Consider the following 119,499-nt stretch of genomic DNA (forward strand, 5'->3'; position numbering starts at 1 on the left):
TCATGAATCATTAGACTCAGGCATTGCGCCAGAGGACTGAAAAATTGCAAATATTACACCCTTGTTCAATAAAAATTGTTAAAGTAAGCCCAACAACTACTGGCCAGTTGATTTTATCTCAATGGTGGGGAATCTTCTGGAAACAATAATGTGAGACAAAATTAATAGTCACATGGACACATGTGGCTTAATTGAGGAGGTCCAACATGGATTATTAAGGGAAAATTTAACTAATTTGCTGGAGTTTTTTGAAGAGATAATTGCAAGGGTCAATGATGGTAATCTGTTGATATGGTGTATGCAAACCTCCAAAAGGCATTTGGTACAGTGCCACTCAACAGACTTGTAAGTGAAGTTATGGCTCACAGAATAAAAGAGATAGTAGCAATATGGAAACAAAATTGGTTTGTGACATCAAACAGAGTCGTGTTTAATGAATGTTTTCTTTTGGGCTGGAGAAAGGTTTGTAGTGGAGGACCCCAGGGGTTAGTGTTGGGATCCTTGCTTTTCCTGATATATGTCAATAACATAGAACTTGATGCACAAGGCACCATTTCAAGCTTGTGGATGGTGTAAAATTTTGAAGCTTTATGAACTCAAAGGAGGATGGTGTCAGGCATAGACAATTTTGTGGAATGGGTGGACAAATAACAGCTGGAGTTAAATGTAGAGAAATGTAAAGGGATTCATTTTGGGAGGAAGAACATGGAGAAACAATATAAAATATACAATGCTAAAGGGGTTCAGGAGCAGAGAGATATGTGCCTACGTCATTCAAGGTTGCAGGACAGGTTGACAGTGTGGTTAATAAAGAATACGGTACCCTAGGCTTTATTAATAGGGGCACAGAGCCTAAATGGAAGGAAGTTATGGTGACCTTGTACAAGACACTAGTTTCACCTCAGCTGGAGTGTTGTGTTCAGTTCTCAATGCTGCACTTTCATGGGATGTGAAGGCATTGGAGTGCAGAAAGGATTCATGAGACTGGTTCTAGAAATGAGGAACTTCAGCTATGAAGATAGAGTGGAGAACTTAGGACTGTTTTCCTTGGAGAAAAGAAGGCTGAGAAGAGATGTGATGGAAGCATTCAAAATCATGAAGGATCTTGATAGAGCAGATAGGGTGAAATTGTTTGCATTGGTGGAATGATCATTCTGTGGTCTGTTCTTTGCTGCAGACCACAGCAATTTATGTGGTTCCACAATTCTTAAGCTGATGCAGAGTTAGCCTTTTTAACAATCAGGCTTAGCTGGTGTCTTCACAACTACCCATCAGGCTACAAAAGCTTAAATGAAAATGAACAATGGAACATGGTAAATTATTTGTTTTGGGAAGTCAGTGGAACTACAGTTTACCCAGTCCAGGCATGATTGAATCCCCTGAATAAAACCTAATATTTCTAATCAAAATGTTAAAGTAATGTTAGTGGCATCAGGTGAAAAGAATCAGGGAGGAAAAAAGCAAATTGTCTTGAAGTTACAAAGACATTTACCCGCCCTTCTTGTCACAGATTAAAAATGCTACTAAAGGATGCAGATGTGGTTGATGATGTGTGTACAAGGCTCATTGAAGAAATTAGTGCAAATGTAACATGTGTAAAATGCTGCCAGATCCCATTGTAAGTCTTTCATCACCACGAGAGTTTAAGCAGTAATAGCCATTGATTTAAAGGTGTGGGACAAAAATGAAAATATTTTTATTTTACACAATATAAGTATGGCAACTAGATTCAGTCTTTCTACAGTCAGACAAGTAAGGACAAATGGTGATTGGAGATAAAGTCATGGAAAAATGGATATGGTCCGGAGCTGGAATATTGGTTACATTTCTGATGAACAAAAATTTGGGAATGTCAAGTTTAGAAATGTGGGTAAGTATGAACAATATGGTCACAAACACTACATCTGAAAATCCTTTGAGCTATAGGTTCTGTGGAAAAAAGTCATATGGAATGATCGATGAGATGCTCCATCAAACCTTAGTTGATCAACCAAACTGCAAGTTAATAACAAGGGCGCTCCATGCAAAGAATTTGCTTCAGATGGTGGTGGAAGGGTGCTCTCTCAGAGGAATTCTAAATTACCCTCTGTGCAGTGTGATTGTTTCTCTGCCTTAGAAGGGACTACAATTCAGCATACTTGAATGCTTTACACTCAGCGAGAAGAACATTCATCAGGGCTGAAGTTTTGGACAAAATTAGGAGACATCTGAGGCTTTGTATAAGACCTTCTTCAATCCTGGGATTTAATAAACTATAAAATATGGGGTCAAAAAGAGCGGAAAAATCCAACTAAGGTGATAAGTTCTGATGGTAAGACAGTGGTTCTCCAATACGGCAGTCAAACTATTAAATTCCATTCATCATGGTTAATTGCGATTATTACAAATTTTCAGAATCTGAGCATTTAATAGAAGATAATGGAGTATCTTGCATCTCTCATTCTCATGTTTGATCGTTAAGAGGATCAGAATATGGTAGACTCAAGAGCCGGATGGACATAGGCAGAATTATACTGATGCACAGGACAGGGCTATCATATCCACTGCCTACAGTACGTACTTGGATGACGTAAATAGCAAAAGGGTGCAGGGACTGGAGAGATGTGACTATTGTAGGGTCAGCAGGCTAAATATCCAAGTTGATGGACAAAAGGTAAGATCTACGGACTGCAGAATGCCATGAAAGAGTGGAAAGCAAGAAAATGCAATGCAAGTCCCCGTAGTGGATCTGGGAGCAACTCTTGCACTAGAAAGTGATCACAGACCAGCAATAGAATCTCTGGCCATGGAAGGGAGAGATCTTGCAGTAAGAGTCCAGAAAGACATTGGATGGCAAACAGAGGCCATAGTTTATTTTGTAGCAATTTGAGATGAAAGATATTTTGCCACTATGGTAAGAAAGGTAAACCTCTATTGACCGCATATTCCTCGGAATGTCGGCAATTGATGTAAAATCCACATTTCTGCAGGGAACTGTTTAAGGAGACATGTAATGTCAAAGCAAAGCTGTGGAAATTATTCAAATGCATATCGGGATTGAACAATGTGTCAAGGGTATGGTATTTCTGTTTTGCTGAAAGTAGGCTGTACTCAACTCAAAGCAAATCCAGCAATGTTCTACTGGCACCATGAAAGGAAACTCTTGGGTAGCTTTATGATGCGTGTTTACTGATTTTCTATGGGGATGCTCTGTGAAATTTGCGCAATTTGTCATAATAAGATGAAAGGGGAATTTAAGATTGGAAGTCAGGCTTCACGGGCATTCAATTTTTAGGACTAGTCATTCAGTCATGAAACGGAATTGGACAGGCGTAATTCTGGTGCGCATGGTGGTTCAGTGGTTAGCACTGCTGTCTCACAGCACCAGCGACCTGTGTTCGATTCCCAGCTTGGGTCACTGTCTGTGTGAAGTTTGCACATTCTGTCTACGTCTGCATGGGTTTCCTCTGGGCGCTCCAGTTTTCTTCCGCATTACAAAAGATGTACTGGTTAGGGGCATTGGCCATGCTAAGTTCTCCCTCAATGTGCCTGAATAGATGCCGGAGTGTGGCGACTAGGGGATTTTCACAGTAGCTTCATTGCAGTGTTAACGTAAGCCTACTTGTGACACTAATAAATAAACCTTTTACTTTATATAACAGCACTGTGAATGTACCTTCACCATAATCTTTAGTAGTTCTTTTCTTATTTATTATTTCATGGGAATGTTGACATTGCTGGCTGGGTCAGCATTTGTCGCCCATCCCTAATTGTCCTTGATAAGGTGGTAGTGAACCAACTTCGTGAACTGCTGAAGTCCATTAGATGTAAAACAATGCTGTGAGGGAGGAAGTTCCAGAATTTTGACCTTACAACAGTGAAGGAAAAGTAATTTAGTTCGCAATCAAATGTGTGACTTGGAAAGAAGCTTGCAGATGGTGGTGTTTCCAAGCATCTGCAGCCCTTGTCCTTCTAAGTGGCACAGGTTGTGAGCTTGAAATGTGCTATTGAAGGAGGCTTGACAAGTTATTGCAGTGCATTTTATACATTTTGTACATTGTTGACGCTTTGTTGTTGAGAGTGAGTGAATATTTAAGAAATGAGCAATAAATGTTGGCCTTAATAAAAGCGATTCCCACAAAGCTTTTTTCTGCTTTCACTATAAATTCTACCTTCTGGCATCAAGCCAGTACATATCCAATGTAGAGAAGATGTTCATATCAATTTTAGTGAAATATCACTCTGCTGTCTTTGTATTCCAATACATAACAACATGGAATCTTACCAACTGTTGGAATGTGATTGCTGCATTCTTATCCCAGAAAGCTGTAACCACAGACTGATACAGTCCTCCTGATATTGCAAAGGAGAAACACAATATGGTTTCTTCACTTATTGAACCTGCCAATAAAACTTAGCCAGATATCTTGCATCCTCTGGTTTCACAAGGATACCCTCGAAGCAGGAAATAAAAGATACATCAACAGCCTAATCTTCTATAACCTACATAGAACCATGCCATTTTAACCTCCTTTGACGTGAACAGCATTAACACAGTCCAGGGAATGCTGTTGAAAGATCAATAGTTCCTACCTGTCACATTTCTTGCATTTTTTTTCTTATGTGTTTCTGCATGGTGTATGGAATTAATCTGGATGTTGCTGGATTGATATCCTATTAGCTGCAACCTGTCAGCGCAACCTACTGCTCACGAGCAAGGTGATCGAATAATAGAGGCTACAAGCACCACTCAGTTTTCCATTCAGATGACAAGCAAGAAAATGCAACTGACATTCCCCAATGGACACTGAACTTGTACTCTTTGTTGCCAAATCAATTAAATCATTGTGCTTGACATCCTCCAAGGTGGGGGAATCGGTCAAAAGTGAAGTAACAGAAGGAATCGTTAATAATGCCACACAACAGCACAACCTGTTCTGCCAGGACCACTTGACTTCAACCACACCATCACTGTTGCCTTTGATTTGATTTATTATTGTCACATGTATTAACATACAGTGAAAAGTATTGTTTCTTGTGCGCTGTACAGACAAAGTATACTGTATATAGAGAAGGAAAGGAGAGAGTGCAGAATGTAGTGTTACAGTCATAGCTAGGGTGTAGAGAAAGATCAACTTAACACAAGGTAGATCCATTTAAAAGTCTGATGGCAGCAGGGAAGAAACTGTTCTTGAGTCAGTTTGTACGTGTCCTCAGAAGTTTGTCATCTTTTTATCGACAGAAGAAGGTAGAAGAGAGTGTGTCCGTGGTGTGTGGGGTCCTTAATTATGCTGGCTGCTTTTCCGAGGCAGTGGGGAGTGTAAACAGTATCAAGGGTGGGAGGCTGGTTTGAGTGATGGACTGGGCTTTGTTCATGACTCTTTGTAGTTTCTTGCAGTCTTAGACAGAGCAGGAACCATACCAAGCTGTGACACAACCAGAAAGAATGCTTTCTATGGTACATCTGTAAAAGTTGGTGAGAGATGTCAAATTTCTTTCGTCTTCTGAGAAAGTAGAGGTGTTGGTGGGCTTTCTTAACTATGTTGTCAGCATAGACAGGGGGGCCAGGACAAATTGTTGATGATCTGGACAGTAAGAAAGCTCTTAACCATTTCTACTTCGTCCCCATTGATATCGACAGGGTGTTCCTCCACTACATTTCCTGAAGTCAATGACTATCTCTTTTATTGACATTGAGAGAGAGACCATTGTTGTAGCACCAGTTCACCAGATTCTCCATCTTCTTCCTGTACTCCACCTCATCATTGTTTGATATCTGACCCACTATGGTGGTGTCATCAGCAAAGTTGAAAGTTAAGTTGGAAGGGAATTTGGCTACACAGTCATGGGTGTACAAGAAGAATGGTAAGGGGCTAAGGACACAGCCATATGCTACAGTAGTATTGAGGATGATTGTGGAGGAGGTGTTGTTGTCTTTCTTTACTGATTGCGGTCTGTGGGTTAGGAAGTTCGTGTTCCAGTCAGGAGGAGCCGAGCTCCAGGCCAGGGAGTTTGGAGATGAGTTTCATTGAAAAATGGCATTGAAGGCTGAGCTGTGGTCGATAAATAGGAGTTTGACGTAGGTGTCTTTGTTATCTAGGTGTTCCAGGGTTGAGTGCTGTCCAGGGAGATGGTGTCTACTGTGGACCTGTTGCAGTAGTAGGCAAAATGTAATAGATCCAGGCAATCCGGGAGGCTGGAATTGATTCGTGCCATGACCGTTCAACATATTTCATAATGATGGATGTCAGAGCCACCGGAAGATAGTCACTAAGGCACACTGCTTGGGTTTTCTTTGATACTGGGATGATGATTGTCTTCTTGAAGCAGATAGGAACCTTAGATTCTCGTAAAGATGTCTGCGAATATCCCTCCAGCTGGTCAATGTAGGATCTGTGTGCTCGTCCAGGTACCCCATCCGGGCCAGTCATTTTCCATAGGTTGACCTTCAAGAAGGCTATTCTGACATCTGCAATGGTGTCCTCAAATATAGATTTGTCCAAGGCTTCCAGGTGGAGGGCATGCTTTCGCTGACCTCTAGCTCAAACGGGCATAGAATGTATTGAGCTCATCAGGGAGGGGTGCATTGGTGCTGGCGATTTAACATGCCTTCATCTTGTAGTCTGTTGTGTCTTGCAGACCTTGCCGTCGTCGGCAAGGGTCCACGTGATGGGCCTGGGAGTCTAGCTTGGTTCAGTACTGTCTTTTGGCATCTTTGATGAATCTCCTTAGATCATGTCTACCATCTGAGGGCAGCAAGGGATGGACAATAAATCTATATTGTGAGCATTGCTCAGGTCTCAAGAACAAATATACAAAAATCCTACTTCTATCAAATGTCATGGCACCATTTGTATCTCACTGCCACCAGTGAGTGTAACTTAGAAGTATTTTACTGAGCTCTTCCACCTTGCCATAATCCATCGGATCATTGTGGGTCAACCTACAGCACATGAACTGCAGCAGTTCAAAAAGAAAACTCACCACCATCTTCTCAAGGGTACCTAAGGATGGCCAATAAATGCTGGCTGACCAGTGACGCCCATGTTACACTAATTAATTTTTTAAAAACCCACAATTCTTATAGCCAAATCTCACATCCCTTATGAACTGTAAAGCAGTAGCCCTGTGGTATTCTGCTACAGTGAGATCTCACACTATTCGTATCGCACATTGCAGGATGGATTGTGCTATTGCATTTTTATTTCTCTCCAAGTCACTTTGAAATAATTTTATCTATACGCTAATTTCATACCATACACATGGACTGAGTTCACACGCCAATTTAACTAACCAGATTTATGTGTAGAAAATGGACAAGTACAATAAACCTGTGAACAATGTTCTCAGAAACTATCTCAAGATGACCGTCCTGCTTCACTAACAGTCAATGCAGAGACTTGCTTTATCAGCAGTTGGTAACTTGCTCAGCATTTACTTTCGTCCAGGACCACCCTGGTTCCTATACTTCGTGGTTCATTCGTTCTCTCTTTCCCACTTTGTCTGCATGTCAGTGATCCAAATGTCCCATTCATCTTTCAAACCACCTGGAAAGCATTTTAAAGTCCAGGTGGACACACAAAAACTGGACATTGATGGCTTAAAGATTTCTCTGTCGACCCTATCTCCAGGTTGAATGATCTGGAGGATCTTGTTGGAGAACTTCCCCAGTCTACTTAACACAATAATGTCACATAGAAATTGAAGATGAAAACTACTTCTGGAAACTGGACATGCCAAAGCCAGGTGATCAGGTGCAGAGTCAGGAAACAAGCAGCTAATCAAGAGACCATCAATATGAACTCATTACAAAGATATTAAATAGCTAATTCAGAAGAAACCTCATTACCCAGAGAGTGATGAAAATGTGGAACTCACTGCGATAGGAAATGGTAGAGTTAAATACTATGTATGCATTAAAATAGGTAGGCAAGCATAAGAGGGGGCAGGGAATAGAGGTTTATGCTGAATCCTTGACTGTACCTCAGCACATTTCCAATGAAGTATCTCAATGTGTTCAGTGCCTTCAGGAATGAGATCTCTCCGTTTTGGTTGGTCATAAACTAAGGTTTCCCATGAATCAGCAGGAATGTTTAGCTGCTTCAGAGATACTCTCAGAGTGTTCCTAAAATGTTTCCACTGTCCTGGGAGTCTCCTGCGTGACCAAGTTCAGAGCAGAGCAATTGCTTCGGGAGTCTAGTGTCAGGCTTAGGATTGACATGTCCCAGCCAGCGGAACCAATTTTGAACAACTGGTGCCTTGATGCTGGGCATATTAATTTGGGTGAGGACACTGCAATTGAACCTCCTTTTTTGCCACTGGAGGATTTTGGAGGGTCAGTGGTGCTACTTCTCTGGTGCTTTGAGGTACCTGATGTAAGTTGTCCAAGTCTCCAAAGCATATAGGAGCACAAGGATCACTGCCTTCATCAAGGCCATGACCTTAGTCTTGGGTTTGAGATTCTGGTCCTCCAATGCTCTTTTCTTCAGTCACTGGCACATTGGACTGGCATATTGGTGGTGAAGAATTTCATCAACAATGCCTGCCTTTATTGAGAAGAGGCTCCTGAGAAACAGAAAATGATTCACGTTTTCCAGGATCTCGTCATTGATATTAATTGGCAGGGGAAGTGTATTGCTGTTGGAGTTGGTTTAAAAAGGAGCTTAGTTTCCTGGATGTTTTGTGACGTGCCCTTTTTGTCATCTGCTTGGGAGAAGAAGTCAACAATAACCTGGAGCCCACAAGCTTCATCTGGTTGAAATGGTTTTGGCTTGAAGGTTGACCAGGTTCCTGTCTGTTCTGGATATTCACCTCTGTGGATAATCTGATGGAGGCGAGTTGCAGTGTTGCAGTGAGGAAAATGGACAATAGAGGATTAACCGCTTGACATGGCCTTTTTTGACCTCACAACAGCCTCTGAGTTTGTCAACCACAAAAGCTTATGAATTATCCTCCTTAAATTCTGGCTGCTCTCAGAAATTTGTAGCCATCCTTCAGCCGTTCCCTAATGAGATGCAAGCTGTGACCTTCACCAATGGAACCATCACAAACCCTGTCTTAGTGAAAGCTAAGTTTAACAAGGCTTCATAGCACACTGACAGTTCAAAATGTGTGATGATAAAGGCAAGTGTAAAAGCATATGGTCTCTGTGTTTATTATTTTTCTAAATAAGCAGCTACAATGCAAACCGCCCCTTTAAGTGGTGGTGGGGGTGCAGGGCATATAAATAGTGATACAAGTATCTCATGATAATTTGGGCAAGGATATGGGGCAGGATTTTCTGGCCATGCTCATCCTAAGACTGGAAAATCCCATCTGAGGTCAATGGGCCTTTGTATGGTCCATGTCCCACCTGCTACGATTCCTGAAACGGGTGGGACCGGAAAATTCTGCTTGTGGAGTTTGAGAAGGATTGTAAGTAGAGATAAAACAGAAGTAGCAATGGCCATTTATAGAAAGGCAGTATACATGAGAGTGGATTCAATACCAGGATGACCATTTTATTAGGCTATCAAAGCCTGCAATCAGTTGGCCAATCAAGCCTGAGTTAAGTTGAACTGATAGATAGGTTCTTAGGTATCCAATAATGTACTCAGATACTCACATTCAGCGCTAAATGCTTGAAGCATATTACTACACAGTTGGGCAACCAGTTAAGTGGTATTGACATAATTAATATTCTTGTCAATGTTTATTCCAAATAAAGTAAGTTCCAAAAACACCATCCACAATATCAGGTCCAGTAGGATAAAAGCAAATTACTGCGGATGCTGGAATCTGAAACAAATACAGAAAATGCTGGAAAATCTCAGCAGGCCTAACCACTTCTGTAAAGAGAGAATAGAGTGAACATTTGGCGTCTGGGTAATCAAATCTAAAAAGGACAATTCCACACACCATTCAGACTTCATCTATGAAGAACCAGCATGAGTACAGATCATCTTTGATCCTCAGAGAGGATGAGGACACATATTAATTCAGAACAGAATTCAATTCCTCACACACTGATGTTCGGATTCATGTTGCCTTATCTCTTCAATTAATTGTCATTGAAAGACTGCAGCCTAGCCCGCTGAAGGTTTGTTGAAATAATGTGTATGAATTTCTGTTTCATGCAAACACAGCCTTTTACAGGAAGAGGGAGATGTGAAACTGCTGTCTGAAGCTAGTTATTATCTCTGCTGAAGTACATATCGCTAAGAACTTGCAGTTCTTCAACTGGTGCTATACAGAACCTCCTGACTGGCCCAGATGCCTGCAAGGAATTTTAATGATTTCTCAGATGCTTCAATTCTCTGAAAGATGAGCGGAATTCCCAAATTAATCTCTTTAATGAGATTATTGTGTTGTACAATGCTTGAGAAAACATTTCAACCCACAACCATTGTCACCTTTAGCCAGTTCTGCCTGAAACGATTTGATTCCAGCCGACGGAAGTAGGTCAAAGGGACATTTACAGGATCCCAGAGATTGAATTTAATCAATGAATAAGTTGCCAGATGCTATATTAAATATATGTTCAATTTGTTCATTTTTATTCATTCTTTCAAAGGATACAGGCGTCACTGGCTATGTGTTATATGTTCTGTTGCTCACCACTGTTATGAAGTGCAGATGGATCCCCCCTCTGAGAACTAACACCCAACCACTCAAAGACGAGTACCTAGCCTCATAAACTGTAAAAGTGTGAAGGAGCATGATCTGTTCTTCAGCAACTTTTAGTAGTTAAATCAAAATAACTCCCTGACACTCTCTGAAGTCAACAAGCAACAATTTATCTAACAGTGAACAAGTTAACTGAACTATTAGTTTAATAGTTTAATAAAAGTTTAATAGTTTAATAAAACATGATTCTAATGGAATGCTGTTCAGATAAATATAATTCCCACTGATTAACAAAAATAGAATTTTAATCATTCTGTAAATTACAACCAAGTTTTGTGTCTTCTGGAATATTCTGAGCCTTCTCTGTTACTCTCCTTTCTTCTTTAGTACTTTTGCTATTGAGATGGTGCTTTATCTTAAGACATAAATGAAGCTAAGCACTGAACTAAGAGCTATTACTCTAACAGTTGGCAGTTGCTCTCTGTTTTTGTCCCACCGCTTCCCTTCTTTTATACCTGTGATGACATCTCAATATCTCCCACAATATGATTGATTGGTCCTAGATTGCCTTAACCATCGGATTTAAGCTTAATAGGTTTTGGTATTTAAGTGTCAAATTCAAATTGATCAGCTGAATTCAAAAAAATTCAAAAACCTGGAAGCCTGGTAATCTGCTGCTTGGCCTTCTGATACAAATGTTTCATTTTGGATGTTTCATTTTTGGAACTCTATATGTATTTGCACTTTTTTTTAATATTCTAAGCTCAGAAAAAAGCACTAGCTCTTAAAGGGGTCATGCAATGCTTTTTCCCCAGCATTTTACAAATTTACAAACACCATTCTACAATTACTTGACTTAACTTTGCAACATCGTGTTCCACAAAATCAGATATTCCAAAGCAATATCAGAGGATTAAGACCTGATACAATATATTTTTATCTGGTGGTATGCTCACTACTATCTCTAAAAATTTAAAGCCAGGATTTTCTGCTCCCATTTGTGATGGATGTCATGGAGCACAGGTGGAATCAGAAAATATTGCAAGAAGGCCAAAACTCAGATTTGTGTTGTTGTAAAACCAGGTCCCATTTGTGCGCTCCAGCCATGTCTCCCATTATGGCACTTCAGGAACACCATTTCAATATTTTTGCATTTCATCATAAGGACTGCTCACTGGAATCATACCAACAGACTGGAGCACCCGCGCATGTTGGCTTACAATTAGAATGATGTGTTTCACAATGGTGAATAAACAACATTCACCTGGTGACCTGTACTTCACCCCTCACTTCAAAGTTTGCCTACATTGCATTGCTTAGTGCTTGTGGGAATCAGTGCTAGACATTGCGGACAATATCACATTGCTTTCAGGGGTGGTCAAAGGCAAGTCTCCACCTACCAGATCAGCAGTAAGGGATGGGTGACTTTTCATAGGCTGCAGAGTCAGGCCTGTAATAGGGAAGGCAGAGTCAAATTGCCTAAGGCAGGAAAAGGGGCTGTGGGACAAGTGTTGTATTGGAGGGGTATGAGTGGAACAGGTTGCCCTCAGGAGAAAGGGTGCATAGGATGGAGGGTATATGTTGAACAGTGTAAGTGGCATCAAGATGGAGAGAGGTGAGGCCCACCTGGGCCACAGAAACATCCAATTCAAAATGTTCATGGGCTAATAAACGGATAGGTACAAGAAGCACAACAGGATCAAGAAACACAGGTGATGGATCGAGATGCCTGTGTGGGAAGGGAACCTGAACATTAAACTACTCCAGGGCAAAGGGAGGAGTTTCCATAATCACACAGGGAGGGTCCAAGCTGGTTTGTCAGTCAGAGCTCAGCACCATTAATTTTTGTATCATCTGTGGACTTACTGATCGCACCTCCTACATTCATGCCTAGATCCTTAAGTACAATGCAAACAACAAGCGACCAATCACTGATCTTTGTGGTATACCACTGGACACAGGCTTCCAGTCACAAAACAACCTTCGATCATCAACCTCTGCCTCCTTTCACTAAGCCAATTCTGGATCCAATTTGCCAAATTGTCCTTTGTCCCATGGGTCACTCTTCTCTGCGGGGCCTTGTCAAAAGCCTTACTGAAGTCCGTGTAGATTACATCAACTGCACTGCCCTCATCTACACACATAGTTATCTTCTCAAGAATTTTAATCGCATTTGTTAAGACAGTGGGGACACTGTTATCTCATTTCAATAGTCCTGTGTCGAGAAGAAAGAATGTCCACTGTTCCTTATTTTGATTGCTGTCCGGTTTCTCCAACTGCTGCATGGATATTGGGTGATTACACAATAGCCTTGAAGTTCTCCAGTTAAAAAAGAATCTCCCCAAAACTCAGGGCACACTTGCAAAACCAACTCCCACCCATCCCCTCTTCACTTTGGAAAGTCAAAACTTTTCAGAGGTAATTAGGGAAATTGAAGAGGAAAGAGAAACAATTGTTTAACTGATGAGGAAGAAATAACATCCGCTAAAAGAACGTGCCCACAAAGTAATTCAACAGAGTTAAAGGCAAGTGTTTTAGCACATTTGAAAATATTGTATAGAAATGTTCTACAATGGAGCTTCTAACATTATCATTATCAAATTATTTAAAATATAGACAGAATTTAAGTTAATCATATTGGAAGAATTAATGTAGCTTTGGAAGCCAAAAGAGTTGGAAGACTCCTGAGTATTTTTCATTGCCCTTTTCTTCATTATTCTGCTCTTTGTTGGTTTTTATTGTCTTGAAAGAACTCTGTTGATTTCCCACTTACTTTGTCACATTGCATTGTTCATTTAATTTGATACTCTATGTTTACTCAGTTCTGTGGCTTTGTAGATGTGTGCATTCTTTGTTCCTCCCTGTCCTCGTCTCATTCAGACTGAATTTCTCCAAGTTCTGTTTCCCTTATTTAAAAAAAAGGAAGACATAACAGACAAAGATTTTTTTTTATTTGTCTCAGATAAATTCTGATTCTTTGGCTTACAATATCAGACCGTTCACAAAAATGACTGCCCTTTATGTTGTCCAGGGACTCTGAAAGTCAAATCCCAATAAAATGCTACCACGTCTTTTTCTGTTCGCATGCACAAAATCTCAACAATAATGCTATTTGTTCGTAAGCCCAGTCCGCTGTTTCCTTGTTCTCTCAAACAAAAGTTTACAACTGTTATAAAAGTTCAAGAGTACAGTCATTTGACAGCTGTGACACTGAAGTGGGGATGGGGGGGTGGAATCAGGAATATCCAAGGTCAATGCCTCTATAGTTAACTTGCGAATCCCTGTCACAGCATTTAAAAAGAGAAAAGTCTCCATGTCTAAAACTTTTATTATGTTTGACACGAGCTTTTGGTTTCCTTCACCCTTTCCTTCTGTTACATCACTTCTTTTACCTCAGATCCCTCTTGCTTTTTCTGCCCTTGCAGCTGTTTCCAGTACACACACCATAGCAACTGTCTCTGGTCAGTGGAAGATTTTGGAATTCTCCAGCTCTGCTGCTTTTTCCTGACCCACAAGCGATGATTCACAAGTTGCGAGGTACACATTGGTAAAACCTGTGCAAAGCGTTTATCATTTTGTCAAGGGTCTGAACTGGCAGAATTTTGACACCCTGAAGAACTGTTTGTTCTTCAGACTGAGATACCTATTTCCATTTTTAAGTTAAGCAACTTTTCCTCTCCATCCTTGTCAGATTACTTTTTAAACTTAAATAATCACAAGCTTGCTTATTTATAAAATTAAGTAATTGGTGTGAAATCCAGCATTTATACATATTACTTCTGAAAATAAACATTTTCTTGAAGCAAACCCTTGCCATAAATTAGACACTTATTCATTAATTCAGAGGGGAAATCAGGAAACAAATCGATTCTCAGAGTCTTTAGAATGAGAACCTGACTAACACAGTGAAGTAACTCCCCAGAGGCTGGTGTCCCTTCACCAGTTTCCCTTTATTACAAACTTGTCTACACTGCAAACAGTGTTTCAGGTATAAAGTCAGAATCTGGTGTGTCAGTAGCCCTGACACTCCTCACTATACAAACAGGTGAGATTCCCTGACTGGGAAGACAATCATTACCTCAATCAGGGAGTTTGTACTCCAAAAGGCCAACCTCATGGGCCTTGTTGAGGTCATTACACACAGGAAGAAATTGAGGCAAATAGCTAAGGTGCTTTCAAAACAAAACTAAACATGTCCAGAATTTTCCAGCTATTTCTGTTGACACCATGCATTTTCTTATGTGGAATTTGGGAGCAATGGTTATATTGGCTCAGCTGAGGATAGAATTTGTGAGATATTGATGTCTCCATGAGTTCTGCACTTTCTGTTTCAACAATACAGCTCTGGAAAGCCCCCAATGACCTTTGACCCAGCCTTGGTGCTGACTACATATCACTGTTTATTGGTAGCAATAGACCTGATTTTCTTTAAATTCTTTCAAGTAAATTGAGCATCACTGGCAGCAGCAGCATTTGTTGCCCTCCCGAATTGCCCTTGGGAAAGTGGTAGTGAGTTGTCTTTCAGAATCACTGCCATCCATGTGGTGCATGCACGCTCTCAGTGCTGTTAGGAACAGAGTTCCAGCATTTGTAACCCAATGGCAGTGATGGGACAGTGATATTGTCCAATATCAGGCTGGTGTGTCAATCTGACATGAACTTGCTGGTAGTCGTGTTACAATACGACACCTGCCCCTGTTCTTCAAGTTGGTAGAGGTCGCACGTTTGGAAGAAGCTGTGAAAAGAAGCTTGGTGAGTTTCTGCAACATACATTGCGTATGGCAAAAAAACTGAAAATGCTTGAAATACTCAGCAGGTCTGACAGCATCTGTGGAGAGAGAATAGAGTCAATGTTTGGAGTCTAAATGACCCTTCATCAGAGTTCGTATGTTAATGGTTTACTGTGATTCGTTGTGGTTTTAAGTGAAGGCAATGCCTCTAAGGCCAAGACTTGCACCCTGTTCAGGAATCAGGTTGACTATTGTATCAAGTCTGAAGCTGTCTGTGGTTGGCAGTTCCCTGGTTTATTGCGTAAATTTACTGTCTTTGCTCCAAGCAGGCTTGCAATGCGTTTTTGTCAATAAACTCTGAGACTTATGCAACAGACTTGATCGAATATAAATGCTAACGAGTGAAAAATATATTATTTCACAATATTAAAGTGCACAAAAAGTCAGCCTATATGCTGCCAAGATTACTCTGTAATTTGGAGCGTTTTTTGACTTTCACAGGTTAAGTGCTAAGTTTTTGGGAAGGGTAAGGTTAATTCAAAGTCCAGACAATAGGACTTTGTGTTTCCTTTAAGTGGATAAAAGCAGTGGCATGCAGCCCAGGAATTAGTCTAGAAGCCACTTCCTAGTCTAAATTGACCTTACATAAGACTCTTGGCAGCAAATGGTTCTGAGAAAGAGAGACTCTTAAGCTGATGTGAACAAAAAGTCATAAATACAAATCAAACTAATTATTGTCTCTTTGCATTTTCTTGAACCTTGTAATCGAGTTTTGCATGAGGTGTCTCCTGTTCTGGCCTGCGAGGCCTAAGGAATTGGTTCCATGTCACAGGAGTGCTTGGAAGTTTTTAAGCTTTGTACCTCCTGAATAAGATAAAACAGCCTTAGGACAGAGCCCTCTGTACAGAGTGGTGAGAGGTGACTTTGCCACAGTTTCTTCCTTACAGGTGTCCCTGTTTACAGTAACCATTGATAACTGGTGGCGTTGTTCAGCTTGCCTTTTGGACCACTCACTTCATAAATTCAGACTTCTTGGAAGTCTGGCTTTTGTGCGAGACTCGCAAAACTCAGAGGTTGTGCATGACTCCCGGAACTGACTTCCCCCAGACAGAGGAAAGTAAAACACAACCATGGTTTTACTACTCTGACAGACAGCTTATCAGCTTGAAATTATTAAGAAGAATTAAGTGCCCTTTTCAGGAAAACAGCCTGTCTGCTTTCAATGAGCAGATATAGCTTACATTGATGGAGAATATTCAGATTAAAACATGCAAGTAGCACTGCTATACAATTACAGGGAAGTGAAAGAACAGTGGGAGTCATTAGCCTTTCATCACCTACACTAACAATCACCTGCAGAAGGACAAATATACTGAGGTACGGATCAGCTGATTTTGAAGATATGACAATCATATAAGATGAAAAGGAAATACTCAGACAGACTTGCATTGAAATGAGCTAATCTCGTTTCTCTGAAACTTTTTGAAATGTTTCACATGCAATTAATTACTTTTCCTAAATGCAGTGATCGATAAAATTTTACAACTACAGCAACCATTTTGTGAACGTAAGATTCCATAAACTCAACAAGAAGGGCTTGCAAATCAGTTTTCACATAACATTTCCAACACAGAAGGAGGCCATTCAGCCCAACTGGTCTGTACTGGTGTTTATGTCCTACACAAGCTTTCTTCTACTTTGCTTCATATAACCCTTCCTCGTACTCATGTAGTTTCAGATGAGCAAGAAATATTCTCCGAGCACAAGAAAAAATATTCTCTTTCTCATCATGAAGGTTTTCAGGGACATCTGAACCATTGAAAGAAAGGGATTGAGGAGGAACTAACTTCTGTTGATTCCTATTTCATTATAAACAGAAACAGAATATTAAAGTACAATGAAACAAGTCACTCAAGCTTGCTGCTGCAACATGACATGCACAAGTTACTTTCTGCTAATTCTGCCAAATTTTGTTTGTGAAAAAAGACTGCATAATTTCTTCTAGATCCCAAAAATAATCAAACAAAACTCCAGAATATTTACCTATCCCAAAAATTCCATTATTACACTTTGGTTGATTACTTTCCACAACTACATTTTCTTTGCCCTTGGAGCGCTGGACCCTGACTTTTTAGAACTATCAATGAATCCTCATGACTTTCAAGAACATTCCTTAATATTTACTGAATTAGTTTTTCATTCTCGTATTCCCCCTCTCCACCAAATGTGGTACATTCAATGAATCAAGTTGTTGCCCTCAAACTACTTGCAGTACCTCCCATGAACATGACTGTTATAAGTTTAGCAGTTGATTTCGGTGTTAGATATGGTGTTCGTTACTCCAACAAGTAGCACAGTGGCACAATGGTTAGCACTGCTGCCTCACAGCTCCAGGGCCCCAGGTTCAATTTCAATCTTGAATGATTGTCTGTGTGAAGCTTGCACAATCTTCCCATGTCTGTATGGGTTTCCTCCAAGTGCTCTAATTTCCTCCCACAGTCCAAAGATGTGCAGGTTAGGTGGATTGGCCATGCTAAGTTGCCCCTTACTGTCCCAAGATGTATAAATTAATCGATTAGTCATAGGAAATATGTGGGATTACAGGATAGGATGGGGAGAGTGCTTCGTAAGATACTCTGTCAGTGTGTCGGTGCAGACATGATGGGCCGAATGTCCTCTTCTGTATTGCAGAGATTCTATGATTCCATGAATAAGCAACCTGAGAATCTTACTTTCAAGGATGGATACTATCCAATATCTAATATTGTACTACCGAGAGTAACAATCATGATGTGATGTGAACTGAATATTCATGCCAGTTGCATATCTGCTTCTTCAATCTTTTTGGAGGTCAACCAAGAAAACACTTAGTAAGTTAAAACAAGATCTGAAACACAATGCTGCTTTATTTCATAGCAGGTGAAGATACAGCAATCAAATCCTTTGCCAATGAGAATCATGTTTTTCCAAGCTCTCCACATTTTGAGCCAGCACCACCATTCCCGTGGATAAAGACTGGGCTCAAGATCCTGCCCTGTCTCTCCTGTGAGTTTTCTCATCCAACCTTTACTCATGCGTGACTGATGAAGCTATTGAAAAATATCAGGTCGCAAAGATTCCGGTATGATGATCAATCTGTTGTTAAAAAGGCCCCCCGGCAAATGACTAACTTATTCCAGAAAAGAAAAAAATGGGCTCATGTGAGTGTGGATTTTTTTGGATTGAATTAGAATCTTGCACTGTTTCTTCCTGAAGTTGCTAGCATTTACTTTGTACATAACAGATCAATTTGGTGAACATCTTCAAGTTCAATGTCAATTAAATCATTTGTAGATCAAAAGATATATCTTCTGTTTTCATTGTGTGAGGCAATCTGCTAAATGTATCTGACGCAACCATCAAGTTACCTGGCTTGTACCTAATCCCACAATCTTAATCTTGAATCTTTATCAAAAGATGTTGCAATCTTAATGGTGCACTTGTCAATGCTTTTAACCAAATCATTTTCAGTGGCTTGTTGTTGATCTCTACCACCCTCCTGACCTGACCATCCTGACAAGTTGAGCCACCCCTCCCCATGGACTCCACCCCTGATCAGCCAATAAGGGCGGCGTGGTGGCACAGTGGTTAGCACAGTGGCACTGCTGCCTCACAGCGCCAGGGACCCTGTTCAATTCCCAGCTTGGGTCACTGTCTGTCTGGAGTTTGCACATTCTCCCTGTGTCTGTGTGTGTTTCCTCTGGATGCTCTGGTTTCCTCCTACAGTCCAAAGATGTGCTGGTTAGGTGCGTTGGCCATGCTAAATTCTCCCTCAGTGTACCTGAACAGGCGCCAGAGCGTGGCAACTAGGGGATTTTCATAGTAACTTCATTACAGTGTGAATGTAAGTTTACTTGTGACCAATAAATAAACTTTAACTTTTAAGCCCCATCCACTTATCTAGATACTTACCTTCTCCCTGGCCTGTCAGGTTTTCTGTGCCCTTTAAACATATCTGCTTGTGTGGTAAAAAAATGATGCATGGCCTCCCTGAGCTCATCAGTGTTGCACTATGCAGTGGTCTTCAGGGACTCTTTCACTGCAGGCCCCAAGCAGTGCCAGCCTGCAGAAGTTCCAATTAAATTTTTAGTGCAAATATGTGCGCTTGAAACGTTTGTAATTCCAGCAGGCCATGAATTTATGCCACTGGTTGGAAGTTATGGCCCTATCTAAATGGTGAGATTGCAAAGCTCTGAGGTGAAGAGGGACTTGGGTGTCTTAGTGCATGAATCGCCAAAGGCCAATATGCAAATACAAGCAATTAGGAAAGCTAATGGAATTTTATCCATTATTGTGAAGGAATTGAATACAAAAGTAGAGGTGATGCTACAGTTATACAGAGCACCAGTGAGAACACATTTGGCATAGTATGTACAATATTCATCACTTTATTTAAGTAAGAACGTATGAGTATTGGAAGTAGTTCAGCAAAGGCTTACGAGACTAATATCTGGAATAACTTGGTTGTCTTGTGAGGAAAGCTTGAACGGGGTAGGCTTGTATCTGCTGGAGTTTAGAAGAGTAAAATAGATCTTGATTGAAATATATGATTCTGAGGAGTATTGATAGGTTAGATATGGAGAGGATGTTTCTGCTTGGGGATAGAATCTAGAATTTGGGCATCGCCCATTTAAAGTGGAGATGAAACAAAAAAAACTTTGGAACTCTTCCTGAAAATTCACTGGAAGTGGAGTCTTTTTAAGGGAGAGGTGAATAGATTTTTGATAAGCAAGGGAGTGATAGATTATTGGGGGCTGATTCAGATTTGAGGTTACTGAGGTTATCAGCTATGATTATATTAAATGGTGGAGCAGGCTCAAGGAGCCGATTGGCCTATTCCTGCTTCATGCCTGTGGTACAATGACATTTTGAGGATGGCATGGTGGCACAGTGATTAGCACTGCTGCCTCACAGTGCCAGGGATCTAGGTTTGATTGCTGGCTTGGGTCACTGTATGGAGTCTGCACATTCTCCCTATGTCTGCATGGTTTCCTCCAGGAGCTCTGATTTCCTTCCATAGTCCAAATAACATGCTTGTTAGGTGCATTTGCTATGTTAGTTTCTCCCTTGGTGTACCCAAACAGGCTGCGGCAGAGTGTGGCAATTCATGGATTTTCATAGTAACTTCATTGCAATACTAATGTCGGCCTACTTGTAACAATAATAAAATGTGTGTTTGTATATAAGCTCGTGGGACTTCTCTGTGAGATGTACCTAGCAGTAGCTGAATAGCCACTGTCATTTCTTGAATATATCTGTTGTGCATGACGCTTTGTAGTTGCATCAGCATTTTCTCTTCTGCACTGTCACATGACAGAAACCAGAGCTTTTCCTTGGTGCATGTGGAAAGCTGCACCTTTCATGCTTTGTTTGGTTTGGGTGTTCTGGTCAGTGCATCAACAATTGCCAGCACGCTTAGAACCTGTAAACTTTGTCAAGCTGCAAGGATTATTTTGTGTTCACATTCAACATTAAGTAGTTCTTTAATGCTATACAATTTAGACTTTTCCAGCAGATCTATCTGGAAAGCTTATATAGGAGTGGACATGATCGCTAACTCAGCAATCTTGTCTGATAACCCTGCATATGAAAAATTGTAGTGTGAATCCTTTTGCATCTAATGAAGTGATCCATGAATTCTTTCAGCTGTTGTTGAAATTACATTAATTCTAGTTGATGAATATGGACGTTTCCCTTGATACAAACAATTTTTCCATGTAGTCCATAACGTTTGGGGATCATTTAGCTCCTCTGCTGTTAATCATGTTAGCCCATGTAGACCTTCAATCCCAATTCCATGTGAATTTTTATGGCTAGTTTGTCTAGTTCAGGTACACTTTAATCAACAAATCAAAGCTCTGCACACTCTTCAAAAATTTTGAAACCTGATAATAGGTCAACTGCATCCCAATTCAAAGTGGAAAAATTTCCTTCTTGTTTTGATTAAATTTATTGCTCAGCAACTCCTGACACCACCACCTGTCATAAATCGCAAACTTCTCTGGCCCAATTTTTATGACAGCTATTTTTTGTTTGACTTACCCTTCCCAGCTGTCAATCCGACCACACCCCAGTCACTCGCTTTTCCTGATTGAGCAAACCTGATGTTGGGCCTCTCAGTGCACTGTTGCACTCATAGAACTGACGTGTTATACGTTACAATCTCACCACGAGGGATTGTCTATGTTCCATATCTCCATCTTCAAAGCTTTTCTATGCAGTCACCACTTTGTAAACCCATTGCAGCCTGACCAAAATGTCTCCAAGGCTGTTTGTTATGTTGTATCTGTACTTAATCTTGCTGCCACACTGTTTGACAACTGATGGACACCATGTCACATTTTTACAATATAAAGATAGCAGTCGCTCATAAGCAATTCTGCACATTCTCCCCATGTCTGCATGGTTTCCTCCAGGAGCTCTGATTTCCTTCCATAGTCCGAATGACATGCTGGTTAGGTGCATTTGCTATGTTAATTTCTCCCTTAGTGTACCCAAACAGGTGGCGGCAGAGTGTGGCGATTCATGGATTTGCCATGAACACATTGTGTTTGTTTATTTCGGTGAAATAGGCAATGAAAACATAAAAAGATGGGTGGAAAGCTTGAAGACATCAGCATCAGAGTTATGTGTGCTGTGTTCACAGGCCAATACTGAATCACATGATGCACTTCCCCTCTAGTGGTGGCATGCTGCTATCCCTTAAAGACAACATGTTTGATTCCAAAAATTCACAAGTAGGATGGAATCCAGTTCAAAAATTGAATCCAAATAATTAATTGGAACAAAACCATCTGATAACAATCTGTTTTGTGAAGGTGATTGAGGAATAAATATTGGTCAGGACACTGAGAACTCCCCTGCTTTTCTTCAAAATATCATGTGTTCTTTTACATCCATCCAAGCAGGTAGATGGAGCCAGTTTAAAATTTTATCTATAAGACAGCTGCAACAGTGTGGCATTTCTTCTGAATCAAACTTGTGACTCAGAGATGAGTATGCTCCCAACTCAGCCACAACACTGTAAAAATAGCTAAATTAATCAGAAAAATTAGTCAGAGCTGAATTACCTTTTAAATCTGTTCACCGTTGGAAAGGTCCAGATATTTTTGCACACAATGGGAGTGAGGTGTTTCTAGATCGCTGAGGTCGATTAATGAATTGCTTATTATTTACAGTCTATAAAGAAAATAAAATCAACAGTATCCAATGAGCAGTTTAATCATCTGCTGCATCATTCCCTTTTTAAACTTGTTTGAATGCTGAAAAAGTCAACATTTAAGAATAGCTTCTTGTTTTGTGAATTTTCTTTTCGAAAAGTGGTCAAAAATTCTGAAATACCTTCTAAATGAACTGAAAAAATAACAGCTTAAATTTGTAGATTGGATCCTTGTGGTTAAAAAAAGACACGGTGCCTGTTGTCAAATAAGTTCATTCAAGCAGTTGATGCCTCTGCAAATAAACAAAATATGACATGACATGGTTGGGCTAATCCATTTGAAAATACATATGTCAAACCTTGTCAATCAAGTAAATTGCAAGTAGCATAATAGGCAGCAAAGATCTTGATGTAACAAACCATTTCAAGTACACAGAGAAGTTGTTCTTCATGTAGCAGGAGGAGTGCTGTTTAACTATTCCTCGGCATGTACTCTACCCGCCTGTGAGTAACCAGTATTTAACTTCGACTTTCATCGGTTCCTGATTATCAACTCACCTTTTGTGTCTGGAATACAGCCTCTGTTGAAAGTGTATTATATTCAGGTCTGAAACTCCAAAGTGTTTTATTAAGTCCGCCTGGATCACATGTTTTTCACTTTGAATTTGGCTACGGTGAACATGAGATGCTTGACTCCAGGTATGATTCAACTGACCCACTAGGGAGCTTTCAGCAACCAAAATTTATTTAAGAATACAGCCCACATGAAGAGAAAATTAGCAATAGCTTTTACCGATAACAAACAAGAAAAAGATATAACTCTTAAGGATATGAAATGTTCCAATCAAACAAATTTTCCTATATAAAACTGTTGCCACAGTTTTAAGACAGAAAATATGTATGCACATGTGTTGCTTGAACTTAATCCTTTGGGTGCAGAATTGTAACTCTGATTTCCCAACCTTGTAACTTCTGGCAGTCCTCTTGATATTCATACAGACCAGCTTGAGGTCAGAACAGCTTCCCAAAACACCAGGGAGAGAGAGAGAGAGAGATACTCTTGGCAAGCCAACCACCAACAGCAGATTTTCTACTCCAGGAAGGCCAGGAGACCTGCTTCCAGCTAGCCAACAGAATCTATAATACCAGGGAGAGAGAGAAACATTGCTTTCCACTTGACAACCAGGACAGCTTCTAACTAAACCAGCAGCTAGCAGCCCCAAAGCTGAAAATGAAACCTTGAAGCCACTACGAAGGAAAGAAATCTGTCTAAAACACATGACCTGTCAACCATTCTTCCCCCTAACAGGGTCATAAAACAAATTGCAGAAAATACCTCAAGCACAGAGTGAAAATAAATAAAACCCAATTTAAGCCATTGAAGCAGCAATAAAAGGACATTTAACAGACAGCCGGTGCCACAATAAAACCAAAAGGCTTTCTTACAAACTACAAAGAACATGATTTTAAAAAAAAACATTTCTTAAAGATACACGAGTGTCACAAGTGCCATGGATAGTGAAGTGGAAAAATACTTCCCCTTTTCAGATTTTGACTGTAAAATAGATTCCTTGCAACTAAAAGTACAAATTATAAAAACTGATGTGGCCATAGCATAGATAATGTGAATATCTGAAGAAATTTTATGTAACGAAAAGGCTCTCTTAATAAGTAAACTCACCACCAGCCTGTGAAATTTGAGAGTGTCTGCAGCCAGAAGGGGTATGTTCACTTAGGAAAATTCACAAGTAGGATACATTCAGTTCAAAAATGTAATCCAAAGAAATAAAAGAGACAGAACATGTACCAATCAACAAAAACACATTATTTATATCTCATCTCAACTTTCTCATTATTATTACATTATTAAAGTGAGAAGTCAATTTCTTGGTGTAAGTACTAGCTCCAGAAAAATAATATGTTTCTTGTTGCAAGTGAAAATTTAAATCATTTAAGTTTGGTTTCAACCAAAACAGCACAGGAACACCCTTTTCAGCCCATCAAGTCTGTGCCAATTTCTTTAAATACATAATTCCCTAAAAGTGGCATAAAAGGTAGATAGGATCGTAAAGAGTGCTTTTGGTACACTGGCCTTTATAAATCAAATATTGAGTATCAGAGTTGCAATGTTATGGTAAGATTGTACAAGACGTTGGTGAGGCCGAATTTAGAGTATTGTGTGCAGTTTTGGTCACCTAATTACAGGAAGGATATTAATAAGGTTGAAAGAGTGCAGAGAAGGTTTACAAGGATGGTGCCAGGACTTGAGAAACTGAGTTACAGAGAAAGGTTGAATAGGTCAGGGCTTTATTCCCTGGAGCGTAGAAGAATGAGGGGAGATTTGATAGAGGTGTGTAAAATTATGATGGGTATAGAGTGAATGCAAGCAGGCTTTTTCCACTGAGGTTAGGGGAAAAAAACCTAGAGGATATGGGTTAAGAGTGAGGGGGAAAAGTTTAAGGGAAATATTGGCGGGGGGGGGGTGCTTCTTCACATACAGAGTGGTGGGAGTGTGGAATGAACTGCCAGGTGAAGTGGTAAATGCAAGCTCACTTTTAACATTTAAGAAAAACTTGGACAGCTACATGGATGAGAGGGCTGTGAAGGGATATGGTCCAGGTGCAGGTCAGTGGGACTAGGCAGAAAAATGTTTCGGCACAGCCAAGAAGGGCCAAAAGGCCTGTTTCTGTGCTGTAATGTTCTATGGTTCTTCGCATATTGTCAAATAATATTTTAAAATGTTCGTGTGAAGCACCTTGCAACATTTTACCACATTAAAGGCTACAGAAACACATGCTGTTGTTCAGCAGATCTAACATGTCATTGACCAAAATAAATTGGATATCATTGTGTTTTGTAAGCCATATGGCACTTTGGTAGTGCCTCTATTATGGGATCAGAGCTCCAGGTTCAAGTCCAACGCCAAACTGTTGGCCGTAAAAGCAGAATTCATAACACATTTGAGTGGACTGATAATCAGCTTAGAAATCCTTCCATCACCATTCCCCCCATACAGAATGTGTATCATTCTGCTGTTAAAGTGTCATCAATTTAAGATAATCACAATTAAATTAAACATGAAAATAAAAGCAAAGTACTGCGAATCTGGCAGTATCTGTGAAGACAGGCACAGAATTAACATTTCAAATTCATGTAACTCTTAAGACATTTTCGACTTGAAACATTAACTCTGTTTGTCTCTTCACAGATGCTGCCAGACCTGTTGAGTCCTTGCAGGGTTTTCTATTTTTAAGAAAGGTTTGCTTTGACGAAGGGTCATCTGGACTTGAAACTTAGATCCTTTCTCCCTTTACAGATGCTGCCAGATCTGCTGAGATTTCCCATGAGGTTGACAAAAATATTTTTAAAGAGAGTGGCGAGAATGTAGAATTGTTGGCTACCAACTGTTGAAGCAGAGTTCATGAAATCATTTATGAATGAGACAGTTACTTGAAAAAGAGGAATAGTAAATAATGGGGCAGTAAGCAAGAGAGTACAGTTCACAAAATGCAGCTCAAGAGAGGAAACACTGACAAAGATCTACTTTGTTTATCCCTGTCCAATGCTGACATCTCCACCTCATAAGAACATAAGAAATAGGAACAGGAGTCGGCCATCTAGCCCTTCGAGCCTGCCCCGCCATTCAATAAGATCATGGCTGATCTGAAGTGGACCAGTTCCACTTTCCCGCTTTCTCCCCATAACCCTTAATTCCCTTGTCTATCAAAAACCTATCTACCCATGACTTAAATATATTTAGTGAGATAGCCTCCACCACTTCAACGGGCAGAGAATTCCAGAGATTCACCACCCTTTGAGTGAAGAAGTTCCTCCTCAACTCTGATCTAAACTGCCCCCCTGCTTATCTTGAGGCTATGCCCTCTAGTCCTGCTATCCTTTCTAAGCAGGAAGGATCTCTCTACCTCTACCCTACCCATCCCTTTCATTATCTTATACGTCTCTATAAGATCCCCCCTCATCCTTCTAAACTCCAACGAGTACAGACCCAGACTATTTAGTCTCTCTTCATAGTCCAACCCCCTCATCTCCAGTATCAGCCTAGTGAACCTCCTCTGCACTCCCTCCAAGGCCAATATATCATTGCGCAAGTGCGGCGACCAAAACTGCACACAGTACTCCAGCTGCGGCCTCACCAGTACCCTGTACAGTTGCAGCAAGACCTCCCTACTTTTATATTCTATCCCCCTCGCTATAAAGGTCAGCATTCCATTCACCTTCTTGATCACCTGCTGCACCTGCAGACTGGGTTTTTGCGACTCATGCACAAGGACCCCCAGGTCCCTCTGCACCGTAGCATGCTGCAGCTTTTCACCCTTTAATTAGTAATCCCTCGTACTATTATTTCTGCCAAAGTGGATAACCTTACACTTGCTTACATTAAGCCGTGGATAACGAAGGAGGTGAAGGAAAGTGTTAAATTAAAAGCGGAGGAATTTAGGGTAGCTAAGAGTAGTGGGCGAGAAGAGGATTGGGAGAGGTTTAAATGTCAACAAAGATTGACAAAGAAGTTGATAAAGAAGGGTAGGAGAAACTATGAAGCTGGGCTAGCACTTAATATAAAAAAGGATAGCAAGAGTTTTTATAAATATATAAAAAGGAAGAGGCTGGCTAGGGTGAACATTGGTCCTTTAGAGGATGAGAAAGGGGACCTAGTGGTAGGGGATGGGGATATGGCTAAGGTATTGAATAACTTTTTTGTTTCTGTCTTCACGGAGGAGGACGTGAATAATTTGCCGGGTGTTAGCGATGGAAAGGTGGTAGGACTGGAGGGTCTTAATGACATTACTGTTACTAGAGAGGCGGTGCTCGACAGACTGGAGGGGGCTGATTGTGGACAAGTCCCCAGGACCGGATGGAATGCATCCGAGGGTTCTGAAAGAAATGGCGGAGGTGATAGTGGATGCCTTGGTGGTTATTTTCCAGATGTCGCTGGATTCCGGGGAAGTGCCAGATGATTGGAAAACGGCTAATGTTACGCCGTTGTTTAAGAAGGGTGCCAGGCAAAAGGCGGGGAATTATAGGCCAGTTAGTTTAACGTCTGTGGTAGGTAAAATGTTAGAATCTGTCATTAAGGAGGAAATTGCAAGGCATCTTGAAGGGAATTGCTTGATAGAGCAGATGCAGCACGGTTTCATTAAAGGGAAGTCGTGTCTGACAAATTTACTGGAGTTCTATGAGGATGTGTCTAGCGCGGTGGATAGAGGAGAGCCGGTGGATGTGGTCTTTCTGGATTTTCAGAAGGCGTTTGACAAAGTACCTCACAAGAGGTTATTGCAGAAGGTCAAGGGACATGGAGTTGGGGGTAGGGTGTTAGCGTGGATAGAGGATTGGTTGTCAAATAGGAGGCAGAGAGTGGGGGTCAACGGGTGCTATTCGGATTGGCGGATGGTGACTAGTGGAGTGCCCCAGGGGTCGGTGCTGGGGCCTCAGCTTTTTACCATTTATATAGATGATCTGGAGGAGGGAACCGAGTGTAGGGTGTCGAAATTTGCTGATGACACCAAGATTGGGGGAACGGCAAATTGTGCGGAGGGTGTGGAGAGTCTGCAGAAGGATCTAGATAGGCTCGGCGAATGGGCCAGGATATGGAAAATGGAATTTAATGTTGGCAAATGTGAGGTGGTCCACTTTGGTAGGAATAATGGTAGGAAGGACTATTACTTACTTGGCGAAAAACTGCAGCAGGCGACGGTGCAGAGGGACCTCGGGGTCCTTGTGCATGAGTCGCAAAAACCCAGCTTGCAGGTGCAGCAGGTGGTCAGGAAGGCGAATGGGATGCTGGCCTTCATAGCGAGGGGGATTGAATATAAAAGTAGGGAGGTCTTGCTGCAGCTGTATAGGGCATTGGTGAGGCCGCAGCTGGAGTACTGTGTGCAGTTTTGGGCGCCGCACCTGCGCAAAGATATTTTGGCCTTGGAGGGTGTGCAGAGGAGGTTTACTAGGCTGATACTGGAGTTGAGGGGCTTGAGCTATGAGGAGAGGCTGAATAAACTAGGCTTGTACTCGTTACAGTTTAGAAGAATGAGGGGAGATCTCATTGAGACATATAAGATGAAGAATGGGATGGATAGGATAGAGGTGGAGAGACTCTTCCCGCTCAAAAAAGGCAGTAGGACTAGGGGGCACAGCCTCAAGATAAAGGGGGGGCGGTTTAGAACGGAGTTGAGCAGGAACTTCTTCACTCAAAGGGTGGTGAATCTCTGGAATTCTCTGCCCGTTGAAGTGGTGGAGGCTGCCTCGCTAAATATTTTTAAGACGCGGGTTGATGGGTTTTTGATAAGAGAGGGGATTAAGGGTTATGGGGAGAGGGCGGGAAAGTGGAACTGAGCCGCGACAGATCAGCCATGATCTTATTGAATGGCGGGGCAGGCTCGAAGGGCCAGATGGCCTACTCCTGCTCCTATTTCTTATGTTCTTATTATACTCCATCTGCCCGGTCCTCGCCCACTCACTTAGCCTATCCAGATCCCTCTAGACTTTCCACACCCTCCACACAATTTGCTTTTCCACTCATCTTCGTGTCATCAACAAATTTCGTCACCCTACACTCAGCCCCCTCCTCCAGGTCATCTATATAAATGGTAAATAGCTGAGGCCCCAGCACCGATCCCTGTGGCACTCCACTAGTCACCAACTGCCAATCAGAATAGCACCCATTGATACCAACTCTCTGCTTCCTATTAGACAACCAATCCTCTATCCACACTAACACCTTACCCCCAACTCCATGCACCCTAACCTTCTGTCGCAGCCTTTTATGAGGCACCTTATCAAACGCCTTTTGAAAATCTAAAAACACATCCACCAGTTCCCGTCTACCGCACTAGTCACATCCTCGTAGAAATCCAATAAGCTCGTCAAACACGACTTCCCCTTAACGAATCCGTGCTGCGTCTGCTCTATCAAACCATTCTTTTCCAGGTGCCTCGCTATTTCTTCTTTGATGATGGATTCAAGCATTTTTCCAACTACAGACGTTAAACTAACCGGCCTATAATTCCCTGCCTTTTGTCTGCTACCTTTTTTAAACAGTGGCGTACCATTAGCCATTTTCCAATCTTCCAGCACTTAATGGCGGAGGTGATAGTGGATGCCTTGGTGGTTATTTTCCAGACGTCGCTGGATTCCGGGGAAGTGCCGAAAGATTGGAAAGCGGCTAATGTTACGCTGTTGTTTAAGAAGGATGCCAGGCAAAAGGCAGGGAATTATAGGCCAGTTAGTTTAACGTCTGTTGTAGGTAAAGTGTTAGAATCCGTCATCAAGGAGGAAATAGCAAGGCATCTTGAGGGGAATTGCTTGATAGAGCAGACGCAGCACGGTTTCGTTAAGGGGAAGTCGTGTCTGACAAATTTACTGGAGTTCTATGAGGATGTGTCTAGCGCGGTGGATAGAGGAGAGCCGGTGGATGTGGTGTTTCTTGATTTTCAGAAGGCGTTTGACAAGGTACCTCACAAGAGGTTATTGCAGAAGGTTAGGAGACATAGAGTTGGGGGTAGGGTGTTAGCGTGGATAGAGGATTGGTTGTCAAATAGGAGGCAGAGCATGGGGGTCAATGGGTGCTATTCAGATTGGCGGTTGGTGACCAGTGGAGTGCCCCAGGGGTCAGTGCTGGGGCCTCAGCTATTTACCATTTATATAGATGATCTGGAGGAGGGAACCGAGTGTATGGTGTCGAAATTTGCTGATGACACCAAGATTGGTGGAACGGCAAATTGCGCGGAGGGTGTGGAGAGTCTGCAGAAGGATCTAGATAGGCTGGGCGAATGGGCCAGGAACTGGCAAATGGAATTTAATGTTGGCAAGTGCGAGGTGGTCCACTTTGGTAGGAATAATGGTAGGAAGGATTATTACTTACTTGGCGAAAAACTGCAGCAGGCGACGGTGCAGAGGGACCTCGGGATCCTTGTGCATGAGTCGCAAAAACCCAGCTTGCAGGTGCAGCAGGTGGTCAGGAAGGCGAATGGGATGCTGGCCTTCATAGCGAGGGGGATTGAATATAAAAGTAGGGAAGTCTTGCTGCGTCTATATAGGGCATTGGTGAGGCCGCAGCTGGAGTACTGTGTGCAGTTTTGGGCGCCGTACTTACGCAAGGATATTTTGGCCTTGGAGGGAGTGCAGAGGAGGTTTACTAGGCTGATGCCGGAGTTGAGGGGGTTGAGCTATGAGGAGAGGCTGAATAAACTAGGCTTGTACTCGTTAGAGTTTCGAAGAATGAGGCGAGATCTCATTGAGACGTATAAGATGATGAATGGGATGGATAGGATAGAGGTGGAGAGACTCTTCCCGCTCAGAAAGGACAGTAGGACTAGGGGGCACAGCCTCAAGATAAAGGGGGGGCGGTTTAGAATGGAGTTGAGGAGGAACTTCTTTACTCAAAGAGTGGTGAATCTCTGGAATTCTCTGCCCATTGAAGTGGTGGAGACTACCTCGCTAAATATTTTTAAGACGCGGGTTGATGGGTTTTTGATAAGAGAGGGGATTAAGGGTTATGGGGAGAGGGCGGGAATGTGGAACTGAGCCACGACAGATCAGCCATGATCTTATTGAATGGCGGGGCAGGCTCGAAGGGCGAGATGGCCTACTCCTGCTCCCATTTCTTATGTTCTTATGTTCCCCAGAATCCAGCGAATTTTGGTAAATAATTACTAAGGCATCCACTATCAGGTCTGCCATTTCCTTCAGAACCCTGGGATGCATTCCATCCGGTCCTGGGGACTTGTCCACCTTCAGTCCCATTAGTCTATCAAACCATTAGTCTGTCAATCCCGAGTGACAGTAATCGCATTCAGGCCCTCAACTCTTACCATCCTTCTATCTTTAAGATCCGGATCTTTATCGATTTAACATCATAAAGATCCAATGTGCCAGAATTACCTGGCCTAGCTTATAACATTCTATAATTCAAACATCATAATTGCTGTAAATAGACACTTTTTAGGATAGTCAAAAGCTAATTGCTGTTGTTATGGACGTTTATCCATCCTCTCTTAACGGCACTCACCTAAAATCAAATTAAAAAATTAATGAACGCAAAGAATAAAACACAAAGAAATGGCACGTGGCTCAGTGGCTAACATTGCTACCTCGCAGCGGCAGGAACCCAGGTTCAATTCCAGCCTTGGGTGACTGCCTGCGTGGAATTTGCACGTTATCCCTGTGTCTGCGTGAATTTCCTTCAGGTGCTCTGGTTTCCTCCCAAAGTCCAAAGATATGCAAGTGAATTGGCTATGCTTAATTGCTCGGTGTTCAAAGATGTCTAGGTTAGATGGATTAGTCCAAACCCAAATTGCACCAAAAAAAGACATTTGCCAAAGCAATTATTTTGTCATTTACCCTCTTTTGTCTTTCCCCCTTTCATTGACCTTCCCTTTTGATTTTTTCCATCCTCCCCCATTTCACTTGCTACATCTAACTTTCCCAATTCTGATGAAAGTTCATCAGCTTGAAATGTTAATATCTCTTCACAGATGCTGCCAGACCAGTTGAGCATTTCCAGTATTTTCTATCTTTATTTCAGATTTCCAGCATCTGTTGAATCTTAGCTGAAATCGAAATGTTGTTTAGTGTCTAATGTAATTCAGTGCCTCTGGTGTCCAGCAGTCATTGAAGATATCAAGTGTGATAGTAATATATACATGTTGCCATTCCAACATATAGCCTTGGAAGATAGGCAGGTAGCTAGACTGAATGACCCCATTTGCCAAATCCAGCCTTGTGGGCAGCCATCTTGGCCAGGGTCAGGAGCAGATGAACTCGGAGGTTTACTGACTTACCCATTTCCCTCTGTTCAAAATGTGCAAAGGTGATCAGTGTGGGACTGAAATTCAGGCAGAAAATGGGAAACATCCCCCTTAAATAGCAGAAGAGGGATTGCAACTCCTCACACTCTATGTGCAAAAGAAAGATGGATTTATTCAGGCCATTGAAGTTACTGACATCCTGGGAGTTCATGAACAGGCTGGGTGTTTAGCTTCTGGCTGAATACTGGAAGCTGCATCCACAAGTTACACTATCAAATTTGCAGGGGCATTTTGGATAGGTGCAGGAAGAATAGGGTGGTTGTAGTGGGTGATTTCAATCTTCCTGGAGTGAATTGGAGGGGGCCTAGAGCTGGGGGTACAGAGGGAGAGGAGTTTGTGAAATGTGTTTTGGAAGGGTCTCTAGAGCAGTATGTAACTAGCCCGACTAGGGAAGGGGCTATACTGGATTTAGTGTTGGGTAATGAGCCAGGGCAGGTGGTTGAGGTAGAGGTAGGCGAACATGTGGCTAACAGTGACCACAAGTCCGTCTACTTTAGGATAAAAATGGATAGGGATGAGTGCCGGCCGAACGGGAGTGTGCTGAACTGGGGAAAGGCGAGCTATAGCCGGATTAGGAGGGAGCTGCAGGACACTGATTGGGAGGGACTGTTAGCTGGCAAGTCCACGGTTGGCAAGTGGGAGGCTTTTAAGGGCAAAATGAAAATGTTGCAGGAGAGGTATGTTCCGGTTAAGCGGAAGGATGGGAAAGGTAGGATTAGAGAGCCGTGGATTATAGGGGGTATTGAAGACTTGGTCAGGAAGAAGAGGGAGGCGTATGTTAGGTCGAAACAACTGGGTACGGAGAGTGCGCTGGAGGAATATAGAGAGAGTAGGAGGGAACTAAAAAGGGGAATTAGAAGGGCGAAGAGAGGGCATGAAATGGCTTTGGCTGGTAGGATTAAGGAAAATCCAAAGGCATTTTATTCCTATATTAGGAACAAGAGAGTAGTTAGAGGGAAAATTGGTCCTCTTAGGGACAAAAGTGGGGAGTTATGTATTGAGTCGGAGGGAATGGGGGAGCTCCTGAATGAACACTTTGCGTCGGTATTCACAAAGGAGAGGGGTTCGATAGCGTGCGGTCTCTGGGAGGGAGCTGTGGATCAGTTGCAGGAAATATCTATTACGAGGGAGGAAGTGCTAGGGCTTTTAGGTAGCGTAAGGATGGATAAAGCTCCGGGGCCTGATGGTATTTATCCCAGGCTGCTTAGGGAGGTGAAAGATGAAATTGCTGGGCCTCTGGCGCAAATCTTTGTCTGTTCTTTGGACACAGGTGAGGTCCCAGAAGACTGGAGGGTAGCAAACGTGGTACCGCTGTTTAAAAAAGATAGTAGGGATAACCCTGGAAATTATAGACCGGTGAGTTTGACATCGGTGGTAGGGAAATTAATGGAAAAAATACTTAGGGGTAGAATGTATGAGCATTTGGAGCGTTGCGATCTGATTAGGGATACGCAACATGGCTTTGTTAGAGGGAGGTCTTGCCTTACGTATCTGGTAGAATTCTTTGAGGAGGTGACAAAAACGGTTGACGATGGGAGAGCCGTTGATGTCATCTATATGGATTTCAGTAAGGCATTTGACAAAGTCCCTCATGGTAGGCTGGTAGAAAAGGTTAAGGCGCATGGGATACGAGGTCAGGTAGCTAGGTGGATTGAGAACTGGCTGGGCAATAGGAGACAGAGAGTAGTTGTGGAGGGGACCTTTTCGGGCTAGAGGCCAGTGACCAGTGGTGTGCCGCAGGGCTCAGTACTGGGACCTCTCCTCTTTGTAGTATACATAAACGACTTGGAAGAGAGAGTAAGTGGTGTGATCAGCAAGTTTGCGGATGACACCAAGATGGCAGGGTTGGCGGATACTGAAGTGGAATGTCAGGTGATACAACAGGATATAGATAGGTTGGTGCATTGGGCAGATAGGTGGCAGATGGAATTTAATCCTGACAAATGTGAGGTGATGCATTTTGGAAGGAATAATACAGAGAGGAGCTATGTGATAAAAGGTAGACCGATTAGGAGTATAGAAATACAGAGGGACCTGGGAGTGCAGGTTCACAGGTCTATGAAGGTTGCGACACAAGTGGAGAAGGTTGTTAGGAAGGCTTATGGAATGCTAGCCTTTATAGGAAGGGGTATAGAGTATAAAAGCTGCAGTCTAATGCTTCAGTTGTACAGAACGTTGGTTAGACCGCATTTGGAGTACTGCATCCAGTTCTGGTCACCTTACTACCGGAAGGACGTGGAGTCTCTGGAGAGGATGCAGAGGAGGTTTACCAGGATGTTGCCTGGCATGGAGGGACCGGGTTACGAGGAAAGGTTGGAGAAACTGGGACTTTTCTCCTTGGAAAGACGGAGATTGAGGGGGGACATGATAGAGGTATATAAGATACTGAAGGGAATAGATAGAGTCAATAGTGAGAGACTGCTCCCTAGACTGGGTACAAATACGAGGGGTCATGATTTAAGGGTGAGGGGGAGAGGTATAATTTGGATGTGAGAGGAAGGTTCTTTACGCAGAGGGTCGTGGGGGTATGGAACGCGCTACCGAGTAGGGTGGTGGAGGCAGGAACATTGGACTCGTTTAAGGTTCACTTAGACAGACAGCGAAACGAGGATGGAGGGTTATAGTAGGGGCTATTAAATAAGGTCAGATCCTCGGGAGACACCGGAAATGCAGACTTGTAAGTTAACGTTTTTGTCTTTTTATTCCGCAGGTGGAGGTCCACCTCGTTGTCAAACGAGGGGCATGCACACGGTGGGTCGTGCGTGGGCTGCTCTTGGAGGTTTCGGGAGTGGCCTAGTACTTCGTGTCGGTGTGTGTGCTTGATCCTGGACCGGTAGACGGGCGCCGCAACATCTCGGTGACTAGCACTGCTAGCTGTGCAGATACATGGATTTGGGCCTGTGTCTGTGGGAGTTTGTGCATTCTCCCTGTGGTTGCGTGGGTTTCCTCCGGGCGCTCCGGTTTCCTCCCACACCCCAAAGATGGGCTCTTAGGCTGATTGGTTTACCAAATTGACACTATTCTCCCCTGAATCTGGCTAAGTTAGGGGTTCCATTCATAGACACGCAGGGTAGAATAGATGTAGGGTGATGCGGCGGCGCGGGCTCGTTGGGCTGAAGGGCCTGTTTCCCGTGCTGGGTTGTTCTTTGTTCTTTGTAAATGTTACCACCCGGATGGACAAAGGCAGAAGCATATGGAACAAGGTCACCAGCAACCTGTCCTCCAAGTTACATATGATCCTGATTTATTTTGCCAATGCTTCATCGGTGCTGGGTCAAAACCCTGGAGTTCCTCACCTGTTAGCAATTAGGGAGCATCTTCACTACACAAAGAGGAGCAGTTCAAGAAGGTGACTCCCTGTTGTCTCAAGGTCAACTAGGAGCAAGCAATAAATGCTGATCTTGCCAACGACACCATGTCATGATTGAACAAAAAAAATAGAAATTTCTTGACTTCCTCTTTGATGAGTTATCAAAATCTGAAGTAACACCTAGAAAAAATAAAAAGTTTGTCTTTTTTCGTATATTGTTTATACTTTCAGGTGTGATATCTTTCTTTTTAAAGAAATAGAATTTGTGCCAACTGTATAACCAGCATTAGCATGTGTGACATTTTCAAGTGTGAAAGACTGAGAAGCCATGAAGGAAAATTTGAGCATAAGGATTATGCAGTTAATATAGCAAAGTCAAGGTCACAGGATTTTAGATAACCTTTTCTCAACAGCCAATCGATCATATCAGAATACATACATATATTGGACGTGTGGCTGTGGTAAATAAATCTTAGTTGTTAACCTTTAGACTGCTGACATGTCCACAATGTTTCTTACCCTTCGGACTGTCCCTTTCCTGAAAACTTCACAACTCTGTTAGATAACTAGTTACAGCAGCCATGGCATCACAGATTTTTAAAGTGAAAATTCATTCAGCATCGGAATTGCTCTTTTACTATGTGACTTCTGATTTCGAATTCTTCTCAACTGCCCTTCAACTTTTTGTTTATTGATGCATGAAGTATATTTTTCTGGTTGACATTACCATTCCACAGATGATGGGCAGAATTTTTCCAACCCATCCCCATCGCAGGTTTGGTGGCAGGCAGGTGTGGAGAATGTGGGGGAGCCATGAAGTTAGAAAACCACCAGTGTAAAATCACATTGCAATTCTCTCAATGGAGGATTAATGGCAGATCGGTCTTCACAATGGCAGGTGGTACAAACACCATTTGCATTCATTTACATCTCATAACTGCTCATTAAAGCAGCTGTCCACTGGAACCCTGTTAGAACTTTCAATCTTGCGTCAGGCCAGCAGGAAATCTAATTGACAAAGGCTAGCGTTCACTAGATGGTCTTCAGTTCACCAGAGACTTCGAGATGAGTGTAACATGTAACCTGCCATCATGCTGCGCTGCTCCAGTAGTGCTGTACACCAGCCTGTCACCGTGGGCTGATTGCTAAGCTCCATCTCCATGCTGAGCTGATCTTCATGGACAGCACTGTGCTGCTGGATGCTGGACCCTCCTTTGTCAACAAGTCAGATCAGCTGTGTGTATGGGGTTGAGGCATACAGGGGTCTCTTTCCCCTCAGTGTCATACACAAGTGCCTATCTGAATAGCACTGAGCTGCAGGACCCATGCAGCCACTGTAACAAAGGTCCAAAGTTCAAGTATGGGTGGGTTGCTGATGAAGAGGTCTGATGAAGGGTCATCCAGACTCAAAACGTTAGATCTATTCTCTTTCCACAGATGTTGTCAGACCCGCTGAGATTTCCCAGCACTTCTGTCCAAGAAACTTTAGTTTGTGTAATGCCTCATAGTTTAACATTTGGAGCCCAGACATCATTTTGGTAAACCTATGCTGCACTCCTCCATGTCTAATATATCTTTCCTAACGTGTGATGCCTTGGACGACTTGCAACACTCCAGGTTTATTTTAACTAGGATTTTTGTGCAACTGAAGCATGACTTCTGAAACATTTTGTTCTCGTCCTACAGGTACATAGGTTGGCACTCCAACAGCGTTTTTGGTTGTTTTCTGTACCTGTTCATGACTATTCAAGGATCAATGTAACTGGATCTCCATTTCAAAATTAGAGTGTTTTTAGTCTTGTATTACAATTATAAGGTTTTTAAGATTATTATATTTTAACACAATAGCTTCAAATTTAGGGGAAATGGAAAGGGTCGTGTCACCTGTTCAAGAGACTGCAGTGCTCGCCCCAATTTTCAGAGAATTTCTTAAATCCACGACCAGCATTAAAGCCTGTTCCTAACTGTTCTCCCCCCGGCCATGCCAAGATGAATCCACCAGAATCCACAGGCTGCAAAATGTGTCTCTTCAACTAACTGTCTTCTCTTGCACAAGCTGCCAGTGCCAGTCTCTGAAAGAAAAAAGTTAATTTGCTGCCTAGAACTCTGGCACAGACTCTTAAACTATTTTCCTCAACTTTATACTTCATTTGCAGATGTTGAACGTCTGTTCAATCTGCATTTTCCTCAATGCTCGACTAGATTCAGAATTGTAGAATGGTTACAGCACAGGGAGCCACTCGGCCAATTGTGTCTGGGCTGGACCTATGAAGGAGAAGTTTGCCAAGTGCAGCTCTCCTGCCTTCTCACAGCTTATCTTTGCCCACAAATGCTTTTCTGGCTGTTAATCAGAATTTTGAAATGTTTCTAAATGCCTAGTAAGACTGCTCTCTACCCAAAGCATAGTGACTGCAGGAACACATGTGAAACTAATTATATCAATGTGTACACAGTACCAACCATGCTGTCACTGCACACTACCAAGTAATTAGAACTTTCTTTCCCTTTTTTATTCTTCAGAGTTGGACCCTCAATATGACGGTACTTTACTTCTGTGTCAGAATCATCCTTTCAAACTTGAATTCCCCAAAAGGTATTTTGGGACTTCTGTTAGAACTCCGTCACCTGTCATTGTTATTGTAACAACTGCATTTGGGAGCCAATTCTTGACTTCCAGTCCAGTTATCTGGGCTGGTCAAGGAGTGGGATTATTTCCATTTGGTCTCATTGCAAATGATCAGTAATATGATAAAATCAAGAATGCAATTTTTCTCTGTCAGGAAGGGAAGAACGAAAGTTTACTTGGCAGTCAAGTTGGTGAACTCACCAGAAATCAGTTAAAACTGAAGCAACATCAGCTGTTGACATTGGACCCAACTGTTAAAAGATAAATTTAAGGTGAAGTTGGCACAATTTACATATTAATTACAGGAAAACAAACACCCAACAATACTCTTCATCTACGTACAGTGATAAAATTTAATAGAAAGCCAGGGTCATCTTTGTAACCATTATGCAGAATTTGTGGCACAGCGTCAGGTCATTCAGCCCAACTGATCTTTTATACTCCATTCAAAGGATGATAAAAATGTGGAAATTGCGATCACAAAGGGGCAACTGTAGCTGAATATGCTGATAGGTTCAATAACGGAGGGTGGAGAAAGCTTGTATGGAGCACAAAACACTAACATAGACCAGTTGGGCCAAATGGTCTGTTTCTGTGCTGTTGAAGCTGTGGCCTGATTTTATCATCAATGGCAGTGACTATGTTTGCCAGTGACTGTGAACAAAGTTAACCACAAAGGTTTGGCATGGATTTCACCTTTCCAGCTCTTCATTTAGTTCTGGCACAAATTATAGTTCCCATCTTGTCATTTCTCAAGATGTCCACCTGTAATCAACTTCTGGTTTTATTTTGCTTTTTTAAATCTTAATTTTCCCTGATTCTTAACACCTATCAAAGATTCTTAAAGACTTGTGCCTCAAAAAACTTTCTTTTTCCAGAGAAAAGGCCTCAACTAACTTATTCTTTCCTGGCGGTTGTGCTCTTTGAATTTCATTGTTTTTGCACTTTCTCCATTGCCTCAGTGTTCACTTTTAATTCTGGGTGACGAGAGCTACAGTACAAAATCATGGTATGTCAACAGCAGAGAAGGACAATCAGTCCATCAAGCCTACGCTGGCTGTCTGCAGCAGCAATCCAACTTGTTGCACTCCCTGTCTGTTCCGCAGAACCCTGACATTTTTCCTTCAGCCGTTTATCTAAGTCTTTTTAAAAAGTCATGATTAAATCTTGAATTTGCTTCCATCGTGCTCTTATGCAGTACCTTCTGAATCATAACCACTCGCTGTGTACAAATAAGTTTTTCCTCATGTTGTTCACCATTTGCACTTCAAAAACAAATTGAGAGCTCAAAACAAAATTTGACTTTCCGATGTCTGACTTTGGTATATCCAACATGTATACAATTAAAAAAGGGTATTTTGACCGCCTCTGTAACTTGCAGGGCTGAGGGCTGACTTAAAAGCGACCAAAATGTATAACTAATATTGTGAAATCACAACATTGTCATCTCTCAATTCTGAAAGAAGTCAAAAGGTCTTGAAACATTAACATCCCACCCAAAATGTTAAAGCATCCTATCCAGGTGTATCACAGCTTGGTATGGCTCCAACCAAGACCGCAAGAAACCACAAAGGGTTGTGAACATAGCCCAGTTCATCCATTGACTCCATATACACTTCCCACTGCCTCAGGAAAGCAGCCAACGTAATCAAGCACCCCATGCACCCTGGACATATTCTCTGCCACCTTCTTCAATTGGAAATAAGATACAAAAGTCTGAGAACAAGCGCCAACCAACTCAAGAACGGCTTCTTCCCTGTTGCCATCAGACTTTTGAATGGACCTACCATATGTTAATCTGAAACAAAAACAAAATAAAAACTCAAAAATATATTAAGTTGATCTTTCTCTATGCCCTGTGACTGTAATACTGTAGTCTGCACCCTATCCTTTCCTTCTCCCCTATGTACTCTATCAATGTTATGTTTTGTCTGTATAATATCCCAAAACTTAGCAGGCACAATCTTTTTCCCAGAGTTGAAATATCTAATACTGGAAGCATGCACTTAAGGTGAAGGGGGAAACTTCAAAGAAGACATGAGGGGGCAAGTTTTTTTAACCAGACAATGTATCTGGACTATGCTCTCAGGGGTGATGATGCAGGCAGATATGAAAGGGGTGTTTATGGGACTTTTAATAAGCACATGAATGTGCAAGGAATAGAGGGATATGGTCCAAGGGCAGGCAGAAGGGATGAGTTTAATTTGGTGTCATATTTGGCACAACATCATGGGACAAAGGGCCTGTTCCGAAGCTGTACTGTTCCATGTGACAATAATAAATCAAATAAAATTTTATTTCTCTCTTCACAAATGCTGCCAGAACCAGCACAGTAGTTAGCACTGCTACCTCATAGCACCAGGGACCTGGGTTCAAATCCCAGCTTGGGTCACTGTCAATGCCGAGTCTGCGTGTTCTCCCCATGTCAGCATGGGTTTCCTCCCGCAGTCCGAAAGATGTTCTTATGTGTAGGTTAGGCTACTTGGGCATGGTAAATTGCCGCTGAGTGTCGTGGCACTAATTAATGGGGTTATGTGGATGGGGCCTGGGTGGGATTATTGTCGGTGCAGACCCGATGGGGCATACTGCAGGTACTACTCTGATTATAACTGCTGAGTTTATACAGGACTTGGCTTGTATTTCAGAATTCCAGCATCCGCCATATTTTGCTTTTATTCTATCGGCAAAGGGCACCATGATTATATCTTACTCACTGGAACTCTACATTCACAGCAAGAGGCGTCCAAACCACAGGGTCAAATTGGAGAAAGAAGCAGTTAAAGCAAAAATGCCGGCGAGGCTGCATTCAACCACCCCGAAAGCGCCAGCCCCAACGGTTCGCCTCGGTGCAGGCTGGGAAGGTGGAGGACCAGGCACGTGACGGTGGGAGGACAGGCCTGTGGGAGTCATGTGATGGTGGGAGGCTCAGGCCGAGGGAGACGGTAACGGTCGTGGGTTTTTGCCGCTTTCTCTTTTCCAGCGACTGCCACCATGGGTTCGGTGGTGGAGATCAAGCTGAAGAGGGCGAACAAAGTCTACCACGAGGGGGTGAGTTGCAGCTGCACCGACTGCACCCCGCCCGCGGCATCTTCCTCTTCGGCTCCAGCTATTGGGCAATGTTTACTGTTTGGGTCCCCCTCAGGTTACAGGAGGAATGTTTGTTTCAGAAAGTCCCTGACTGGCTTTTGCTCGGGTCATGTGTTTAAAGTTTATTTATTAGTGTCATAAGTAGGCTTACATTAACACTGCAATGAAGTTACTGTGAAGTTCCCCTAGTTGCTACACTCCAGCACCTGTTTGGGTACACAGAGAGAATTTAGCATAGCCAATACACCTAACCAGTCTTTCGGATTGTGGGAGGAAATCCATATAGATGTAGGGAGAATGTGCAAACTCTGCACAGATGGTGACCCAAGCTGGGAATCAAACCCAGGTCCCTGGTGCTGTGAGGCAGCAGTGCTAACCACTGCCTCTGTCCTGTTCATTCTGAGCTAACCCTGCGTTTTCTTTAAACAAATCTCCGCATAATACGTGGTGTTTGTTCATGCTTCCTGCTATCGCCATCCATCCCTGGTTGACAAGGTTTGAATTGTTTGCATCTGTCCCCATAGTCCTAGTGAGAAATCTGACAACACCAGGTTAAAGTCCAACAGGTTTATTTGGTAACACGAGCTTTCTGAGCACTGCTTCATTAGGTGAGTGGAGAGTTGGGTTTGCAAAAAGGGCATACGTAGACGTAGGATAATGGTTGGAATGCGAGTCTTTACAGGTGCAGACAATGTGTGTGGAGAGAGGGATAATGACAGGTTAGAGAGGTGTGAATTGTCTCAAACTTGGACAGTTAGTACGATTTTGCAAGTCTAGGCCAAATGATGGGGGTGACACGTAGTGTGACATGAGCCCAAGATCCCAGTTGAGGGCGCCCTCCTGTGTGCGGAACTTGGCTATCAGTTTCTGCTCAGCAATTCTGCATTATGTCTTGAAGATCGCCTTGGAGAATGCTTACCTGAAGATCAGAGGCTGAATTCCCTTGACTACTGAAGAGTCCCCCGACAGGAAGGGAACATCTGTGCCTGGTGATTGTCAAGTGCTGTTTGTTCATCCGTTGTTGTAGTGTTTGCGTGTCCTTGCTGGTGCACCGTGCCTCTGGATAACTTTTCCTGCAGCATATCAGCTCGACAACTTTGCTGAGTCACATGAGTATGTACCATGTTTGGTATGCAAAAGAGATACCTGATGGATGGTATGGTTGCATTCATGGACACGCGGATCTCCATCAAGGATGGTTACCTCAGCACTTCACTGTACTGCAAGCTTATGGATAAGCTCATGATGCTCCACTTCTCCAGCTTCCACCCTAAACATGTTAAAGAAGCCATCGCCTATGGACAAGCCCTCTGTTTACGCAGGATCTGCTTAGATGAGGAGGTACACGACAGACTCTGAAAGGCGCCCTCGTAAGAACAGGATATGGCGCTCGACTCATCGATCAACAGTTCTGATGCGCCACAGCGAAAAACTGCACTGACCTCAGAAGACAAACACGGGACATGACTGGCAGGGTACCCTTACGTTACGTCCTTTTCCGGAATGAAAAAGCTACAATATCATCTTCAGAGCCTTCAACATGTCATTGATGAAGACAAACATCTCACCAAGGCCATCCCCACACCCACTACTTGCCTTCAAATAACCACGCAACCTCAAACAAGCCATTGTTCACAGCAAACTACCCAGCCTTCAAAAGAACAACGACCACAATACCACACAGCCCTGTCACAGCAGTCTTTGCAAGATGTGCCAGATTACCGACATGGATACCATCATCACACGTGAAAACACCATCCACTGGGTACGTGGTACATACTTATGCGACTCGGCCAGCATTGTTCAACTGAAGACTCACATTCCTACCACTATCTTGCAATTGAGTCTGTGTCTATATATGCTCTGTTTGTGAACCTAACTCTCCATTCATCTGATGAAGGAGCAGTGCTCCGAAAGCTCGTGCTACCAAATAAACCTGTTGGATTTAACCTGGTGTTGTTCCCACCCCAGTCCAATGCCGGCATCTGCACATCATGGCTACCACACATAATCTTAGGCACTGCCATTCTAAAGTTGCACCCAGATCAGGTTGTATTGTCTTTTTTTTTCTCAATCTCATTTCTTCGAAAATGTCTACATTTTAACTGTGGCTCACGTTGGGGGGGACTTATACTTAACATAGCATCCCTACAGTGCAAAAAAAACCATTTGGTCCAGACAGAGTATCTTACTCAGGCCCCCTCCCGTGCCCTATTCCTCTTACCCCACATAATCCCATAGTTAAGCCATCTAATCTACACATCTTGGGGACATTAAGGGGCAATTTAGCATGGCCAGCCTGCACATCTTTGGACTGAGAGAAAACCGAAGCACCTGGAGGAAAGCCACACAGACGTGAGGAGAAGGTGCAAACTCCACACAATCACCCAAGGAACTGAACCGGGACCCCAGAGCTGTGAAGCAGCAGTGCTATCCACTGTGCCCTTAAAAGACCATGCACAGCCTTTTCATGACCATTGGACGTCTCAAAATGTTTTGCATTCAGTGTTGCATTTCTTGAAGCAAAGTGGCACATGTGACAACTAATTTGATGTGGGTATGCCGGCGTTGGACTGGCGTAAACACAGTAAAAAGTCTGACAACACCAGGTTTTAGTCCAACCTATTTATTTGATAATATACTCACAAGCTTTCGAGGGACACCCTCTTCGTCAGGTGAATGGAGAGTTCTGGCCTCAGACAGAGCATATAAAGCACAGACAGTTTAGAGATTACTGATTAGAATGCGAATCTTTACACCTAACCTGCTGTTCAAGACCTGAAGTGGCTGATAATGTGAGTGGAAGGAGCACTGATCACAGTTTAAAGAGATGTGTATTGTCTCCAGACAGTACAGTAAGTGAGGTTTTGCAAACCCAGGCAAGTCACGGGGGTTACAGATAGTGCGACATGAACCCAAGATCCCTGTTGAGACCGTCCTCATGTGTGCAGAACTTGGCTATCAGTCTCTGTTCAGCGACTCTGCGCTGTCGTGTGTCATGAAGGCCGCCTTGGAGAATGCTTACCCGAAGGTCAGAGGCTGAATGCCCGTGACCACTGAAGTGTTCGCCAACAGGAAGGGAACAGTCTTGCCTGGTGACTGTCGAGCGATGTTCATTCATCTGTTGTCGTAGCGTCTGCATGGTCTCCCCAATGTACCATGCTTCGGGACATCCTTTCTTGCAACGTATCAGGTAGACAATGTTGGCCGAGTTGCAAGAGTATTTACCATGTACCTGGTGGATGGTATTCTCACGTGTGATGATGGTATCCATGTCGATGATCCGGCATGTCTTGCAGAGGTTGCTGTGGCAGGGTTGTGTGGTATTGTGGTCACTGTTCTCCTGAAGGCTGGGTAGTTTGCTGCGAACAATGGTCTGTTTGAGGTTGTGTGGTTGTCTGAAAGCAAGAAGTGGGGGTGTGGGGATAGCCCTGGCGAGATGTTCGTCTTCATCAATGATATGTTGAAGACTCCGGAGAAGATGTCGTAGCTTCTCCGCTCCGGGGAAGTACTGGACGACGAAGGGTACTCTGTCCACTGTGTCCTGTGTTTGCCTTCTGAGGAGATCGGTGCGGTTTTTCGCTGTGGCGCATCGGAACTGCCGATCTATGAGTCGAGCACCATATGCTGTTCTTATGAGGGCATCTTTCAGGGTCTGGAGGTGTCTGTCACGATCCTCCTCATCTGAGCAAATCCTGTGTATCCAGAGGGCTTGTCCATAGGGAATAGCTTCTTTAACATGTTTAGGGTGGAAACTGGAGAAGTGGAGCATTGTGAGATTGTCTGTGGGCTTGCGGTACAGTGAGGTGCTGAGGTGACCGTCCTTAATGGAGATGCGTGTGTCCAAGAATGCAACTGATTCTGGGGAATAGTCCATGGTGAGTCTGATGGTGGGGTGGAATTTGTTGATATCATCATATAGTTGTTTCAGTGATTGTTCACCATGAGGCCAAAGGAAGAAAATGTCATCGATGTATCTAGTGTACAGCATCGGTTGAAGATTCTGTGCAGTGAAGAAGTCTTGTTCGAACCTGTGCATGAAGATGTTGGCATATTGAGGTGCAAATTTGGTCCCCATGGCTGTTCCATGTGTCTGGATGAAAAACTGGTTGTTGAAGGTGAAGACATTGTGGTCCAGGATAAAGCGGATGAGTTGTAAAATTGCATCTGGAAACTGGCAGTTGTCAGCATTGAGTACTGAGGCAGTCGCAGCAATGCCATCGTTGTGGGGGATGTTGGTGTAGAGCGCTGAGACATCCATTGTGACGAGGAGTGTCCCTGGTTCCCTGAACAGAGACTGATAGCCAAGTTCCGCACACATGAGGACGGTCTCAACAGGGATCTTGGGTTCATGTCGCACTATCTGTAACCCCCGTGACTTGCCTGGGTTTGCAAAACCTCACTTACTGTACTGTCTGGAGACAATACACATCTCTTTAAACTGTGATCAGTGCTCCTTCCACTCACATTATCAGCCACTTCAGGTCTTGAACAGCAGGTTAGGTGTAAAGATTCGCATTCTAATCAGTAATCTCTAAACTGTCTGTGCTTTATATGCTCTGTCTGAGGCCAGAACTCTCCATTCACCTGACGAAGAGGGTGTCCCTCGAAAGCTTGTGAGTATATTATCAAATAAATAGGTTGGACTAAAACCTGGTGTTGTCAGACTTTTTACAACTAATTTGCACAGAACTAACGTCTATAAATGGCAGTGTGATAATGACGAGATTATTTATGTTGATTTAGGGATAAATATTGGCCAGAATGTAGGAGAACTCCTTCCCTCTGCAGAATTATAGTAAGAAGTCTCACAACACCAGGTTAAAGTACAACAGGTTTATTTGGTAGTAAACGCCACTAGCTTTCGGAATGCTGTTCCTTCATCAGGTGAGTGGAGAGTTCTGATCACAAACTGTGATCAGAACTCTCCAGCGTTCTGAAAGCTAGTGGCATTTACTACCAAATAAACCTGTTGGACTTTAACCTGGTATTGTGAGACTTCTTACTGTTTACCCCATCCAACGCTGGCATCTCCATATCTTCAGAATTATGTCGTGGGAGCTTTTACATCCATCTAAGCAGACAAGTGGGCCTCAGTTTAGCATTCTTTGTACTTTTTGTTACTATAGGCAAATTGATTGCTGCATTTCCTATGTTGCACCTCAGAATGAGTTCATTGGCTGTGAACTGCTTTGGAATGTTCTGTAGCCATAAAAGGCACTTTATGAATTGAAGTGTTTTTCCTTGGTCATTAGCTTGTGGGCTGAAGCCCTGTTGCACAGACATATTGAAGGTACAATTTTGCACAGGGAATGGTTTATTTTCCATTATGCTCTTTTTCTAATTTATACAAGTAATTTAGAGATCAACGTTGAGGGCAAAATCTCTAAATTTGTAGATGATACGAAGCTAGGGAGAATAGTGAATTATGAGCATGATACTCAGCAACTTCAGAGAGACGTTGACAAGTTGCCAAATGGGCAGACTCCTGAAGGATAAATTTCAATGCAGCAAAACATGGGGTGATAAATTTTCACAGAAGAATCATGGGGAACAATACAGGCTCAATGGTACAACTTTGAGGAGAGTACAGGAGCAGAGGGATCTCAGGGTTCAAATGCATAATTCTTTGAAAATGGCCAGGCAAATTTTTGATTTATTATTGTCAAATGTATTCGTATACAATGAAAAGTATTATTTCTTATGCACTATATAGACAAAAGATAGCGGGGAATTGGCCCGAATGAATTTTCGTTCTTGTATTTCACTTTCTTTATCCTGGTGGGAATTATCCCGCTTCTTCTTGGGTGGATTTTACTTTTATATCATTCACAGAGCAGATAGGGGAGAAGGAAAGAAGGATGCAGGGTTGCATCCTATGACTGTTGCAGTCATAGCTAGGGTGTAAAGAAAGATCAACTTAATTTATGGTAGGTCCATTCAAAAGTCTGATGGCAGCAGGGAAGAAGTTGTTCTTCAGTCAATTTATAAAAAAACATAGAAACACTACTGTGCAGAAGGAGGCCATTTGGCCCATCGAGTCTGCACTGACAATAATCCCACCTCGGCCCTATCCCCATAGCCCTGCATTTTTACCTCGCTAATCCCTCTTGACTACGCATCCCGGGACACTAAGAGGCAATTTGGTATAGCCAACGCACCTAGCCTGCACATCTTTGGACATGGTGTGTGGTCCCATACTTTTGTATCTTTTTTCCCGTCTTTAGAAGGTGGAAGAGAGTATGTCTGAAGTGAGTGGGGTCGTTGATTGTGATGGCTGCTTTTTCGAGACAGCGGGAAGTGTGAACGGAGTCGATGGATGGGAGGCTGATTTGCATAACTTGGCTATGTTCACAACCCTTCGTTGTTTTTGTGATTTTGATCAGAGCAGGAGTGTTTCCAAGCTGATATACATTTGGAAAGAATGCTTTCTATGGTGCATGTAAAGGTTGGCGAGAGTTTCAGCAGACATGTCGAATTTCCTTAATCTTCTGAGAAAGTAGAGGCAGTGTTGGACTTGCTTAACTGTAGCATCAACATGGAGGGACCAAGACAGGTTGTTGGTGATATGGGCATCTAGAAACTAAAACTTCTGACCATTTTCGCTTCATCTCCATTGATGACGACAGGGGCCTGTCCTCTACCACGCTTCTTGAAGTTGATGACTATCTCCTTCATTTTACTGATATTGAAGGAGAGATTATTGTCATTACACCATTCCACCTGATTCTCTATCTCTTTCCTGTAGTCTGTCTCTTCATTGTTTGAGGTCCGATCCACTATGGTGATGTCATCAGCAAATTTGAAAAAGGAATTGGAGTGGAATTTAGCCACACAGTTATAGGTGTATGAGGCATATAGTAAGGGGCTGAAATCACAACGTTGCGGGACACCGGTGTTGAGGATAATCATTGAGGTGTTGTTGGCTGTCCTTACTGATTACAGCCTGTGGCTCGGAAATCTAGGATCCAGCTGTCGAAGGAGGAACCAAGCCTGGGCCACGGAGTTTGGAGATGAGTTTTGTAGGAATAATGGTGTTGAGTTGTAATCAACAAATAGAAATTTAACATAAGTGTCTTTGTTATTCAGGTGTCCCAGGGTTGTGTGTAGGGCCAGGGAGATGGCATCTGCTGTGGACCCATTGCAGTGATGGGCAAAGTTATAACAGTTTTTAGGAAGGCTTGTTGGTTCCTTGGGTTTATCAATAGAAGCCATAATATGGAGATGCCAACGGTGGACTGGGGTAAACACAGTAAGAAGTCTTACAACACCATGTTAAAGTCCAACAGGTTTATTTGGTAGTAAATGCCACGAGCTTTCGGGGTTTGCCCCTTCGTCAGATTACTGGGAGTTCTGATCACAAACAGCATATAAAGGCGCACATAGTTTACAGAATACTGATTAGAATGTGAGTCTTTACGGATTATCAAGTCTTAAAGGTGCAGACAATGTGAGTGGAGATAACCTGTGCTTAATGCTAAAAGAGATGTCTATTGTCTCCAGACAGGACAGTAAGTGAGACATTGCAAGCCCAGGCAAGTCACGGGGGTTACAGATCGTGTGACATGAACCCAAGATCCCGGTTGAGGCTGTCCTCGTATGTGGAACTTGGTTATCAGTTTCTTCTCAGTGACTCTGCGCTGTGATATGTCATGAAGGCCACCTTGGAGAGCGTTCGGCCTCTGATCTTCGGGTAATCGTTCTCCAAGATGGCCTTCATGACATACGACAGCGCAGAGTCACTGAGCAGAAACTGATAGCCAAGTTCTGCACAAATGAGGGCGGCCTCAACCGGGATCTTGGGTTCATGTCACACTATCTGTAACCCCCGTGACTTGGCTGGGCTTGCAATGTCTCACTTACTGTCCTGTCTGGAGACAATACACATCTCTCTTCACCTATGCTTAATGCTATCTCCACTCACATTGTCTGCACCTTGAAGACTTGATTAACTGTAAGGACTTGCATTCTAATCAGTATTCTGTAAAGTATGTGTGCGCCTTTATATGCTCCATTTGTGATCAGAACTCCCGCTCACCTGACGAAGGGGCAAACCCCGAAAGCTAGTGGTGTTTACTACCAAATAAATCTGTTGGACTTTAACCTGTGTTGTGAGACTTCTTACTTTATCAAAAGAGGCATAGCGTACAAAAGCAAGGATGTAATGCTACACCTCTACAAATCCTAGTCAGACCATATTTGGAGCATTGTGTTCAGTTCTGGGCACTTATTTAAGGATGAATGTTAAAGCACTAGAGAGAGAGAGTGCAGAGGAGATTTACTAGAATAAGGACAGATTAGAAAAATTAGGCCTACTTGGAGCAGTGATGATTAAAAGATGACCTTATTGAGGTAGAACATAGAACATTACAGCGCAGAACAGGCCCTTCGGCCCACGATGTTGCGCCGACCAATTAAGAAAAAAGCAATGACCCTCTAACCTAAACCAATCCCTTTCCATCCATAAACCTATCCACGGACCTCTTAAATGGCCCCAAACTAGGCGCATCTACAACTGCAGCAGGCAGGGCATTCCATTCCCCCACCACCCTCTGGGTAAAGAACCTACCTCTGACATCCGTCCTATAACTACCACCCCTTAATTTAAAGCTATGCCCCCTCGTGCTAGCTTTCTCCATCCGAGGAAAAAGGCTATCACTGTCCACCCTATCGAAACCTCTAATCATCTTGTATGTTTCAATAAGGTCTCCTCTTAGCCGCCTTCTTTCTAATGAAAACAACCTCAAATCCCTCAGTCTCTCCTCATAGGACCTTCCCTCCATACCAGGCAACATCCTGGCAAACCTCCTCTGCACCCTCTCCAATGCCTCCACATTCTTCCTATAATGTGGGGACGAGAACTGTACACAATACTCCAAGTGCGGCCGCACCAGAGTTTTGTACAGTTGCAACATGACGTTGCGGCTCCTAAATTCAATCCCCCTACCAGTAAACGCCAAGACACCGTATGCCTTCCTAACAACCTTATCAATTTGATTTCCAACTTTCAGGGATCTATGCACATATACACCTAGGTCCCTCTGTTCGTCAACACTATTCAGAGTCCGACCGTTAGCCCTATACTCTACACATCTGTTATTCCAGGTGTTAAATTCTGAACAATTTTGACAGGGTAAAGAAGGATATTTTGTTTCTACTAGTTGGTATGTCAGTGACCAGGAGCCATGATTTCAAGATGGTCAGCAAGAGAGCTAGGAGTGAGATGAGGAGAAATTTCTTTATTCACACTGTTGCTGAGATTTGGAATGCACTGTCTGGGAGAGTGGTGGAGATGGATTCCATCGGAGATTTCAAAAGAGCTAGATACGTATTTGACAGTGATGAATTTAGGGGGCTATGGAATTCGGGCTGGAAAATGGGCCTAGCTGGGTAGCTCCTTTAGGAATCCATGCAGACACAATGGGCTGAATGGCATCCTCTGCTGTGAAATTCTCTGATTCTATGTCCTTAAGTTGAACACAAATCTGTCAGAATGGGTTATGCTTGGATTGAGTTGATAACCCCCAGCAGTGCAGAAATCCAATTTATAGGAGTGGAAAGAGATGAGAATTAAGTTTGCTTTAAAGACTTAAAAAAAAAACAGCACCTTAAATATGCATTGCACAGCTATCAATTTGTGTTTATTATTCTTATGCAGGTAGTTACTGGGACGGCATGGTGGTACAGTGGTTAGCGCTGCTGCCTGACAGTGCCAGGGTCCTGGATTTGATTCCTGGCTTGGGTCACTGTCTCTGTGGAGTTTGCACATTCTCCTCATGTCTGCGTGGGTTTCGGTGAGGTGCTGTGGTTTCCTCCCACAGTCTGAAAGATGTGCTGGATAGGTGTATTGGCCGTGCTAAATTCTCCCTCAGTGTATCCGAACAGGTGCCGGAGCGTGGCAACTAGGGGAATTTCACAGTAACCTCATTGCCATGTTGATGGAAGCCTACTTGTGACTAAAAAATAAACTTTACTGCTGCTGGTAGTTTACTCCTACTAGGCGATCTGCTGTTGTGTTATGTCACACTCACCCGTCATGTACCATCCTCACATGTCTGTAGCTTGTCTGCAACCTCAGTGTGACACCATTCGTTCATCTATGCCTAGGCTCGCCCCTCTCTCTGCTGCCCTCCACTGTTCCCTCTAGACGAGATCTTTGTAGATTTTCAGCTCTGATCAAATGGCCAAAATACTGGCATTTTATTTTGGATGTCGCTTTTTAGAGTTATTCTTGTTCTTGCAGTTTCAAGCACATCCTTATTTGTCTTATGGTCTGTATATGGAATTTTTAGCACATATCTTAACGTGCACATTTCAAAGGCCCCCATTTTCTTCCACAAAAATTATTGTCCAGGGTTTTGATTCTTACAGGAAAGTGGATAGAATGTGACATCTTACAATTTTTTTCCCCATTACAAGCTTGAGTTTTCTTGTTAACACTACTTTCATCTTCGTAAAACACGTCTAGCAAAATCTATCTGCTTTCTGACTTGGATATTGTGCCATCTTCTGTCATCATTTTCCCTAAATAGATAAACTTATCTACTTGTTCCAGTGTGACACCATCCACTTCAATCTTCACTCTGGTTTCTACTAATGTATTCCTTCAAACAATCGTTATTTGCTTTTTTGGCATTCATAATCGATCCATATTTTAAACTTTGAGATTTTACTTCTTCTGCAGTAGTTCCTTGGCCTCTCATGATTCTCTGATTCTGCTGGTGGTGCTGTTTCATCGGTGTACCACATGTTTGTCCAGTTCTTGCCTCCAGTTTTTATGCTGGGGAGGACATTGTATCTTAATGTTAGTTCAAGACAAATAATTTAGAAAACAGCTGTTGGGATCAGTTAATTGTGGTTTCTTGTTAAAAATAAATTAATTTTTTGCCTGATGTTTTGTTTATACGTTTCAGTATTGAAAATATATTGGATCATTTTGTATAGAACATTACAGCTAATTTGATTGTTGGGGAGAAGCGAGGCCTTGTAATTATCTGATGCGTTTGTGTACCAAGATGCGTCATGTAATGGAATGATGTGAAGGAAAAATTGGGCCAAATTGAAGGCCACACGTACAGACCACTTAATATTACAAGTGGTTATGAGCCTGCTGGAGATATGTTTCTGAAATATTTTCCCCTTTTGACCACTTGGGCCCTGCTTGCTCTGCCGCCTCCATCCAATTCAGCTTGCCACTGCAAAAAAAAAGTCATCAGAGCTAATGGGAAGAATTTTGCATTTAATGTGACACTAAGGAATGATGTCTGCTCCCCAATTGAAGTGCTTTAGTCTCATGTCAGACTCCTCATTCAGTCGGATCCTCTTTGTTTTCAGCCCCACAGGTGTTGAAAATCCAATCTTGTGGTTGGTTGTAACAGAAATATAAATCTGGTTAATAAAATCTCGGTGTTGTCATGCTGACAATGGCTCATGCCGTGCACGTGGAGCTGGTCTGGCTGTGTGATGCCACACAGTAGTGGGGATTAGGCATTATTCTCCCGTGTGGCTTCAACAGTGGGTTTGTGCGTCAGTGACTTGCATTTTGGACCAGTCCATGACCACTTGGAGGACCCTGTGGGTGGCATAGTGGTTAGCACTGCTGCTTCACAACTCGAGGGACCTGGGTTCAATTCCCGGCTTGGGTCACTGTCTGTGTGGAGTTTGTGCATTCTCCTCATGTCTGCGTGGGTTTCCTCCCACAGTCCAAAGATGTGCATGTTAGGTTGATTGGTCATGTTAAAGTTGCCCCCTAGTGTCTTGAGATGCGCAGGTTTGAGGGATTAGCAGTAAATATGTAGGGATAGGGGGGTAGGGCCTAGGTGGAATTATGGTTGGCGCAGACTCGATTGGCCAAATGGCCTCTTTCTGCACTGTGGGATTTCTATGATTCTATACTTTGAGAACCACTGTTCTTGGGACATGAATGTAGTATGTCTCTCCTTTCTGTACCATTGTGATGTTTTCCTATGTCAAAAGCAAGTTGTGCTTGTGATAATAGCATGCTAGGAGATGAAGCTGAGGGGTAGAAGGGGAATTGGAGAAGGGAGTAAACTAAAGGTCTGCTCTAATTTATGAAAGGAGTTCCAGTATGTGACTCTGTGAGCATTCCAACCTGAAATTTAGGCATGGTAAACTCTTGATATTCAAGTGGATTATTAAGACATTCCAGGTAAATAGGTTCTCCGGGGATTGATGAGTGTGAGGCAGAACTGCATTAGTTTAGAAAAGTCTGTACTTTTATATTGTCTATACTGTTTAGAAAAGTCTATACTTGTATAAGTTTATATTGGTCCTGCCTTACCATTAAATGAGAATGCAGCTTTATTTTTTTGTAAGTTGCAGTAGGTTGCAGCAAGGATCTGAAGGCCCTATCCTGCTTTCACCTGATGCTCACATGCTTCCACTTTCCAGTAGAAATTATTTAGTATCAGTTACACAAGGGGACTTTAGCTGTTTTCTGCCCCTTTCTAATCTTGAGACACTAAAGATAATTGGTTCCATAACTGTGTTCGTACAGAGATAATAGGCTGGGGACTTGACCTGTGTCTTTCAGAATTGTAGATCTGGTACTAATCTGGGTACTGTCTTTTTTCTGTAAGTATCAAGGAGCTGGTACTGCTTTATTTACCATATGCATGAATGATTTTCCATTAGTTTGCAATCCACACATCAATTAAGTATATTTTTAATATTTTATGTTGATTATGCCAAGAAGGCAGAAATTAGTAATAGTTTGTGGCACACTACTAGCAGTCCTAACTCTGCTCTTTAAATTATTAACAGTAGTGTTGTGAAGTTGGTTAACAGGATAAGAAAAAGATGCCACCTTAAAAACTATTTTGCAGTCATATGTTTTGAAAGATGTGGGTTTATCACTCAAGCAATTTGCTGCCTTATTTTACTATGAGGGGAATTCTGCATCATCCACTACAATGACTCACATTTAAGCTCAGGATTCTACAGCATGAGAGGCTAGTTGACCTTTGCACCTATGCCAGCTTTCTGAAAGAATTATCCACTCTCGCTCATTCTCCATCCCTTCGACATTTTTCTGTTTTCTTTTCAGAACTTGTTCTCGAGTCTGCTTCCATTTTTTTCTGCAAAAACATTTCATATCCTTACAGCCCTCCCTTTAAAACAAACTATAATTTTTGCTGTCTTCTCTTTATCTTCCCATGTAAACCATTCGTCAACTAATGCAAACAGTTTTTCCTGATTTACTTGAATAATTTAGATCTCTTCAACTTTCTCTGCTCTGATTACAGTTGTGATTTCTATGGTTTCAGCTCTGAGCCAGCGCACCTAATTCCTGATATCTCCATTCTCATTCCTTATATTTCCTAAAGCTAAGTTGCCCAAAACTAGACACAATATTGAACTGCAGCTTGAACAACCAATGAGATTGATTTCTTTATAGTGTCCTAATATGGCGTTTGGTCCCTATAAAACATTAGATCCTTTTATATTTGTCTCGTCTTCCACTCCACTTGCTGATCTCCTCATTTATGTTTTTGAAATTTATGGGATATGGGTGTCGCTGACTCGGCCAGCATTTATTGCCTATCCTTAATTGCCCTTGCACTGTATGGCTTGCCACACCATTTCAGAGTGCGGTTAAAGTCATCCATATTGCTGTGAGTCTTGAACCACACCAGATAACAATAAGGTACATCATAACATTCAAGGCTGTGAGCCAAGTGCTGGTAAATGGGATCAGCTGGGAGTTCAGATGTTTCTCGTATGTTGGTGTAGACTTGATGGGCCGAAGGGTCTCTCTCGTACTGTGTGATTCTATTGCATCTTTTCAGTCCTTACCTCTAGCAAGAGTGATTTCATGATTGACCCCTCGAGAACATCCTCTCTCTCCAGTACCGTAATGCCATCTTCCATCTTTAAACAACACTGCAAGTTTCCCCTCTCCCTTTCTTGTCTCATCCAAACACCTTGTATCCAGGAATATTTAATGTTCAGTCCTGTCCTTTGAACCATGTCTCTGAGCAAGTATAGAGGAGATGAGATGGTGCCGACAAAATGAAAAGATGAAGTTGGAAGAGGGGTGTGGATGAATGTAGTCATTTAGAGAGGAAAATATGTGCACGCTTGGAGAAACAAAAATGGTAATCAGTTGTTTTGATTCATTCATGGGATGTGGGCATCTTGGCTAGGCATTAGCGAACTAGGTGGGTTTTTACAACAGTTGGCAATGGTTTCACGGTTGTCATTATGCTTTTATGGAATTGGATTTAAACCTGAGTCCTCAGGGCATTACCCTGGGCCTCTGAGTCATAAGTCCAGGAACGACACCCGTATGCCATCGCCTCCCCTAAAATTAGACAAAGGGAACTAACTGAAAAGAACGTACAAAAAAAGTAACAGTGGTTGTCTGTGTGCTTTTGGGACTATTTACAGATTCATTCTTGCTAGTGCAAATGGATTTAGAATGGAATGTTAAATACAGTGTCGCAATAAATTTTGACTTTCATCCCTCAACGTGGCAATTGCCTGGAACGTTTTGAGAAATCGACTCCATCCAAGCCCGTGACACTATGTCTATCCCAATTAATGTTGGGAATGTTGAAATCACTTAATATAATTTCCTTATTGTTTTTACAATTTGTGCACATAGTTGCTCCTGACTACCTGGGGGCCTACAATAAACACCTAGCAATGTGGCTATTCCTTTTTTGTTCCTAAGCTCCACCCACAAAACTTTCTCTGATCCCCCCTCCAAGATATCATCTCTCCTTACTAAGGTACCCAGACTCCTTAAGTAATAATGAAATGCCGCCTTTTTTATTCCCTCCCTTTTCGTACCTGAAGATTCTCTAGCTGGGAATGTTGAGCTGCCTCTCAATCACCTCTCTGATGGCTACTATGTCATAATTCCACATGTCAATCTTTGTCCTTCAGCTCATCTGTTTCATCTTGATAGTCCTGGCATTAAAATGAAACTATCCATCTGAACTCCCTCTGACTTGATTGTTTTAATGTGTTATGTGGTGCTCCTATTCTGCTAACAGTTTGTGTTCTGTCCCCTGCCAAATTAGTTTAAAACAGCTCTAGCAAACCCGTCCACTAGAATGTTAGTCCCATCTGGTTCAGATGTAGACCAATCATATGACCAGTCATATAATGTGAGCAACACGGGCAAGACCAGTACTTATTTCCCTCCATAATTGCCCTTGAGAAAGCTGTGATGAGCCCCCTTGAACAACTGTGATCTATGTGGTGTGGATACACCCACAGTACTGTTAGCAAGAGAATTCCAGGTTTTTGATTCAGTGACAGCCAAGATTGTGTGTAGTTTCAAGGAAAACCTACAGAGATAGTGTTCTCATGCACCTGCTGCCCTTATCCTTCTGACTGGTGCTGAATTGGTATACGGCAGAGTCACTGTGTGTCAGTCGTGGAAGGATTGATGGTCAAGCATACTGTATTGTCCTGGATAGTATTGAGCTCATTGTGTGGTAGGAGCTGCACTCGTGTAGATGTGTGGAAAGTATTCCATCACACTCATGACTTGTGCCTTGCAGTTGGTGGACAGACTGGGGACAGAGTTACTTGGTGCAGAATTCCCAGTCTTTGACCTGTTGTTGCAATCAAATCATTACAGGGCTGGTTCAGTTAAATTTCTGGTCAGTGGTGACCCCTAGGATGTTGATGTTGTCTGGAGTCAAATGTAGAATTTGTTAATTTTTGAAAGTCAGGGCATCTGCCATACCATGTGATGCAATGGACTGCACCACACAGTAAAATGAAACACCTTCTGGAAGTATGGCAAATGAAGCTACACAGTTGTAGCATTATTAAGTGAGAGGCTTCAGGTGTACACAGTGTGATTCTAAGAGGCTCAGTTGGCTGGACAGCTGGTTAGTGGTGTCGAAGGATGTCTATGGGCATACTGGCTGAGATTCTACATGAAGGCCCCGCCTTCTCAACCTTGTCCCTTGCCTGAGGTGTGGTGATTCTCAGGTTAAATTATTACCAGTCAGTTCTCTCCCTCTGGGACTATAGCAACTTTACCTTATTAGTTTTAAGAGGATATTAAAGTAAGCTGTCAGCTGATTTTTGTTCATGGTCCACATTGGTGTTGGCAGTCAGGTAATTTACTTTTCCTGAAGGCCAAATAGAGCTGTGTAATGTGCATTGTCATAATGCATAAGGGACACTGTTCTGAGCTACCCGTTAGTACTACTAAAAATGTCCAGGTACTTTCCCTGTAGATATTTCTGCTTTGGCAGCTGCTATCCTTTTAGACCTGCATTATGTGAATAGATTGCAGAGCCTGAATTGTTTTACTTAGAGAAGAGCAGGTTGAGTGGTGATTTAATGCAATGTTTGAGTCCGTGATGGGTCCAGACAGAGTAGGTAGAGTGTTGCTGAGCTGACAAGAGTCTGGCTCTTAAAAAAACAGGTAGCTGATGCGTCAGCTTTTAGTTTTCCAAAACTTCCTAGATTCAAAGAAGGTCCTGTTATATCGAAAGATAGCAAATGTAACTCCATTATTCAGAAAGTGAGGAGGCGGTGCCAGGGACATGGGTTCGATTCTGGCCTTTGGTAACTAACCACTCGCGGCCTACAGTGGTTAGTTATCCAAGGAGTAATTTGGGTAGTGTGGAGTTTGCACACTTTCTCTGTGTCTGAGTGGATTTCCTCCAGGTGCTCTTGTTTCCTCCCAAAGTCTAAACATGTGCCGGTTAGGTGAATTGGCCATGGTAAATGTGCAGGGTTATGTGGATAGGGTGGGTGGGACTGTGCAAGATGCTGTTTCAGAGAATCGGTGTGGACTCAATGAGCTAAATGGCCTTCTTCTGCAACGTAGGGATTCTAAGGTTCTATGGAAATTTTGGGCCAGTTACTTTTAAACTTACTTGTGACACTAATAAATAAACTTAAATTTAACTTCTGTCATAGGGAAAATGTCCAAAGCTATCGTTTAAGAAGCTAGCAGGGCACCTTTTGGCTAAGATTAAGCATGAGATCAGGTGTAATGCCATTTCTTTCACCTTGGATTTAGTATGCTTGTTTTGTGGGGACCGTGAATTGGATTAAATTTGTATTTTTTTCAGTCCAGGCAAAGAGATGGATTAGGGCCTTGATCTGTCCTCTGCCTATTGGCTTTCTAACTCTGAGACAGAAATAATTAAAGTGATTGACCAAAGAACCAACAGTGATAGGGGAAGGAAAAATTGTAGGCAGCGAGTGGTTAGGACATGGAATGCACCACTTGAGGATGTGTTGGAGGTAGGTTGAATTGTGGCTTTCACCAGAGAATTGGACAAGCACCAGAGAGCGAATTTGTAGAACTACATAGCTTCTACTTTCTCGGAAGATGAAGGAAATTTGGCATGTCAGGGACAACTTGCGCCAACTTTTGCAGATGCACCGTAGAAACATCCTTTCTGGTTGTATCACAGCTTGGTGTGGCTCCTGCTCTGCCCAAGACCATAAGGAACTAAAAAAGGTCATGAATGTAGCCCAATCCATCACGCAAACCAACCTTCCATCCATTCACTCTGTCTACACTTCCCGCTGCCTCGGCAAAGCAGCCAGCATAATTAAGGACCCCACACACTTTGGGAAAAAGTTACAAAAGGTCTGACGTCACATACCAACCGACTCAAGAAGAGCTTCTTCCCTGCTGCTATCAGACATTAGATGAACTTATCTTGCATTAAGTTGAGCTTTCTCTACACCCTAGTTATAACTGTAACACTACATTCTGCACTCTCTTGTTTCTTTCTCTATGAACGGTATGTTTCGTCTACATTGCACAAGAAACAATACTTTTCACTGTATATTAATACATGTGACAATAAATCAAATCAAAAAGGATGGGGGAAAGGAACCAGCTGAATTGTTCTTGCAGAGAGCAGGCAGGGGCACAAAGGGCTGATTGCCTCCTGTGCTGTAATAATTCTCTAATCCTATGTCCTTCATTTGAGTTGCTCCTTTACATTGGCATTTGTTTTTTTATTATGCCTTTCGCCCATTTTTGCCTTCACTTTTGAAGGAGCTGACTATTGGCTTGTGCAGTCATGGTAGATGTTCGCCCTGCACTATCACTACCTGGGAACTGTCCCTCCTGTGAACCTGCACAGTTATAACAGAAGATATGGAGGAAGTGGAGTGGAGGTGAGGGTGGGGGTGTGCTGCTGGAGGAACGCACTGTTGATGGTGAGGACGCTGCTTTAAAGGTGAGCTAGATCCTAATTTCCATGGTTGTCATCACAAATAAGAGCGACAACTTGGCTAATGAAGTCTGAGTAATCTGCCTAATTATGAACCATTTCACTTAATTAAAGGGAGGCAATGGTGCAGAGTTATTAAAAATGGACTAGTAACCCGGTGACCCAGGGTAATGCTCTGGGGATTTGGGTTTGAATCACACCATGGTCGTTGCTGAAATTTGAATTCAATAAAAGCTAAAATTTAATGAGCACGAAACCATTGTCAACTGTTGTAAAAATCCATCTGGTTCGTTAATGTCCTTCAGAGAGGAAATCTGCCAATCATACTCAATCTGGCCTACATTTGACTCCAGGCCTACCAAGCCATTTCAAGGGTGATTAGGGATGGACAATAAATGCTGGCCCAGGCTCATACCTGGATAAATTTAGACATAACCAGCATAGATGTTAAAAGGTTCAATAATGCTGAAAGACCTCTTATAATTTTTTGAATTGATAACAGAAAGTAAATAGGGGAAATGCAGTGTACCTGGCCTTCGATAACTCTGGATGTTTCTAGGGAAGATTATGGAGTTGGGGATTATAAGAAGGATAAGAAATGGAATATATTGGTGTACCACAGAGTTTTGTTTCAGGAGCACTTCTGTTCACTGTGTACATTAATGAACTGAATATGTTCCTAGAGAGAGTAACATTGGAATTTTCAATCTATAGCAAATTAAAAATTGTGTTCAGAACATATATAAATCAAGTATTGCAAAAGGTGGGGGAATGGCTAACATGTCGTGGATGTAATTGAATTTCAGTAAGTTCAAGATAATGCAGTATGTTTGTTAAAAAAATTAGCAGTAATTGGCCTCTGATAGTGGATTTGTTGCCTTGGAGACATGGAAGACAAGTGGTAAGTGTGAGCCTTTGCCTTGGGGCAGAGGTTAAGGAGAAATTTGATAATGGTGTTCAAAATCATGAATCAGATAGCTCAGTTGGCTGGATGGTTGGTCTGTGATGCAGAAATAGCTGAGGTTGTTCATGAAGGCCCCATCATCTTAATCTAGTCGCTCACCTGAAGTGTGGTGACCCTCAGGTTAAATCACCACCTATCAGCTCTCTCAAAAGATGGAGAGCAGCCTATAGTCCTCTGGGATTTTGGTGACTTTCATTTAATTTCACTTGGTAATCTGCTTAGCCTTTGAATTTTTCAGTTGAAAATTGCTATCTAATATCTATCGGTGGCAGACGTAATTAACAAAGCTGTTAATTAAAATGGGAGCCTCTTCTCATCTGTCTGTGGCTTATGTAATGGGTGAAATGTTCAGTTTAATTATCACTTTGAAAATCACCCACGAATGTCACAACATTGCCTGCTTATCTTTTTTTTGTAGGGCAAAGAGAATATTTAGATTGACGTTGAGCCTGAAGGATATGCTTTGACCACCTGGAGATTTGATGGATGGAAAGGAGGGAGGTCAAACAGCATTTCCACCCAATGCAAAAAAATTCCCTTTTTAATGAGAACAGCTGCATTTTGTACCTAGATAAAAGCAAAATACTGCAGATGCTGGAAGCTGAAGCAAAAACAGAAAGTGCTGGAAAATTGCAGCAGATCTGACAGCATCTGTGGAGAGAGAACAGAACCAGTGCTTTGAGACTGGTTGACCCTTCATCAAAACCTTGCTAGTTGAGTTACTGATCCACGCAGACTGTGAGAGGTTACTGGTTTATCCCCATTCTGTCCATTTATCTGATCTCATAAGGTAGTTATGGCATGAAAATTGCCCCTGGATTATGCTGACTCCTGCCTGAAGAAAAAAGAATCAGTGTTTTTCTCTTGCTCACCGTTCACGAAGTGCGCGTATCCAGTTGTCAGCAAGGTCAGGGACTGGACACTGCTCTGATTTTCCCATGGTCAAAATAGCACCGTATCAAGCTTTGTGTGCATTTAGAAACAAGCATTTTGTTATGAAGTTCAGTGACAATTGTTGCATCAATTTGAGGTTTGAATTGAGGGAAGGGGGGGAACGTGCAAAAAAAGCAAATGGCACTTTTGATATTATGTTAATATTTGCATGCATTTTGTGTGAGGATAAAGTGCTTTGCATGGGCGGTTTTCTTCATTGCACCATGTGGGCTATAAAATACAGGTTGTTTCTGGATATTTTGGCAATGTTGCACTCAAAATAGTTTGCTACAATGCACACAGGAGCAATGTAAGAGTTAGAATTTTAGTTACATAACTAATAGAATTGTTGATAAAATCTTGCGTTGGGATGTTGAGATGGATGATGAGAAAATGAAGAAAACGTGGGACTTCAGTCCAAACATTGCACAAAGTGATCAGCTTCAGCAGAGCACTGGCAATGACCTTGCAAGAAGTTACTTGATTCTTGATCTGCTGGGGATTAATGGAGCCGTTTCTTTTGTCCCCATCCTGCACTCATTCTCCTTGTTGACCTGCCATTAGTGACTATTGAGAGGCTGGGGGAGGTGTTTGTATGGTCCTACAGGTGCTAACAACCCTCTGCTACTGTACCTCTTCAAGACACTACTACAGAAAATTTGAAGTTGATGGATCATGAATATATTTTCAAAAAATAACCTCTATACAAATGAATAGGCTTAAAATTAGGATGATTTTGTAAGTGTCTCATTGCTGTCCTCTGGTGGTAGAGACATGCCATAACCAAAATGGAATTCATGGCATAAAAAGTAGACCAGGTCTGCCAGCATATGATGGAATATAACAGAGTATGTCATGTTGTTCAAAGCTGGAAAGCCATTAATAGAAGGTCCTAACATCTTCAGCCTTTCAAGTTTCTATATCTGTGGTTCCATGATACTTGCAGTCTTATTTTACTTTGCGAGTACTGTATTGAAAAGCTAAATGAGGAATGCAATCTGTGTCCTCTAAAGATTTCCTGATGCCTTTTGATACTCCAGTAACTCTGTGTCCTCCCAAGTATGTAATAGCTATTTTAATATTGCATGAGATCTGTGCCAGTGATCAAGTGTTCTGATTCAGATATCTGGTGATTTGATTCCTAAAGGTGACAAAAATTCATCTGCCCAATGGCCTTATTTGCCTTTAGTGCATTTACTTATATGTTGTGGACGGCTTGAAATATGGTCATTAGGAGCTAATGACGCTTGCAGAAGTGTCACCGGGTGTAAACGTGTAAGGTTTGTTGTTATTGACCACAAATAAACATGAGCTGACATCAAAGTGGTTGCAGGCAAAGCAGTCAGCTATTAATCATTACTTTGCTGGATGTTTCAAAGGAGAACAGCCAGACAGCCAAGTATGTACTTAGAATATTGATCTCTTGCCCAAAGAATACATGGAAATAGAATCTGAAGATAATCCATTTATGATTGAGCAAACACATTGTGACAACGGATGTGAGATTAGTTACATATTACAGCCAAGAGGTGTCTACTTATTTTTGTCTAAGCTTGATACTGAGCTTGTTGGATAGACAAGTGATGGAAAGATGCATGAGGAAAGAAGTGATGAATAGTGTTAGTAAGCAAGGGTGGAAGGCTGGTTGGTGATAGGTGTGTGATTGAAGTAAACTCTCTGTTACTGCAAGAAGGGTGGATACTTGGGAAAGCCAGATAGAGCTGTCAAGTTCAAGTTGATGGGTGTGGAGATATGATCCAGAGCTTATTGGATGTGCTGTAGTACATTGGCAAGGCTGTTTTTTTTCCTAGTCTCCACTGATTAATTTCAAAGCACAAGTCTACTGCTCCAGCCTTGCATCATGTTCGACTCGTTCATTGCTTCTCCATCCTCTATTCCCTGAAGACATGTTCAAATCTCTCCTTAGCCTTACCCTATTCTCCTTGTCCATTTTCTGCATCCATGACTTCCCTAGTTCTCAATTGCTGTTCATTTGTGCTCTCACCTCTTTTTTTGTATGAGGTTGATCTTTCAGGCACCATATTCATTGCCTTCCAGAAACTTATCCCAAAGCTACTTTGCTCCTCTGAAAAATTACAGTCATGTTGACCTTTTTTCACCTACCCTCATCCGTCTGCAGGGTGGGCAATTCTTCAACCCTTTGTAAAACACTTGGAAACGTTCCCTTTCTCTGTGAGGCATGTTGCATAAATGCTACTGCCACTCACTTGTTCAGTGTTTACTTCCCTTCATTTTTTTCTTCTGATTGATCACCCTTCAATGTGTACAGAGGCTGGAGATCAGTTATTGGGTGGCATGCCAGGCTAGATCTCAGTTAAGCAACTGTGTTTAGTTCTGGATGTTGCATCTCAGATATATTGACCTTGGAAGTAGTTCAGAGCAATTTTTTCAGGATGTTTATTGGCATCATTAGCAGACAAAGGAGTATGCCTGGGATTTGTATCACTTCTGAGTTGGACATCATCTATTGTAGTTGTAGTGGTGGATTCTGGCATCTTCAGGACACTTTGTGTGATCAAACGCTGTTTTGAAACGAAGCCTTGCCACATAATCCATGGTAACAGCATAACTCCAGCAACCTTTGTCCATTTTCATTCATTTCGCCAATTCTCTGGTGCCCCTCTGCACTTTGGTCTAGCAGTGTAATCAGTATCCATCCTTGTGTTGAAGTTCCCTAGAGCATCCTTTGCCTAGGTGCTGGGAATTCTGCTGATGGCAGTGTCAAATGTCTCTCAGAACTGGATGGAGATGAGTGTCAAGGCATAGATTAACTATGCCCATGATTGTTGACAAATGAAGAGAAACAACTCTCTCTCAACTTTCTATGGGGAGTTCAATCATTGCATGTCGAGCATTTTTACTGTGAATCCCGATCCATCATCTTGTATTATATCTGGGCTATTCCGCTGCCACAAGAACGTGTAGTGTTTCTCTTTATGAGATCCACATTAAGCCAGCCTTGTTTCTTACAGCACATCAGAGCCCAAATTGAGTCTGGTAAGATCTTTGACAATTACAGTTATCCTGCGTCCATCATCAACACTGCAGAAGATTGTTGGTAAGGTCAGGAGAGTTCATGGTCCTTACATATTAGTTTATGATGCAAAAGACTGGTGTCTTCTTTGTTGAGTTTGTCAGTGTGATGCATGGATTAATAATCCCACTGTTGAGAGATGACTGTCTAAGCTCCAAGTACCTGTAGAAGCAAGCAGGTCATGGCAGTACAGCACCTAACTAACTAGGGTCTGCACAGCTTGAGGCAAGTGGTTGTTAACCAATGAGACATGATCATTTCTATCACTGTCAGAAATAACCATTGGCATTTGTGCTCTACGATAAATTGAGCAAGTGCCTATAATCAGTAACTATTGCTTCCTGTATTGGCTAGTGTAAAATGAAGCTGGAGCATCCTCTCCAGGGCCTGGCCAAATAAGCTGGTGATTCTGAATTGTCCAGACATCAGGATCCCTCTCTTGCCATTTCTGGTATCGTCCATAGAACAGACTGAAACCAGTACTGCTTGATACCTGTTCTGCTGCAGGAGTTGCTGGGAACCTGACAGATAACTGCCGACAGAACTCCATTCTGGATTTTCTGGTAGCGTTTATTCCCTTTAGCTTTCTCTCTCAAAACGCCAACAAGGCAGCGGGGCTCTTTATCCATAGCCTGAGGTTTCATGGGCACTAAGGGCATAACAATTTGCCAGTGTTCCTACATGCCATGTGCCTGGGAGCCAGGCCTCCTTCAATTCCCCAGCAGTTTAGAGTGGATCCACAAGGTATCAAGTTTGCATTCTTTGGGAGGTCTGCTTCTTTGTAGCTAGCTTGTCCTATCTAGCTTCTGCTCATGGCAGGGTTGAGCATCGTTCACTTCCTGATGTACTTTCTTCAACTGCAAATACATTCACCCAAAAACTAAAACTTAAAAGCCTTCCTAATTTCGTAGAATCTCTACAGTACAGAAGGAGGCCACTTGACCAATTAAGTCTGTACCAACCACAATCCCCACCCAGGCCCTATTCCTGCAGCCCCATGATTTTACCCTGCTAATCCCTGACACGTTAGTAAATTTAGCATGGCCAATCAACCTAACCCACATATCTTTGAACCCCCAGGGCCCCCAGTTGCTAAGCAACCACTGCTAATTCTGCCAGCCTCTATGTACTCTTCATTTTATCTTCATGCGCTTAATATAAAAAAGGATAGCAAGAGTTTTTATAAATATATAAAAAGGAAGAGGCTGGCTAGGGTGAACGTTGGACCCTTAGAGGTTGAGAGGGGGGACTTAGTGGTAGGGGATGGGGAAATGGCTGAGGCCTTGAATAACTTTTTTGTTTTGGTCTTCATGGAGGAGGACGTGAATAATTTGCCGGGTGTTAGTGATGGAAAGATGGTAGGACAGGAGGGTCTCAATGACATTATTGTTACTGGAGGGACTGATTGTGGACAAGTCCCCAGGACCAGATGGAATGCATCCAAGGGTTCTGAAAGAAATGGCGGAGGTGACAGTGGATGCCTTGGTGGTTATTTTCCAAACGTCGCTGGATTCCGGGGAAGTGTCGGAAGATTGGAAAACGGCTAATGTTACGCCGTTGTTTAAGAAGGGTGGCAGGCAAAAGGCAGGGAATTATAGGCCGGGTAGTTTAATGTCTGTTGTAGGTAAAATGTTAGACTCCGTCATCAAGGAGGAAATAGCGAGGCATCTTGAGGGGAATTGCTTGATAGAGCAGACACAGCACAGTTTCGTTAAGGGGAAGTCGTGTCTGACAAATTTATTGGAGTTCTATGAGGATGTGCCTAGGGCAGTGGATAGAGGAGAGCCGGTGGATGTGGTCTTTCTTGATTTTCAGAAGGCGTTTGACAAGATACCTCACAAGAGGTTATTGCAGAAGGTCAGGGGGCATGGAGTTGGGGGTAGGGTGTTAGCATGGATAGAGGATTGGCTGTCAAATAGGAGGCAGAGAGTGGGGGTCGATGGGTGCTATTCGGATTGGCGGTTGGTGACTAGTGGAGTGCCCCAGGGGTCAGTGCTGGGGCCTCAGCTATTTACCATTTATATAGATGATCTGGAGGAGGGCACCGAGTGTATGGTGTCGAAATTTGCTGATGACACCAAGATTGGTGGAACGGCAAATTGCGCAGAGGGTGTGGAGAGTCTGCAGAAGGATCTAGATAGGCTGGGCGAATGGGCCAGGAACTGGCAAATGGAATTTAATGTTGGCAAGTGCGAGGTGGTCCACTTTGGTAGGAATAATGGTAAGAAGGACTATTACGTGGCGAAAAACTGCAGCAGGTGACGGTGCAGAGGGACCTCGCGGTCCTTGTGCATGAGTCGCAAAAACCCAGCCTGCAGGTGCAGCAGGTGGTCAGGAAGGCGAATGGGATGCTGGCCTTCATAGCGAGCGGGATTGAATATAAAAGTAGGGAGGTCTTGCTGCAGCTGTATAGGGCACTGGTGAGGCCGCAGCTGGAGTACTGCGTGCAGTTTTGGTCGCCACACTTACGCAAGGATATTTTGGCCTTGGAGGGAGTGCAGAGGAGGTTTACTAGGCTGATGCCGGAGTTGAGGGGGTTGAGCTATGAGGAGAGGCTGAATAAATTAGGCTTGTACTCGTTAGAGTTTAGAAGAATGAGGGGAGATCTCATTGAGACATATAAGATGATGAATGGGATGGATAGGATAGAGGTGGAGAGACTCTTCCCGCTGAGAAAGGACAGTAGGACTAGGGGGCACAGCCTCAAGATAAAGGAGGGGGGGGTGCGGTTTAGAATGGAGTTGAGGAGGAACTTCTTTACTCAGAGTGGTGAATCTCTGGAATTCTCTGCCCGTTGAAGTGGTGGAGGCTGCCTTGCTAAATATTTTTAAGATGCGGGTTGATGGGTTTTTGATAAGCGAGGGGATTAAGGGTTATGGGGAGAGGGCAGGAAGGTGGAACTGAGCCACGACAGATCAGCCATGATCTTTTTGAATGGCGGGGCAGGCTCAAAGGGCTAGATGGCCTACTTCTGCTCCTATTTCTTATGTTCTTATGTTGTAACCCTTTTCAAGCACAATAGAAATCAGTTGGAATTGAAACCCATACATACAAACGCATTTGGCCAGCATGACCTTACAATAGGCTTTACCCTTCCCGGCACTAAAACATTAAATTAAACACACTTAAAACTATACTTTGTTTCTATTGCTTACCAATACAAATATAAATCCCTGCAAACCACATTTGTTTTCCTCAAAATATTCATTACTGAATTGAAAGTGACCAGCTAAAAACTGTTGCACGGTACTTGCCAATGTCTGTGAGACAACCCCTCTCCCATCTGCTCTCATGACCATGTTCCTACTAAACTGCTGACTAACCAACTTATAGAATCATAGAGATTTACAACATGGAAACAGGCCCTTCGACCCGATTTGTTCATGCCACTTTTTTTAAACCCCTAAGCTAATCCCACATTTGGCCCATATCCCTCTATACCCATCTTACACTGTGACTGTCTGAATGCTTTTTAAAGGACAAAATTGTATCCGCCTTTACTACCTAAAACAGCTTGTTTCAGATGCTCACCACCCTCAGTGAAAAATTGTCCCTCTGGACACTTTTTTATCTCTCCCTATGCCCTCTAGTTTCAGACTCCTCTACTTTTGGGAAAAAATATTGACTATCGAGCTGAATGTGTTCCTCATTATTTTTATAGACCTCGATAAGATCACCCCTCAGTCTTCTACATTCCAGAAAAACAGTCCCAGTCTATCCAGCCTTTCCTTTATAATGCAAAATCAAGTCCCAGTAGCATCCTAGTAAATCTTTTCTGCACTCTTTCCAGTTTAATAATATCCTTTCTATAATAGGGTGACCAGTACTCCAAGTGTGGCCTCACCGATGTCTTGTACAACTTCAACAAGGCATCCTGTATTCAATGTTCTGACTGATGAAACCAAGCATGCCAAATGCCTTCTTCGCCACTCTGTCCACCTGTGACTCCACTTTCAAGGAGCTATGAACATGTACCCCTAGATCTCTCTGTTCTGTAACTCTCCCCAGTGCTCTACTATTAACTGAGTAAGTCCTGCCCTGGTTCAGTCTACCAAAATGCATCACCTCGCATTTATCTAAATTAAACTCCATCTTCATTCGTCAGCCCACTGGTACAATTGATCGAGATACTATTGCAATCAGAGATAACTTTCTTCGCTATCCACTACGCCACCAATCTTGGTGTCATCTGCAAACTTACTAACCACGCCTCCTATATTCTCACCCAAATTGTTAATATAAACTTCCCCTCCTTGTTTCCATATTAATTGATGAAGGGTCATCCAGACTCGAACCATTGGCTCCATTGTCTTTCCACTGATGCTATCAGACCTGCTGAGCCTTTCCAGCATTTTCTGTTTTTGTTTCAGATTGCAGCATCCGCAGTAATTTGTATTTATATCCTTTTGTGCCTTGGTGTTACTTTGTTTTATAACTCCCCTGTGAAGTAACTTGGAATATTGCACTATGTTAAAGTTGCTATAGAAATATTATTTGCTATGTAAACTTCTGAATCATCTGCAAACTCCATGGCCTGGGCCTCGGCTCCTCCCTCTGCAACTGGATCCTGAACTGCCTAACCCAGAGACTGCAATCAGTTAGGATAGGCAACAACACCTCCTCCATGATCATCCTCAACACCAGTGCCCCATAAGGCTGTGTTCTCAGCCCCCTGCGATGTTCATTTTACAGCTTTGACTGTGTGGCCAAATTCCCCACCAACTCAATTTCCAAGTTTGCTGATGCCACTGCCGTAGTGGGTCAGATCTCAAACAATGACAAGACAGAGTACAGGAATGAGATAGAGAATCTTCAGGTATTTAGAGAAGCCAGGACTTCAAGGGACAGTCAGCAGGGTCGTTATGAATGAAAAATCATGTCTCATAAATTTGATTGAGCCTTTTGAAGGGGTAACCAAGAAGGTTGATGAGGGCAATGTAGTTGATGTTGGTCCACTTCGGTAGGAATAATGGTAGGAAGGATTATTACTTACGTGGAGAAAAACTGCAGCAGGCGACAGTGCAGAGGGACCCTCGGGGTCCTTGTGCATGAGTCGCAAAAACCCAGCTTGCAGGTACAGCAGGTGGTCAGGAAGGCAAATAGGATGCTGGCCTTCAAAGCGAGGGGGATTGAATATAAAAGTAGGGAGGTCTTGCTGCGGCTGTATAGGGCATTGGTGAGACCGCAGCTGGAGTACTGTGTGCAGTTTTGGTCGCCGTACTTACGCAAGGATATTTTGGCCTTGGAGGGAGTGCAGAGGAGGTTTACTAGGCTGATGCCGGAGTTGAGGGGGTTGAGCTATGAGGAGAGGCTGAATAAACTAGGCTTGTACTCGTTAGAGTTTAGAAGAATGAGGGGAGAGCTCATTGAGACGTATAAGATGATGAATGGGATGGATAGGATAGAGGTGGAGAGGCTCTTCCCGCTGAGAAAGGACAGTAGGACTAGGGGGCACAGCCTCAAGATAAAGGGGGGGCAGTTTAGAACGGAGTTGAGGAGGAACTTCTTCACTCAAAGGGTGGTGAATCTCTGGAATTCTCTGCCCGTTGAGGTGGTGGAGGCTGCCTGGCTAAATATTTTTAAGACGCGGGTTGATGGGTTTTTGATAAGAGAAGGGATTAAGGGTTATGGGGAGAGGGCGGGAATGTGGAACTGAGCCACGACAGATCAGCCATGATCTTATTGAATGGCGGGGCAGGCTCGAAGGGCCAGATGGCCTACTCCTGCTCCTATTTCTTATGTTCTTATCTACATGGACTTTAGCAAGGCCTTTGACAAGGTACCACATGATAGTTGTTGCGTAAGGTTAAATCTCATGGGATCCAGGGTAAGGTAGCCAAATGGATACAAAATTGGCTTTTTGACAGAAGCCAGAGAGTGGTTGTAGAGAATTGTTTTTCACACTGGAGGCCTGTGACCAGTGTTGTGCCTCAGGCATCAGTGCTGGGTCCACTGTTATTTGTCATTTATATTAATGATTTAGATGAGAATCTAGGAGGCATGGTTAGTAAGTTTGTGGATGACACCAAGATTGATGACATAATGGGCAGTGAGGAGAATCATCGAGGATTGCAGCGGGATCTTAATCAATTGGGCCAGTGAGCTGATGAATGGCAGATGGAGTTTAATTTAGATAAGTGCAAAGTGATGCAATTTGGTAAATTGAACCAAGATAGGACTGAGTGTAGGATATTATTAAACTAGAAAGAGTGCAGAAAAGATTTATTAGGATGTTACCAGGACTTGATGGTTTGAGTTATAAGGAGAGGTGGATCGACTGGAGCTTAGGAGGCTGAGGGGTGAAGTTATAGAGGTCTATAAAATTAATGAGAGGCATGATCAGCTAGACAGTAAACATCTTTCCCCAAAGGTAGGGGAGTCTAAAACTGGAGGGCATATGCTTAAAGTGAGAGGGGAGAGATACAAAAGGGTTCAGAGGGTGATGAGTATCTGGCAGAGTGAATGTCCAGCTGTCAGAAGTAGTAGAGGAGCGGGTACAATTTTGTCTAAAAAGCGTTTAAACAGTTACATGGGTAAGATGATTATAGAGGGATATGGGCCAAACACGGACATTTGGGACTAGTTTACTGTTTAAAAACAAAGGGGTGACATGGACAAGTTGGATTGAGGGACCTGTTTGCAAGCTGTAAACCTCTGACTCTATCTGGTGAACAGGTGCAGAGACAATCTCCCCCTGAATGTCAACAAAACGAAGGAGATTGTCATCAACATTAGGAAGCATAAAAAAGAGCATGCTCCTTTCTCCATCAATTGGATGAAGTAGAAAGGATTGAGAGCTTCAGAGTTTTACGTGTCCAGATCACCAACAGCCTGTCCAGGTCCCCCCATGCCGACATTGTAGTTGAGAAAGCCAATTAACGCCTCTACTTTCTCAGAAGTCTAAGGAAATTTGACTTATTAGCTATGACTCCAATTTTTACAGATGCATCATAAAAAGCATTCTTGCTGATTGTATCACAGCTTGGTATGGCTCCTGCTTTTCCCAAGATCACAAGAAACTACAAAAGGTCGTGAATATAGCCCAATCCATCACGCAAACCAGCCTCCCATCCATTGACTCTGTCTGCTCTTCCCGCTTCCTGCCTCAGCATAGCAGCCAGCATAATTAAGGACCCCATGCAACCTGGATATTCTCCTCCACCTTCTTTCATCGGGAAAAAAGATACAGAAATCTGAGGTCACGTACCAACCGCCTCAAGAATAGCTTCTTTCATGCTGCCGTCAGACTTTTGAATGGGACCTACCTTGCATTTAGTTGACCTTTCTCTACACTCTAGCTATGGCTGTGATGCTATGTTCTGCACTCTCTCATTTCCTTCTCTATGGTTGATATGCTTTGTCTATATAGCATGCAAGAAATAATACTTTTCACTATGCTAATACATGTGACAATAATAAGTCGAATCGATTGCTTTTTGAAATTTTCTGCTACTAATCTGCTTGGGAGATGGTATGAAGTATTTATCACTCTTTGTATTGGTGTTCTTCCTAATTTCAGTTTTAAAATTAGATCTCACTAATTTTTGGGATTGTAGGAATGTGTGGTCCAAGGAGGTACTATGAGCTTTTGGTGAAGATGCAAATCTGGACCCTGAAATCTTTTAAAGGATCCATCCATCAACATTGAGAGAGAGGACGTGTTGACTTTTTCTTTTAGAACAATGTTGGTTGTTTTAGAATTGTCTCGGCTTCTATGGTAGAATTTGTCACAGTTGTCAAAGATTAAGCAGAGTTTGCAGAGCAGGTTGTTGGATGTGGATTGGACTGAAATTTCCTCAGTGAAATTTGAAGCTATTAATAAAAAAGATCTCTCTTTTTTCAGCTTTGTGGTTGCAAACCATCAACCTGGCAGGGAAAAGCCTCGAGTAAGAGTTGTGTCATTATAATTTTGTGTTGTTTGTTTGGATGTTTCCTGTGCACAGGCTTAGGTGGTGTCGGCAAATTCTGGAGAGAGGTAATCAAGTCTAATCCTTTTATTAGTTGTCACTCGATCAAATGCACTTTACAGCAAGGGTCAGTGTAAGAAAGCAGGAACACGAGCTGATGCATTTTCATACACTCTTTACTTCAGAGTGACTTAAGTCGAAGTGAAGCGAAGTTTGGACTGAAGGCTACCTTACTACAAACCAGAGTACAAAACATGGGGGCGCGTAACCTTAAAATAAGAGGTAGGCTATCACGATAATTTCAGGAAGCAATTCTTCAAATAAAAAATAACAAAAATCTGGAGCTCTGTGTCTCAAGCTGTTAAGGCTGGAGAATCAATTGAAAGTATCAAAACTGAGATTGCTGGCCTTATGTTCTGCAAGAATGTTAAGGGTGGAACCAAAATGGAAAGATGGAATTAGGATGCAAATAAGCCCAATATAATTTAATGACAGACCAGGCTCAGGAGGCTGAATGGGCTGTCCTGCACAGTTCCTGTTATATTTAGGTGAAGAAGAATAGAACATTGGAGTCTTGTCTTTCTGCAAATAAAAATTTGTCAGTGATTGATGCACATTGCTTACCGTGCATCTTCAGTCAAACCACCAAACTTTCAATCTGTTCTATATATTCTATTGCGTACAGGTGAGTCCCCAATTAATTTCCACAACCTGAATACAATTAACCCCCAATTGCTATATAATTAACACTGTTGATGTAGTGAAACTGAACAAAATAAATACTTGGAACACTTCTATATTGACTGGTGTCTACAGATTCAAGAAGAATTTTCAAGTGCGTGGAAAAAAAGTAGGAACGTAGGAACATAACTAGGAGCAGGAGTAGGCAGTTTAGTCCCTTGAGCCTGCTCTGCTATTTAATACAATCATGGCTGATCTCATATCAGCCTCAACTCCACTTACCTGCCTGTTCCCATAGCCCTTCAAACCATCACTAATCCAAAATCTGTTTACCTCTTCATTAAGTTGTCCCGTCATCCACTGCACTTTGGATAGTGAATTTCACAGACTCTCAACTCTTTCAGAAAAGTAATTTCTCCTCATCTCTGTTTTAAATTGGCCACCATTTGTCCTAAAACTGTGACTGGTTGTTCTAGATTACCTTACAAGAGGAAACATCCTTTCCACATCTATTTCGTCTATCTCTACTCATTTTTCAACATTCCAGGGAGTATAGGCCTAAACTGCCCAATCTCTTTTTGTAAGACAAAATCCTCATCTCTGGAATCAATCTTTTGAACCTTCTCTGAACTGTCTCCAGTGCAATTACATCCCTCGTCAAATAAGTGGACCAAAACTATGCACAATATCCTAAGTGTGGTTTAATGCTTTGTACAGTAGCAGCAACCCTTTGCTACTTTTATATTCTATTTCTTTGGCAATAATTCCAAGATTTAGAACATAAGAAATAGGAGCAGGAGTAGGCCATCCAGCCCTTCGAGCCTGCCCCGCCATTCAATAAGATCATGGCTGATCTGTCTGATCTGATCAGTTCCACATTCCTGCCCTCTCCCTATAACCCTTAATCCCCTTGCTTATCAAAAACCCATCAACTCGCGTCTTAAAAATATTTAGCGAGGCAGCCTCCACCACCTCAATGGCCAGAGAATTCCAGAGACTCACCACCCTTTGAGTGAAGAAGTTCCTCCTCAACTCCGTTCTAAACCGCCCCCCCTTTATCTTGAGGCTGTGCCCCCTAGTCCTACTGTCCTTTCTGAGCAGGAAGTGCCTCTCCACCTCTATCCTATCCATCCCATTCATCATCTTATACGTCTCAATGAGATCTCCCCTCATTCTTCTGAACTCTAACGAGTACAAGCCTAGTTTATTCAGCCTCTCCTCATAGCTCAACCCCCTCAACTCCGGCATCAGCCTAGTAAACCTCCTCTGCATTCCCTCCAAGGCCAAAATATCCTTGCGTAAGTGCGGCGACTAAAACTGCACACAGTACTCCAGCTGCGGCCTCACCAATGCCCTATACAGCCGCAGCAAGACCTCCCTACTTTTATATTCAATCCCCCTCGCTTTGAAGGCCAGCATCCCATTTGCCTTCCTGACCACCTGCTGCACCTGCAGGCTGGGTTTTTGTGGCTCATGCACAAGGACCGCGAGGTCCCTCTGCACTGTTGACTGCTGCAGTTTTTCGCCCCATTCATTTAGCTTCCCTGATACCTGCATACTAGCTTTCTGCAATTCATGTATGATGACACCGATCCCTTTGCACAAAAGCATCCTGAAGTTTCTCTCCATTTTGATGATCATTTGCCTCTGACTTATCCACATTAAGCTTCAAATGCCAAATTTTGCCCCATTCACTTAATCTATCTATATTAATTTGTAAATTTCTTCTCTCATTATTGAAATTTTCTATCCCACCTATTTTAGTGGATCAGAAGCTTTGAATGATTCAGTAAAAATGAATGAAGTGTGCAGTAAAAAGCTTGGTATTGAGTGGGACCTGTTTTATGGATTTGAGTATCTAAAGGCAAGGCTTTGATTTGTATTGTGGCTTCTATTGCAGGAAACTCTGTCTGGCGTGGTTATTTTATCCAGTAAAGAAGCCATTCAGCACCAGGGAATCACCTTGGCCATGGATGGAGTTGTTAGCTTGCAGCTCAGTGCAAAGAGTGTTGGCGTATTTGAAGCTTTCTACAATTCTGTGAAGGTATGTGGAGTTGTTCAAACTTCTTTCTTTTCTCAGTAAATGATCTAATTGTGGGGATGGGCTATAATAATATTTTGTATTGACTTGTTTCCCTTGCTCAGCATTTATTGGAAAAGCTGAACTGCTGTCGCAGTGCTTAGCTGGAAGATAACCCTTTTCACAGAAGATCTGTAAACTACTTTCTCTCTTTGGTAGCCTTCCAGTTAGACGTTGATCTGCTAACGACTGCAAACTTAGAGGATGAGCTTCAAGTGTTCCCTTTCCAAGAACAGAAAGCCAACACTTATTCATGAGCTCAACTTTGTCTGGTCTGTTGGCTTCTGAAATGCAGTTCCTAAAGTTGGGCTGCTTATGTCAAGGAACTGAGCTGAGAGAGAAGGAGGGAAGGGAGAGATATATGTCTGATTTACTGTGAAAATGCTTCTGGAGTGATGGACGTTATCCGCTTGAAGCGAGTTACAGATAGTAACTGAGTTGTTTTGATTACTTGAACAGACAGCTTACTTGCAGATGTGGCATTGGAAAGTGACAGCCAACGTAAATCACGAGATTAAGCAAATAATGTCTAGGTCTAATGTAACTTGCCAGCCTATTTTGCTGTCAGACATATCTGTAGCCAATATTGGACGAAGACTCCATAAAAATATTAGAATAATAACTCTTTGTGCCATCCAGTCTGCCTAAAATTTAAGAAGCAGTTGGAAACATCGCCAATGATCAACCACTTGATGGTGAAAGCTCCTGAGAACTATTTTGTGTTATTATGAAAATAAATAAATTGCGTTGGCATTCTGAGGTAAAAATTAAAAAATGTTGTAAATAAACACAAGACTGTATCTTTGCAAAGAAAAAGTCAATGTTTAGTCTGTAGACTCTGAATGGAAATATTAGCATGCCCTAGTTGTCCTGAGGCCGTGCAGAGTCAAGCACAGAATGTGGACTGGATGTGTATGTGGGCTGACAAGTTTCCTTCTGAAGAACAGTGGTGAATTAGTTGGGTTTTTCATGACTATTCAGCAGTTTAGACAACACCAGGTTAAAGTCCAACCAGTTTATTTGATAATAAACCCACAAGTTTTTGGAAACGCTATTCTTTTGTCAGATGTGTGGAAAGTTCTGATCAGAGAGGGGCATACTGTGTTTACCCCAGTCCAACGCTGGCATCTCCACATCATATTCAGCAGTTTCACAGTGCTCAATCTCTGCGTTGTTGGTTGACTACTACAAGGAGATTATATTAGAAAATAATACTTCTTACGAAGAGTGGTTAAGTTTGCGCACTTCCACAAATAGCAATTGATGCTAGATCAATTAATTTTAGTTCTGAGATTGACAGATTTTTGTTAATCAAAATTATTCTTCATTGGCAATCACTCGCTAATGAGTATGATTATCCATCTAAGAAACTCTGTTATTGGTCATGGGTTCTGCGGGTCATTGCATAGCTGATGAGCCTGACCTAGAGCCACATCTTTTACTGCACACTTGGCAGGTGTTTCCAGGAGATAGGTTCATTCCTAGGACTCTAGATTGCTGTAGTTCCTTTCTCTGGTTCCTTTTCTGGGCCTCCTCTTTCTATTGGGTGTCCTTAAAGAGTTGTGTCCCTTCAAATGAGTCTCTTCCAAGCAATGGTCTCCCAGGTGTTGACAACTATGGTGTATTTCTTTTTGCAGCCAATCCAACTTATCAGCAGTAGTGTAGAAGTAACCAAGGCGGGGAAACTACCCAGTGGGCGGACGGAAATTCCTTTTGAATTCCCACTGAAGGTAAAAGGCAGTAAGGTTATGTATGAGACATACCACGGTGTCTTCGTAAACATTCAGGTAAGTGACAGCTTTAATTGTCAATGTTTAATAAAAGATCACATTCAACATAATCTCATTTCTTATTACCAGGTTAGCATTTTTGCCCTTGGCTTAAACAGGGGTGGGTGAGAGGAGAGGAAGGATTTTCTCCTCTGATTTTGTGTGGTATTACATTCTTAGTAATCCACCAGAAGTTGCACTGATTTGGAGTAATTATCTGCCTTACACCATCAAAAATTACAACCAGATTTTCTATCCATTACCTTCCTTTTTATGAAACTCACGTCCATGCAATTCGACAGTTTGCACATTTTCGGCAGCTGGAGATTTTAAAAAAACCAGCAAGTTGGAAAACTTTCCTTCCTAAAAATTGTCAGAGAAAATATTAAATGCACCAAACAAAATGCAATGAGAAGCCACAAAGTAAAAGATGCAAGAATTGCAAAGCAATAATGAGCCAACACAAAACAGCTTTAAGGAAGACAAAGTCAAAGGCCAGACGAGGTCTCCTACTCCAGCTATGTAGTTTGTAAATAAAAAGTAAGATTTGCATTTATAATGTGCCTTTCGTGACCTCTGGACATACCAAACCTTGTCACAGACATTTAAGTATATTTGAAATGTTGAAAGGAAAGATGTTGCTGACTCTCCGTTTTATTGGCATGACTCAGAAAATTGTGTGCTAGTGTGTTTGCATAATTTCTGAAGATTTAAAGAGTTTGTTGCTTACTGTTCCTCAGATTTTTCACTCTGTCCCCATCCACTTGTTCACACAGATGACTAATGATCATTAAATTTCCCCTTGTGTTTGTAGAGGTTGTGCAGTATACTTGAGTCCTGGTGTCTGTCCCTCTGTCTCTCTTTCCTCACTGTCTTCCTCCATCCATGCTCCCCCCTTCTCAATGCTGGAACTCCTTTCAGATCTGCTAAGTTTTCAAGAAAACAGATAGCTGTTCCGCACTATTGACCTGCTCCCAGGTGCTGACATCTTGTAGGTTTTTTGGGCAGCGTTAAAATGCATGGAAGAGAAAGAATAATGTTTTCATTCCAACAAGTGAATCCTTTTGAAAAGTTATTGTTACTGTTTTTGAGGTGCACGTTCCAACTATATATGTCTTTTTATTCTTGTCTTGAGGTACAGTTTTGAATGCGGAACAATTTCAAACTGTAGTAATCAATATCTGGACACCTTTCAGTTTAGAATAAAAATTGCAATGTGAATTTTGTTATTTTTAATCATTGGAAAATAAATTATTTCTCCAACTAAAAAGGGAGGTGAATTGATTCATCAGATTTGAATAAAAGTGTTCCAGTGGTTCCTAAAGTGGGAGTGTTGGTACATGAAACTCTGTTCAGATTGTGTCTATATCAGCTGAAATGAAGTCAGGCAGGGATGCTACTGGCATTATTTTAACTGATCATGTGAAATGCATGTTTCTTTTTCACAAATCTAGCCTTCATTACCATTTGATTTTGGAATTATAAATTGGCTTCAGTACAAGTATTTTAAGGAAATAATTTGGTGATTCCTTTCAAATTATGTTCAATGGAAGTGATTGAATGTTTAATGTGCTAAAGTTACTTGACAGTCATTTGCTGTGGTGTTCAACATGGAGTACTGATTCATCAGCTGAGGGCGTTGGTATGTGGTAATCAACAGGAGGTTTTCTTGCCCATGTTTGACCAAGATGCCACGTGAATTCATGGGGTCTGGAGTCAATGTTGAGGGCTTTCAAGGTAATTCCTCTGAACTATGTACCACTGTACCACTGGCTGTGCTGGTCATAGTGGTGTCTGGGACATTGCCTGGAAGGTATGATTCCTGTAAGATATGATTTTGAGTGTATCATTGTGTCAGGCTGTTGCTTGACTAGTCCGTGATACAGCTCTCCCAATTTTGGCACTAGCCCCCAGATATAAATGGGGAGAAGTTTGCAGGGTTGACTGAATTGGGTTTGCTGTTGTTGTTTCGATGTCTCAGTTGATGCCAGGTTTTCTGTCCATTTCGTTTATTTTTGTAGACTTTTTGATTTAATTTAGTTTTAATTTATTTTTGCCGCAGGTGGATACAGGTGGTATAACTGACTTACTCAGCCATTTCAGTGGACATTTAAGAATCAATCATCTTGATGTGGGTCTGGAAGATGGATGAGGATGGCAGGTTACTGAAGGATATAAATGAACCAGATGGTTTCATGGTCCACATTAGATTTTTAATTCCAGTTTTTTTTTATTGAATTGAGATTTGAATCCGGGTCCCCAGACCATTATCCCCGGTCTCTGGATTACTAGTGCAGTAACAATACCAATATGCTACTGCTTCCCCATTGCTGTAAGCTGCAATTTGCCTTTCAATAGAACAATATAAATTTAAAAGAAAACACTTGCATGTTGCTCCTACTATTCCTTAGAGAAAATGTTTTGATTTAAATCTTGATGCTGTTAGGATTCTGGACCAGAACCCCAAGGTATATCATGAGGCCAAACTAGACCCCAACAATTTCTCTATTTTGGCATATGTGTGAGAAACTTTTTTCCAGGAATGATTCCATTGACAAAGTAGGAATGTTTTGTAGTAAAACAATTTAAATATAACTCTCTCAAATGAAGCAGCTTAACCATGAACAGTTGAACAGTATTTAAAAATGAAAAGGAACCAACTTTAATTTCAAACTCATCCCAAACAGCATTCTTCTCATAAACCTGAAGGCTACTTCAAATAAAGTTAACAATCACAAATATACTTGCAATAATAAGTGAGACAGTCTTGAAGCTTTCAGAGAGATAGAGTTCTAGAAGCCTGCAAAGTCCTCGTAACTTCTAACAAGCTTCAGTTGCAAACTAAACTGCTTTCTGTAAAAACTGTTTTTCTCTGCTACAGACCCAGGAGTGCATATAAACCACATCGTTGCATGACCCTATCAATCAATCTAAATAAAATCCTAGGGGAACTTAAGTAAACAAAAGTCAGCTAACTCTTAACATAACCACTTGCAAGGCTAAAATGAGTCCTTATCCTGCTGTCCCGGCATCTGAATTGCGGGGAGGAGATGGCCTAGTAGTATTATTGCTATCCTATTAATCCAGAAACTCTGCTAATGTTGTGGGAATGTAGGTTCAAATCCTGCCATGGCAGATGACAGAATTTGAATTCAGTCAAAAAAAAGTCTGAAATTAAGAGTCTGCTGATGATCATGAAACCATTGTCGATTGTTGGAAAAACCCATCTGGTTCACTAATGTCCTTTAGTTAAGGAAATCTGCTGTCCTTAGCTGATCTGGCCTATGTGTGATTGCAGCCCCACAGCAATGTGGTTGACTCTCAACTGCCCTCGGGCAACTAAGGATGGGTGATAAATCCTGGCCGGCCAGCAACACCCAGGTCCCATGAATGAATAAAAAAGATCAGCATCTGAGGTTTTTTTTAGTTTGTTTATGAATCTCAAGTAGGCTTGCATTCACACTGCAATTAAGGTACTGTGGAAGTTCCCTAGTTGGCACACTCCATGCCTGCTTGGATACACTGAGGAAGAATTTAGCATGAACAGTGCACCTAGACTGCGTGTCTTTGGACTGAGCGAGGAAACCGGAGCACCAGCAGGAAACCCGCGCAGACTGTGAACCAAGCCGGGAATCAAACCTGGGTCCCTGGCGCTGTGAGGCAGTAGTGTGAACCAGTATGCCACTGTGTTGCATTCCCTCCATGCCTGTAGCATAAAGCTGAATTTTTAAACATTTCCCTTAAACACAATCTATATCTCAATTGCACTACTATCATCAAAATGCTGAACCGTGATCATCATAAATTGGCAGTAAGGATCATGAATATCATCGATTTTTTTTTTGCATTCAGTGACTGCCAGCTGGAGGTGAACCATTTGGCTATTTTATCCAAGTAGATTGTTTGTAGTTCAATAATCCAAAATTGTAAATTGTTTCCAGTGATGAAACCTACGCTGCCAAATTTCTGTCCTTGGGAATCTGTAATGATTTGATATCCCCTGCTGGTGGTGTCACTTATGGCAAAGCTGTGTTAAACAATCTTTCAGAGTCCAAGGCTGCCATTCTGTAAACTTGGCATTTCTGGAAGGCTAATTGTTCAAACTTGTGGATACTGTATCTGGATCTTTTAAAAATTAGATTGTTTTGTGTGAGGTGATTCATTTTGGTAGGACAAACTTGAATGCAGATTACAGAGTCAACGGCAGGGTTCTAAGGAATTTGGAGGAACAGAGAGATCTTGGGGTTCATATCCACAGATCTCTGAAGGTTGTCACTCAAGTGGATAGAGCCATGAAGAAGGCTTATAGTATGTCAGAGTTTATTAACAGGGGGTTTGAGTTTGAGCCGTGGGGTTATGCTGCAACTATACCGGACGTTGGTGAGACCACATTTGGAATATTGTGTTCAGTTGTGGTCACCTCATTATAAGAAGGATGTGGAAGCATTGGAAGAGAGTGCAGAGGAGATTTACCAGGATGCTGCCTGGTTTGGAGGGTAGGTCTTATGAGGAAAGGTTGAGGGCGCTGGGGCTTTTCTCTTTGGAGCGGAGGAGGATGAGAGGTGACTTAAGAGGTTTATAAGATGATGAGAGGGATAGATAGAGTGGATGTGCAGAGACTATTTCCTCGGGTGGATGTAGCTGTTACTAGGGGGCGTAACTATAAGGTTCATGGTGGGAAATATAGGAGGGGATGTCCAAGGTAGATTCTTTACTCAGAGAGTGGTTGGGGTGTGGAATAGACTGCCTCCTGTGATAGTGGAGTCAGACACCTTTAGGAACTTGCAAGCGGTTATTGGATTAGCACATGGAGCACTCCAGAATTATAGCGAGGGGATAGCTTGATCTTGGGATTGGACATAGCTCAGCACATCATTGAGGGCCAAAGGGCCTATAATGTGCTGTAATGTTCTATGTTTCTATGTTTTGTGTCCAAAGGACGATTGACCATTATCTCTCTTTCAGTACACACTACGTTGTGATGTGCGTCGACCGCTGCTTGCCAAAGACTTGATCAAGAATTGTGAGTTCATTGTGCATTCACTGGTAAGTGCAGACCAGTTTTTTGAAGACAACAAGGGTAGGAAAAATGAGCATATATGTTATTGTCCTTTAGTTTGTCTCCTGAAGATTCTGAGGTTTTCATTAGTTTGTATGAAACCCGTAAATTGGGACATGGGGGACACAGGTAATAAAAGAAGTGTAAATGGAAGAGAGGGAGAAGAAAGTGGTGTAAGGAATGAGTGAGGAATTAAAGTTCAAAAGTTAAAGATTGGCCTCAACAAAGAGAGATAAAGAATAAAAATTGTGCAACATGTAAAAAAATTAAGCAGTCCATGTTGAAGTGCATAAATTATTGTGTGATTGACCAGATGGATTGATGTTGAATTATATTGAGGGGACACAGTGTGGAAGGGCTTGTTTGTTTGTGCTGAATAAAAGTATCTTTTGCATTGCGGACCCAGTTTGCTGAGTGTTCGCGCCTGGTGTGGAATCTCACCTGAAAATAGTGGAGACGTGAATTTTTTTTCAGCATGCAGTTCCAGCTGAGGCTTCATGTGGCTGCATATTTGTGGGAACTCGTTTCTTCCTCATATTTGTGTAAAATATCATCTGTTTCGAAGTTGTGCAATTCTTATGTTACAGTGGTTGGGTACTAAGGAGTGTAGATGAACAGAAGGACCTTGGAGTTCATGTCTACAGATTCCTGAAGGTAGCTGGACAGGTAGGTTAGGCCGTCAAGAAAGGCATTCAGGATACTTGGCTTAATTAGGTGAGGCACAGAACTTGGAGGTTAAGTTGATACTATATAAAACTCTAGGCTACACCTGGAGTACGATGTGCAGTTTTAAACATTTTCAAGGTCCAGAGGAGTCCTATTTGAAGTTTGTAAAATGATGAGGGGTCTAAATTGAGCGGATAGGAAAGCCCTATTCCTCTTAACTGAGGGGTCCATAATCAGGGGACATAAATATATGGCAAGAAGAGGGTGGTCTGTTGATGAATTTGAGGGGAAATGATTCATCCAGGAGGTGGTGAGGATCTGGAATTCACTGCCTGAAAGGGTGGTGGAGACAGAAACCCTCAGGCATTCAGAAAATACTTGGACATGCTTTTGAAGTGCTGCAACATACAAGGCCAAAGACTAAGAGCTGAACAGTGGGATTAAACTGTATGGTTGTTTGTTGGCTGGTGCAGGCATAGTGGGCTGAATGGCCACTTTTCACACTGTTGATTTCTGAGATTCTTTGATCTGCCTTTTTTTCTTAAAGTTGATTCTTTTATTTTAAAGCCTCAGAAGGGGAGGCTCACCCCCAGCCCCGTGGACTTCAGCATCACTCCTGAATCACTGCAGAACATCAAAGAGGTGAGCACCAACGCTGATAAAAGCTGGGGCCTGGGAATCAAGGGAACTGGAATAAATAAAACGATAAATGCTGGGAACATTGAATGAAAGGAGGGTATGGTCACTAAGGTTGGCCCTGGAATATTCCTGGACAAGACTTCAGAGCAAGCATCTATGGCATGAGAAATGTATGGTAATCTCACAAGCCAACAAACAAAGGCTTACTTCCTTAAGATGTGATTCCACTGATATCGCTGAGTCTGCATTTAACCATAACAAATAATGTGGTTGGGGATGACTTCTGTTGTCTCATAGTTCGCTGTCATGACTGGAAGATCTCTTGACATCTTCACGAAGTGGTGATTATCTTTTTCTCTTTTCCCTCCTGGACAATGCATTATTTATATTTCAGTTCAAGGATAGAGGTCTTGTGTTTCCTATTTGAAGTGCAGGCTACTGAATCAATGTGTTTGCTTTCAATTTCCCAGATGGCTAAAACCTGATAGAATGAAAGTTAAATAGATGTTGCCTTACTGTTCACAGACATGTTTGTAATATCATAGCACTGAACAGAGCAGAATGCCAATGTCTAGCAGAAGTAATTTCTTGGTTTGATGGTCAGATATTGCAATCAAGCTTATAGGTAATCCAGTTGCCTGTTTGTATAGCAATAACCTTTAGGATCTCACCTTTATGGTGTTAAATAACTTGATTTGATTTCATGGTGCTAGTCTCCATAGAGCTGGTAGCACAGTGGAACCAAATTGGTTCAGTGGTGTTCAATTAGTTGTGTCTCTTATTGCTCGTTATATTCCATATTGTTCCCAGCACTCATTTGTTGTAATGCCAAGTTCTATTCACAATCATTGTGGTTCAGATCCCAATGTCAGCTTAACTTGGTTTGCCTCTTGCCCTGAGTCAGAAAGATATGGAATTAAATTCCATTCCAGGGCCTAAACACACGATCTACGTTGACCCTTCACTGCTGCACTCAGGCTGGGGGCAAGGGATTGTCTTCAAACTCTTTGAAATCATTATCCCAGATATGTGTTGCCGTCATTCAGCTGGAAGTTAGGGATTCCATGATTGCATTTGAAGAGTAAGGATGCTCCTGGTGTCTTATCCAAAATTTTTATCTCATCCAATATCATCCAAAATATAGATCACGTGGAAATTAATTCTTTTTTGTCTGTGTAAAATGGCTGTTGCATTTGTGTTCAATAATTGTCACTATTTCAAAGTAATTTTGTTGAAGCACTTCTGACGGAATAAAATGGTATATTAATGTAAATTTGAATGCATGAATTCAGAGCAGCAGTCTTCCATTTGGCCCCTTGAGCCTGCTCTGTTATTCGGTCATGATGTGGATATGCCGGCGCTGGACTGGGGTAAACACAGTAAAATGTCTGACAACACCAGGTTTAAACACAGATTTTAATAAATCGGTTGGACTTAAACCTGGTGTTGTCAGACTTTTTACTCTGTTATTCAGTAACACCATGGCTGATTTGATTAAGGCCTCAACTCAATTTTCCTTCCTACCATCAATGCCTTTACTCCCTTGTCAAGCATCTATCTAATTCAATCTCAAAAATATTCAATAACTGTCTTCGTTGCTCCTTCTGGGGAAGAGTTTACTACAATCTCAGGACCCCGAGAGAAAGAAGATTCTCTCAATCTCCGTCTTAAATATGAGGCTCCTTATTTTTAAATTATGCTGTAGTTCTAGTCTCTCCCCCAAGGGAAAGAAAGACAGCTACCCTGTCATGTTCCGTCAGGTTCTTGTCTGTTTTATTGAGGTCACTTTTTATTCTTCTCAAGTCCAACAGATACAAACCCAACCTGTCCCAACTTTTCCTCAGGTCATCCCCCATCCAAGTAATCAGTTGAGTGAACCCTCTCTGAACTGCTAATCACTTGTATGGAGTAGAAGTAAATCTTTACTTTTATGACTTACTTGTCCTCATGCCCTGTTTGCATTATTGGGAAGTCACTTGATGTGTTCTGTATTATTCAAACACTGACTGGATCCCAGTTGTGATCTTAATTTCATTTACTGGCTAATGTGATAATTACTCAAAGCTCCTCAGCTCAGGTCAGCTTGAATTTACTTCATGTAAAACAACAGTACTCTCCTGCAGTTTTTATAAACTATGCGCCCCTATTATAAATCTGTTGTATGTGACTTGTCATTTTGCACTGATCTTTTGAGCTCATCCTTAGGACGGTCTCCATTTAGACACTTCTATCGAAGTCAGATGTGAAATATCTTTTCTACTTTGTAAATGTTCAAAAAGCCCCATGTTCTCATGTTGCGAAGATCCAAGACATACCAGTTACAAACTAGAGTATTGCAATGCCAGATGAATTCATCCCATAATTTTTATCTGGAGGAAGAAAAACCTCAGTCATTTCACTCATTTCATTACTGCTCTTTAGACATCTCTCAATCAGGGTCCAGTTGATAGCTTATGCCACATTGATCAATACAGACAAGTATCTTAACTTTGCACTCTATATTAACTCCAATGAGACAATGCATTTGGGCATATGGATCCTAACAGATGGTATCATGTCTCTTAGAATGATTCATTCTCTGTTGGGGCATTTTCCCTTGGTTGAGTAACTGCCCCTCAGATATTATGTGTAGAGGATGGGGAAGGAAATGACAACTGCATAATGACTTCAGTCTATGTATGTCCATTTATCCAGAATTTGTGATGGAAGTTGAGTAGTTGGTTTCACTTGTGAAAATGGAAGAAAGATGTACATTTATGTGGCACTTTATGCTATGTCCAGACTTTCCAACACATTTTACAGCCAGTCAAATAGTTGTTGAAGTGTTATACTGTTATAATGCAGGAAATGTAGCAGTCAGTTTGTGCACATCAACACCTCTCAAACAGCAGTGTGATCACAACTAAATAATCTATTCGTTGTGACTTTGATTCAAGATCAAATATTGGCTAGGCGATCAGCAATAACTCCCTACTTGTGGTTAAGTTAGCACAATGGATCTTTTTCATCCACCTGAGAGAAAGGCAGGGACTTGGTTTTTACTGGCCCAGATCTTCCATTCCCCCGGATGGCATGGCTGTACTCCAGAGGTACCCTGATAGTTGATGGCAACTAAGGTATACAAAAGGGACATTGTATCACGTGCCTTGACACTGCTGTATTGTATGGAAGAGACTCCCGGAGCAGCTGTGCTGCACATTTCTGAGCAGGCCTGTTGTTGAAAGTCTGGGTGAGAAATGTGCAGTTCCGATCTAGAGTAAGTAAAAAGGAGTGGAGTGGCAATCGAATGGTGATTGCCACTCTCTATGGAAAATTCAGCCTAATAGCTCATCCAAAATACATTACCTCCAACAGAACAGCACACCTGTTGAAGTGTTAGCCCAGATTTTTTTTGCACAAGGTTCTGGATTTGGACCTGAATCTGTGACTCTGAGACTGAGTTGTGTGTATCACGGCTGAAAGATCTGTAGTGGAGCAGACATCTCATGCAGTATAATAGGAGTAAAAGACACTCTCTCTCTGCAATATAGTGATGTCCTGTTTACACACTCAGTGTGTTTTCCCCAGTTCCCGTAGAACTTGGTTATATTACAATATGTGGACCATGTACTGCTTTTTATACAAGAAATCTAATTTCTGTTAAGTAACTTTTTTGTCCAATTTGCCGCACCTTATTCACAATCCACATTGTGTGTACTCGCCCCTTCTGAACAATCTTGTAAACCAGGCTGCTGAAAACTAAATGTAAAAAAATTGGAAACCTCCTGCACTTTATGCTTCTGTCACACAAAGATACAACATCCTCTTTGTGCAATGGGAACACATTGCTTGTGTTTTGCTGTGAGTTCTCATTTTATTGCACAGTCAGAAGCAATGATTGCTGGTTCTCATCGGGGAATTGTGTAATGTCAAGCGAAGTGACAGCCGGTAGATTTGATTTGATTTGATTGTTCAGAACTGTGTGCTTCACTATCACTTCAGACTAGAGAAAAAAATCCCATTACTGTCATGTTGTCCTGAGTTCTCACCCCACAAAGTACTGATAACAGGAAGCACTGCATGTTGTGTAGCTCCCCCTTAACAACTGATGACTTTGTTTATCTCTGAGTTGCATCTGCATTTAAAATATATATATTTCCTGTGAAATCAATTTTTGCAGTTGGTGAACACTTCTATATAATACAATTTTCTCACCAGCTATCAGACAACAGGCCACAATCAGGTTAGACTTGAGATTTTTTCTTCACAGACTGACTCTCAGCAAAAGCTTAGCAAACTAGGTCTCAATTAGTTGGGTGGCAGTGGCAGACAACTGCAGATTTTTTTCTTTATCTTTTTGAATTAAATTTGAATTGAATTGATTTATTATGGTCAAATGTATTAGCATATAGTGAAAAGTATTGTTTCTTGCATGGTATACAGACAGAGCATACCGTTCTTAGAGAAGGAAACAAGAGTGCAGAATGTAATGTTACAGTAATAGCTAGGGTGTAGAGAAAGATAACTTAATGCGAGGTCGGTCCATTCAAAAGTCTGATGGCAGCAGGGAAGAAGCTGTTCTTGAGTCAGTTGGAATGTGACCTGAGACTTCTGTATCTTTTTCCCGACGGAAGAAGGTGGAAGAATGACTATCTGGCTTCGTGGGGTCCTTAATTATGCTGGTTGCTTGGCCGAGGCATCAGGAAGTGCAGACAGTCAGTGGATGGGAGGCTGGTTTGCGTGATAGATTGGGCTATATTCACGACCTTTTGTAACTTCTTGTGGTCTTGGGCAGAGCAGGAGCCATACCAACCTGTGATGCAACCAGAAAGAATGCTTTCTATGATGCATCTGTACAAGATGCTGAGAGTTGTAGCTCACATAGCAAATTTCCTTAGTCTTCTGAGAAAGTAGAGGCGTTGGTGGGCTTTCTTAACTATAATGTCGGCATGGAGGGACCAGGGCAAGTTGTTGATAATCTAAAGACTTGAAGCTCTTGACTTTTGGATTGATGTTGGATCAATGTGTGTCTGTATTACTGTTTTATATGATGCAGAAACATCCAGTCCAATTGATGGCTGGGTATTTGCTGCAGTTATTGGTTAAGGGAATTAGTGTTGCCTATGACACCAAGAGATGATTCATACTTTTCTTCAAAGAAAAAGCAAATGGGAATTTCCAGAGTTTGGTTTAACAGCTTATCCTTATGTTGGTACCTCTTGCAATTCAGCATTTCTTTTGTTTTGCAATGGTGCATTAGCTGAAATAAACGTCAAGAATATTTTGATCCAGAGATAAGAATGTGACTGACTAACTGAAGTTAACTTGTGGCTCCTGGGTTAATGACAGCTATTAGTTCACTTTGTGAGTCAAGGTAATTTTATTTCTATCATCTTTTCCCCCATTCTATTTAAAAACTAGTTGGTGAGAAAAAGCAAAGCTTGGGATTGGTTTAGACTTTTGCACTAAATGTGTTTCTAGATATTATGGTGATCTTTGTTTTTGAGTGGGAAGAAAACCTACATCTTCTTGGGGTGACAGGGTGGGGGAAGGTAGCGGTCTCTAAGAACCAAATTTCTCGAGGATCTGATTTCTGGTAAACAGCCACTGACTTCCAGTACATGACATGTGACCAGGTTGCCTGCGAGATCATCAATAGACGAAAAAAAGTAAATGTAAGTTAATTATATGTAAGTTTATTCAGGATTTTCGTTTTTTTTACTTCCAGATTTCCAGCATTTGTAGTATTTTGCATTTATTTAAATTACAGGTTTGTTGTTCTGGGTTCAAGCAGTTGGGCTTTGGAGTTTAGAACAAGTTCAGATGAAGAAAGTGTCTCAGCAGAATTCAGTTGAAATTCTGGGAGTTGGCAAAATAAATTAATATTCTTGTTAACTGAAGGACGCGACTAACAGTGAGTTTCTGGTATAGCCAGGCTGAGGAGATGGCGTTTTCGATGCAAAACTTCAGAGTTAGAACATAGAAAAACCACAGCACAAGCAGGCCCTACAGCCCACAAGTTGCGCCGATCATATCTCCACCTACCAGGCTTACCTATAACCCTCAATCCTACTAAGTCCCATGTACTCATCCAGAAGTCTCTTAAAAGACCCTATCGAATCTGTCTCCACCAGCACCGCCGGCAGCCGATTCCACGCACCCACCACCCTCTGAGTGGAAAACTTACCCCTGACATCTCCTCTGTGCCTACTCCCCAGCACCCTAAACCTGTGTCCTTTTGTGGAAGCCATTTCAGCCATTGGAAAAAGCCTCTGAGAATCCACCCAACCAATACCTCTCAACATCTTATACACGTCTATCAGGTCACCTCACTCTCCAAGGAGAAAAGACCAAGCTCTCTCAACCTATCCTCATAAGGCATGCCACCCAATCCAGGTAACATCCTTGTAAATCTTTTCTGCACCCTTTCAATGGCTTCCACATCCTTCCTGTAATGAGGTGACCAGAACTGAGCACAGTACTCTAAGTGGGGTCTGACCAGGGTCTTATACAGCTGCAGCATTATCTCCCAACTCCTAAACTCAATTCCTCGATTGATGAAGGCCACTACACCATACGCCGCCTTAACCACATCCTCCGCCTGCAAAGCTGAGTTGAGAGTTCTATGAACCTGGGCCCCAGGATCCTTCTGATCTTCCACACCGCTAAGAGTCTTACCCTTAATGTTATATTCCTTCATCCCATTTGACCTGCCAAAATGAACCACCACACACACACATCCGGGTTGAAGTCCATCTGCCACTTCTCCGTCCAGTCTTGCATCCCATCTGTGTCACGCTGCAACTTCTGGCATCCCTCCAAACTGTCCATAACACCTCCAACCTTCGTGTCATCGGCAAACTTACCAACCCATCCCTCTACTTCCTCATCCAGGTCATTTTTAAAAATCACAAACAGCAAGGGTCCCAGAACAGATCCCTGGGGCACTCCACTAGTGACCGAACTCCATGCAGAAAAAGGTCCATCTACAACCACTCTCTGCCTTCTGTGGGCAAGCTAGTTCTGGATCCACAAAGCAATGTCTCCTTGGATCCCATGCCCCTCACTTTTTCTATAAGGCTTGAATGAGTGACCTTATAGAATGCCTTGTTGAAGTCCATATAAACCACATCTACTGCTCTTCCTTCATCGGTGTGTTTAGTCACATCTTCAAAAAACTCAACCAGGCTCGTAAGGCACGATTTGCCTTTGACAAAGCCGTGCTGACCACTTTTGATCATACTATACTTGTTCATAAATTGTTCATAAATTCTGTCTCTCAGAATCTTCCCCATCACCGTACCAACCACTGAGGTTAGACTCACCGGTCGGTAATTTCCTGGGCTATCTCTATTGCCTTTCTTGAATGTAGGAACCACATCTGCAATCCTTCGAACCTCTCCTGTTTCCATCGATGATGCAAAGAAATCTCTTCCCTCGCCTCCTACAGTAACCTGGGGTACATCCCATCTGGTCCCGGCGACTTATCTGTCTTGATGCTATTCAAAAGTTCCAACACATCCTCTTAATGTCCACATACTCAAGCTTTTCAGTCCGCCACAAGCCTGCACTACAACCACCAAGATCCTTTTCCACCATGAATACTAAAGTATTCATTCAGCACCTCTGCTATTTCTACCGGTTCTATATAAACTTTCCCATCGGCACGTTTTATAGGTCCTATTCCTTCACATTTCATCCTTTTGCTCTTCACATACTTACAGAACGCCTTAGGGTTTTCCTCAATGTTTCCATCCAAGGCCTTCTCATGTCCCCTTCTGGCCCTCCTAATTTCCTTCTTGAGTTCCTTCCTACAAGCCATATACTACTCTCGATCCCTAACATTATCTAGCTCCCTGAACCTTTTGTACACTTTTCTTTTCGACTAGATTTATTACAACTTTCATGCACCACGGTTCCTGTAATCTACCAAAACTTTCCTGTCTCATCGGAACATTGTCGTGCAGAACTCCAGACAGACATTCTGAACCCTCCTGAACACACCTAACAAACTCACCCCATCCAAACCCCTTACCCAAGGGATATTCCAATCTATAATTAAAGCTTCCCATCACGACAACTCTGTTATTACTACATCTCTCCAGGATCTGTTTCCCTATCTGTTCCGCAACATCCTTGTTACTATTGGGTGGCCTGTAGAAAACACCCAGTAAAGTTATTGACCCCTTTCTGTTCTGTACTTCCACCCACAGTGACTCCGTAGACAATCTCTCCACAGCGTCCACCTTCCCTACAGCCTTGACACTCCCCCCACCTCTTTTGCCTCCCTCTGTGTCCCTCCTGAAACATCTGAAACCCGGCATTTGAAGTATCCAGTCCTGTCCCTGAGTCATCCAAGTCTCCGTAAGGGCCACCACATCACATTTCCAAGCAGCGATCCATGCTCTAAGTTCATCCACTTTGTTCACAACACTCCTAGCATTAAAATAGACACATCTCAAACCTTCGGCCTGAGCGCTTCCCTTCTCCATCACCCGTCTATCCTCCCTCTGACACTGTCGACAACCCCTCTCTAATTGCGAGCTAACCTCCTCTCTCCCAGTCACTTCATTTCGATTCCCTCCCCCCAACCGTTCTAGTTTAAAGTCTCCCCAGTTGCCTTAGCAAACCTTCCCGCCAGGATATTGGTCCCCCTGGGATTCAAGTGCCACCCATCCTTTTTGTAGAGGTCACACCTGTCCCTAAAGAGGTCCCAATGATCCAGGAGCCTGAATGCCTGCCCCCTGCTCCAATCCCTCAGCCACGCAATTCTCCACCTCATTCCATTCCTACTCTCACTTTCTTGTGGCACAGGCAGTAATCCCGAGATTACTACCTTTTGCGTTCCTCCTCCTCAACTGTCTACCTAACTTCCTATGTTCTCTTTTCATGACCCCTTCCCTTTTCCTACCTATGTCAGCGATACCAATGTGTACTACGACCTCTGGCTCCTCTCCCTCCCACTTCAGGATTTCTGGGCGTGACCAGAAACATCCCGGATCCCGGCACCAGGGAGGCAAACTACCATCTGAGTTTCCCGTCTGCCCCACAAAATCGCCTGTCCGACCCCCTCACTGTAGAGTCCCCGATTAATACTGCCTTCCTCCTCCTTTCCTTACTCTTCTGAGCTACAGGGCCAGACCCTGCGCCAGAGACGTGGCCACTGCTGCTTCCACCAGGTGAAATGAGAACAAGAAGAGCCTAACCCAAGGTAGCTTTGCTTGAGGCACTTCATTTAAGCCATGGAGTTTGCAACATAAGGACTTTGGTAAGCGATTTGAAGAGGCAACCATAATGTAACTAAAGTCCCAAAAATCTCCTCTTGTTTACAAATCATTAACACAGTACTCAAACCAAATAGCTAATCATCCAATTTTTGATAAGGATCTGATTTGAGGGTATTAATGTCAAATGAAATGGGTGTAGAAGAAAAGCGGAGTTACGTCACTTGATTTAGGCTGTGAATAATTTTTTTTTATTATTTTTAACATAATTGACTAGTTAAGTGTAGTGGTTACAATTCATGTTCTTTGATATTAGTGGCTTTAATAAATATTTTGGTTTTTGGATGCTTAAAAAAAACTAATAAGTTACTGGTCTCTGCAAGATCATAATGTTTGGAATTAGGTGAAAGTTTGGAGTTAACATTAGTAAAGAACTATTGCTAGCAGAAAACTTTTCTGAAGTAAAATGGTGTTCTATTATGAGGAACCCATTTCAATGGTCGAATGCTTCAGGTCTTTAGGTATTCAGATCACCAACAATGTACCCTAATCCCTCCACGCTGATGCTATCGTTAAGAAAACCAATCAATGCCTCTACTTTCTCAGGCTAAGTAAATTTGGCATATCCACGACGACTTCACCGATTTTTACAGATACACCATAGAAAGCATTCTATCCAGGCTTCTGCTCTGACCAAGATCACAAGAAACTACAAAGGATTGTAAACGTAGCCCAGTCCATCACACAAACCAGCTTCCATCCATTGATTCTGTTTACGCTTCCCACATCCTCTGCAAAGCAGCCAGCATAATCAAGGACCCTATGCACCCAGACATACACTGTTCCACCTTTTTCCGTCAAGAAAAAGATATGCCTCAAAACATGTACCAACTGACTCAAGAACAGCTTCTCCTCTGCTATCATCAGACTTTTGAATGCTCCTATCATATTGAAAGCTGAACTTCCTCTAACCCTATCTGTTACTGTAACACTATATTTTGCACCCTATCCTTCTCCCCACGTTCTCTGAGCGGTATGTTTTGTTTGTATGGGGCGCAAGAAATAATACTTTCACTGTATACTAATACATGTGATATTTTATTATTTATACGAAAAATCATTTCAAGTAACAGTGCTGTTTTTTAAAAAATACATATTTATGAACAGTAACGAGAAGAATACCCCATCATCGATTTAATAATTAAATCTGTATTAAAAAAAATTTCAGTGCATTAAAATAGTTGAGTTCCACCCTGAGTGCCCATCCTCGTACATATGGCAAATTGCCATTAAAAGTTCTGAGAGAGAAGGGCACAAATATCATACAGTTCTTTTTTCAATTTAGCATCTACCTAGGTACATGTAGTTAGTAACGGTTTCACTGTTTATCATGAATATTCACAGGAATAATATAATTAATTGGCTTTTCCCTGAAATCTGTAACCAGTTATATTGTCTTGTTTTCATTCATTTTAACAGAATTGTTATTGCGACATTTTATGATTAGACCCACAAGACGTGGGTGTCATCAGCATACTTTAGGATTGTTATATGTGGTATTCTGATCATCAGTCTTTCATATAGAGCATGAAAAATTAAGGCAATGGGACAGAGCCCTGAAGAGACCTAGGTAACATGGGCCTTGTGTAAATTCCCAAAATTAACATCCATTGCATCCTGTTGTGAAGGAAAACACTGCTCCAAGGTAGGAGGGTAGGATTGACTTAATGGTTTTTCAATTTTTCAATAAGCTTGTATGATTGCATGTTAGAGAAATCAACGAAGGTAGCACCACCTTGGCTACCTCCTAATCTATCCATGTGCTGTTGAACAAGAGGAGCTAAAAGATGCTTTGACACAATGTGCTCAAAACACTTCATAACTATCGATCCAAGAGCAACTGGTTGTTAATCACATCAGCCCAGCAGGCTGTGACTTCTTTGCAACCAGGAAGATAGCTGATTTCCAACAGCAAGACATGGTATATATTTCTGAAAGACCGGAGAGAAAGGAACTGCCAACTGATGAGCATGTTGCTTAACACTGTTTCTACTGATCTGGACCACATGCTTTTTATAGTTTCACATGCTTGATTTACTTCCCATTTGTTGATAGTAACGCAAAATCATTCTATTTCATGAAATAAAGCCTGTTGGAGAATCGCATGTTCCTTGAATTCGTGATTTTTAAAGCCAGCTGAAGAATCCATTAAATCCATTTGTAACATCGTGAGAATTATCTGTGGATGACAAAAAGGGTCATTTTTTTTCAATGTGAAGCCTGATGTTATATGCATACACTTCTACATCTTTCTGATAGCATTTGGCTGAAAACCATACATCTTTCACATTTTAATTTCCTTTTTCATTTTGATTTTTAGTTTATTGAGTTTGACTTGATTTCCTGCACTTATTCCAGTTTGTCTTAGTTTCATTATTGCTTTTAAGTTTTTTGTAATCTAGGGTTTTAAAAAATACATTTGGATCGATCTTAAACATTTAGCTTGGACGTGAGGCTACTCACCAAAGACGATAGAATCATTTATGATACCTGTGCTCTTGTTTACATCTCCATTCCCCATTAAAATATTCCAATTCATGTTATCATAGGCTTTGAATAGCCATATTATCCCACATTTTAACCACTTACCTACTAAGTTTTACTGTTTTTAATTTTGTCAATATTTAGGGAGGAAATGCACAACATTACGATTTGAAAATCCAATGCCTTCTCTCCGAGTTTGTTTGTCAACACTGTTGCAAACTGTGTTCCTCAAAACAAAGTCACTGTGATTGATATCACCAAGTATGATCTTTGGTGAATCTGGTGAGAGAGCAGTTATTTCTTGGACTGTTTTAGAAACAACTTCTGCTCTTTTGTACTTGCTTCCAGCAGCATATATACCGAAGTTGATTGAATTCGGGAGGCAGATAGAAGGATATGAAAGCTACATCAGTGCAAAGTTTTGACACCATCATTTATTTACATTCATGTAATCTCTCCTGATTTATTTGTAGCAGTAAAAGAGATTAAGTCGAGGAGGAAAGCATATTGTTAGTACAAGGTGGCCACCTGTGCTTTTATTTCTTCAATTCTAGATGATGAATCCCTCACCATCAACATGCAAGTTGTAACCATTGAGCAGAAATTGAACTGCACTAGCAATATCAAAGTTGGGCAAGTGATGGCTTGCAAATTGTAATAAGTCTGAATCCAAGTCTTCATACTTTTTATTGAGTAAGCAATTATCCAGAATTGCTGGAAATGCCCAGGAGAGTCTGCTACTGGACTTGTTACCTGGTGCTAAATGGATTTGTTGAGAGATTCCTGTAATTTCCTGAAAGTTATGGCGGGGAAGGTGGCTCAGCTCATGGCTGAGGTTTAGTCTTTGTATTGCTGTGACTTTAATAGATGGGATTAACACTAACAAATTGAGTGAGCAAAAGGAAGAAGTTAAACAAAAATTATCAATCGAAAGGGGACAGATGGAGTGATGAGTGGTCTTCAAACAATAGAGATGATGAACAAGTGTTAAATTCAAGGATATCCTTTACTGCAGAGAGTGCTGAAGCCCTCCATTGATGAGGATGGGGGATATGTTTGGAGCCGCCTGCTCCTCGAGTGAGTTGTTTAATTGTCTACGACCTTTCACGATTGGATATGGCAGGACTGCAGAGTTTAGATCTGATCCATGGCTGTGGAATTGCTTAGTCCCATCAATTACTTGTTGTTTATGCTGTTTGGCACACAGGTAGCCCTCTGTTGTGGCTCCATCAGGTTGACATTTCATTTTTAGATGTGCCTGTTGTTTCTCTTGGCCTGCCCTCCTGCACTCATCAGTGAACCAAAAGAGTCAATCTAGGGTATAAGATTTGATCTGAATTTTGTGTGTTTGTGTAGCATTGCAGCATCTTGTCAATTTTTCTTGGTTTTACATGTAAAAGATATCTGCCAGGAAGAGATACCAACTGCCTCAGTGTGGAGCAAGGGTAGGGGTAAATGAGCAAGCAACAGGGTGTGGATTAAAGTAAATTCTAACTGACAACAAATAAGAACATAAGAAATAGGAGCAGGAGTAGGCCATCTAGCCCTTCGAGCCTGCCCCGCCATTCAATAAGATCATGGCTGATCTGTCTTGGCTCAGTTCCACATTCCCGCCCTCTCCCCATAACCCTTAATCCCCTCTCATCAAAAACCCATCAACCTGCGTCTTAAAAATATTTAGCGAGGTAGCCTCCACCACTTCAACGGGCAGAGAATTCCAGAGATTCACCACCCTTTGAGTGAAGAAGTTCTTCCTCAACTCCGTTCTAAACCGCTTCCCCTTTATCTTGAGGCTGTGCCCCCTAGTCCTACTGTCCTTTCTGAGCAGGAAGAGTCTCTCCACCTCTATCCTATCCATCCCATTCATCATCTTATATGTCTCAATGAGATCTCCCCTCATTCTTCTAAACTGTAACGAGTACAAGCCTAGTTTATTCAGCCTCTCCTCATAGCTCAACCCCCTCAACTCTGGCATCAGCCTAGTAAACCTCCTCTGCACTCCCTCCAAGGCCAAAATATCCTTGCGTAAGTGCGGCGACCAAAACTGCACACAGTACTCCAGCTGCGGCCTCACCAATGCCCTATACAGCCGCAGCAAGACCTCCCTACTTTTATATTCAATCCCCCTCGCTATGAAGGCCAGCATCCCATTTGCCTTCCTGACCACCTGCTGCACCTGCAAGCTGGGTTTTTGCGACTCATGCACAAGGACCCCGAGGTCCCTCTGCACCGTCGCCTGCTGCAGTTTTTCGCCACGTAAGTAATAATCCTTCCTACCATTATTCCTACCAAAGTGGACCACCTCGCACTTGCCAACATTAAATTCCATTTGCCAGTTCCTGGCCCATTCGCCCAGCCTATCTAGATCCTTCTGTAGACTCTCCACACCCTCCGCACAATTTGCCATTAGCTGAGGCCCCAGCACCGACCCCTGGGGCACTCCACTAGTCACCAACCGCCAATCCGAATAGCACCCATTGACCCCCACTCTCTGCCTCCTATTTGACAACCAGTCCTCTATCCACGCTAACACCCTACCCCCAACTCCATGTCCCCTGACCTTCTGCAATAACCTCTTGTGAGGTACCTTGTCAAACGCCTTCTGAAAATCAAGAAAGACCACATCCACCGGCTCTCCTTTATCCACCGCCCTAGACACACCCTCATAGAACTCCAGTAAATTTGTCAGACACGACTTCCCTTTAATGAAACCGTGCTGCGTCTGCTCTATCAAGCAATTCCCCTCAAGATGCCTCACTATTTCCTCCTTGATGACGGATTCTAACATTTTACCTACAACAGACGTTAAACTAACCGGCCTATAATTCCCTGCCTTTTGCCTGCCACCCTTCTTAAACAACGGCGTAACATTAGCCGTTTTCCAATTTTCCGGCACTTCCCCGGAATCCAGCGACGTCTGGAAAATAACCACCAAGGCATCCACTATCACCTCTGCCATTTCTTTCAGAACCCTCGGATGCATTCCATCCGGTCCTGGGGACTTGTCCACAATCAGCCCCTCCAGTCTGTCGAGCACTGCCTCTCTGGTAACAGTAATGTCATTGAGACCCTCCAGTCCTACCACCTTTCCATCTCTAACACCCGGCAAATTATTCATGTCCTCCTCCGTGAAGACCGAAACAAAAAAGTTATTCAAGACCTCAGCCATATCCCCTACCACTAAGTCCCCCTTCTCGTCCTCTAAGGGTCCAACGTTCACCCTAGCCAGCCTCTTCCTTTTTATATATTTATAAAAACTCTTGCTATCCTTTTTTATATTAAGTGCTAGCCCAGCTTCATAGTTTCTCCTACCCTTCTTTATCAAATTCTTTGTCAATCTTTGTTGACGTTTAAACCTCTCCCAATCCTCTTCTCGCCCACTACTCTTAGCTACTCTAAACACCTCCGCTTTTAGTTTAACACTTTCCTTCACCTCCTTCGTTATCCACGGCTTATTACCTCTCCTCCTACGGTCCTTTTTGACCATCGGAATAAATTTCTGCTGAGCACCAAGAAAGATCTCCTTAAAGATCCTCCACTGCTCCTCAGCAGACCTACCTTCCAACGCGCTCCCCCAGTCCACATTCGCCAATTCTTCTCTCATCCTACCATACTCCCCTCTGTTCAAACAAAGGACACGTGTCTGAGAACCCACTTTCTTCTCCTCCATCTGGACCAGAAACTCCACCATACAATGATCACTCTCCCCAAGAGGATCCTTCCGTTCCAGCAAATAGGGTCCAGGTGAAGGCTGGGATGAAGGCGCTTTATCTGAATGCACGAAGCATTCGGAATGAAGTGGATGAGCTGGTGGCGCAGATCGACACAAATGGATATGATCTGGTGGCCATTACAGAGACGTGGCTGCAAGGTGACAGGGACTGGGAGCTGAATGTCCAGGGGTATCAAGTGTTTAGGAAGGATAGGCGGGAGGAAAAAGGGGGGTGGGGGGGGGAGCGTAGCTCTGTTGATTAAGGATAGCATCAGGGTGGTAGCAAGGGATGATATTGGAGCCAAAGAGCAGAAAGTGGAATCGTTGTGGGTAGAGATTAGGAACAGCAAAGGGAGGAAGACGCTGGTGGGTGTCGTCTATAGGCCCCCGAATAATGATCTGGAGGTGGGGCGGGCTGTTAACGCGCAAATAAGTGCGGCGTGCAGGAATGGGACGGTCGGAAGGGTTATGGGGAGAGGGCGGGAATGTGGAACTGAGCTACGACAGATCAGCCATGATCTTATTGAATGGCGGGGCAGGCTCGAAGGGCTAGATGGCCTACTCCTGCTCCTATTTCTTATGTTCTTATGTAATTATGGGGGATTTCAATCTACATATTGATTGGTCGACCCATGTTGGACGCGGTGGGCTCAATGGCCAGGAGAACACAGCATCAGCACAAAATGATGTTTATAATAGAGAATAATGTTGTTTTTGCCCTTGTTGAGAAGTGTAGGATATTTTGGAGGTTTTCTTTGGAGGGATTTTGATTGTGTTGTTTGCTCCATTGTAATTGAGCATCTTTTAGCATTGGCAACAAAGGCTGCATTGTACTGATAATTTATCCTTTGAATGGGCAGTGGACAGCTGGAGACACTTGTCTGTACAATAGGTTCGTTCCGCAACAGTGGGTTGTGCGAGAGGATGTGATGTCGTGATATGCACAAACAAAGGATCTTCTCCCCCTCTCTGCCCACTCACCACCAGTGATACTGTCTGTGATTCTGAGAGAGTCAGGCCAAAGAGGTCTTACTTTTTTACACTATTCTTTTGGAATCAATGTATTTTGTTTTGCTTATTTTTCACCCTCTTCTTCCAACTTGCTGGGACTATAATTCCACCGGAACTGTCCAGTACAGCATCATTAGGACCAAAGTAGCGATGTTGATTTAGTATTCAAACACATGGAGGGCATCACAACCAATGCTCAGTTTAGTTCATACCCAGTGTGGGTTTTGTGTGAAATCTTTATTATTTTTCTCATCACCACTGCAGTCTACTGCAGATGTATGGAATTGATCCTGGCGACTTCATGTTCTATGTGGCACACCTGTGTATTGGACTATCTATTTATCGACTAAAGTATTAGACAACCATTTCCTTTTCACATTTGTTAGCTTATGTAATGTTCATTCAGTAATGTTCAGCCCTATGAAATAGATTAAAAATAATAAAATTCTCCTCAAAGCTATCTTTTCTCAGCTGCACTTACTTGAGTCTTTACCAGGACTGTTATGTGAGGCTGACTATTCAAAATTACCTTCCAGCTGAGAGTGGACCAATTAGATTTGAGTAAATATGAGAACTCTTCAAACAGGTTGTTTGCAAAACATCACTAATCTTTATTCCAAGTAATAGGAAATTATATCTTGCAGGATTTTGTATACAAATGGATGTTCCTTTATCAAAATCTATTAGAAAACAATCAGATGACCTAACCAGAAATGATGACCCCCATCTATTTGCTTTGGCAGCAAAGTAGAATGTAGAAGTACTTGTTTCCCAGTTGTTGTCCTAGAAGAAATGGATGTCCCAGAGTTCCTTGAATCTATCAGCCGCCTTATGTGTAAAAAGATTGAACATAAGAACATAAGAAATAGGAGCAGGAGTAGGCCATCCAGCCCTTTGAGCCTGCCCCGCCATTCAATAAGATCATGGCTGATCTGTCACTGCTCAGTTCCACTTTCCCGCCCTCTCCCCATAACCCTTAATCCCCTCTCCTATCAAAAACCCATCAACCCGCGTCTTAAAAATATTTAGCGAGGTAGCCTCCACCACTTCAACGGGCAGAGAATTCCAGAGATTCACCACCCTTTGAGTGAAGAAGTTCCTCCTCAACTCCGTTCTAAACCGTCCCCCTTTTATCTTGAGGCTGTGCCCCCTAGTCCTATTGTCTTTTTTGAGCGGGAAGAGTCTTTCCACCTCTATCCTATCCATCCCATTCATCATCTTATACGTCTTAATGAGATCTCCTCTCATTCTTCTAAACCCTAACGAGTACAAGCCCAGTTTATTCAGCCTCTCCTCATAGCTCAACCCCCTCAACTCCGGTATCAGCCTAGTAAATTGATTTATTTATTTATAAATTAATAGATTGGATGGAGGAATATAATTTATCCAAACTGGCCACACCAAATTAGGGACATAGTGGATGGTGAGGAAACAAACGGATGATTGCAGGAGGATATAGGTTAAGAAAATTAGCAAACATAGCAAATGCAATTTGGTGCTTAAAAAAAAAGAGTACTAATTAGGTATGTTGGGGGGGTGATGGCGGGCTGGAGATTGGAAATGTAAACTAAATTGTAGAAACTGCGTGACTGGCAGAACTAAGAGGTTTAGACGATGCACAGATCATTAAAAGCAGAACTGCAGGCACATTGAGTTTTGTATATAGGCCTTTGAATACTAAAAGCCACAGTTGTGATGATCTGTGCTTCAGCCAAAGTGTGGCGTTCTTTATGGAATTGATTTTGGGACCCTGTAAAATAGCAATTAAACTTCACAGGATGATACAAATAATAAAACAATATCATGGTGCACAAAATATTAAATTGGAGCCTAATGTTCAAAATTACCAAAGAATTTTACTGGTTAAATATGAAAATTATTTCCATTGGTTCACGAGTTGGTATTGTTCAGACATACATGGAGTTGGTACTAAAATTATTTTGACAAACTGATTGCATTACCGCAATGGCAATTGAGCCAAGTCAGATGCACACATGCAACCCAAAAATATGGGGAAAGAGCAAGGAAAAGGACGAGTGTATGTAACCCCAGTGTGGCATTGCTGCTGATATTAGCATTTGAGCCTCAGCCAACTCTCGGTATCTTAATTTAACCCCTCCTAAACTCAGCTCATGACTGAGTTCCTGCTCAGAGATCTGCATGATGAGTGATATCTGTTAAGCACTCACGTAGCAGTGAGCATTCCAAGTTTTGTCATCCATTTTTGTCTGCTTTATGCCTTGTACCACCTTGTCAGACTTTTTCAATTTTCGTTCCAGAGGACAGCACTGCCTCGATTCACAATCCGTGGCCGCCTTGATTCCACAAATTGTGTCATCACCCAGCCGCTGACAGGAGAGTTAGTGGTGGAGAATTCGGATGTACCCATCAAAAGCATTGAGCTTCAACTTGTGCGCGTGGAAACGTGTGGTAAGTGCTAGGTTCCAGGAATAACTCAAGGGTGGGGTCTGTGTTTTGGAAAGAGAAATCTAGTTTGATCAGAGTCACGCATGGTAGATAATCCTGAATACGGATACAACATTATGATGCAGAATGTTCTTTAGTGAACTTTATTGTACTTGCTTCATAAAAACATTTTTTACTTTTTCATGGCATGTGGGCACTCCTGATACGGCCAACATTTATTGTCCATCCCTAATTTCCCTTGGGAAAATGGTAGCGATTTATCTTCTTGAATTGCTGCCTTCTATCCGATGTAGTTATGCCAGGAAAGGCGTTCCAGGATTTTGACTCAGCGACCATGAAGGAACGCTGATATAGTTTCAAATCAGGATGGTGTGTGAGTCAAGAGGGGAGCTTGAAGGTAGAGGTATGTCAATGTACCAGCCACCCTTATCTTTCTAAGTATAGAGATCACAGGCTTGAAAGATACGATCAGAGAAGGCTCAGCAAATTGCTGCCATATATTGTAGATGGTACACCCTGCGGCACTTACGCTGGTGATAGAAGGAGTGAATGTTTAAGGAGCTGGATGATCTAGTAGACTTTTTTACCCCGGATGTTATCGAGCTTCGAGTGTTGTTGGAGCGACACTCATCCAGGCGAGTTGAGGGTATCCCATCAGACTCCTGACTTGTGGCCTGTTGATGGTGGACAGGCTTTGGGAGTCTGGCTGTGAGTTACACCCTGCAGGATTTCCAGCTTCTGATCTGCTTTTGTAGCCCACGGTGGTGAGTCCAATTAACTTTCTTGTCAATGATAACCCCCAGGATGTTGACGATGGTTCTTTATTCTACATTTGATTTCATCAATTTATGGTAGAGAAGTGTAAATCTGATACCGTGTTGTACAGTGAGATTTTTTAACCAGCAACAATCCATTGCCTCTTGCATGTGAATCAAAAGATCATGGGTTCAAGACCCTTGCAGAAATTTGAGTATATAATCGTGGCTGGTGCTCCAGTGTGGTGCTGTCTGTCTGATGAGATGTTAAACTAAGCCTCTGTTTTATCCCTCCAATGGATCTAAAAGATCCCATGACAGTATTGTGAATGAGAAGTAGGATGGTCCTGGCAAACATTTGTTCCTCAGTCAAGTTCACTAAACAAAATTGATTTTGATGGTCATTATCACTTGTTGATTGTGGGAACTTGCTGTGTGTAAATTAGTTGCCATGTTTCCTAACAACAGTGATTGCACGTGAAAAGCACTCATTGGCCGCAAAGTGTTTTGGGGCATTCTGAAGTCTTAAAGGTGTTATGTAATGCAAGTCTGTTTAACCACCTTTTTCCCGACCACTAAATTAGGTTGTGCAGAGGGTTATGCAAGAGATGCTACAGAAATTCAGAACATCCAAATAGCCGATGGTAATATATGTCGAAACCTTGCAATCCCCATCTACATGGTGTTTCCTCGGCTTTTTACCTGCCCCACGTTGGAAACCACCAATTTCAAAGTTGGTAAGTGACTTCCCGATTATGTTGATAGCTTTTTGAAAAAGAAAGTGACAGAGCCAGATCTGCCTTGATGACTGATTATGACCTATGAGCTATGAATTGTGACCGGTTAGCCAGATGCTGAAAATGAAAAATTGGCTCATGTCTGGCTCCATTGGTACTGAATAATAATGGATGATTTGGACAATATCTGTCAAGCTAGGTCCTTGGTTACAACTTACTGTGTAGCTTCTAATCCACATTATGGTCTTGTTTCTCTTTAAAGCATGCTTTAGAGATTGTGCTGCACCTACTGTGAGCAGTGGTTCACATCCACAGTCCCTCTACCCGCGTTATCAAATTTCCACTATTGTTCACATTTCTTTGGATGAAATATTGGACAGAAGCCAGTATTATTTCTTGGGCCTCAGTTAAGGAATTTATTAACAGCTGGGTCTTGGTTGCATATTCTTCATCTCTGTGGGCATTTTGACTTTGGTAACATATAAGAGCCATTCCAGATGCTAATTAAATTGAAAGTTCAGTTTGAAAGTAGTTTGCTGCTATTTGCTTTTATATTTTGGGTGTTCTTACAACAGAGACTTTGAAATAGCCAATATCTAACTAAGTGTAACAAAGCCCAGAGATTAGTACTGAACTCTTTTGAGTGTACATATTGCCATATGATCTCTGTAGTAGGCAGAAGAATCGGCATAGCATATTCTGAACAGTATATCGTGAGTTCCCTGACAAATAGTGTATTCAGGGTAATTACAGACTACCATTCTCAGAATGTGTCAAAACTAAAGGTAGTATCTTTGGTATAAATTTGAACCTTACAACAGTCATTTCTAGTGTGGCAGGAGCTGGCAGTTACCAATTTTAATTCTTTTCTCTCTTAGTTCAGATTCACTGTAAGCCATGCAGGTACTGTTATCCTTGGAAGATGCACTAAAGTGATTTTAAAATTGTCTATTTCTCTCAACTACTTAAAATGATGGGATATCTGAAAAGATTGGATTGGCTAGAATTGCTATGTTTCTGTGAAAATGCAATTACTGCAATCGGTCTATGCACCAAAGATTAACTGTAGTGTGCATGTTACCTACCTTGCCATTAGTTGTGAATATTGGCCAGCTTTTACTGTGGCCATTTGCTGCAGCTTGTTTATATGGCTAACATTAACTGTTCTTCATCCTGTCTGCACTGTGGTCAGAACTAAAGAATTCACTAAATTAACCTTCATTGACAAAATGCATTAACTTTGTCAGTTATGCTTTCAAAAGCATGGATGTGCTTTATCATACTAGTCCATTATCACAGTGACTCTGTCCCATTGTGATATGCTGCAAGCCTGCTCGGTGTCAGTGCGGCATGCTACCTTTATAGTCCTCCTGCCCCCTTTGCATGCCAGCTGCCTGCACTGTGCAGTTGTGACTGGCTGCATGCCCACTCGGTTCTGTGGTACACCTTCTGCTCGTTCATTAGTGTAGAATAGAAGGCAGAAAATACTGTACACTTCATTCCACATTGTGTACACAATGTAGAGGTCTTTCCTCATTGCTCATGGAACTGACTTCTGCAGTATATGAGAAATGCTTCCAATTGAAGAACTTGTTCCTTGGTGTCACATTTAATCCTGAGGTGAACTTCTGGCTTCATGTTTATGTCATCACTAAAATTACCTTTCTTACCCCCATAATGTGTCTGACTTTGCCCCATCTCAGCTCATCTGTTAAAATTCTCACTCATGTCTTTCCTATCTCTAGACTTGACTATTCCAATACACCGAAGGCTGATCTGTCATATTCAATCCTCTGTAAACTTGTGCTCATCCAAACCTTTGCTTCCCATGCCTGACTTCACTGCACTTTTTGTTCCCCTATCACCTCTGTGCTGACTGGTCAAATGAGGTTGTGGTTTTAAAATTCTCATATTGTTTTTAAATCATTTCACGAGCTTGCATGTCCCTATCACTTTAATCTCCTCCAACCCACCTGGATTTTAATTGCTCAACCATTGTTAGACTTGCTTTCCATTGCTTCAGCCCCAAGCTCAAGAATTCCATCCTAAAATCTCTCTTTCTTTCTCCCTTGCTTCCTCCTCTTGAGTTGCTCCTTAAAAGTGACCTGTTTGGTCATCTGACAAGATATCTCTTGTGGCTTAGTGTTATGATTTGTTTTATAATACTCCTGCAAAATGCCTTGGAAGAGTTTTATTACATAAAGACACTTGATAAATATGTGTTGTTGGAAGAGTTAGTTTGGAAGTAAAAGAAAATGCAAACATAAATGTTTTATATTTTCTTCCCAAAAAATGCAGCAAATACATAGGTCAGCATTTCTATTTTTTAAAAAAGATGACGCGAAGTCAAAATGCCATGTTTCATTTGTGAATGTGAAGTGGACACTGTTTCCAGCATCTTCATATTTTCTTAATTTTAAATGTCTTTTTTTTATTTTAGAAACCTAGTATTTATAAAACTGGAATTAAAATCCAATACTTTATGGTATCTGAGACAATTTGTTCTTGGCCACTTGGAAAGATTAAATGTGCACTGCTCTTGATGGGTTGAAAAACTATCTGTTTTTATTGTACCTTTTCTTTCAGAATTTGAGGTGAACATTGTGGTGGTTCTTCAAGACGATCATCTGATCACTGAGAATTTCCCACTTAAAATCTACCGGTTTTGACGCTACAGGGAGTAGAGCAATTATCTGTGACGACCTGATATCCAGCTTCAAAAATGACAAATGACATTGAGTTGTTGAAAACGAGATCACATTCCATTTTGAAAAGCTCATTTCCTATGAAATTTGCCCGATAGTTGATTGACACGTACCTTTTTGAGAAATGAAGAATTGTTTTCTTTTTAGAAAAGAATAAATATTTGCACATTCTGTTTTTTCTCATCAACACAATTAGTATTTCAGGAAAGTATGCTGCACACATATTGAACACACAAATGCAAGACAGCCAAGTAGGACTGCTTTTAACATTGAAATCATGAAGAGCGATACGTTTATGCGCAGAAATATTTTTACTTGTTCATCCAATGAGTTATGAATCACACTGATGTTATCTGCGAGGGTGCCTCAACATGGGACACAAGCTCGTGGCAGTGTATGTTTTTTTTAATGGTTTGAGAGCCTCATGAAACAGCACGTGAGAATAAGCAGCCCAGTCGTGATGTACCAGTTAATAAATGCTATTTATTAAATGAAAAGAAAGACAAATACACACACAAATGGGGCTATAATTCTACAAGACACATAAATACTGGGGTAATACATGTACACACAATTTTATCTAGAAATTACCCCTTGTTCCAAACTACCTCCCAGTACCTGAACTCACTATGGCTTCCCTGTTCCCCAAACAATATCCACTGTAACAAATCTATAAGTTAAATCCAGCTTATACTTACCACACAGTACCAGGAGGATGATCCAATCTGGGAAGCTGTCAGACCTGCTGAGATTTGCCAGCATTTTCAGTTTTTGTTTCGGTTTCTAGCATCTGCAGTAATTTACTTTTAATATACGTAGTAAGTGCCTTTGCCTGATTCAGTGAAGATAGGTAAGCGGCTTTTATGAAGGTGTCTGCATTAACTTTGCTGTATGACTTTAAAAAGTACCTCTGCTGTGATCTGGCTTGCTGTGAGATGTTACCCTGGCTTTCCTGGGAGATGTTTAAACTGGCCTGCCCTCTTCTGCAGTAGTTGACAATTACACTATTGACTCTCCTTGATTCTGGTCAATGGTAACCCCCAGAATGTTGATACTGAGGAACTCAGCGATGGTATTGCAATTGAATGTCATGAGGCAAGATGGTAAGTATTTCTCTTTTTGGAGATGGTCAAAGCCTGGTTCTCCTGTAGCATGAATGTTACTTGCGAATTGTTAACTCAAGCCTGAATATTGTCCAGGCCCTGCTGCTGTTGGACATGGACTGCTTCTGTATCTGAGGAGTTGGGAATGATACTGAACATTATGCAATTATCAGTGAACATCCTCATTTTTCACCTTACAATCAAGGAATTGTTTTTGATGGCTAGGCTGAGGACATTGCCCTGAGGAACTCGTGCAGTGATGTCCTGAGAATGATGCCTTTGTCACGCTAGGCATGTTGGTGGGTTCATTGGAAGCACAAGCATTTCTCGAGGAATAAAATTGAAAAGCAGTAAAAAGTCTTGGTGAGTACTCTACAATTCTGCCCTCCGTATTCTAAAAAAAGGTAAATAAAAGCAATGCAGAAAGTGAAAACATGATTTGCAAGGATAATCCCAAAGCTGAGAGGGTAAAAGCATCATGAAAGACTAAACAGGCTGGAGCTCCTTTCTCTGGAAAAGAGAAGCCAAAGCTAATCTATCTTTAAGCTATGCAAGGGTTCAGTCGGTGAGAAATAGCGAATAGGTTTCCATTTGAGTATTCAAAACGAGGGTTGTAAATATGAAATAGTCACCAATAAACCTGGTGAAGAATTCAGGAGGAACTTCTTTACCCAGAGAAATGGCGAGAAGATGGCACATTGCTTGGTTCAGCTAATAGCTTAGATGCATTTAGGAAATGCTCAGTAAGTAAATGAAAGAGAAAGGAGTAGAAGGATGTGTTGATGGGATGAGATGCAATAAATAGAGTGGGGGAAAGAAAATGTGCAGCATAAACACTAGCATAGCCTTGTTTGGCTGAATGACTAGTTTCTGCACTAGTATATAATTTAATGATATTTCATTCCACTAAATACCTATAATCTTGGGCTTTCACAACTCTGAAATCTGGAGTTGAGCATTGAAGCTGCACATGTTTCTTTGAACTGCAGCCTTTGATGTTTACATACAAACATGAATTAGGAGCAGGCTCTTTGGCCCCTCAAGCCTGCTCTGCCATTCAATCAGATCATAACTGATTGGATTATGGCCTCAACTTTACTTTCCTTCCAATCCGTTATGCCCTTTCTGTGTCCCTTGTCAATCATGAATCTATCTAAAGTGGCCTTAAAAATATTAAATGATGATGCCTCCAATGCTCTCTGGGATTGAGTGTTTCATAGACTTTTGAGGGAGAAGAATTCTCCCCATCTCTCTTTCAAATGGGTGACTCATTTTTTGAGCTGTCTCCTAGTTCTAGTCTGCCCCATAAGGGGAAAAACATCCTTCTACTATTTGCCCTGTCGAGTCACAACAGCGTGTTGAGTTTCAATGAGATCATCTCACATTCTCCAATGAATACAAGCCCAACGTGTCCAACCTTTTCCCATAAGTCCCTCAGCTCAGTCAAGTGAAACTTCTTTCTGAATTGCTTATAAAGCAGTTATATCCTAAAATAAGGAGACCAAAACTACATTGTACTCCAGATATGATCTTACCAATACCTTATACAACTGTAGCAAAATGTCCCTACTTGAATATGCTACTCTTTGTAATAATTGACAACATTTCATTTCCTTTCCTAATTACTTGCTGCACTTCTGTAGTAATGTTTTGTGATTCATGTACCAGCATGCCCAGATCCCTCTGTACCTCTGGGTTCTGCAATCTCTGCCAATTTAAATAAAATGCTGCTTTTTATTCGCTGTTCCAAAGCGGGAAAGTACACATTTTCAGACATGTGTCAAAGTTTTGCCCACTCACTTATCTACATTCCTTTGCACATTCTTTTCTCCTTTGCAGCTTACTTTTGTGCCTGTCTGTGTGTCATCAAGGAATTAGCCAACCATACATTTGTCATCAAAGACGTTAAAATAGTCCATCACGCAAATCAACCTCCCATCATTGACTCCATCCACACTTCCCACTGCCTCAGGGAAGCATAATCAGAGACCCCATGCAGCGTGGACATGCTCTTTCCACCTTCCATCAGGAAAAAGATACAAAAGTCTGAAAACACATACTAACCAACTCAAGAACAACTTCTTCCCTGCTGCTATCAGATGTTTGAATGGTCCTATCAAACTGATCTTTCTTTTCAACCCTACTGATAACTGCAACACTATTTTCTGCACCTTGTTCTTTCCTTCTCCCTTATGTACTCTATGAATGGTGTGTTTTTTTATACCTGGCATGAAGCAATACTTTTCACTGTATCCCATTACATGCGACAATAATAAATCCATCAAAAACATTGGATTAGTGCTGGGCCTCAACTAATTACAATGTACTCCACTTGCATTATGTTGCCAAACTGAAAAAGATGAGTTTATCTGTACACTCTGTTTCCTGTTAGCTCATCAATCCTCTATTCATGCTGATATATTACCTCTTCAATAATGAGCTTTTACTTTGTGAGGTAAGTTTTGAGTTGTCATCTTGTCAAATTCTTTCTGGAAATCTACATCACGTTCTGAAAATGTCATATCCACAGATTTCTCTTTACCCACAATGCTTGTTACTTCCTCAAAGAACTCTAATAAATTATGATGTGGCGATGCTGGCGTTGGACTGGGATGGGCACAGTATGAAGTATCACAACACCAGGTTAAAGTCCAACAGGTTTATTTGGAATCACGAGCTTTTGGAGTGCAACTCCTTCATTAGGTGAGGTAAAAAAATTAGTCAAATGCTATCTCCCTTCCACAAAATTGTGTTGACTCTGCCTGATTGCATTGCAATTTTCGAAGTGATCTATAATGACCTCCATAATCCAGCACTTTCCCTATGAAAGATCTAAAAATAACTGACCTGTAGTTTATGGCTTTCTGTCTCCCTCCAGTGTAGAGTAGAGGAGGTACGTTTGCTATTTTCCAATTTCATGGAATCTTTCCGTAATCTAGGAAATTTAGGAAAATTCAAACCAATGTAGCCACTAACTCAGCAGCCACTTTTCAAAAGACCCTAGGATGACGTCCATCAGGACCTAAAGACTTCTCAGCTTTTAATTCTAATAATTTTCTCAATGCTCCTTTGTTCAATACATCTGCCATTGCTTTATTTTCCATAATCCTCAGACAACTCTGTAGCGGACCAATACTAATTTTACTTGTCCATTATATTTTTAGGTATCTTTAGAAACTCTTACGATCTATTTTTATATTTCTAGCTAGCTTTCTCTCATACTCGGACTTTTTAAGCCATTCTTTGTTGTTTATGTTCTGTCCAATCTCCTAATCTGCCATTAAATCTTTGTAAAATTGTGCACTTTTAATTTGATATTATCATTAACTTCCTTCCTTCCCCCAGAGCCTTCCTTTCTCATTGGAATGCATCTTAGCTGAATGTTACAAAATATCTCCTTAAATGTCTGCACTGCATCTCCACTGACTTATTTATGAACCTAATTTCCTAGTTCGCTTCAACCAGTTCAGTCTTTGTACCCTTGTTTAAGTTCAGAACACCAATCTTAGACCCATTCTTCTCTCACTCAGACTGAATATAGAATTCAATCATGATGACTGCAATCCAGGAGCGTTTTTACCTTGACTCATTAATCCAGTCTCATTGCACATTACCAGATCTAGAATAGATTCTTTTCTGATTGACTCTGACATGTGCAACTGGAAGAAACTATGATTCAATGAACTCATCTTCCTTGCCAATCTGATTTGCCCAATCAACATGTAGATCAAAATTGCCCATGGTTATCACTGTGTGTGGTCCACCGAGATGCCAGTGTTGGACTGGGGTAAGCACAGCAAGAAGTCTCACAACACCAGCTTAAAGTCCAACAGGTTTATTTGGAATCATGAGCTTTTGAAATGCTGCTCTTTCATTAGGTGAGGTAAAAAAATTAGTCAAATGCTATTTCTGTTCGACAAAATCGTGTTGACTCTGCCTGATTGCATTGGAATTTTCGAAGTGATCTATGATGATCTACAATGACCTTCATAATCCAGCACTTTCCCTATGAAAGATCTAAAGATAACTGACCTGTAGTTTATGGCTCTCTGTCTCCCTCCAATATAGAGTAGAGGAGGTACATTTGCTATTATTTCGTAGCATGAGCCACAAGCTTTTGGAGCACTGCTCCTTCATCAGATGAGTGGGAGTTCTGTTCACAAACAAGGCATATAAAGACACAAACCCAATTTATAAAATACTGGTTGGAATGTGCGTCTTTACAGGTAATCAAGATGCAGACAATGTGAGTGGAGAGAGGGTTAAGCACAGGTTAAAGAGATGTGTATTGTCTCCAGGCAGGACATTAGTGAGATTTTGCAAGCTCAGGCAAGTCGTGGGGGTTACAGATAGTGTGACATGAACCCAAGATCCTGGTTGAGGCCATTCTCACGTGTGGAACTTGGCAATCAGTTTCTGCTCAGCGATTCTGCATTGTCATGTGTTGTGAAGGTCGCTTACCTGAAGATCAGAGCCGAATGCCCGTGACTGCTGAAGTGTTCTCCAAAAGGAAGATAACACTCTTGCCTGGTGATTGTCGAGCGGTGTTCATTCATCTGTTGTCGTAACATTTGCATGGCCTCCCCAATGTACCATGCTTCGGAACATCCTTTCCTGCAGTGTATCAGGTAGACAATATTGACTGAGTTGCAAGAGTATGTAACGTATACCTGGTGGATGGTGTTTTCATGTGAGATGATGGCATCTATGTCGATGACCCTGCACGTCTTGCAGAGGTTGCTGTGGCAGGGTTGTGTGGTGTCATGGTCACTTCTCCTGAAGGCTGGGTAGTGGTCTGTTTGAGGTTGTGCGTTTGAAGGCAAGTGGGGATGCAGAGATGGCCTTGGCGAGATGTTCATTCATTGATGACGTATTGAAGGCTCTGGAGAAGGTGTCGTAGCTTCTCCGCTCTGGGGAAGTACTGGACGACGAAGGGTACTCTGTCTGCCGTGTCCCATGTTTATCTTGTGAGGAGGTTGGTGTGGTTTTTTTGTTGTGGTGCATTGGAACTGTTGATTGATGAGTCGAGCACCATATCCTGTTCTTTTGAGGGCATCTTTCAGTGTCTGGGGGTGTCTGTTGTGATCCTCCTCATCTTGTGTATATGGGGGGCTTGTCCATAGGGGATGGCTTCTTTAAGTGTTTAGAGTGGAAGCTGGAGAAGTGGAGCATCATGAGGTTATCTGTGGGCTTGCGGTACAGTGAAGTGCTGAGGTGACCATCCTTGATGGAGATGTGTGTGTCCAAGAGTGCAACCGATTCTGGAGACTACTCCATGGCGAGTCTGATGATGGGATGGAACTTATAGATGTCATCATATAGGTGTTTCAGTAATTGTTTGCCATGAGTCCAAAGGAAGAAAATATCATTGTATCTAGTGTATAGCATTGGTTGAACATCCTGTGCAGTGAAGAGGTCTTGTTCAAACTGTATATCACAGATAAAATCACATTACAGATATGCTGTATATCACAGATAAAAGACTACTTTCACCATTGGTGTTGCTGCTTGCTTTGGGATTGAGTGAAACTTCCATTTTTGAGTAGATTTTCATATTTGTAACCACATTGTCAGGCCAATTGTCCTTTCTGTGCAGAAACCCAGATTTTACCCAAGTGTATGTTGGAAATTTTCATTCAAAGAACAAAGAAAATTATAGTACAGAAATAGGACCTTCAGCCCTCCAAGCCTGCATCATCCATGCTGCCCAACTGAACTATCTTTCTATTCCCATCCTATTTGTCAAGATGCCCCTTAGAAGTCATTATCATATCTGCTTCCACTGCCTCTCCTGGCAGTGAGTTCCAGGCACTGACCAGCCATGTGTAAAAAAAAAACTTGCCTCGTGCATCTTCTTTTAAACGTTACCCCTCACACCTTAAACCTATACCCCTTAGTAATTGACTCTTTTACCTTGGGAAAAAGCTGCTGACAATCCATTCTGTCCATACCCCTCCCGAACAACTTTCTCTTTATAACTCTTTTGAGTTCAATCCATTAAAGTAATAGATTTCAGATACATAACTAGGACTATAAATGATGTCTAATGTTCATGTATTCAAGTTGTACACTGTCTCCAGTAGAAACTGTTGTCCGTGTACCACTCTGGAGCACTGCCAAACTGCAGTGCTTTGCTGTGCGAGGGTATTTCTAGATTGGAAGCTGTTTGCTAGAAATGTTCAGAAAGTTCTCTGTGGTGGCGCACTGACAACATAAATTCTCTACTTGCTGCTGGAGTCCATGAACTGAAAATGTCAAGCATACCACAGGCATCACTAATTCATCTTGCACTTCACCCAAGGACTTCTCAGCGTGGAAAATCTACAGTTTTTGGTTAACTTGGAGCACTTTGTGATGCAGGTAAGGATATTGGACAGTGTCTGCATCTTGGCATTATCTCGATTCTCTTTCCCTGCCACCCTTAAACATTACTGAACTACGTACAAATGTGAACTTGGTATGAAAGACTTGAATTTATATCATGCCTTTCACAAACTGCAGACAAAATTATGTTACAGCCAATTACATGATTTGAGGAAACATGGCAGCTAAAGTTCATGAGAGTAACATCCAGCAATCAATGATGTAAATAGAACATAGAAAAACTACAGCACAAACAGGTCCTTTGGCCCACAAGTTGTGCCGAACATATCTCTACCTACTAGACTTACCTATAACCCTCAGTCCTATTAAGTCCCATGTAATCATCCAGAAGTCTCTTAAAAGACCCTATTGAATCCACCTCCACCACCGCCGGCAGCCGATTCCATGCACCCGCCACCCTCAGTGAAAAACTTACCTCTGACATCTCCTCTGTACCTACTCCCCAGCACCCTAAACCTGTGTCTTCTTGTGGCAGCCATTTCTGCCCTGGGAAAAAGCCTCTGAGAATCCATCCAATCAATACGTCTCAACATCTTATACACCTCTATCAGATCACCTCTCATCCTTCGTCTCTCCAAGGAGAAAAGACCGAGCTCTCTCAACCTAATGGTCAGATCTATTGTTATTTTCGTTGAGAGCGAGAAAATGCAACCAGTTTATGACACTGGAAAGTTCATGCACTTAGAAGCTGGTTATTGAATGAAGAAATTAGAACCTGCAAAAACCTGTTTGTCTTTTCCATTCATGTTAACAAAATGTTTGGCTGCATAAGAACAGTACCTGAACTCTTTCAACACAAGTTCACTTACTTTGAGAGAACTGATGACCCTGAATGCCTTCCCACTACAACCTATTTTTATTATAAAGCTCGCACTTCAAAGAGAGTTTAATGCAAATGAAAGCATCTGCGTTGCTCGAAACTAAGTAATTGTAATTGAGTAATGATGTCATTTACAATTAATTAATGGAAATTTAAGCATCATTATCCCAAGCTGTAAATCATTATTCCAAACAGAGGCTGAATTTCATCCTGGTGGAAGAGTCAGGGTGCACCTGGCTGGGTCAGCCCTCAGCCATTAAGTGGCCGCGTGGGCCTTTCATTGCTTTGAAGTCAGACATTCTCCCCTCACTAAGAGTAAGTTAAAAGATGATTTATTAGTGTCACAAGTAGGCTTACATTAATATTGCAATGAAGTTACTGTAAACAAAACTCCACGTGTTCTGGTGCACTGAGGGAGAATTTGGCATGGCCAATACACTGAACCAGCACATCTTTCGGGCTATGGGAGGAAACTGGAGCACCCAGAGGAAACCCATGCAGACACGAGGAGAACGTGCAGACTCCGCACAGACAGTGACCTAAGTGGGAGTTGAACTGGGGCCCTGATGCTCTGAGGCAGCAGTGCTAACCACTGTGCCACCGTGGGAGCAGTGGCTATTGCTGGGACTGCAGTGAGTCCCAAAGGAAAGTTGTTCAGCATTTGAAGTGGACGAGGAGGAAAGTCCAGGGTCTTCTCAGAGGTTAGGGGCTATCTCTGGGCATGGGGTGCATGCACCATCCCTCATGGACATTAATGAACCAGATGGGTTTTTATGATAATGATTCATTGGTCATCTTAGATTTTTAATTTCAGATTCCACCCACACCCATAGAACATTACAGCGCAGTACAGGCCCTTCAGCCCTCGTTGTTGCACCAACCAGTGGAACGAACCTAATGACCCTCTTACCTAAACTATTCCAATACTATCCATATGCCTATCCAATGACCATTTGAATGCCCTTAAAGTTGGCGAGTCCACAACTGCTGCAGGCAGGGCATTCCACGCCCTTACTACCCTCTGAGTAAAGAACCTACCTCTGACATCCGTCCTGTAATTATCACCCCTCAATTTAAAGCTATGTCCCCTCATGTTAGCCATCACCATCCGAGGAAAAAGGCTCTCACTGTCCACCCTATCTAATCCTCTGATCATCTTGTACCCCCCCCTCCCCCCCTTAACTAATTGAAAGCAGGTGAATTCCGATGTTAAAAGCGCTCTGCTAAGATTGGAAATAAAAGTGAAACCACTTCAGGTCAATGTGAATGGGAACGCAAAAAAGTCCACTGAACCCTGAGAAATAGGCCTGTAGTCTACTGGCATTTCAGTATGCCCGCTCTGCAGCTTTTATAATTAGCTAAAAATAGTGATTGATTATGGCATGTAACAGCAGGTTAAATTTGTCTAATGGTTTGATGTTAGATAATTTTGTCAACAATAGATCGATCATTACCCTCTGTTATTTGCTTATTTAGTCTTGTTTCAATGGCTTTTATTTCCATGGCTCTCAATCCAGGCTCCAAACATTTGATACAAATCAGTGCCTATTGCTAAATTTCTGGCATTTTATTTATTCGTTCAAGGGTTGTGGACATCACTGGCTGGGCCAGCATTTATTGCCCATCCCTAATTGCCCTTGAACTAAGTCGCTTGCTAGGCCACTCAGAAAGCATGAAAAGTCAACAACTTTATTGTGGATTTGAAGTCACATGGAGGACAGACCAGGTAAGGATGACAGATCTCCTTCCCTAAAGGACTAGTGAACCAGATGGATTTTTATAACCATCAACAATGGTTTCATGGTCATTAGAATTTTTAATTCCAGATTTTTTAAAAATTGAATTCAGATTTCACATCTGTCGAATAGAATTTGAACCTAGGTTCACAGAGCATTACCTTGCATCTCTGAATAGCTAGTTCAGTGACAATACCACTATGCAACTGACTCCCTCTTTTGATGTACAGTATTGAGCACTGAGATGAAATGTCTTCACTCAGAGAGTAATAAGCTTGCAGAATTCACTACCACAGAAATAAGTTGAGACCAAAATATTCTATGTTTTTTTTCAAGAAGGAGTTAGATGTCACTTTTTGAGGGGGTGGGGGGGTGGATCAAAGGATGTGGGATGAAGGTACGATCAGGCAGTTGAGTTGCATGTCGGACCATAATCATGAATGAATGGCGGAGCAGGTTCAAATGCCAGAATGACCTACTACTCCTATTTTCTATGTTTCATCAAAATCTATTTAATACACTGGCAGGAATAATTTCATTTACCATTATTGTTTTATACCATGAAGGAAATTGACAGATCCCCGTTATAGTTGGGGAATCTAATATAAAGAGCAAAGTTATCTTAAGTGATTCTGGAAAAGAATGCTTCATGCAAAGGGTTGTGTTTCAGAAGGCTGTGATGGAGTAATCAAATTGTGTCTTTAAAAGGGAGATAAATTACTAGGAAATTGAGCATTAAGAAGTGAGAGGAAATTGGAAGTACAGAGAACTGACAGGACTCATATAATGGCAGAGCAAAGTTAATGAACCAAATGGCTACTCTTGTTATCCATTAAACTCTGGAAGAATGTTACATTCACTGCTAACTTGAAAGGCAGTGAACTCTTGTAGATATCTCTGATTCAAATTTCTTGCTCTCATGCAAGTGCTCTTTACACTTAATCACTAGCAGATTGTTTCTGTTTAGTGTAATAAACTGAAGATTTTGAATGTTAGTGTTTTACTGCCCATCTGTGTGTTGTTCATGAGTGTCAAACATGGGAATAATCAGAGTTAACCAAGTGGCAAACGGTTATGAATAAATTCTGTTTCTATGTGTCTGAAATGCTAATGGACAAATTCTTCCTGGAAATCAGATATCCAGAAACTAGATAAACTACATTCATGTGGAAAAAGAGCTCCAGAGGACAGCAAATTCAGATACTATGCAATTGCATTCTCTCCATCACAGTTATCGAATGATACAGCACTGATTTGGTCCTCCGTGCCTCTGCTGGTTCTCTAATTAATATCCACTCTGAATCCTGGTTTGTATAAAGTTCTATTATCCATTTTTATGTTATATTTTAAACTGTTTTGGTGCGCATAAAGATAAAACAATATCTAGAGTGGGGAATAAAATGCACTTGTGGTTTTCAATGTTAGTATCAGACACTCCTGGGTTAGCTCTGAAGCATAGCTTGGATCTGCCGTAATACCTATATCCGCAAACCCTGACAACTATGCTTTAGTCCTGACCTTTTAAATGGGAAGTAGATAAATATTTGGAGAGAGATAAATTCAAACAGCTCGGGGGGAATCACGTGGACAACATGAAATAGCATTTCCCTTTAATTAATGAGAACTGGAAATATCCATGAACTTTTTACCTTCATTACATTCATTTCCTTCAAAAACATTTCACATATAAAGTTAAAGATTATGATATTTGGGAAAGTCTCTTTAAGATAAAAATGGAAGATTAAAGAAATTCACATGACTTCTGAATTCTGACCAGCAAAGTTTGGATGGGTTGGTTGCTTTGGGGACAATTGAGCCCCAGACTGTTTGCTGGGCGTAGGAGCATTTTCAGAGACTTATGCATTATGTTAGCTTTCATGTGAGAGATTTCACTTCTTAATCACAGCTCACCTAATACATAGAGCTCATAGAGACAGTAATTCTGGTTAAAGATGTCCTTTATTGACCAGGCCTGGTCTACATACCATTTGACGCAGTCCAAATTGCTACTCGTATTGCCTAAGTGTTAACAAAGTGAGAGTTGGTCCTCCAGAAAGTGCTTTTGGGGAATTGATAATGGATGAATTGCATAGGTATTTTGCATCTCCCTTCCCATGGGTGTCTTGGTGGCACAGTGGTTAACACAGCTACCTCAGCACCAGGGGCCCAGGTTCAATTCCCACTTGGTCACTGTCTGTGTGGAGTCTGCATGTTCTCCCCTATTCTGCATGGGTTTCTTCCAGGTGCTCTGGCTTCCTCCCACTCTAAAAGACATGCTGGTTAGGTGCAGTGACCCAAAAAGGTGCTGGAGTGTGGCGACTAGGAGAATTTCACAGTGATTTCATTGCAGTGTGAATGTAAGCCTTACTTGTGACTAATACATAGGTATATTTTTAAATGGAGGAACCAGGTAACATCCCAGAATAGCTGCAAATCAGGAAATGGAAGGGAGGGAACAACTCAAAAGCTACTATCATCAAGGAAGTGGTATTAAGTAAATTATTAGGTCTGCGTGTTTGAAAAATCCATGAGCCTGGATGAACTTCATCCTAAGGTCTTGAAAGAAGTGGCTAGTGAGATAGTTGATGGATTGGTTTTACTTGTCCAATACTCCCTAGATTCAGGAAAGATTCCATTGGATTGGAAAATAGAAATGTAACTTTTTTATTCAAAAAGCGTGACAAAAGGGAAACTACAGGCCAATTAGTCTGACATCTGTCATAAGGGAAATGTTAGAAACCATTATTGAAGATGTTATAGCAGGACACTTGGCAAAAATTCAAGGCAACAGGCAGAGTCAGCATGGTTTTGTGAAAGAGAAATGTTTAACCAATTTACTGCAGTTTTTAAACAGCCATGTGCTGTGGATAAAGGGGAACCAATGGATGTGCTGTACTTAGATTTCCAGAAGAGATTTGATAAGGTGCCATGTCAAAAGCTATTGCAGGAAATAAAAGCTCATGGGGTGTAGCGGGGTAACACATTGGCATGGATAAAAGAATACTAAATAACAAGAACCAGAGTTGGCATGAATCATTTTCTGGTTGGCAGGCTGTAATGAA

At 42.1% G+C, this 119,499-nt stretch overlaps 1 protein-coding gene across 2 annotated transcripts; it reads left to right on the top strand.

The window, feature by feature from the left end:
- Positions 1–41,176: 41,176 nt before the first annotated feature.
- Positions 41,177–106,913, top strand: vps26c (VPS26 endosomal protein sorting factor C). 2 transcript variants are annotated; one of them, XM_080203729.1, is made up of 9 exons: positions 41,230–41,317; positions 72,592–72,688; positions 74,988–75,131; positions 76,805–76,954; positions 81,902–81,982; positions 83,229–83,303; positions 102,050–102,200; positions 103,537–103,689; positions 106,276–106,913. In XM_080203729.1, the coding sequence occupies exons 3-9, from the start codon at positions 75,057–75,059 to the stop codon at positions 106,356–106,358; spliced, it is 768 nt and encodes a 255-aa protein (XP_080059855.1). In that variant the 5' UTR covers positions 41,230–41,317; positions 72,592–72,688; positions 74,988–75,056; the 3' UTR covers positions 106,359–106,913. The 2 variants fall into 2 exon arrangements, with proteins under 2 accessions (XP_080059854.1, XP_080059855.1); XM_080203728.1 differs by lacking the exon at positions 72,592–72,688 and having other exon boundaries at positions 41,177–41,317.
- Positions 106,914–119,499: the final 12,586 nt, after the last annotated feature.

The sequence above is a fragment of the Carcharhinus amblyrhynchos genome, chromosome 15 (genome assembly GCF_965287045.1).
Source record: "Carcharhinus amblyrhynchos chromosome 15, sCarAmb.v2.hapA, whole genome shotgun sequence".
In the NCBI taxonomy this organism is placed as follows: domain Eukaryota; kingdom Metazoa; phylum Chordata; class Chondrichthyes; order Carcharhiniformes; family Carcharhinidae; genus Carcharhinus; species Carcharhinus amblyrhynchos.

Bases quoted from the DNA above. Each gene is read 5' to 3' on its own strand.
- vps26c (XM_080203728.1), top strand. From the start codon at position 41,261: ATGGGTTCGGTGGTGGAGATCAAGCTGAAGAGGGCGAACAAAGTCTAC. The intron at 81,983-83,228 runs GTAAGTGCAGAC...TTTATTTTAAAG, and splicing joins AGTTCATTGTGCATTCACTG to CCTCAGAAGGGGAGGCTCAC. The intron at 102,201-103,536 runs GTAAGTGCTAGG...CCACTAAATTAG, and splicing joins TGTGCGCGTGGAAACGTGTG to GTTGTGCAGAGGGTTATGCA.